The sequence below is a fragment of the Bos grunniens genome, chromosome 14 (genome assembly GCF_055505025.1).
Source record: "Bos grunniens cultivar Pamir isolate PY7600 chromosome 14, Bosgru_T2T1.0, whole genome shotgun sequence".
Classification (NCBI taxonomy): domain Eukaryota; kingdom Metazoa; phylum Chordata; class Mammalia; order Artiodactyla; family Bovidae; genus Bos; species Bos grunniens.
Window position 1 is genome coordinate 78,433,281 of NC_141178.1, and position 144,179 is coordinate 78,577,459.

The window sequence follows — 144,179 nt, forward strand, 5'->3', positions numbered from 1 at the left end:
AATAGTCCCAGCACAAAGTACAGAGCCTGAATCCAAGTTGAAACTCGATCAACATGTATCAAATGAGTCATTTTGATCAGAATTTATTCTTTTCTCTTTTAAGAACAATTGACAGAACATAAGACAGAAAGCGGAGCCTGTGACTTTCATTCTTGGCTCAAGTTTCATATGAGAATAAAAACAAATGAAGAATTCAATGGACTGATGATCAGGATGGGACTTCCCTGGTGGCCCTGTGGCTAAGACTCTGGCCTCCCAATGCAGACGGCCTGAGGTTCGACCCCTGGTTAGGGAACTAGATTTCACATGCCACAACTAAGACCCCGCACAGCCAATTTTTTTTTTTTTTTTTAAGAAATAATCAGCATGATAATCTCCAGGTCACATTACAGCAAGTAAGTCACATAGAGAAAAATTATATAAGAAAAATATCATATCACATATATGGAATGTACAAAAAGTACAAGCAAACTTATTTACAAAACAGAAACAGACTCATAGAGAACCAACTTATGGTTACAAGGGGGAAAGGTAGAGAGGAGAGATAAAGTAGGAGTTTGGGAGGGACATGTACACATGCTTTATCTAAAGTAGATAACTAAAAAGGACCTCCTGTATAGCACAGGGAACACTGTGCAACTCTGTAACAACCTAAATAGGGAAAGAATTTGAAAAAGAATAGATACATGTAGACACTAAAAAAAAAAAAAAAAAAATCGAAACCCTATTTGCAACTCCGGATATCTACTGTGAACTTTGTCTAGCCCTGGCCACTGGCTGAGTTTTCCCACCTAGACTGGAAGAAAACTGTTCCAGATGTTACCAGCTTTGCCTTCCATGGCTGGACTCTGATGATCACACAGATATTTGCCAGCTCGTTTGCTTGGGTTCAGACAATCCTGCTTAGTGGCTAACTTGTGCTTCCCTGGTAGCTCAGATGGTAAAGAATCCATCTGCAGTGCAGGAGACTCGGGTTCGATCCCTGGGTCGGGAAGATCCCCTGAAGAAGGGAATGGCAACCCGCTCCAGAATTCTTGCCTGCGAAATCCCATGGGCAGAGGAGCCCGGCGGGCTACAATGGGGTTGCAGAGTTGGATATGACTGAACAACTAACACTTTTGACTCCATAGTTCCTCTAGAACCCAGCCTCTGGGTGTGTGACAGCCCCCAGTGTCCACAGGCTTTCCTCGGTCCCTGCAGCCCACTGCCAGATGCCCACAGCACGAGGTCTTCCAAGCTCATCTGCCGCCCTCCTCAAACTGTCTGCCTCAGGGTTCCATTGAGACACACACGTGCAGTCTTGCTTCATGGGTCAAAACACCAGACCATCGTTTTTGCAAAGGACAACCTGCAAAATCAATCCTCTGTCCTTCTGTCCTGCTCTGAATGTACCCTGCACGTGGAATTAACACTTCCTGGGAAGCCAAGGTTTGAGCTGCTTTACAAATCCACATCTGCTCCTGGCTTCTCTCCCTCAGCAGAGAACTCAGCGCCTGTTTCCTGAACACGTGCTCTATATGATACAGAGGTGAATCGGGCACAGCTCCTCAACAAACAAAGAAGTTTGTTGTCTCATGAGATAGATGTTTGTGCGTGTGTGCTAAGTTGCTTCAGTGGTGTCTGACTCTTTGTGACTCCATGGACTATAGCCCACTTGGCTCCTTATTCTCCAGGCAAAATACTGGAGTGGGTTGCCATGCCCTCCTCCAGGGCATCTTCCCAACCCAGGGATCAAACCCATGTCTCTTATGTCTCATGCATTGGCAGGTGGGTTCTTTACCACTGGTGCCACTTGGGAAGCCCAGAAAGATGTATAAACACTGACAATTTCCATACCAATAGGCCATTGTCATCTCCATGAACGTTCCCCATACAAACATGCTATTTCTCCAGCAGCTTGGTGTGGTAGAACCAAGGTCCTCTTTTGTTTTCTGTTTTTTGGGGAAAGAAATGTTACCAAAGCCATGAACAGTATTTTTAGGAAAACAACTTTTATTCTTACTCATCTCTCTTTTCAATACCCCAGAGGCAGGATGGATAACAAGACCAGAGGATCTAGTCTCAAAAGCCCTCCCTCTGTGCCTGAGGCTGTGCACTCAGTCTAGAGAGCAGTGGCCTCTGATTCTTCCTCACAGGGTAAGTTGTCTCCCTGGGTGGACCCACAGCTTTCACAGAAAAATCATTGAATTCCTTTTCTTATCCCCACCCCAGTGAGAAATGTTTGCATACACTCAGCTTTCCTTCTGAAGTTTCTTCTTGCCCTGTGTCCTTCCACTTCACACTGGGATTGTCCCTTTTGTCTCTTAGTTCAAATCTTTTGGACACACCATTCTGCTCCTTACAAATTTATTTTCTAAGCAAATAATATTTCTAGAGTGATTTTCCTTGGTGCTCCCTCTCAACCCCTCACCTCCTGCACCGCTTCTGAAGGAGATTGCTTTGGTCCCCACAGGTGTCCTTTGGGGCAAACACACCTTGGATCCCTTCATTTTTATTTGTTTTTATTTTTATTGTTTTGGAGTAGAGTTGATTTACAATGTTGGGTTAGTTTCCTCTGTACAGCAAGGTCGATCAGTCATGCACATATATTCATCTACCCTTTATCAGATTCCTTTTCCATATAGATCATTACAGAGCATTGGGTTACCTGTGCTATACAGTAGGTCCTTGTCAGTTATCTGTTTTATATATAGTACTGTGTATATGTTGATCCCAATCTCCCAATTTACCCCTTATCTCTCCCCCCCGCTGGTAACCGTGAGGTTGTTTTCTACATCTGTGACTATTTCTGTTTTGTAAGTAAGTTCATTTCTACCTTTTTTTTAAGATTACACACATAAGCCATAACATACAGTATTTGTCCCTTTCTGTCTGACTTCACTCAGTATGACAGTCTCCAGGTCCATCCATGTTTCTTCAAATGGTGTTATTTCATTTTCTTAAATGGCAGAGTAATGTTTCACGGTATACACGTACATCTTCTTTATCCATTCATCTGTTGAATGGATTTGAGTTGCTTCCATGTCCCGGCTATTATAAATAGTGCTGCTTTGACCATTGGGATGCATGTATCTTTTTGAATTATGGTTCTCTCAGGGTCTATGCCCAGGAGTGGGATTTTCCTGGGTCATACGACAACTCTATTTTTAGTTGTTTTTTTTTTTTTTTTTTTTTTAAGGAACCTCTATATCATTCTCCAAAGTGTCTGTATTAATTTACATTTCCACCAACAGTGTATGGGGGCTTCCCTTTTTTCCACACCCTTTCCAACAATTATTGTTTGTAGATTTTTTGATGATGGCCATTCTAACCAGTGTAAGGTGATACCTCATTGTAGTTTTGATTTGCATTTCTATGATAATTAGCTGCATTAAACATCTTTTCCTCTCCTTTCCTGACCCCTCTTTTTTTAGAGGGGTCACTTTAATTCCTTTTGCTTGACTTGCTTCTAAATAACAAACTAACAAAAAACCAGAAGAAATTTCAAAACATATGTTTACATGACAACTCCTAAAATCTAAGGAACATATCAACTATGCACAAATAATCCAAACCTTATTTCTGATGCCTCAGAAGAAATGAGATTCAGTTCCCCTGAGCTTAGATTTTTCGTAGAACACATGTACTCTTCGGATCTTATGGACTTTCTCTATATTTGTATTGTGACTCAGAAAAAGCTGACCCAGGCCTGCGGAAGACTGAGCGGTGGTCCACCGGCAAATCAATTGCTCCCTCAAGAGGTGAGAGACGCGAATGAGAAAACCAATAAAATCAAATAAAAATTGGCAGGCTTTCATGATTTACAATCAGCGTCTCCGGCCTAGTAAACCTAATCACGCTGGTTACTATTTCACTACATTCACTGGCAGAGTCCATTAGAACAGTCTAATTTACACTGCAGTGTAATTCATCTGCTTTATTAAGGTTGGTCTTGTATTTATGTTAGAAGTAAAAGCGGCCTCGGGCTCAATGTTATACAGTCATTCTGAGAAAATGCCACAGGGCACAGCAGTTAATAAACCCGGGAACTAGATTCCAGCACCGTGTTGTTGACATCTGACAAGTTTACTGGGTAAGTTGTTAGGGTGATGCAGAACCTTATAAAAATAGACATTAGCAACCGCATTACAGGCCCATTCCAAAATACTTGTGGATCCCACTGATGAAAATAGTTAAAGGTTTTCACATAGGATTTATTGAAAATGGGAGCATTTAATTTTCCCCCCATCTCCTTCTCAGAAAAACCCACATAGGGTTAGCTTGCATTGATGGTAAGGATATGACGCCTGAACCTAACACAACATTGTTAACTAGACTCCAATACAACTATGTAAAGTTTAAAAATAAAATTAAATTTAAAAAAAAGAAAAAAGAAAATGACCTCATCAAAAGGTAGTGATGAATGAGAGATCGAGAGAGTGCTTGTTCGGTGAAGGCATACCTCAGTTCTAACAAGCCTAGAAATGTCCACAAAAGTCTGCTTAACTGCTGAGAAAGCCCTCCGTTCTGTGGCGGGTCAGGTGGCCAGCTCTCCTCTATAAATAAACAGTGGTGATCCTGACAAGACACCGTCCATATCACTCCCTCAGTGATGCTCACAGGCAAGGCAGCCTTTATTTTGTGATGCTAGTCACTCCTTGAGTGTCTACCAGGAGCTGTGTTTCCAAGAACTCATTATTTGCACTGGTATATGAATTTAAAAAAATCATTTTTTCTAGAAAGTAAAGAAACAAAGTGTGGTAGAGAATAGCCTAATACCAACTATAAATCATCAGATATGGAAGAGGCAGAAGAAACGTGGAAGCAAGTAATTATTGAACAAAGACACTGAAGACAGTTTTCAGCCTAATATCTCTGCCTGGTGGAAGGAACAGGGATTTGGGCATAAAACTGACTTCAATTTGAATTCATGTATTAAAATGTACCTTACAAGTATAGGCATTGGAACAGTGCCTAGTATGCAGTAGGTACTCAATGAAAATTTTATCAATAGTATCAGTACACCTGGAAGTAACACAGCATCAGAAATCAACTATGCGTGTGTGCGGTTGTTCAGTTGTGTCTGACTATAACCCCATGAACTGTAGTCCACCAGGCACCTCTGTCCATGGGATCTTCCAGGCAAGAATACTGGAGCGGGTTGCCATTTCCTACTCCAGAGCATCTTGCCGACCCAGGAATTGAACTTGTGTCTCTTTGTGTTTCCGTCATTGGCAGGCAGATTCTTTACCACTGCGCCACCTGGGAAGATCGAAATCAACTATACTTCAATTGAAAAATAGTATTTAGGGCCATAGAGGATGATCTAAGGACCTAGCACGACACTTGTCATATTGTTGGTAACCACTGATATTTGTAGAATAAGTGAAGGAATTTTCTCAGTATTACTTTATCAGAACATTCAAATGAACATCAGAGCAAGGAAGGAAAACATGTCAGAAAAAAAAATCCAGTGTTATACATCAGGAAGAAGTCAGGAATGCATGACAATTCAGGTTTCCTCATAATGCAGGGGCCATGAAAGAAGGCCTAGGTTCCAGCACTGAATCTTTCCTCATCTGTTAAGTGACTTCAGGTCAATAGCTCTCCCTAAGTGGGTCTCTATCTCTTCATCTTTAAATAAGGATATAGGAAACAATATTGGCTTTATTTCTTCTAAAATTAAAAGTAAGGAATAATACCTCTTAGAATACAACTACTTTCTCCATCATGTATATTGTGGTTCTTTGACTCTTTTCTCTGTTATCCATGCACAATCTGAAGTTCACATTATAAAACATATCTGTCTACAGTACATTTTAATAAAAGTCCAATTTGAGCTGAAAACCAGAGGGGGGGAAAAAAGCTGGTTTCTAAAAGCTGGTTTTAGAAAAGGCAGAGGAACCAGAGATCAAATTGCCAACATCCAATGGATTATCAAAAAAGCAAAAGACTTCTTGCAAAACATCTATTTTTGCTTTATTGACTATGCCAAAGCCTTTGACTGTGTGGATCACAATAAACTGTGGAAAATTCTGAAAGAGATGGGAATATCAGACCACCTGACCTGCCTCTTGAGAAATGTGTATGCAGGTCAGGAAGCAACAGTTAGAACTGGACATGGAGCAACAGACTGGTTCCAAATAGGAAAAGGAGTACATCAAGGCTGTATATTGTCACCCTGCTTGTTTAACTTGTATGCAGAGTACATCATGAGAAACACTGGGCTGGAGGGGGCACAAGTTGGAATCCAGATTGCCGGGAGAAATATCAATAACCTCAGATATGCAGATGACACCACCCTTATGGCAAAAAGTGAAGAAGAACTAAAGAGCCTCTTGATGAAGGTGAAAGTGGAGAGTGAAAAAGTTGGCTTAAAGCTCAGCATTCAGAAAACGAAGATCATGGCATCTGGTCCCATCACTTCATGGGAAATAGATGGGGAAACAGTGGAAACAGTGGCTGACTTTATTTTTGGGGGCTCCAAAATCACTGCAGATGGTAACTGCAGCCATGAAATTAAAAGACGCTTGCTCCTTGAAAGAAAAGTTATGACCAACCTAGACAGCATCTTAAAAAACAGAGACATTACTTTGTCAACAAAGGTCCATCTAGTCAAGGCTATGGTTTTTCCAGTGGTCATGTATGGATGTGAAAGTTGGACTATAAAGAGAGCTGAGTGCCGAAGAACTGATGCTTTTAAACTGTGGTGTTGGAGAAGACTCTTGAGAGTCCCTTGGACTGCAAGGAGATCCAACCAGTCCATCCTAAAGGAGATCAGTCCTGGGTGTTCAATGGAAGGACTGATGTTGAAGCTGAAACTCCAATACTTTGGCCAACTGGTGTGAAGAGCTGATTCATTTGAAAAGACTCTGATGCTGGGAGGGATTGGGGGCAGGAGGAGAAGGGGACGACAAAGGATGAGATGGCTGGATGGCATCACTGACTCAATAGACAATGGGTTTGGGTGGACTCCGGGAGTTGGTGATGGACAGGGAAGCCTGGCGTGCTGTGGTTCATGGGGTCACAAAGAGTCGGACACGACTGAGTGATTAAACTGAACTGAACAGAAAATAAAAATCCAGTAACTTCAAGATTAACCAAAATGTCCAACATTTCAGATTTGGTGCTTCCACAATTTGAGAAGAATTGGAAAGGACATTGTTGGGGGCCAGAGTGAGGTACTCCGCCCATGACAGGGGTCATGAGGAAGGAGGCTCGACATACGCAAAGGCGGGATCGAACCTCAGGAGTCCCCCTGGAACTCCTCGAGCATCTACCCCCATTACCAGAGCCTGCCTACTTTACTACTTTGTGCTCTTACCTACACCTCTGACTTTACGGGGGGCTGTCCCCCACCACCTCTTTTGGAGAAGGAGTTAACTTAGAGCTCCAGTTTATAATAATTCCTGGGCGTGATAAGAGTGTTTTAACCTACAAACTCCTCTGAAGGTTCTCTGGCCTGCCTGACAGGCTTGTCCGGCCACATGTGATCGCTCACAGCACAAGATGCTTTAAACCTTCTAAAAACAGGTTCCTTAGAAAAGTTAGAAAACTATTAGTATAAGTATAATGGGCTAATTAGAAATTGTGTTGGTGAAGGGTTTTTCATTTGTTGAGCCAATGTTTGTTGCTAAGTCTCCATATCCCCTGCCCTGACACACATTAATGAATATATAGAATTAACCTTTGATATTAATCACGTTAGACCTTAGGCTAAGTAAATTCTTTCCTTAACTAAAACCCACTACACCCTCACCCTGTAGGAATGTAACTTTATTTGGGTGGCGTCTGTTTTGAGAATAATCAGCCCTGGAGAAATAAGTGTCCTGATTGACTGACCGCTGTCACAAGGAGAGGGTCGTAAATTGTCAGCAGGCCCCCCTGGCCAGAAGATGATGTAACACCCCTAAGACCTCTGTATACATTTGTATGAAGCACCTGACTTTGATAAAAGTCAGGACTGCTGACCCCGCGTGACTTTTGCATAACATCTCAGTGTATAAAAGTAGACCATGGAAAATAAAGAATTGGGATCAGTTTCTCGAAATACTGGTCTCCCCATGTCGTTCTCTCTCTCACTCTGGTTGAGTCTCCATCTGGAGCGCGGAACCCACCATGCTTACTAATTATGCCTGGGCTTCTAAGATCCGACCGGGGAGGCCTCAGTGTCTCCTCTCCTTCGGGAGAACGGAAGGACGCCTGCGGCCTACGTAAGTGGCGCAAACTTCTTGTCTTGAAGTTTTATTGGTCTCCCGCGTAAACCAAGCTACTCAGCCTCTTTTCTCCACTGAATTTTCCTACTGAGCTATCCTTATTCTATTACTCTTTATATCTTTAATTAATATCTAATTGAAGCTATTGTATCCTGATCTTCGCCTATGCCGTCTCTCCTTCGAATACCCTGGATCAGCCGGGGCTGGACCCCGGCAGGACATTGCATTATTTCAATCTGCCAAGGCTTTTAAAGAACTCCTCCTTTATCATAATCCTTATCACTCATATCCAACAAGTCATCAATTCTTGCAAGTTCCTAAGCATTTCTCAAAATCATCATCTCCTTTCATTTTCTAAAGCTACTTCCTTGGTTCATTCCATATTGTTTCTTGCCAGGACTCCTTAGATTGATTCTCTGTTTCTAACTTCATCCTCTTCCAATTCGTACCCTCCATTTTCTATGTTTCAGATAACTCAAGCCTTGTTTATGTAAAACTGTATCTTGGGTATTGCCTCTTCTGACTGTACTTTTATCTACTGAACAAATATTTTCTGTCTGACCTGGAGAAAATCATCAATACTCTCTACGCTTCAGTTTAAACACCTATAAAATGAGAAAAATAATGACAATAACCATTTCACTGAGTTGCTGTGATTATAAGCTTACTGCAGTGTCTGGCTCAGAGTCACCACGCAAGGTGATGTTTATATGTATTATTGACATGGTCACTGTACGATCTTGCCGAGCGAGCAGAAACCCTCTGAGACCTTTTGTATGTGAGGCTGCTTCTGCCTGGATCTTTCTTTTTTCTCAGTTGTCTCCATGTCACCTTCTGTGTCTTCATTCAGGTCTCTGTTCAGACAGTACTTCAAAAGGAATCCTTTAATTTTCCTCACGGAAAATAATTCCTTGTCCCTTTCTGTCTTCTTTATCCTGTTTTATATTTCTTCATGGCACAGACTGCTTATTGAGCTTAGATCATGTGCTATGATTATTATTATTTTTATCTCACTCTTGCTTTACAATATATAGGCAGGGGTTATACTTATTCATATCTGCACACTCCCAACAAAGAAAACTGCTTGATGCATGGCATGTGCTCAATAAATATTAGATCTATCAATGAATGAATTGAAGAAATACTCTTATTTGATGATGAGTATAATGAACACCTTAGAAAAACCAAAATCAGCCTCTAGCCTATAGTAAAAGCAACGACCAGGAAAACCTCCTCTCTTGTGCCGCACAAGCTGGCTGTGGTGGTTCCTTCAGAAATGCATTCAGATAATCTTAACCCTTTCCACACTTCAAGAAGCTTCAAGAAGCTCCCTGACTAGAATATGAAATCCAGTTGGACTTTGAGTTATTTCTATAGGTCGATGGGCACTATATTTCTACACCCAGAAGAGTGTCTGGAATTACGAGAAACAATGGCGTGCAACCTTCAAATCTGACAATCTTTGACTTTCATGCCTTTTCCCAGTTTGGTGGCTTTTGTGGTCTTTGTGTGCTTTGGCCTTAAATCACAACGATGTCATTTGTTGAAGGTGGGTGCTCTACTTATAAATCATTCCCCAAAACAGGAGCTAAGCAGCATTACAGATTTGAAGTGTGAAAAAAAGACTCAAGATTGACTTTAATGAGTTTGAGCCAAACACTTGTGAGTGGGTTTTGTGTTGCTTGTTTTTTAAATATTTATTTGGCTGCATTAGGTCTTAGTTATCCATGGCATATTGGATCTTTGTTCCCCAACCAGGGATCTAACCTGCATCGCCTGCCTTGGAAGGAGGATTCTTAACCTCTGGACTACCAGGGAAGTCCCTATTTATTTTGAAATAAGATAGCTCCATTGACAATAGCGTTGTTTGTATTATTAAGCATAAGTGATTAACACATAATGATAAATAGATGATTTTTAACAGCTGGAAATTGTTGAACGCTCACATAGAATCAAAATACTGAAACATGACGTGGTGAAAGACGCATTGATCACAGCGTATAGAGAATTGGGTTTTGTTCCGAGCTCTGTCTCTACACAATTTCTCTCCTGCTTGGGCAAGATATTTACTCTCTTAAAATGTCTGCATTTTTACATTAGTAGGAAAAACAAGGGAGCTGGACTAGGTAAAGTGAAAGATCTTTCTCATTATAGCACTCCATAGTGCGAGGCTAAATCTATTCAGATACATCATTTTCAAAATGATTAAATGGTAAAATCAACCAAAAGAACATTTCTGGGTTCAAGAAACCCAGAATTCCACATCTTTAAGGAAAAACACAGAGCTTGCATTTCAGAGGGCGTGAGGTCAAGCCTGCTCCAATGATGGTGTGCTTTTCTTCAAGGCGTAAGTGCCCTTTCTGGGATTCCCAGCTTGGCACTGTATCTAAGTCTAATTAAATCCCTTTGTGTGAACCTTAAATACACTTAATTAAAACAGGTAGACTTGGGATGATTAATTTCAAAAGTAAGTAGGTTAAAGTGCAGGCTCATTTCTTCTGCTAATTAGCTGACGGATGATCTTCCTTGCCAGGAGGCCAAAAGGCAGGAGATTCATTTCTTCAATTCAAATCTGTTTTAAAATGCCTTTTCAAAGCCTTTAGGCTTTAGAATTTGAGTTTTTTAAAAATTTTGAATGTTGAGGATTATTTCTTCTTATTTTATACTTAGTTAAAACCAAAGCAGGGCTCACTAGAGATCCAAGGGTTATAGAGTAACCAATGGTCGATGAATCAGACCCACAGTCAGCTAAGCTGGCCACGTGGTAACTTCATTATCACTCCATCACTCTTGAGAGACAGGCTTAACTTCATCTATTATGAAAGGTTTTCAGAAACTGTGACTTACACATTAAATATTTGATTCTTTGAAATGCTCAGTTTGGCACTGAAGTGTCAGATTTCCCCAGTTCTGCAACCATAGCCATCCTTGTGTATTTAAAACTGCTCCCATTAGACCTAATCAAACTCAAAGCTTTTGCACAGCAAAGGAAACCATAAATGAAAGGGAAAGACAACCCACAGAATAGAAGGAAATATTTGCAAATGATGTGACTGACAAGGGATTAATCTCCAAAATTTACAAACAGCTCATGCAGTCCATTATCAAAAAAATAAATAAATACAAATAAACAACCCACTGAAAAAGTGGACAGAAGGCCTAAATAGACACTTATCCTAAGAAAACAGCAGATGGCCTATGGACACAGCAAAAGATGCTCAACATTTCTCATCATTAGAGAAAAGCAAATCAAAACCGGAAAGAGATATTGCCTTAATGAGTCAGAATGCCCGTCATCAAAAAGTCTACAAATAATAGTGCTGAATAGGGCATGGAGAAAAGGGAGCCCTCCTTCACTGTTGGTGGGCATGTAAATTGCTACAGCTGCTACGAAGAACAATATAGAGGTTTCTTAAAAAAACTAAAAATAGAGCTACCATCAGATCAGTTCAGTTCAGTCGCTCAGTCGTGTCCAACTCTTTGCAACCCCATGAATCACAGCACGCCAGGCCTCCCTGTCCATCACCAACTCCTGGAGTTCACTCAGACTCACATCCATAGAGTCGGTGATGCCATCCAGCCATCTCATCCTCTGTCATCCCCTTCTCCTCCTGCCCCCAATCCCTCCCAGCATCAGGGTCTTTTCCAATGAGTCAACTCTTCACATGAGGTGCCCAAAGTACTGGAGTTTCAGCTTCAGCATCAGTCCTTCCAAGAGGTACTATATGACCCAGCAATTCCAGTCCTTGGCATATATCCAGAGAAAAACATGGCAGGGAAGAATGCATGCTTCCCCCCACTGCCCTGGCCCCCCCACACACAGTGTTCATTGCAGCACTCTTTACAGCAGCCAGGACATGGAAGCAACCTAAATGTTCATCAACAGATGAGTGGATAAAGAAGATGAGGTACATATGTACAGTGGAATATTACTCAGCCATTAAAAAGAATGGAATAATGCCAGTTGCAGCAACATGGATGGGCCTGGAGATTCTCATACTAAGTGAAAGAAGCCTGACAGAGGAAAACAAACATCATTTGATATCACTTAGGTGTGGAATCTAAAAAACCGATATAAACTTATTTACAAAACAGAAACACACTCACAGATATAGAGGAGGAACTTATAGTTTCCAGATGGGAAGGGTGAAGGGAGGGAGAGCTGGGGAGTTTGGGATCAACATATACACACTGCTGTATTAAAAATAGATAGCCTACAAGCACCTACTGTATAGCACAGGGAACTCTGCTCAATACTCTGCAATAACTTAAATGGGAAAATAATTTGGAATCAAATAGATGCATATATATGTATGGCTGAATCATGTTGCTGTACACATGAAACTAATGTGACATTGTTAGTCAGTTCTGCTGCTGCTGCAGCTGAATCGCTTCAGTCGTGTCCGACTCTGTGCGACCCCATAGACCGCAGCCCGCCAGGCTCCCCCGTCCCTGGGATTCTTCAGGCAAGAACACTGGAGTGGGTTGCCATTTCTTCTCAACTCTACTCTAATACAAAATAAAAATTTTTAAACTAAGCAATAAAAATACATGAATCTACTCTTTAGATGATTACTTGCAATACAAATTCATATATTTTAAAAATATATCTTTTGCACATGTATATATATATAAACTACTTTGCTATACAGTAGAAATTAACACAACATTGTAAGTCAAATATGCTTTCATAAAATAATTTTTTAAATTAAAAACAAACAAAAAAAAACTGCTGGCACTGAAGCAGTATGGCTTGGCTGAAGTGACTGAGGGAGCCACAGTCCCAGGTCACCTGGAGAGGAATTCCCTCAACATGGTCCTTACCATTTTCATTGTGTCTCATATTGTGATGAAAATGTGATCGCTACACTGTTGCAGAAAATGAACAAATGAGGTACATAAAATTCGTAATTTGCAGAATTTCCATGGCTGATGACAAGTGCTGCTGGGATCCATATCAGTGAACTTTAAACGTTTATTTTGCGGAGCACAAGTTGTAACGAAGACTCCTTGTCACAAGCTGAAAACCTTTCTGCCTTCTTAGAGCTAACCTGTGGAGGAATACACAATTTTCTCTATGAAATTTCAGTGACCTAGAACACCCTTGCTAAGAACCTGGAGGAAGGCTAAGGGCTCCCTGCACACACCTATGATGCGGGAGACCCAGGGACAATAGTTATTCTGTGCCGATAACAAGAGTGCTCTCCAATCAGCATCTCCCTATCGAGTGAGCAGGGTCTAACACCTAAGCAGTGTCTAAGAGCTCCCTTTCTTCCCTTTGCCTGCCTATCACCTTAGAATGACCTGAAGGTGTATTCTATCATAGTGCTTCTGCAACTGGGGTAGCAAGGAGGAATCTATGAGGTCTCACATTATTTTGAATTTTAATACATTGATAATCTAAAAATGTACCCCAATTTCCCTTTATTTTTCAGACAGGTGTTGAGCACTATGTGTCAGTCACTGTCCCAGCCTCTGAAAAGACAAACAGGCCAGTGGAGCTTGGTTTTCATGGCAAGAGAGGAAGGGAGCAAGACGGAGACAGGCACGGGGAGGGGACACACACACAGGGTGCCCTTGGGAGAGAAAAAGCACAGGTGACCAACAGCTTAGAGACACCCAGGTCTGGCCGCACGTCAGCACTGAGAGTTCACTTCATTTCCCTCAGTCGGCGTCATCTTCCTCCAGGAGGAAAGTCAAGGAGAAGGTGGAGCAAAGGAGCACAGAAATTCCTTCTCTCGACCCCTCTTTCTCCCTGAGAGAACTATTGGCCCAGGTCACCTATGGCCCGGAATCAGAACTCCCTTTACCCCAAAACACACGTGAGGAGAAGGTGTCACCAGTGTCCCCTCTAATTACACAGCTTCCAGCATTAACTATTCACAATAAATTAGAACTTAAAAATGTTCATTTACAATTTACACAGCGAGTATAATACGCGATGCATATTACTTTAGCAAGTGCCAATGTGGCGCCCTCATGACATATCAATTCTACGGGCGTTGTTGACACCAGAGTGGCTCTTTGTGGCACGGTGCTGGTTTGTGAGCTGGGTCTGTAATTCAGGACGCGCTGATGTGTAGCTGAAACAGGATTACCCACACTTTTCCAAGTCTGGGTTCGATGAATGAAAAATACAACTAGCTCCAGCTTTTTGAGTGGTCAGACGTTTCATACATAGAAGAGCTGGAGGGCCAGAGTCAGTGAGGCCTCTGCCGGGCTCGTTTCATCCATGAAGAAATTCGCAGACTGCAGACCCAGTAAAGGCAGCTGCTTGGACACCTCAGATGACTCTCAGGAGCACATCTGGGAGCTCCTGGGAAATGAAGGCCACCGTCTGCCAGGGTCCTCCTACAGCTGCCATCAGAGAATAATGGATTTGCCTTCCATCTGCCACTCACATCTCTGTGAACTAGAGGCATCAGAACCAAACCTGTTTGGAGGAGGCCAGGAACATGTATTTCTCAAAATTTGTATATATTATTATATATATTATTTGTATATATTATATATTATCTATATATATTATTTGTATATATTATATATTATCTATATATATTATTTGTATATATTATATATTATATTATTTGTATATATTTTATATATAATGTATTTTATATATATACACACACACACACACACACACATATATATATATATTTGCTTAGTTGCTTCAGTCACGTCTGACTCTGTGCGACCCTACAGACTGTAGCCCATCAGGCTCCTCTGCCCATGGGATTCTCCAGGCAAGAATACTGGAGCGGGTTGCCATTTCTTCCTCCAGGGGATCTTACTAACCCAGGGATTGAATTCACCTCTCATATATCTCCTGTATTGGCAGGCAGGTTCTTTACCACTAGTAAGCCATATATATATGGAGAAAGAGTCTTCCTTCGGTATTCAAGGGTGATTGGTTCTAGGACCAACTTTAAAAGTTAATAAAAATAAGCGGTTAGGTTCTGCTAACCTTTTGCCAAAGGAGGGACTGAAGTCTTCAGAATTTCAATAATCCACTAAAGGCAAAAATTTGTCTATGGCTGAACTGATGCTGATATTAATTCCTCCCGATGTCTTCTCACTACACTGCTGGTATCACTGAGGTGAGCTGATTGTGTGCTTAATTAATCAAAGGGGAAAGTGAATGCAGCAGAGAGCATTTTGGAGATTAGTTAAGAGGTACAGGAAATTAGTAACTGAATTAGAAATTTTATTGATTGGTTGTGGAAAGAAGTCTACAGACATTAGAGTCTGAATAATATAAGTGGTGAGAGCTCCATGAATTCAACAAGGCAGGGGATTAAGGAGGCAACCAAGATAAATTCAGCTTCAGTTATGTGGTTGAGTAGCTGATAGAACACCCTGGTATTAAGGTTCATCAGGAAGGTAAAAAGCACAGGATGAAAATTTGGGGAGAGAAATGGAAACCTAACACAGAGAAGTAGCCGGCAGTTTCACAGAGGCAGGCCCTCTGTCAAATCTTTCGGGTGGGAAGGTCTGAGTTCAGTAGGACAAATGGTGTATATGTGGACACATATAAAGCCCTGGGGTATCAGAGGAGCTCCATAACATATAACTTTCCTGTAAATCTAAAATAAATTCAAATGTTTATCATCTTTTAGAGCATAAATATCGGAGAAGGCAATGGCACCCCACTCCAGTACTCTTGCCTGAAAAATCCCATGGACAGAGGAGCCTGGTAGGCTGCAGTCCATGGGGTCGCTAGAGTTGGACACGACTGAGCGACTTCACTTTCACTTTTCACTTTCATGCATTGGAGAAGGAAATGGCAACCCACTCCAGTGTTCTTGCCTGGAGAATCCCAGGGACAGGGGAGCCTGGTGGGCTGCTGTCTATGGGGTCGAACAGAGTCGGACACGACTGAAGCCACTTAGCAGCAGCAGCAGCAGAGCATAAATATAGACTGTTAGAATAGCTCACATCTCTACTCCACCAAATTACTGAATGTTTAATATTGAGGAATCAAAATTGTTGTGACACTGAACTGTCATGTTTGAAAATTGGGAATAATGACAAGATGAACCTAAGGGGTCTTGGGAGGGTTAAATAAGATAATGCATTTAGTGCCTCAGGATGTATATCCAGACAGTCTCTCCATTATTGTTTGTTATTCATTTTATTGTCAATATTTTGTTCTTATTTTTCTTGTCATCATCTTTATTATCTATCAGTGTTCCTTGAATCTCTTAGAAGAGGCTGCCTAGATCGCGGTTGTGAGAAGGGCTGCCTGAGACTAACAATCGTGATGGATTCAAGACTCCTGCCTAATGGTGGCCAGAGGGAATGCTGGGCGCCAGTACTGGTGACAGCAATTTTCATCTCAGACTGCGAAGTCAATGGGTCTGAGAAGGTGAAGTTTCAAGGAAACTTGAACACACTGGGGAGCATAATATCTCTGGGAAAATTTCCTAGTGACAACGCAGGATTACACTCACAATGGTCATAAACATCTTGGTGAATCCATGCTTTGAAAATTAAATGTCTCTTCCTGTGATAAGGTTTTCTTCTGTGATAGGTCTCTTTCTGTGATAGGGAGATAAGGAGCCTGTGATTCTAATGATCAAGAGCTTGCCCCATCGCGAAAGTCCCCTTGACCACTAAGCTGTGTTTTTTGCTGCTCTCTCTGCTTCAAGCTCAGTTCAGTTCAGTCACTCAGTCATGTCCGACTCTTTGTGACCTCATGGACTGCAGCATGCCAGGCCACCCTGTCCATCACCAACTCCTAGAGTTTACTCAAACTCGTATCCATTGAGTCAGTGATGCCATCCAATCATCTCATCCTCTGTCATCCCCTTCTCCTCCTCCCTTCAATCTTTCCCAGCATCAGGGTCTTTTCAAATGAGTCAGTTCTTTGCATCAGGTAGCCAAAGTATTGGAGTTGCAGCTTCAGCATCAGTCCTTCTAATGAACATCCAGGACTGATCTCCTTTAGAATGGACTGGTTGGATCTCCATGCAGTCCAAGGGACTCTCAGGAGTCTTCTCCAACACCACAGTTCAAAAGCATCAATTCTTCGGTGCTCAGCTTTCTTCACAGTCCAACTTTCACATCCATACATGACCACTGGAAAAACCATAGCCTTGACTAGACAGACCTTTGTTGGCAAAGTAATGGGCTGCTCAGCCCTAAAACCTGTCTTGATGTTTCCCGCTGCTTCTGCTGCTCCACCCGGTCCTGCTCTCAGCTCACAACTATAGATCCGTCCTCACTCTTGCATCTCTGGGAATGCCACCTCTGCCACCCAAATTTCTCTTTATTCATGTACATATTTCTTAAACCTTATATCCAACTCCCACTAACACATCTGTGCTCAATTAAAAACTTCCTGATGATGTCAACCTTGACCACTGTTGATGCCGAGGCAGTGTTTGTCAGTTTTGCCCCCCTTAAACTTACTCATTGGACTTCACTCATGGCTCAGCAGTAATCCACCCAATACAGGAGACCCAGTTTCGATTCCTGAGTCAGGAGGATCCCTGGAGAAGGGAATGGCAACCCGCTCCAGTATTCTTGCCTGGGAAATCCCATGGACAAAGGAGCCTGGTGGGCTACAGTTCACAGGCTCACAAAGAGTCGGACAGGACTCAGAAGCTAAACAACAACCTTCATCACTGGCCTCTCTTTCTCGGGCAGGACTTTTTGGAGGAGCGTGCTGTGTGAGGCTCACCCCGCAATGGCTTTCCCACTCTCGTGTACACCCGGGCAGCTTTCAGGGTCTCCCTTCTCTACACATCCTGGAGCTCAGGCTCTCCTGAGAAATGCCCACTCTTATCTTCCTTAATTTGTCTTCTGCTTACACTGATTGCTGAAAGCCTAGCTAAACCGTATTTATCTTTCTGGAACTGAGTACGGTTTCTGCCTGTGTGATCTAAAATACAATGCCCAGTTTTGTCATTATTAGAGTGTCATAGTGCAATGCTATGCATTTTAGTGAATCAACCTGATTGATGTGTAATTCAAGTACAACAAAAACACACACTTTTTAAATGCACGTTTCAGTGAGTTTTGGCAATGGTTACACCAGAATAACTGTCGTCATGATCAAGATCCCAAACATTCCCATCATTCATGCCTTTTGCCCATTACCAGGGCTTCCATGATAGCTCAGTTGGTAAAGAATCCGCCTGCAATGCAGGAGACCCGGGTTTGATCCCTGGGTTGTGAAGATCCCCTGGAGAAGGGAAAGGCTATACACTCCAGTATTCTGGCCTGGAGAATTCCATGGACTATATAGTCCATGGGGTCGCAAAGAGTTGGACATGACTGAGCGACTTGAACTTCACTCGTGCCTGTGCCCATTACTATGCCATCCTGAACTCCATGCTGATTTACATTCTCTCACCTGAGAATAGAGTCTTCCTTTCTAGATTTTCATGTAGACATCATCATAGAATACACACTACTTTATGTAAGTGCCATTTGCTTTATATAACCTTTTTGAGATTCATGCATGCTGTTTATCTATCAGCTGCTCATTTATTTTATGGCAAATAGAATTGTATGGTGTGGGCACACCCCAATTTACTTTCCAGCTTTACTGAGGTGTAATTGACATTTCAAATGATAAGATATTCAAAGTGCACATAGTGGTGATCTGATTAATGTATATGCCATCACTTTATTTATACACCTTCATTATAGACATGGATGTTATTTTCATGTTTTGGTTAAAATAAGTGAAGCTGTCATGGATATTCATATAGCAGTCTTTGTATAGATGTATATATATATATATATATATATTTTTTTTTTTTAATCTGTGTAAAATACCTAGGATTGGAACCCCTGGTTTATATGGTTGATGTATGTTTAACTTTAAAAGAGAATACCAAACCATTCTCCAAAATTTTATCATTTTGCTTTCCCTCCAGCCTGAAAGTTCCAGTTTCTCCATATCTCTACTTTGTATTATGTTTTTTATTTTATTTTTTTTAAGTTTACCCATTCTAATGGGTGTGTAGTGGCACCTCGTTGTGGCTTTAATTTGCATTTCCTGGCTGACTAACGAAGTTGAAACATCTTCTCAAGTATTTTGCGGCTACTTACTTCATTTAACTATAAACTGACTCTTCAAGTGTTTTTAGTTTTAGTGGATTGTCTGTCTTTTTATTGTAGAATTGTGAGAGTGTGAATTATTTGTATATTATGGATACAAGCACTTTCTCAAATATGCATATTGTGAATAATTTCTCAGTCTGTGACTTGCCAATTTATTTTCCTAAAGTTATCTTTGGATGGGGCCAAAGATTTTAATTTTCATGTGGTCTAATTTATTCTTGGTGATTATTAACATGTTTATTGCATTTTATACCCCATCTAAAAAATGTTATCTACTCACACACCGTAAAGATAGCGTCCTAAGTTTTCTTCCAAAACTTTGCACATTTATTTTTTATGTTCATGACAGAAACTAATGAGTCCTAATAGCTAGAAGTTAAAAATAGAGAGCGACAGAGAGGCTTATGTATTAGCTGGGTAGCCTTGGGAAAGTCATTTAGTATTCTGAGAGGAAAAAAATTCTTCTGTAACAGTGAGATTAATAATATAATCTGCACCTGCTTTGCAGAGTTTTGGGGAAATTCAACATTATGCAGAACATGCAAGTTTTGGTAACGTACACAGGCTGCATGTGGATGATATTACAATAAGCAGTATCAATAACCAGGATATGTCACTGACTAGTCACAGCGTAAACACCATTTCTCCCCTATAGGCATTTCCAGCTTTTTCTTCTCTGTTTTCTTATATGTGTTGCATCCTTTACTCTTTGACTTTTAATTAACCAAGTAAGGAATATGAAACATAGAGCTTCTGAACCACACACATCTCATTATATACACCACACAATCATAAGAAAGTAAAAAACTTTTTCTCTTGTAATTCTTGTGTGTAAGACCCACAGTGGGTTATACCTTAATACTTTCTCTCAGTATGCTCTAGGACTTCTTCAGGGCTTCACTGATAGCTCAGTTGGTAAGGAATCCCCTTGCAATGCAGGAGACCTGGGTTCAACCCCTGGGTTGGGAAGATCCCCTGGAGAAGGGTAGTGCTACCTACTCCAGTATTCTGGCTTAGAGAATTCCACGGACTGTATAGTCCATGGGGTTGCAAAGGGTCGTACACAACTAAGCGACTTTCACTTCAGGGCTTTCCCGATGACTTAGTGGTTAAGAATCTGCCTGCAGTGCAGGAGATGCAGGTTTGATCCTTGGGCCAGGAAGATTCCCTGGAGGAGTAAATGGATCGCACTCCAGTAATCTTACCTGGAAAATCCATGGACAGAGGAGCCTGGCAGGCTATACATGGGGTCACAGAGTCAGACATGACTAAGCACCCACACACACACACACACACACACACACACAGAAGCAAATATACACAATTATGTGACATTGCTTCAAAATAGTGAAATAATTAACAATTTTAGATAATCTTTCATGATGATGTTGTTATTGATTTAAAAATGATAGAAAAATGATTCTGTCTTTAAGAATTGAGGAATACAATTTTAGAACTTGAGCTTTGTTAACAACATCTTTCTGCTCCAGGATTTTTGCTTATGCTGTGCAAGTGTTTCCAATTTTCCTGTTCTTTGCAAGGCTGACATTTCTGAAATTGCCATCAATTTTTCTATTCTCAGGACAAACTTCATCTATTTTATAAAATTTATTGAATCTTTTAGACCTTATCAAGAACATGAAAAATTTGCCCAACATTTTCCTGTAATGTTGTGTTTCTCAGTATGACTTTTAATCACCTTATATTTGTTAGGGGAAACAAAAATTTAATATCCTCAAATACAGTCCTCCACTGTTTCAAGCAGTCTTTTGTTTACTCTAGAATGTCTGATGGCTTTCAAGTAAACAGTTGATAAATTCAGTAAACTAAGGCTATTAAATTCCAAAGGATCTTTTGCTAGTTTATTCATTGAAAATAAAAAAGAAAATATTCATTGAAAATGAAAAATAAAAAAAGAAAAACTCTGTTTCAGATTAGCATTTGGAGATTGATTTTCTCCTGATCCATAATTAATAGAAAAATGCCAACACTGCAGTAAAATGCTCTGTCTACTTCGTACTCACTCCTTAATAAACTATATCTCTTCTATCAGCTCAATAGTATCAAGGCTTCCTTTGATCAGATTTCCATGGAAATGTATCTTAAGTAACCATAACTCTAGTTTCTTGGCCAGCTCCCTAATTGCTGCAACTAACTTAGCCCTCTATTTCCATTTTTTTTCTATGTTCCACTCCATTAGGAAAAGAGATCATATTTTCTGAACTGATGAAATTAAACTCACCCATATTTTTGCAGTCATCATAATTTTTACAAAGAGCTCATCTAATCAATTTTTGGCAAGAGAATGACAATACCACACTATATAGTGCCATTAAGATGAAATAGTCATGCTGTTGAATTAGAGATACTTAAATTAGGTAGACTAAAATTTAGTTTGGCTCTTACTGGCCTCTTTCTTCTAAACCTTAAATACATGTTTTGCAAGGCTGGGCATTTAACTTCCATCCATTTTTCTCACAGTGCAGAAAGGAAATATCATTTCCCAGGCTTCTGCAAACAGAGATGTTACATGGAAACTGAATTTATAAGCTTCATGTTCAATTTCCAAAGGATGTAGTGACAACTGTCTGCTCATCCGAGCACACAGAATTCCAGCTGCAATAGTTGAGCACTGCTGCCCTAAGCTAACTCAATGATATGTATCTGATGTCGACATAACCCAAGACAAGCCCGGGATAAGTTCTACAGCTCCACTCCCCAATTTGTGCCATGATGCTCCCAGGGCTGCTGTGCTCTTGACCATTTGATGTCCTTCTGCACTTACTGCTCCATGATAATTAGCTGATTTTTTTTCCACTTTGGTCATTAGCTCAGCTCTGCCAACTACTTTTGCACTTCCCCTCAGGATAGATCTGTAGCCTATTCCTTCCCCAGCTAATGGGATTTGAACTTTGTGATCAGATTGGCCAGTGAGACTAAGCTCACCTTTCCTTGGGCTCACTAGGGCTTCATCATAGATGTTGCCCAATGAACCCTTGTGCTTGGAGACTATGGTTTTCCCTTAAGTTGCACCACAGGGATTCTTCTGTTTTGGTTCCATATTTCTTACTCCAGCTTCACAGGTGGCTCAGACGGTAAAGAATCTGCTTGCAGTGTAGGGGATTGGGATTTGATCCCTGGGTTGGGGAGATCCCCTGGAGAAGGGAATGGTAATCCACTCCAGTACTGTTGCCTGGAGAATTCCATGGACAGTACAGTCCATAGGGTCACAAAGAGTTGGAAATGACTGTGCAACCAACACTTTCTTTCACTTTTCCCTTTGAAAAAACATTATTTGGAGTCTTGAAACAAATCCTTTCTGGTTCATCCTCTTATGTCAGGACCAAACCCTGTTGCCTCTCTGAGGTTATTGGCTTGGAGCCTGTTTTAAGTACAAAAACTGAGGAACCATAATGTTACCACCAACCTCATTTAGAGTATAAACACTGCTTAGAAACCTCTACTTACATTTTCTATCCAAAAAATCAGAATCTCAGGATAGTTACTCTAGCCATAATCCAATTGAGGTTTAGGAAACCCCATCCTTGGGAACTTTGAGAAACTCTCAAACTTTGTAGACTATTTTTGCATTCTCAAATTATACTAATAATTGCAACAACCCTATGTTGGATTCAGGCAAATGTTATTTCTTTCCTTTAAAGTTGAGAAAATGGATTCAGAAAAATCAAGCAACCAACTCGAGAAAACACAGCCAATAAGAACAGCAGGAAATTGGACAAGAATTTTGATGTACTCTTCTAAGGCAGATCAAGTGTTGATTTCCTCAAATATTTCTGAATGAACTCTTTTTAAAAATGATTTATCTAGTAGTGTTGGCTGTGCTGTGTCTTGGCTGCTTCGCGTGGGCTTCCTCTAGCTGTGGCTTCGGTAGGCAGGGTAGGCAGGCTGCGGTAGTCACTGCACCTCATCTCAGGAGTTGTGGCACAGAGGCTTAGTTGCCCTGTGGAGTGTGGGATCTTCCCAGACCAGGGATCGAATCAGTGTTCCCTGCACTGCAAGGTGGATTCTCAACCACTGAACCAGCAGGGAAGCTGGTTCTTATACAAATACTTAAATATTCCTGGTCTGATTATCAATATAATATGTGGGAGGGGGATTTCAAGTCAGAGTTTATCTGCTTTCAAATATGAAGACACAATGCAAGAATATACATGCATTCTGCTCTAATTTCCACCATACCTACAGGAATAGCAGACACTATTTTCTAAATACAAGTATTGTGGAGTTTGCATAGAATGCACATTTTTATAAAGTGCTGTGAAGAATCAAATAGTGCTGACGTCCAAACTAAAGTGAAGAATGTTTCAAAACAATACCTATTTTGATCAATGCTGAAACACCTGTCTTTATTTCCTGTACCTTACTTTGAGACTCTCCTCCTCCATCAGCTATTTCAGTAGCTATTCTAAAAATTCAGATCTATGAGTCAATGCTATTGACCTGGCGTTCTGGTTCCCAGAATCTGATGCTTACAAAGAACTTGAGAAGCCAAGCACTAGAAGCAAGGTATGGCTTCCCGGTATCATTCTACTGGGCTTTCCTGGTGGCTTAGCAGTGAAGAATCTGCCCACCAAGCAGGTGATGTGAGAGTTCAGTCAGAAAGATCCCACGGGGAAAGGAATGGCTACCCACTCTAGTATCCTTGCCTGGGAAATCCCATGAACATAGGAGCCTGGTGGGCTACAATTCCATGTGGTTGCAGAGTCAGACATGCCTTAATGATGAAGCAACAATAACAACCTATTCTGTCCTGCAGATGAATGTCAGGTAATATGTCAGTGGTATTTTGTGACCTTGGCCAAACACAGTCTAAGAGTAGACATGCCCAAGTAACAGAGTCAGTTTATATGGCAATGATATTAGGCTGATCTCGATAACACAATGTGGACCACAAACATCAAAGCTAGATAACAACTCTGGGATATTTGAATTCAGGGTGAGACCCATTCACCCTCCAGGTCGCATTCACTGGCAGATTTCTGAAATTCACTTTCAGTCATCCCAGCACTCATATTTCTTTAGCTTTTGGACCGAAGATAAGCTAGTTAATTGTTATGTCGCTTTCAACTGTAACTTGGTGTTCATTTTATGCCAGCATCAGTGTCGTCTATTGGCAAGAATGCCACTTTTGGAAAAAGAAAAAAGAACATCCTGTCTGATCTTGCTGCAGACTAGAAGCCTGTCTTTGCACTGGTCTCTGTCTCTCTGAGCCTCAGATGTTTTTAACATGTTAAAGAAGGAAAATGATAAGTATCATGCCTATTTTAACAAGTGTATTGTACAATCAAAGTGATTTATGTGCCAATCATTTATAAAGCCATAAAAGGTTACACATGTATAAGAATGATGGCGCTTTAGAGGGAAGAGCAGCTAATTACGAAACAGAAAGACCTGGCTTCTCAGATTTACTTTGTAACCATTTGGGGTATGCCCTCAACCAAGCTAACCCTCAGGGCTTGTTCACCTGTCTATAAAAAGAGAGGGAAACATTTCACATTTCATAATCCCCAGAGCGGCTGTCAGGTCTGATACTCTCGTGTTCTAGTCTAAATATATGGTATTACATATGCTATTATAAAATATGGTATTATTTTTGTTGTAAATGTAAGTTTTGCATTATCTATTAACACACCCACCGTTTTCCTCTAAATGACTATTTTCCAATGATTTCACACCATCAATGCATATACGTTTTATCTGTTTTTTCTCGAGCATATTTTTCCTTGAGAAATAACTATTTATAAGAATCTCTGAGGTTTTTCCCTCCAAATCTATTCAATCCTCGACTATTATTTTTCTCCCTTTGTATTCATAACCCGTCCAAATTAAATACCATTGGCACATTTAATTTTAGTAGACATCTACTTTATCCTTGGTGATAAGCTACAAGAAAGGAGGCAGAGTATATGAGATTTCAAAGTGAGAGTAAATAACATGTTAATGAAATTCACAAATTACACTAAATTGAAGATGTAGCAAGCAACAGAGTGAATAGAGACATGATGCAAATGGACTCTGAGGGGTTAGATACCCAGGCAGACAATAGAAAAATTGGATTTGGTTAAACACAAATTCAATAAGAAACACATTTCCTGAGAATAGTGACTGAAGGGGAAGATAGGGTGAAAGGGTTGGGGAGGAAAAGTACATTAATGTTCTGGAAATATATTAGCTAATTCCAAGGGTCTGGAGGAGAAATTGAAATGTATCACTCTATTTCTCTCATGGCATACAGGAAATTTATCTAGTTGTACACCCAGCAAGCAACCACTGAATGATGACACCATGCCTAGCCCTTGACTACTCTGGAAGTAAGAGTTAAATAAGATATGATCTGGGGCTTCCCAGGTGATGCTAGTGGTAAAGAATCTACCTGCCAATGGGGGAGACATGAGAGATGCAGGTTCAATCCCTGGGTCAGGAAGATCCCCTGGAGTAGGAAATGATACCCTACTCCAGTATTCTTGCCTAAAACATTTCATGGACAGAGGAGCTTGGCGGGCTACGGTCCATGGGGCAGCAAAGAGTCAGACGTGACTGAGCGACTGAGCACACACACAAGACATAATCCTCCCTTTCCCAAATAGCTCACAGTCTAGAGGGGCTTGTGAACCAACTGTTCTGGGGGATAAGGGCAAAAACAGAGGCATCCATAATATACAGTAGAAACTCAGGTAAAGGCATGAATTTGTAGTATTCACATCATTTTGGAGACATGAGTTGAAGTTCACCAGGTGGACAAATTTCAGAGGAAGGTGGAAAATATTTCAGTTGGAGCAACACCTAAAGCAAAGAGTAAAAACATGAACCAAATTCATCCTCCCCCATTCTTAGCCCCACTCCATAATTGTCCACCCCTTGATAACTCTGAAGTAATAACTGAACTCCACTAAAAGAGACCAGTCCAGTTTCCAAGTCATTAAAATGCAGTTTAGTTCAGTTCAGTTCACTATTTCCACTGTTTCCCCCATAGACTGCAACATGCCAAGCCTCCCTGTCCATCACCAACTCTCGGAGATCACCCAAATCCATGTCCATTGAGTCGGTGATGCCATCCAACCATCTCATCCTCTGTCATCCCCTTCTCCTCCTGCCTCAATATTTCTCAGCATCAGGGTCTTTTCAAATGAGTCAACTCTTCACATCAGTTGGCCAAAGTATTGAAGTTTCAGCTTCAGCATTAGTCCTTCCAATGAACACCCAGGACTGATCTCCTTTAAGATGGACTGGTTGGATCTCCTTGCAGTCCAAGGGACTCGCAAGAGTCTTCTCCAACACCAGCGTTCAAAAGCATTAACTCTTCGGTGCTCAGCTTTCTTTATAGTCCAACTCTCACATCCATACTTGACTAATGGAAAAACCATAGCTTTGCCTAGACAGACCTTTGTTGGCAAAGTAACGTCTCTGCTTTTTAATATGCTGTCTAGGTTGGTCGCAGAGTCGGACACGACTGAAGCGACTTAGCAGCAGCAGCAGATTGGTCATAACTTTTCTTCCAAGGAACAAGTGTCTTTGAATTTCATGGCTGTAGCCACCATTTGCAGTGATTTTGGAGCCCCCAAAAATGAAGTCAGCCACTGTTTCCATTGTTTCCCCATCTATTTGTCATGAAGTGATGGGACCAGATGCCCTGATCTTAATTTCCTGAATGTTTAGATTTAAGTCAACTTTTTCACTCTCCTCTTCCACTTTCATCTAGAGGCTCTTTAGTTCTTCTTTGCTTTCTGCCATAAAGGTGGTGTCATCTGCCTATCTGAGGCTATTGATAATTCTCCTGGCAATCTTGATTCCAGCTTATGCCTCATCCAGCCCAGTGTTTCTCATGATGTACTCTGCATATAAGTTAAATAAGCAGGGTGATAATATACAACCTTGATGTACTCCTTTTCTTATTTGGAACCAGTCTGTTGTTCCATGTCCAGTTCTAACTGTTGCTTCCTGACCTGCATACAGACTTCTCAAGAGGCAGGTCAGGTGGTCTGGTATTCCCATCTCTTTCATAATTTTCCACAGTTCATTGTGATCCACATAGTCAAAGGCTTTGGCATAGTCAATAAAACTGAAGTAGATGTTTTTTCTGGAACTCTCTTGCTTTCTTGATGATCCAAAGATGTTGGCAATTTGATCTCTGGTTCTTCTGCCTTTTCTAAAAACAGCTTGAACATCTGGAATTTCACATACTGTTGAAGCCTGGTTTGGAGAATTTTGAGCATTACTTTGCTAGCGTGTGAGATGAGTTTCCAAAGCAGCAGCATCCGTCTCTCCTCTATGATGGGAGGATATCTTTTCTCAGAACCTCCCATTCATACCTGTCTGGAAAGCTCTATTTATACATATACATATACATATATATATATATATTCTTTTTTTAATTAGTTAATTAATTTTTGGCTCCATTGGATCTTAGTTGCAGCACCCAAGATCTTTTCACTGTGGTGTGTGGGCTCAGTAGCTGCAGTTTTGGGGGCTTCTATGCCCCTCAGCAAGTGGAATCTTACTTCCACGACCAAGGATTGAACCTGCATCCCTTGCACTGGCAGGCAATTCTTAACCGCTGGACCACCAGGAAAGTCCCTTGAAAGATCTAGTCACAGGTAAGAAGTTGCCCCTATGTACATTCCAGGGAAGATCTTTCTCTCCACCTCTACCATCCTGTGCATAAGGCCAGTCTAGATTAAGTTTCTCACCTTCCTGTTTAAGTCTGTTCAAATTTCTTCTCTCATATCTGGCATTTCTTTTTACTGAAACCCCTCTCATACACTACTGGCAAATGATTATTTCCTTTTCTCCATTTCCTACTAGTGTGTGAGATTTTGAAGTGCAGAGCTTGGATACATTCACCACACTCCCTGAGGTGTGTAATCTCCTGCATAACCCAGGGTAGGATCTCAATCAATGTTTTGAATAAGGGAGTCAAGAAACAGGCGTATTCCTTTCAGCAGAAAGGAGAGGCGCGTAGGAGCGACCGGGCTGAAGCGAGGTTCAATGCCTGTACTTTGGGCGAAGCATGTGTCAGGGAAGATGAATGATGTGAATCAGGTGAAAAGGAGATCCAGTCTGCCGTTCACTCACTACCTGTGTGGCTTCAGGCAACTCACTTTACCTCACCAGTCAAAAAGGAGATGAGAACAGCTCCTCAGAGTTTCAAGACTAAAGGAGACCCTGCCTTTTAATTTAATGTCTGGCATATATGTATTACAGGTGGTGCATAAAGTTTATTTCTTGTCTCCTTAAATCTCGACTCTAAAAAGACCAACTTCTGAGGCTCCATTTTCAGGGACTGAGCCCAGGCTTGCCTTCAGCAACCATGTGGGGGCAGTCTTGGGGTTAAGGAAGCAATCAGCATGGTGAGGCAGGACGCTTTGAGCGGAGTGTCCACACTCAGCTATGGTGGGGGGAGAAAGCTACTACCCGAGACTTTGAGTGGGTTAGTATCGCTTGTATTACCTGAGATAATATCATGTTTTGTTCCCTCTTCTCATTTCTTCTTGGAAACGGCAGTTTGTCTTAGCTGCTGTGAGGAGGACTAACAGAAGAGCCATCTGTGTGCATTCACATTCACAGGCTCAGGTTAGCGAGGGTCTGCTCGGCAGGACCCAGGCAGGAGGCGGTGGACTCCGAGGGCTCCCAAGAGAAAGACTTGGTGAGGAGGATCAAAATCCAGGTCATTTGGTCAGTTTTCTCCACTTGGAAGGAGAATCCCTTTCCAGGAAGCAAAAACACAGAGCTGAAACTGAAATCTATTTTTTATTTACCTACCAGTAGGATAAGAAAACAACATTTAATGGTTCCTGTTGCGATATCAAGTAAATTCAATTCTGAAATTGAAAAGAGAGAGAGAAAGAGGGAGAGAGAGAATTAAAACATTTTGTAGAGCTAATCAAATGGATTTAGTACTCTCACTTAGAAAGTATGTGATTAAAAGAATAAAAATCATATAGTTTATGGCATCCTTTATTTTATTATGACTGTTTTATTAGAAAAGGCATTAGCTATTCATCTATGAGTGATAGATGCCGAATAAACTGAATTAGGGTTATTATTAAGGCTTCATTAAGCCAAGCAATTTCAATCACTCATTTGTGCTCTCCTTAAACTTAGCATGCTAATTAAGCTAAAGGAGTGTTAATATTTGAAAACTCATCAAGCTTTGGGGAAGCAGCTCAAGCCCCACCTCTTCCGAGAAGTCCTCCTTGAGTGTTTCAACCTCTTCAGATTGAGTGATGACTTCTACACTACACTCCCCTGCCCTAGGCAAGGGACTTAACACACTCTAGGGGGCTATTACATGAACCATCTCATGAGAAATTCTCAATATTCGTGAATTTCTACTTCTGCCAATGTGTAAGAATTACACTCCTGTAAAACACAGACAGAAAACAAGACAGTACAATACAAGAAACAAATGTATTCAGATATTTTAAGATGAGAAGCACAAGATTGAAATTTTTGAGAAAAGCAACAGAAGCAAGGAGAACCCAATCATCACCCAAGCTTTCTGGGTGTAACCTATGTAATCCAGGAAGTAACCAAAGGATTTTGACAAAAATGGGAACATTGAATTAAGGTCCAGCCATCTTCCTGAGCTGGGGACACAGAGATGAAAGTTTGAGGAAGTCAGAGGCGCTAAAACCCATGGATTCTACAAAGATCCCTTCAGTCTTTGGCTGAACACCAACTTGTTCATGGATAGAGAGAAATCTGTCCTTTGTACTTCTTTCTATTCCAGCTGCAGTAGAAAGAGCTTGTTGACTACATGGGACTTTCAACAGAGACCCCAGATGATCTTATAAGCATGGCTTAAATAGCTCTAAAATAAAGGTGAATCTTGACCTGCCCTAAAACAGCTTAACAGAAAAATTCAAAAAGATCAAATACATCCACAAGTAACTCAACTTCCTGTCAGTAAAAATCCAATACTCTTTAAAGGAATGCAATGGAGTGCTTCATGATATAAAATATGCAATGCCTATATATCCATGGCGGAGAAGGCAATGGCACCCCACTCCAGTACTCTTGCCTGGAAAATCCCATGGATGGAGGAGCCTGGTGAGCTGCAGTCCATGGGGTCGCTGAGGGTTGGACATGACTGAGCGACTTCACTTTCACTTTTCACTTTCATGCATTGGAGAAGGAAATGGCAACCCACTCCAGTGTTCTTGTCTGGAGAATCCCAGGGATGGGGAAGCCTGATGGGCTGCTGTCTATAGGGTCACACAGAGTCGGACACGACTGGAGCGACTTAGCATAGCATAGCATACATCCATGGACTTCCCTGGTGGCTCAGACAGTAAAAAAATCACCTGTAATGTAGGAGACCTGGGTTCGATCCTTGGGTTGGGAAGATCCCCTGGAGGAGGGCATGGCAATCCACTCCAGTATTCTTGTCTGAAGAATCCCCATGGACAGAGGGGCCTGGCCAGCTACAGTTCATGGGGTCACAAAGAGTCAGTCATGACTGAGTGACTAAGCACACAGCACATACATCCATACCTCCTCCAGGGGATCTTCCCAACCCAGGGATCGAGCCCAGATCTACCACATGGATTCTTTACTGTCTGAGCCACCAAGGAAGTCCAACTAAAAGTTACCAGATAGTAAAAGAATTAGGAAAACTGAACCCAGAAACGGGGATGATGGAATTTGCAGAAAACAGCTATGATAAATGTGCCACCTATGCTAAAGTGTATAATGGAAAACACGAACATGATGAGAAAAAAATGGAAGATAAAAAAATAACTAAGTGGATGGCTCAGCAGGTAAAGAATTTGCCTGCAATACAGGAGACACGGGAGATGTTGGTTTGATTCCTGGGTGGGGAAGATGCCCTGGAGAAGGAAATAGCAACCCATTCCAGTATCTATGGTTCAAAGAGCCAAACACAACTGAAGCGACTTCATGCCCACACATGTGTATAACTAGTCACTTTACTGTACAGAAGAGATTGGCACAGTATTATAAATCAACTATACTTCAATAAAAAATAAAATAAAATATTGCAAAGAGTGATCACATGATTAAGAAAGCACCAAAGCCAGGATTGCAGTGAGATGCAGGCGGGTAACACTCTGTCCCAGAGAATGGAGCTAACAGGCAGAGGAGAGGCCTGCATCTGGTCTGCTGGACCCAACGCTCCATGCTCACAGCAGAGTTCTCGTCTCCTCCTGTTATGCTTCTGTCTCTCTCTGCGCCTGAGTTCTTGGCTTTTGTCTCGCCAGATCCTCCTAAGATTTTCCTTCTGCCCAGCTTCTTTGCTTTGGCAGTTTCTTTTCAAAGATTTGATGAAAGACGTTATCCAAAGTGACTTCCAGAATTGCTTTTCCTGGCGTTCAATGTTGGGGTTGAAAGTGAGGCTAGAGAGCCTCTCACTCCCTATCACAGCTATATTTAATTTGTGTGTGTTTGTTTTCTTGTTAATTCTTTGTTTTCATACTAAATGAAGACTGTGTCATAAGATGACATTTATCAATGGTCTGATTTCACCTGTGCCCAGACAGCACCTGGCCCAGAAAAGGGGCTCAGTAGTGCTTGCTACATAGAACCCTGGAGAAGGAAATGGCAACCCACTCCAGCATTCTTTCCTGGGAAAGCTCATGGACAGAGGAGCCAGGTGGGCTACAGTCCATGGGGTCACAAGAATCGGATACAAGTGAGTGACTAAACCACCACCACCACACAGAACATTAAAGAAGAAGCCCCAAGGAGAAGACACGAGCTTGGGAGCCAGAAGGAAAAGGCCAGGCCCCTCATTCTTTTACTGATCAGCACAGTGGCTTCCTTTTCTTCATCTGTTTTGTAGAGAATAGTTCAGAAGGTGGTGGAGACACTCAGTGAAGGGAACCTGCTATTATCATTACTTTTGCTTCTCCAGTTTTTTGTGGGGAGATAAGACTAATTAGAATCTGATTCATTTCTTACAATAAACTTGAACAAAAATTCTGCAATGTGATCAGTTAGATACTAAAATGTGATTGATTTGTGTGGTTCCATGAACATCAGAAATACCAGGCAGCAGAGAGTAATACGGCCTTGGCAAGTCCAAAGAAAATATCTCCTAATCTCAATCCATGTAGGGCAATCAAGAATTATATTGACCAACATATCGTTTGATACTCACAATGGGATGATGGTCATGTGATTGCCTTCCAAATGGAAAAGCATTAGTTAGAAACTCTGTGCCGTTGTATTTAAATACATCAAGGGGAGAGGGGAATGGGCATGATTCCTCAAAACCTAAGTCCCTGGAGAGAAACAGCACACCCGAAACCAGCCGGTTTTCACCTCATTCAACGATTCTTTAGGAAAACTGGAAATAAGACTCACGCTTCTGGCACTCTAACTTCAGCAGCAACAGGCACATCTTAGCTGCAAGACTGTGTTCCGTGGGAGAAATCTCTCCACTTCAGGAAATGACTTTATTGGATTTATTGGCTGAGCAGCTCATCTAGACAGTGCAAGGTAAAAGCTCAGTGCTGAAATGGATAAGATTATGGTTGAAATTAATGAACCGAGAAGGAAATAGGAAGGTTGCATATTAAGCGCTTTCCCGTGAAGGTTCTGGAGATCAAAACGGAATGCTGTGAAACTAACGAGCAAGTCATGCCAGCCTGCAAGGCTTCGGCTTTGGTAATGACCTTCCTCTTAAGAAACATATTCTAATCAAACCTTAGTCCCCAAACACTGTCTCACAGAAAAACATTTTTTTAACACACCAGTTCCACAATACAGGTAGATTAAGAACACAGCAAAAGGTTAGAGAGGCAAAGATAATAGATAAAAATTTTCTTAAGCACAACATTATGGGCTTCATAGAAAGGAAGTGATGATTTTAAGAAACTCAAGAACCAGAGCTATTGACAACAGAGGGCAAGTCAGAGTGCCTATTTGTTTTCAGAGAATATTGAAAAGCCCCCTTCAGTCTTCAAGATACCTCACTTTTACTGCTTCCAATTCAGAGTGTTTCATAGGTAGAGTTGTCAGATTAAGTGTATAATGTTAAGGTAAATTTGAACTTGAAATAAAAATGTGTTTAGTGTAAATATGACCTAAATAAATGTATAGGTTATTGCTTTTGGTAAAATAGTGTTGTTAATTTGAAATTAAAGCTAACTGGGCAACCTATGTGTTACAGCTGCTGTATGTGGTGTCACTGTCCATAAGTGATGTAGTGAGAAGAGAAATGTCAATACCATCGTGAAATCAAAGTACCAGACAAAACAGTTTGTTCTTTGCTGCTAACATGTTTTACAAAGTGCTTTCCCAAAGTGTCTAGGCTCATTTTTAAGCTAAAATAATCCCACTGAGGCCAGTATTTGAAAAATATAATATTAAAATTGTTGCTGCAATGTATGTATATAAGTGTATGTGTGAAAGACAGAAAGGGAGAGAGGAGAAACAGAGAAGATTATTACTGCAAAAATGTATTATTTACAATAACAAATTAAAAGTATCTGTATATATTTGATTATATGGTTGCATACGTACATAGACATGCATATATGTGTATATATATATATATATGTTTACATCTATATATATAATTAGTTATCAGTCAGTTCAGTTCAGTCACTGAGTCATGTCATAATTAGTTATAGTTGCATGTTTACTATATATAGTTATAGATCACTTTATATATAAATATGATAAATAGAAAGATTGAGAGAGAGAGGAATGAAATAAACTTTAAAAAAGTTTAATTCTTTTTTAGGTTTTGCATTTAAATCTGTGATTCATTTTTTGAGTTAACCTTTGTATCGGGATGATCTATTGAAGAAGGGGTAGGCTACCCACTCCAGTATTCTTGAGCTTCCCTAGTGGCTCAGATGGTAAAGAATCCACCTGCAATGCGGGAGACCTGGGTTCAATCCCTGGGTTGGGAAAAGCCCATGAAAAAGGGAAAGGCTACCCACTCCAGTATTCTGGCCTGGAGAATTCAGTTCATGGGGTCACAAAGAGTTGGACACGACTGAACAACTCTCACTTTTTTGTCTATGGTAACAAGGTATGATCAGTTGTTGTCGCTGGGTTTTAGCATAGAGATACTCAATTTTTCTAGCACCACTTGTTGTTCTAAGCAGTGAGGCGTGTGGGATCTTAGTTCCTGGAACAAGGATCTAACACGCGCCCTGTGCATTGGAAGATGGTGTCTGAACCATTGGGCCACATGGGAAGTTCCAAGAAAAGAAATAAACTCTGAGGTGGAGGCAGATACACCTAGATGCCTGGGCTGGATGAGCTTTCTAACTTAGAGCTGGCACTGAGCTCTGGGTTTCCAGGTAACCTAGGTAAAGAGAGGAGGTATAGGGCACCATTCATTCTATTGCTTTGTGCTTCAAGTACTCCTGCAAATAAACCTAAAAAGAAAACATCTCATGTTTTCCTGACCCCTACTTTTTAAAAACCCCGTTAAAAGATGTATGGCAATATGTAAGGAAATTCCACCTGATTTAGATGCCTTGTCTCTTTGCTTGTATACATACTCTGCTTCCCACGATGAAGCTGACCCCAATCCTTCTTCACTTCTTCCACATATGGAGACTTTTGTGGTCTTCAGCACCTACCTGCCCACCATAGACCTGAAACACTGAGGGAACGCCGCTCATGAATTGGAATGAAAATGTCAGATTTGCAGAATCTAGCAATGTTCCTTAGTCAAAGCTATCTTCATAGCAACACGGGAGCCTAAAATCCCATAGGAAGATATAAAATTCTTTGGATGATGAATTATAACATACTTTTTATGAAAGGAATTTTTTTTTAAATGTTTTCCATTTAACCATTAACTAAGCCACTATGTTGGAGATTCTGAGGACATGTTCAGATCTGAGTTTTTACCTCCTTTTATTTATGGTGCGTGCATGTTCAATCGCTTCAGTCATGTCCAACTCTTTGCAGCCCTATGGACTATAATCCACCAGGCTCCTCTCTCCATGGGATTTCCCAGGCAAGAATACTGGAGTGGGTTGCTGTGCCCTCTCCAGGATTGAACCTGCACCTCCTGTGTCTCCTGCATTGCAGGTGGATTCTTTACCACAGAGGCACCAGGGAAGCCCCTTATTTATGGTTGCTCCATGTAATTCAGGATTCTTCCAAGGAATTGTTATGATCCAGATTTTTTAATCTTCATGATATTTTGTGCTATTTGAAAGTGAAAGTGTGAAAGTGAAAGTCACTCAGTCGTGTCTGACTCTTTGAAACCTCATGAACTATACAGTCCATGGAATTCTCCAGGCCAGAATTCTGGAGTGTGTAGCCTTTCCCTTCTCCAGGGGATTCAAACTGTGCATTCGATTTTGAAGTCAATTTAATGGTGCAGGACAAGCACTTTCTCTCCTAATAAAATAAAATACAAAATAAACAATTAATGTGTAACAGATAAAGAAGGATTGAAAAGTTTTCTGAGAACCTCTGGTTATTAAACATATACAATACAGATGCATTTAACTAACCTTCTACAGTAGCTCTCAATATGACCAAAAAGGTTAGAAAACCACTGTCTTGAAAGATTTCCACACCCACCTGCAAGGTCTAAATGCAGCTTGCTGCCTGTTTTTACAAATACATTTTTATTGGATCAAAGTCACCATCATTCATTTGCATATTGTCTCTGGCCCGAAAAAGCTAGAATATTTACTATTCTTACTTCTTGCAAAAATATTTTCTAACCTCTGATACAGAGTATGCAGTCATAGAAAGAGGAGGTTCTCTAGCCAGGAGTGGGAGTAGGAACACTGATGATCTGGTTATTATCAAAGTAATGAGAAGATACAGAGCACAGAGTGGACACAATGCCCACAATTTTGGCCTTTTTGTGTCATGGTTTAGAATCAATAACTGAATATTCCGCACTAACAATCCACCCCAGAAAATAAGATCTCTGAAACTCTCTGAGCCAAGGGTCAAGGACACAGACAAGAGGGAGACAGAGGGGACTGAATCTTTGATTTAGCATATACATTTGGAAGGTTGATTAACGTTTCTGAGTGACAATTTCCTCATCTCTAAATTGAGGGTAATAATGTCAGTTGACAAAAATTAAAGAAATGATGCATGAAAAAACATCGGCCCAAAGTAAGTATTAATGCCTGATAAACATTAAAATGGGTAGCTTCTTTAACTAGCTTGACTCCACAGGTTCACCATCTTTTTGATAATTATACATCAGATGCTGTCTCAGGGATAAGATTCCTTTCCTTGGCACAATTGTTTTGTTCTCCCATCACCACCTCCTGGATTCCTCACCCTCTAATCTGTACCTGGTTTCTCTGAACTCAGCTGCGTCTGTACACAGCTTTGCATTGCCTTGGGCCTGGCTCAATTCATGGCATATTTTCACTTCTGTCTATCACCCATCAAGCCATCTGTCTCTATTTTTTAAGATACAGTACTTAATAAAATTTAGGACAAAGGAAATGTATTCCCTCCTGGCAGACAGTGAATATTATTAAGCCTAATGTTTTGCCTTCAATATTATATAAAGTGGAGATAGGATTGTTACAGCTGAAGAGTGAGTTTCATAATCAAAAGGCATCTTTAATTTTATACTATCAGATCACTGAAAAAGATAAAAGATGTAAAGTATGTTTTAAAGTCCCTAGAAAAAGGATATGCTTGATCTAGCTTATTGCTTCCTAACAAGTCATGCATCACAGGTCAAGGGTAAATAGAGGAGAGGGACAGAAGATGCTGCTTTTAATTGTAGAGTTGGAAGGGTATATGCAAGGCATTTCTATGCCTTGTCATTTCTAGGGTTATTTTACAATAAATATATATTACCCTTAACATCTTTTATTCCTTGGTGTTCATGTCATTGCCATCAGTAAGACAAAGCAAAAAATAATGTTCTCTTTTGGAAAGCAGATGATGATGTAAAGGACAAAAATTGTTGTGAGTTGCTCTGCATTATACAGTTATTAGTGAAGCGGGGTCCAGGTAGCAGTTAAATGGAGCGTGGTTCAGTCTGTAGCTGGAGATTTTAGTTGGGGATTTTAGGTCAGTCCTATCTCAGGAACTCTGGACTGTGAATCCTGTCAGTCAAATGTGGCCCCATTGTTTAAGGACTCCAAACATATCCCGGAGAAAGGGAAAGGGGGTCTCATTTATCCAGTTAGCAACAATGGCAGAAAATGATTATCTGGTGTTGGCCAGTCACCCTGCTGGGCAGTGAAACATAGAAGAATAATTGAGACTTAGTGCCTACCCCACAAGAACTTCACAGTTAAGAAGCGCATTATTACGATTAAATACAGTGATTTAAATGCAGATATAAAGGTAATCAGGGCACATATCTGGAGCAGAAAGTATGCCTGTTTAAAATAAATTTAGGGAATTCTCTGGTGGTTAAGTGATTACGACTCCATGCTCCCAATGTAGGGGGCACAGGTTTGATTCTTGGTCAGGGAACTAAGATCCCATATGCCCCATGGGCAGTCAAAAAGTAAACACACAAATAAGTAAATAAATAAAAATAAAAACTATATTAAGCTTAAACATTTACTTATCTACTTACTCTCCAAAAATGTGACCTGGAGCAGAATTAACTGTGTGGAGAACTTCCTGGAGGAGGTGACCTCTAAGTTGGAACCAGAGGGATGAGGGAGACAAATTAAAAAAAACAGTTTACAGTGACTTCCACCAAGAGGGAACAACACACAAAAAGCCTAAAAGCCACAGAACTAACTGCAAAGCACAAGAGTGAGGGGCAAGGTAAACTGTGTTAGTTGCTTAGTCATGTCCGATTCTTTGCAACCCCATGAACTGTAGCCCACCAGGCTTCTCTGTCCATGGAATTCTCCCAGTAAGAATACTGGAGTGGGTAGCCATTCTCTTCAGGGGATCTTTCCGAACCAGGGATCAAACCCAGGTCTCCTATACTACTCTTTACCATCTGAGCTACCAGGGAAGCCCGATTTTAACTATGGACTGCAGTTAATAATAGAGCATCAATACTGGCTCAGCTGCAATGTGCTAACTGCATTCTAACTAATGCAGAATGTTGCGGATGAGGGAAACTGCAGGGACTGGGGGCTTGGGGAGAAGAGTATAAGGGGAATCTGTACTTTCTGCTCCATTTTTCTGTAAATCTAAAACTATTCTAAAAAACAAAGTACTAATTTTTAAAAACTATTAAAGATGACAGTGTTTAGAAAACACAAAGTCATAAACTATTGATAGAGAGGATGTACTTGGAGGTGAACAGAATCAGGATCATGAACATCTTGAAAGGAAGATCAAATGTTTTAGACCTTTATTCTAGGACACATTAATCATTTTATCAGTGGAAGTGATAAAATCAGATATTTTTGCTTTTTTTTTTTTTTTTTGAGAATCTTTTAGGGACTCTTGGGAGAACGAATGTAAGGAATTCAAATTTGTGACCTGAAGCAAATTACTGAACCTCCACATATCTCCTTCTGTAACATGTAATTAGTATCCCCTGACTCTCAAGTTGTTGTGGAAATAAAAAGCAAATAGGATCTTCCCCTAGTGGTCCAGTGGTTAAGACTTCCCTTCCAATACAGAGGGTATGGATTCAATCTCTGGTCAGAGACCTCAGATCCCACATGCCTCACAGCCAAAACACCAAAAAAAAAAAAAAAAAAAAAAACATAAAACAGAAATAATATTGTAACAATTCAAAAAAGACTTTAAAAATGGTGAGATATTTCCAAAAGTGTCTGACCTCAAATAGTCCCTGAATTTTTCTTGTTACACCCTTTCTTATCAAGGAACACGCCTCATTGAAGTCCTCCTTTTCAAGAACAGTAGAACACTTACAGAGTGGGGTTTTTTTAATTAAATTTTTTTCTCTCTTGACTGACATAACTGATATATAACATTGTATAAATTTAAGGTATGAAACATGACAATTTGATACACATATGTATCAGTAATGATTCCTATCATGAGTGTTAAGTACACACTTGTTGACTAAATGAATGAATGAATCTGAGAGTTATCCTGAAGGGATTGACTTTTGCATGAGGAGGGCTGGGTCTTCCCCGGTTTGAACGTCCTTCTCGTGACATTCCAAATGAGGTTTTAAATTCCTCAGCTGTTCACTTATTCACACTGACACTTCATTAGCACCGTATCTGTTTGTGAGGAAATCTGGCAAAGTTGATTCCTCCAGGCAACTCGTTTGTACTTTTTGTCCTTTGATTGCAGTTAATGAGATGAATTGTTTATCTACTTCCCATTATGCTTTGATGAGGCCCATACAAGTGCACTCTCCAGGAATACACGTATTTAGTATGAGTGTGTTGTCTTACTGGGAGAGCAGTGTTATTATACCGCTTCATTAATGCCTGTACATGTGGTTCAATTAAGATTTACAAATTAGGTTTAATTAAGGTTTATAAGCAGTGAAGTGAACTCCTGGCTGTATTCAAGCTGCTGATTCCTCTTCTTATTCTTCTTTCTTCTTTTTTTCTTATATAGCCTTAATTATTATTAGAAAAATATCAAGAGGGCACTGGAGCTGGAAGGGGGTCTTCTCTGGGCATCTGATGTCTATTACTGTCCCCACAGTCCTTTTATCAATGAGTTCCGGAACACAGGTGCCAGAATGAACATTACATCTAGATCACACCCCATTTGCATCACCAAAAAGTGCCCAGGGCCACTGGAAACAAAGTACTCACATCAGCTAAGTGACACTGGAGTAGTTACTCACCCTTTCCTGTTCTGAAAACGCAGAGATAATAACACCTTCCTTGCTGTGTTACTATAGAAATTACATGAAGTGATTTTGGTAAAGCATCTGGCATGGAGCTTAATAAATGATAGCTATTATCAGGTGGCTCAGTGGTAAAGAATCCACCTGCCAATGCAAGAGACCCAGGAAATGCAGGTTTGATCCCTGGGTCAGGAAGATCGCCTGGAGAAGGAAATGGCAACCCATTCCAGTATTCTTGCCTGGAGAATGCCATGGACAGAGGAGCCTGGCAAGCTAAAATCCATGGGGTTGCAGAGTCAGACAGGACTGAGCAATTGAGCATACATTATTAATAAGCGTACGCAATTCATGCCTTTCCTCATGGTCTGGTGGTTACGACATCACCTTCCAGTGCCAGGGTGTGGGTTCCATTGCTGGTCAGGGAAGTTCCAACATGCTTGGCGGCCAAAAAAGCAAAACATAAAACAGAAGCAATATCATAAAAAAAGTTCAATAAAAACAAAAAAAAAAGGTCTACATGAAAAAAAAAACTGAAAAAAGCACACAATTAGATGTGTTAATAAAGGAAAAAGGCAAAGGGAAGCTTGGCTGACCTTTAAACAGCAAAATGATGCTGTTGCAATGCTTCAGGGTGTCAACCAGGTCTCTCTCTCGGTTAATCTCTGTCTGTCTCTCTTTCTCTGTTTCTCTGTCTCTCTTCTCCTGGTTCTCTTCAAATTCAACAGATACAAGTACATAATGAATACCTATAAGGTGTCAGACACTGAACAGAGATTTAAAAAAAACAAACAAACCAAAAATTACAGCTCCCTGTCTGGAAGGAAGATAAGACAAGGTACAGGAAATAAAAGTCAGTGTCATCTGTGGTAGAGCTAGGCACAGGTTTCAGTGATCCTGGTGAGGAAGGAGGGATCCTGCCCCCATATAAGTCGGGGCTCAGTTGACTGGCTGGTTTTGAGTGTAGACTGGGGCAGCATGGTGCTGGCTCATTCCTTCTTCTTGTCAAAAGACTTCTAGTTTCCAAGATATGTGGAAAAATGATGTTGATATGAAATTCCACTTAATAACAAGTAGGCAGCATCAAGAAACTTCTCTCAGGGAAACGAGCTTCACGTGGCTTTGTCTAACTCACAACCTTGTAGACTAGGAAGTTCAGTTCGGTCACTCAGTCCTGTCTGACTCTTTGCGACCCCATGGACTGCTGCACGCCAGGCCTCCCTGTCCATCACCAACTCCCGGACCATGCTCAAACTCATGTCCATCAAGTTGGTGATGCCATCCAACCATCTCATCCTCTGTCATATCCTTCTCCTCCCGCCTTCAATCTTTCCCAGCATCAAGGTCTTTTCCAATGAGTTAGTTCTTTGCATCAGGTGGCCAAAGCATTGGAGTTTCAGCTTCAGCTTCAGCATCAGTCCTTTCAATGAATATTCAGGACTTATTTCCTTTAGGATTGACTTGTTGAATCTTCTTGCAGTCCAAGGAACTCACAAGAGTCTTATCCAACATAACAGTTCAAAAGCATCAATTAGAGTAGGAAACTAAGAACCTAATCCAAGACCTAGTTATGCCCCTCTCTGAATCTTTATTTCCCTTCCTTGAAAAAAAACATGGAGGCATCTCTCTCTGCCTCGTGTTCCCCTAAAAATCATTAGCAAAATCCAGAGAGAAGGTGGATATACCATTATGAAGGATTAGAAAATGCTTGTTAAATTGTATATAGCTATATAAACGTAAGAGGTTATTATTATGTTGATTATCATTGTTGACAACGCCGACAAATGTGCTAATTATGCTCATAAAATGAAGATGCAAATGCTTTACTCTGGACTTTCAAGAGAGGCTTATCCTTCTCCTAAAAGAGAGATTATAAGCGCAAAATATTCCTTTTTATTAGCACTCCCTGCAATAACTGTCCCATGTAATATTAATAACAATAATAAAATGTAAGTCAGTTCCACATTATTTTCAGGGAGAAAAGAACACGAGAGCTAAAAACTTGAGTGAGCAGGAACTTGTCTCTTTTAATGATATCTGTAAAAAGGCAATGAATGTGCTAATACATCTGTGTTCCTCTCCAACACCCTCTCTTTTCCATTTGCCCTAATTCCTGTTTGCATCCCTTTCCTGTTTGGCCTCTTTTGTGACCTCAGTGGATGTAATAACAAAAATGACCATGACGAGCCCTACAGCTGATCTTCTCTATTGTCCAACAGACGTATCTTCCCCAAACTGTCCTAGACCTGTCGAGTGGTATTTATCAGTATGTTTGGCCAGAGTCCTTGGATGAATTCTGATTGCATGTGACAAGGTTCACTTCAAGGACTCTTGTTTAATCTGGGTTGCACATACATGATGAAGCTGCTACCCAGAAAAACTATGACAACTCAGTTTTCCTACATCATTTGGCACAAGCTGTTCTTGAACATCTGGGTCAAACTTGACTAAAAGAAAACGTATCTGCCTTGATTTTCCTTGACTGGTTCTGAAGGACACTTGGGCTTTACACCCTTTCAGTGAGGCTCTATGTTGGGTCAGGCAGTCGTCTAGGTCCTGTCAATGATATAGGAAGAAATAACTTGGATTCTCACCCACTATTAATAGCTTCTAATTTGTCTGAGTGAAGGTTGTTTAACACATTGCTACAAAAGCAGTGCCTTAAAGAAACATGAATTTATTATCTTACAATTCTGGTGATCAGAGTCTGAAATAGGTTTCACTGGGCTGTTGTTGTTCAGTCACCAAGTCGTGTCCGACTCTCTGCAACCCCATGGGCTGCAGCACGCCAGGCCTGCCTGTCCCCGTCTCCTGAAGTTTGCCCAACTTCATGTCCATTGCATTGGTGATGCCATCCAGCAGTCTCATCTTCTGGTGCCCTCTTCTCCTTCTGCCTTCAATCTTTCCCAGCATCAGGGACTTTTCCAATGAGTCCCTAGGCTAGTATCAAGGTATCACCAGGGGTGTGTTCTCTCTGTAGCCTCTAGGGGAGAATCTTCTTCCCTCATCTTCCCAAGCTCTTGAAAGCTGCCTCTACTCCTTGGCTCTTGGTCCTTTTCTCCATCCTCAGAGAAAATGTGCAGCATCTTCTAATCTCTAACTCTGATTGTCTTGTATCCCTCTTCCACCCATAAAAACCCTTGTGATGACATTGAGTCCATATGGATAATTAAGCAAAATCTCCCATCTTAAAGTCAACATTAACTGCATTTGTGATCTAACTTCCCCTTCCCACATAACCTGACATAGTCCTAAATCCCTGGAGTTAGAACATGGCTGTCTTGTGTCTTACCACACTGACATTACCTAAATTGGGAAACAGCTGGTACATATCAGCAGAAATCCTATAATGATATGAATTCTATAATCGATACGATATGATTCATGTTATTTACATAAAGGGAAAGCCATAAAATACAACCCAGAAGGGGAAAAAAAGAAGGCTCACAATGGTCACAAAAGGACTAGAATATATATGTTGAAAAGGAAAGAATAAAAAATATAGAAAAATACAGAATGCAGTTAAATTTATTAAGAATTCAGTCTTGTTCACGTATCAGCCAGAGGAAAGAGAGAGACTGTGGAGAAGGCACCCTCACTGTGAAAGGCCTCGGCCCCTAAATAATACGCCCAATTTCTGCTCCTCCTCTAGTGAGTTAGGTACATGGATGCACAAACTCACACGGAAGGATGTGGAGTGAAGTCTAGTCGGGCTTCGCCATGGTCCAAAGATGGAGAAAGAAGGGGTGGACTTTTGTGGAGGGCTGGACATCTCCGTCACAGATTGGAGAGCCTGAGCACTGTGTTTCCATGCTCAGCATCCCCAGCCTCTCCTAACTTCTGGCCTGCTTTCCCCATAACTTGTACGGCCAGTTGAACAAATGTGCATTCTTTCTACTCTCGCTTATGCGAAGTCCCCTGATATCATACAGTGTCCTTTGACCCAGGGTCGCGGAGCACACCAGTCTTATCACAGTGGACATGTAGAGGAGAGCAGCAGTAATGTTAAGGAAATAAAAGTAGAAAAAAATAATGATTCAAGCCACTAGTAACATGGAAACAGAAAAGGCACTGGTATATGATCGAGTTCCACTTTGTCACTTCTTATAAAAAAATAGAAAATTTTAAGTTCATTATCTATCACTGTCCTCACCAGCAAAACAAGCATAATCAAACCTTCCTTAAAGAGTATATTGGATGGATTATATTAGGATATCTGCCTGCAATGCAGGAGACCCAAATTTGATCCCTGGGTCAGGAAGATCCCCTGGAGAAGGGAATGACAACCCACTCTAGTATTCTTGCCTGGAGAATTCCATGGACAGAGGAGCCTGGTGGGCTATAGTCCATGGGGTTGCAAGAGTCAAACACGACTGGGTGATTAAGCATGCATGCATGGTACAGTATAAAAAAAGTTTAGTCCTTTGCTCAGCACTTACTGGTAAGTTTTAAATTAAAGATGCTATTAACACACTCGATATTTATATTGTTTGGCTAAAATAGTAATCCATTTCTTATATCCTCCCATTTTAAAGAAAGGAAATTAAATTTGAAAGATTTAACAAGATTTGGCTACATTTTTTTTTCCTCTTGAGTTAAACCATAAGTTTTATATGCAACTTTGCCAGTTATATTTCTAAATCAATTTTTGTCACTTGGACTATGAAAAAACAAATCAGGGCACCATCAATAATTAAGCAGAGAATATTAGTTTTGCAACCACCTTCTTAGCAAAATAAGCAATTGAGAAATAGCTCCTAACGTAATCCTTTTAAACAGCAAACATGAGAACATCAATTTCTACATGCATATGCCATTGTTTATAAATAACCCTCTTGCTGATGTGTAAATTATATCAATATTATACTGTTTTATTACTTCAGAGACAAATGGAATCACCTTTCTAAAGAATCTCAAATGATGCTGAATTTAATTTGCAGTTTGTGGAATCATAGACACTAAAGTTTGGGCAGAATTGAATCTATGCTTTCACAAACTATCTTCTGGTATATGAATATTTTGTTACATGCTTATCAAATGGGTGCCCACTCTTTCTCCTAGTACTGACAGAGAGTTTGCTACTTCATGGAAAGAGGTTTAATCTATGGACCGACCTGTTCAGCATTAATCTGTTACTTAATCAATTAATTAATTCAAAATGAATGTTTTCTGCATATCAGACTAGGTGTTGGTCACAAGCATAAGATTAATAATAGTCTCCACATTCTAAGTGCTTTCTGTAAGCACACAGACCCTGTGTGCCATCTCTTTTAATCTTCCTAAGAAACTTGTAATTCAACTTTATTGTTAGTCCCATCTTAATACAAGAAAACTAAAGTTTAAAAAGATAATCTGCCTAATCATACAGCTACCTGAATTCAGGGGTGAGGATGGTGTCTCTTTGTAAATTCACTTTTATTGGAGTATAGCTGCTTTACAATATTGTGTTAGCTTCTATCATACAGTGAAGTGTGTCAGCTACAGGTTAACATATACCCCCTCTTTTTTGGATTTCCTTCCCATTTAGGATACCAGAGGAAGACAGTGTCTTTACTGCTGTTTTCTGCTCGCTCCTAAATTGCGTAATGATCCCAGCTCCTAAAAATTCTAGACTCAATATTAAGACATGAAAATAAATGAATTAAGAGACAAGTTAAGGAGAGTCACAACAGACATGCACACACACACATGGTATCATGGGAGCACAGGAGAACACACTATTAGAATATATTTCCATGTGTTTTTCAAATCTATCCCCTTCAAAAAGTAAGAATTAAAATCAATTACTTGGCCAGATAAAATGTCATGTGCCCTTTAAAGACAAACCTACATCTTGCTGGACTTTGGATTTTAGGTTCTAACACAGTGATGATATTAAAATTTGCATTCCATCAGCTAGAGGTTATACACATATAAAGTCTTCTCATCATTACTGTGCATGTACAAAATTGTGTTTACGTGTGCCAGGACAGGTTCTAGTACCTCCCTTTAGGATTCTTTCTTTGATTTCAGTTTCTTTATGAATTCCTTTATCACATATTGGCCTAAATTAAATAATTACAGAAAGCCTACTTGTCAACCAGCACGATGATGATGATGATGGAGAAGAAAATTAGTGAAGGCTCTCTGATAGTCCCCGAGATGGACTAGCCATTGGATTAAGGCCATGGACTCTGGAGTAAATGAGATCTGGTGCCATCATTCACTACCTGTGACCTTGACCAAGGAACTTAGCCTCCTTAATCCTCTTTGTTTACCCACTGGTGAAATGAGTATTTTATCTTCCTTCAAATGTTTATCATGAGAAGTAGACAAAATAATCCAGGCGAAGTGTGTACCTGAGACACGGGGTGATTTACCAGTTGTTGGTTATGTGACACGTTTTCAATAACTATGAAATAGTAACCGATTTCAGAAATGCAAGCTGAAGGCTGTACCCTTCCTCACAGCCAAACTTAGCTTCCTATAGGAGTAACAAATAATACCTGACACATGTAAGGTATTTGATTATTTATAGATGCTTTTCTATTAATGATCTCATTTAATCCACACATGAACATAGGAAGGAGGCCATATCATTCTCATTCTGATGGTGAAAACTGAGACCAAAGAAAATGAAAAGGTTTTCCTCAGGTTTTCCAGTGGTTTACCAATGGCTAATGTGACATAAAATAAAGCACTAAATTACATTAATGGCATCTTCTTGAACTACAAAACTTTCTTTGCATATTTAAAAATTTTAAAACAATACATTTTATTATCATCAGTTTATTGAGATTGATTTTATTAATTAATATTTCAAAGCATTTGCTTCATTTCATAAGACAAATTCTGCCCCACTGCATTTCGATGTTAGCTGTAATTAATGATGATATTATGAAAATTAATGCTTTTCCATTATCCATCATGACATCATCAGTACTAATGATCTGCTGCTTCTCTGCTGATGGCAGTTAAAAGGAGCTACATTTTAAACAGGAGAGAAAAGCCTGAATCATTTTCAAACCAGTAAAATCCTTTCCACTTAGGGAATATTTGATTCTATATTCATGCAACAAGCATGGTACAAAAATAACCTGTATTCCAAAACCCAAGGCATAATCAGGACTCTAACATGACATCATTGATCATTACAATTAAAGAGACATTGGGTAAGTGCATCCTCCCAAAGGGCTCTTCCATTGAAATGCACTTTCTAACACTTAAAGTCCCTTTTTCAGAACTTAACATGGGATATTGGGAAAGAAAAAAATAAGAAGTTAGTAGAGATAATGGGTTTTATATATATTAATTGTTTAATGCCCATGTAACCACAAAAAATAAATATAACACCCTCATTCACTATACCTGAAACCAGAGCGCCAGATAGGGTTATACAACTAACAGGAGGAGAAGACTCAACCTTTTAAAGGTAAACATTGCTGAAATATTAATAATTCATGCCTTGTCAGCAGCAGCTTAATAGGAACTTCTCCTGAGCAGGGTGGGTAGAAATATTGCCCAATTTTGCCTGTGGCTTAGATCAGAGAATTGGGTGACTTTTATTTATAGAAGCATTGATTTGAAAAGATTTTGTGTAAATAATTGATGGAAGAGACAATGATTAATCTGCCAACAAAGTAGATGGAATCTGAAAGTTAGAGCTGGAGGGTGTCTCGTAAACCCTCTTTCTTCACAGAGAAAACAGAAGACGTGAATATTTCAGGGACATGTTGTGTTGGGTGTGACTGAGGACGAGCACTTAGATGTCCCTGACTCAGATCACCACCACCCCTTGTGGGCACAAAGATGCATGTTCATTGGGAAGTCCACAAAATAAACAGGAAGGGCCAGGCAAAGGCTTCGTCTTCCTTGCAGAAAGAAACACAATGAGAATGTTTTTTTTTTTCCCTGTAGGAAGATTATGGGGCTTCCTTGGTGACTCTGATGGTAAAGAATCTGCCTGCAATGTGGGAGATCTGGGTTCAATCTCTGGGTTGGGAAGGTCCACTGGGAAAGGAAATGGTAGCCCACTCCATTATTCTTGCCTGGAGAATCCCATGGACAGAAGAGCCTGGAGGGCTGCAGTCCATGGGGTCACAAAGAGTCAGACACGACTGAGTGACTCACACACACACACAGAGGAAGGTTACAGCTTCTGCATCTTTCACTGCTTGGGCTCCACGGTCGATGTGTTTCATCTGGTTGACTTGTCCTGTGTTCCCTTCCAATTTACTACTTTTAGTGAGTCACCCTCAAGGGTGAAATTTCAACCCTACTTGGCCCCTCAAATAAAAGATACCTGTGCTCCAACCACAGATATTGATTCTCTGGGCTCTCATGTTAAATGTGCAAACACAGTATCAAGTCACTATAATAGATAACCAACAAGGACCTACTGTATAGCACAAGAAATTCTGCTCAATATTCTGAAATAACCTAAATGGGAGAATCTTTAAATGAATCAATACATATGAATGTATAACTGAATCACTTTACTGTACACCTGAAATTAAAACAGCATTATTAATCAATTATACTCCAATATAAACTAAAACTTAAAAAAAAAACTGAATCGCTATGTTATACACCTGAAACTAATCTAGTATTGTAAACTGACTATACTTCAATTTAAAAAGACATTTAAAAAGTCTCTTTTGAAAAGAATAGACTATTAAAATATCCGAGACTTCCATCCTACCCTAAATAATCCCTAGGAGACAAATAAAACAGTCTGTTTAAGCTGGGCTGTATTTCACTGATCACTGGTACAATACTCTAAAATGTCTATTACCTCAAACTTTCAATAACAAAAAATTTTCAGTTTTCTAAAAGACATCATGCATAACAAATATTATAGGACTAAAGACATCACTTTAGCTAGCTAAATTGAATATAACCATGGATGAGCCATGGATGGAATTTAAAGTGACACAGTTCCAGTTAACCAGTGAATCATGAGCAGAATTTGTGAGCAGGAATGTTTAGAGCAAGGGATCCGTGGAGAAACAAGTTGCTTTTACATCTGGCTTTTGCCAGCAGGTCATGGTGGGCCTCCAAGTTGTTGTAAGTGGCCTGTAGTTTGTTGAGATGAAGTAGATTTAAGCAGGCTTAAAATACTTTGAATTTTAAAGAAGTTGCTCTAAGATTGTTTTTCACTTGAATTACAGATCAAATCCAACCGCTAAATAGTCTCAGTTGTCTGCTGTAATCTCTTCAAGTTTTTTCTCCTTTACCACTGATAAGTTATATGCATGAATTAATTTTAACACCATTTCAAGTTTTTCAAATTTTTAACACCATTTCTTATCATTTGATAAAGTTTAATACCTTTACATACATGTAAATATGGTTTTTATATTTATTTCAGTAACATTTTAAATTTTCAATGGAGGTTTATGATTTGTTACTTTTTTGTTTTTTAATTTTACTATTTTTAATTTTTTTTGTTTTTTAATTTTTACAATGTTGTATTAAAGTAGAATCAAGTACCTTTTTAGAAATTAAATAAATATATGATTATTCCATAGTCATTCTTGTTCCGCCAATATTTACTCAATACTTGCTATACGCTAGGCATTGTTCTTATTTCTTGGGGTTACATCATTAAACATATCAAGCAAAACATCTCTTGTCAAAAGTGCACATGTAAATAGGAGAGTGTTATTCACTCAGTCCTGTCTGACTCTTTGCAACCCCATGGACCATAGCCTGCCGGGTTCCTCCGTCCATGGGATCCTCCAGGCAAGAATACTGGAGTGGATTGCCTTTTCCTTCCCCAGTAAATAGGAGAAGGTAGATTCTAAATAAATGGTGATGCATGACACCCAGCGTGTCAGCTCATGATACACAAGAGGAAAGAGCAGATAAGAAAGTAGGAGCACATGTGCACCCATGGCTGATTCATGTGAATGTATGGCAAAAAATACCACAATATTGTAAAGTAATTAGCCTCCAATTAAAATTTTAAAAATAAATAAATAAAAATTAAAAAAAAAATAAAAGAATGTAGGAGCAGCTTCAATTATGTCTCGATTGTCCTGGGCTGGTCTGGGAAAGACTAACTGAGAAGATGCCCTGTGAGCTCAGAACAAACAGGTGGAGGGGAGGAAGAGACCACTGTACCTATCTGGAGGAAGAGGGTGGCAGTTGGAGGGAAGACAAAGTAAAAATTACATAATATCCTGCAGTGAAAACATGCCCAGAAGCTTCAAGAAAAAATAAAAAGAGGCCAGTGTAGCTGGAGCAAAGTGCGATGAGGAGAGCCCTGAGAACCAGAGACAAGGTCCTAATGGTTGGGGGCGGGGTTGGTTAGAGGCTATTATGGGACCTTGGGAACGCGTCATGGATGGGAAACGTTTGTGCGGCTTGAGTGATGAAGTTACAGTATCTGGCTTATACTTTTTTTTTAATGGAAGGATATTAGTTGTCTTATTTTTAAGAAAAATGTTTATTTATTCAGGTGCATCCAGTCTTAGTTGCAGCAGGCAGGATCATGAATTGCGGCATGCAAGCTCTTGCTTGTGTTCTGTGGGATCTAGCTGTCTGACCAGGGATGGAACACAGGCCCCCTGCACTGGGAGCTTGGAGTCTTAGCCGCTGAACCACCAGGGAAGTCCTGTGGCTTTACACTTTATCAAGAGCTCTCCTGGTGTGCTTTAATTTCTTCCTGGATCGGCTCAAAAAATCACAATGATTTCTTCTTTTTTTTTTAATCTGGGGGACTTCCCATCTCCTAAGTGGCTAAATTTGCTTTCCTTTAAGTCTCATCCATTTCTAATTTTGTTATATGGTGATTACAGTGGGCTGTGTGAGAAAATGAAGCAGAGAATTCCTGTCATGTAATTATATTTTAAAAGCCAAGTAATAGCAGCTCCTTTTATTAGCATTAACAATTAGCAGACGTCTTAGCTTTGGCTGTGATAAAGGAATCCCCTGTAATGATTTTGTAGTGGCAGTTTTCATACCTGTCACATTGACATGAATAATAGAATCATGTCAAGGGGACATGATGCAGGCATTCTTTATCACAAAATACACAGAAGAACAACAAAATAATTTGGCAGATAATCACGAAGACAACGTTAAGGAGTCCTTGGTTTCTTTACTTTCCCAATAATTTTCTTGATTGAAAATACATTCTGGAGAATAAAGGTCACGCCTGATGCTTTAGACTCACAGCATCTTAAAAGTCGAAAAGGATCCTACAGATTATGTCAGCTGCTAGAGATTCAGAAGCCATAGGGGCTAGCAGTTACCATAAATGAGTGGGAATGTTGGACAGGGGATGTGGTAACCTGGGAAGTGCAAGCCAAGTCAAAAGGAAACAGTTACACCCAAGATGAGATTTTCCATGGAGAAATCTATGCCCAGTATCACCAGATCTCCTAACTTGCCAAGATACATTTTATGAAAAATAACTTTAATAAATATTTTACCTTGACAGTATTTGAGAGTTGACCACACACACACACACTTTGACACCCACGTATATTGACAGGACTAAATACAACACAGATACCCACTCCAGTATTCTTGGCTGGAGAATCCCATGGACTAGGGAACCAGGCAGGCTACAGTCCATGGGATTGCAAAGAGTCGGACATGACTTAGCAGCTCCACACATTCTGCTGCTGCTGCTAAGTCGCTGCAGTCGTGTCTGACTCTGTGTGACCCCAAAGACGGCAGCCCACCAGGTTCCCCCGTCCCTGGGATTCTCCAGGCAAGAACACTGGAGTGGGTTGCCATTTCCTTCTCCAATGCATGAAGGTGAAAAGTGAAAGTGAAGTCACTCAGTCGTGTCTGACTCTGTGCGAGCCCATGGGCTGCAGCCCACCAGGCTCTTCCATCCATGGGATTCTCCAGGCAAGAGTACTGGAGTGGGGTGCCATTGCCTTCTACACGCATAGTAGAGAGTGTTTTGTTTCCTGCGCTTCCTTTGTGTCTCAGAGAGTAAAGAATCGGCCTGAAATGTGGGAGACCTGGGTTTCATCCCTGGACTGGGAAGTTCCCCTGGAGAAGGCAATGGCTACCCACTCAAATATTCTTGCCTGGAAAATTCCATGGACAGAGGAGCCTGGAGGGCTACAGTCCATGGGGTCACAAAAAGTTGGACACAACTGACTGACTTTCACTTTCAAACTGTTTAATCTTGGTTCCTGGGCTACAGCTTATAAATGATTTAGTGCAGTTGAGAGTAACCGAGTTCTAAAGAAAGGCAACAACTACAATTTATTCCATAGCGTTCCAACAAGTGAGTGGTAAATTTAATTAGATTTTGGAGAATGGATTGTCTTTTAACTTTCAGTGTAGGACAATGTTCTATGATAGTAAACTTATTGCAATATTATTCAGATGTTCAAGAAATTTTATTGAATTATGCTAGCTCAACTCCTCCCCACCCCAAATTTAATGATTGAGTTCAGTAGCATTCCAGTGTCTTTCCTAAGGATGCCATTTGCAAAGAGGTGCATGAAACAAGAAACTGTCATACATAAAGGAGTCAGAAAGAGAAAAGCAAATATTGTATATTAACACGTATATGTGGAATCTAGAAAAAACAGTACAGATGAACGTATTTGCCAAGCATAGATAGAGACACAGACACAGAGAACAAACTTATAGATAAAAGGGGGAAATTGGAGGTGGAATGAGTTGGGAGATTGGGCTTGACATATATCCCAATTGACATATTCTATCTATAGAATATGCTATATATACAGTATCTATAAAATAGATAACTAATAACACACTGTATAGCACAAAAAACTAACAAGTACTCTGGTGAACTAAATGGGAAGGGAATCTAAAAAAGAGTGAATGTATGTATAAATATAGCTGATTCACTTTGCTGTACAGCAGAAACCAACACAATATTATAATGTCACTATACTCCAATTAAAAAAGAAAAAAAACAGAGGTATGTCTAGAAGATGGCCTGGTGTTCTTCCTTCTTCCTAGTTGCATGTACTATACATGCAGGAATATGACATGTATGATCAATAGGCTTGGGACTATCAATTCTTTTCACATGTGGCTCAGGCCCTGAGACCAGGCACTGTGTGTCATTCCTGCACGGACATAAAGATTTTGACCAGATGTACCAGTGCACACACAGAGGAGGCCCTGAATATGCCTGGGCTTTCTCACTCCTAGAGGATTACTGACCTCATATCAGCAACACGCTAAACAACACACTAGCCCAAAGCCTTTCCTGCATCCAGCCTGCAATTAACTCTAACACTCACTCAGGTTCATTTTTAAAGCTCAAAGCCAGACAGTTCAGTGCTGCAGGAAATCTCTCTCATCCCTGAAGTGAGCTCTCCTAAGACGCGTTCACAGACTGGGGAAAATGAAAACCCAAGTCGACCTTAAAGGGCATGAAATGCGGGGCTTCCGGGGCAAGCACACTGGAGTGGGCTGCCATTTCCTCCTCCTGGGGATCTTCCTGACCCAAGGATTGAACCCATGTCTCCTGCGTTGGGCAGACAGCTTCTTTACCACTGAGCTACCTGGGAAGCCCACTCTACTAGATAACAAAGGCAAAATACCAGGGGTGACCAGAATTAGGGGTGAGGTGGGTTGCAGCTCCCTGACTGTCCCTAGGCCTCCTGCCTCATCCGGGGTCCCTCTCCAACATGGCCATTCTATGCATGACCCTTCTTCAGCACTACTGACATCACAGCTTGGCTCTGATTTCCATGTTTGTGACATGCACTTAACTCCCCTTTGCTCCAATGATGGCTTGTAATGGCTCCTTTGTTTGTTTTCTTATTTCACGCAAGTTCCTGGGGCAAACAGCTTGGCCCTTCCCAGGAGGCGCCCAGGGAGCCCCAGCCACCTGCTGGAAAGAATGCCGACTCAACCTAATAGGAGAGACAGCTGGGAAACAAATTTTGTCTCTGATGGGCTCAAGTCAGTTAGGTGTCCAGCTCCCTAAATCAAGGTGACTTAACGCCAGGAGATTATGACTCGCTTTGGACACACGCCCACACTGGGTAAATCAACTTGGCGATTTGAACGTGTTTTAGAGAGACAACTTGCAGGCTTGACGAAGTGAGGCTTGGGTCCTCAGTCCTCTGTCAGAGCCTCCTCTGTCTCCATCTTTCATTCTCTTGTACCAACTATCGCTTTTTCACTCTCTGCACACACCGATCTCTGAGCTTGACAGAGTAGGAAGGAAAAAAAAAAACACACACACACAACACAAAATATGATCTTTAAAGACAAACAGTCCTGGAATGGATTTCCAGCTTCCCCACCATCTACATGACCTTGCACAATATGCGGTCCCATCGTTTATAAAAAGTAGAAAATGGTAGATGTATTGCATGCTATTTTGGTGAATTATGGGAGCCGCATGTTTACAGGTTGTCTAGCTTGTTGAAGTTGTTTAATTGAATGAACTCTTACATTTAATATTTTCCTGTTTCTTCCCTGCGTCCTCTCATCCCCTTTTTTACCTGTGAGATCTCCGTTCTCTCTGCATCTCCCTTTGATTTGCGTCTGTCTCTTCCTGTCAACCCTACGTGACAAAAAGCGTTTCCTCTCTCTCCCCTGTCCTCTTTCTCGTGCCATAGCTTGGTCCCTGAGGTGACTTTTGGCCCTCACCCCAGCTCTCCTTTGTTCTGTTCTCACCTCTGACCGCCTTCCTTCACATCACCTTTGCCCTCGCCATGCCAGTCCTTGCATCTCCATTTGTCAGTTGCTCTTCCTCACTGTTAGTCTTCCGCCTCCGTGTGTCCCTCATCTGCCTTTGTATCTTTCCTTGGCACCACCCTATCCCTTCTTATCTAACCTTTATTTGCTCCATCCTATTCTCTCCTATTAACTTGGTCGCTACTACTTGTCATGATTTGCCTCTCGCCTTCTATCTTTCACCATCTTTCTCATTTCTCTTCCCTTCAAACTCAACCCTTCCCCTTAAACTGTGCCTGTATTCTCCATCTACTCAATGAAATGGGCGGTTCTGTTGTTCAGAGAAAGACACATGATGCATTCTTTGGCATTTTTAAAATAGGAGTGTAGTTGATTTCCAGTGTGGGGTTAATTTCTGCTATGCAGCCAAGTGATGTCTCTACATACACAAACATTCTTTTTATATTCTGTCCCATCATGGTTTATCTCAGGATATTGAATAGTTCCCTGTGCTATGACCTTGTCATTTGTCCATCTTCGGCTTCTTTTGACCTTGACTTCCCTCGGATTATCTGCAAGCAGCTAGTCCATGTGCAGCCGTCAAGTGTCTCCTGGTGTGGGGCCTGTGCTCCACAACACTGCTTCTCGCCGTGGTTTCATATTTCATGCACTGTGAATACCATGCCCAGAAGCTCACAATTCTTTCACTGCAATGTAGCAGGTGACGCAAATAGAATTTGTTACAAGAGAAAACAAACCTAAAAGTAGGTCACTGTGAATTAAAAAACCGAAGGTCAAAAACTGTGTGGGAAAAAGATGAAAACTCGTAGGTTTGGAAATAATGTTCTGTTGTACTATTATTTTGTACCTTCTGGATGGAGGTCACACACTTAATGCAATTGCAAATGAAAAGACCGACACTCAGAAAGAAATGTCTTTTCTTATATTTCACTTGGCGCTGGTGCTGGGAAATGCATGAGTGGAAATTCAAATCCAGATCTTCAGAGCTCCATTTCTGAGCCGAACGGACCATCACTCCCAGTGCAAGAAACAGGGGTTAATATACAGAGACATAGAGAAATGATAAAATGCATCTGCTCACAACTATATGATACTTATGGAAACAGAACTCTATAAAGTAAAATTTCAGAGTGGCTCACCTATGAAGAGCCCTCACAGGTAAACTGAGACTCCCTGCTGTGTTCTTCCTCGTGGATGTGCTCTGAGGCTGACTGACAACACCCAGGGATGGGTGTTGCCACTGCTGTTCAGTCACTCAGTCCTGTCCGACTCTTTGCAGACCCATGGACGGCAGCACGCTAGGCTTCCCTATCCATCACCAACTCCCAGAACCTGCTCAAACTTATGTCCATTGAGTCAGTGATGCCATCCAACCATCTCATCCTCTGTCGTCCCCTTCTCCTCCTGCCCTCAATCTTTCCTAGCATCAGGGTGATTTCCAATAAGTTAGTTCATCACATCAGGTGGCCAAAGGCTTGGAGCTTCAGCTTCAGCATCAGTCCTTCCAATGAATATTCAGGGTTTATTTCCTTTAGGATGGACTGGTTGGATCTCCTTGCTGTTCAAGGACCTCTCAAGAGTCTTCTCCAACACCACAGTTCAAAAGCATCAATTATTCAGTGCTAAGCTCTCTTTATAGTCCAAATCTCACATCTATACATGACTACTGGAAAAACCATAGCTTTGACTCTATGGACCTTTACCAGCAAAGCCATGTCTCTGCTTTTTAATACGCCGTCTAGGTTTGTCATAGCTTTCCTTCCAAAATGACTCCATTTAGAAAAGATCCACCAGGGCAGGTTCTGATGGATGCTCAAGCTGCCATGGCCAGTTGGAGCAAAAGGACCCCCAGGAAGTGCTGTGGCTGCACAGCAGGCTGGGGACTAGGCTGGGAATGCAGTGTGAAATCTCAGGGGACCTTGGACAAAGTCCTGCTAGAGGGAGGGATCTGCCTCCAATAAACGTTTGCAGCTTCTTCCCTCAAGAACTTTGTCCAAGTTTGAACCTGCCAGAGGCCATTCTAAAGGAGATTAGTCCTGGGTGTTCATTGGAAGGACTGATGCTAAAGCTGAAACTCCAATACTTTGGCCACCTCATGCGAAGAGTTGACTCATTGGAAAAGACTCTGATGCTGGGAGGGATTGGGGGCAGCAGGAGAAGGAGGGGACGACAGAGGATGAGATGGCTGGATGGCATCACTGACTTGATGGACATGAGTTTGGGTGAACTCCAGGAGTTGGTAATGGACAGGGAGGCCTGGCGTGCTGCAATTCATGGGGTCACAAAGAGTGGGACATGACTGAGCAACTGAACTGAACTGAACTGGAGGCAGAGAAATAAACAGATCATTACACATTCTCTACAGTGCATAATTTTCAGGACTTAAGATAGAGGCGCACCAAGCTCTCAAACAAAAGCCTGTAGCATGGTACTTGAAGAGGGGCTTGGGCTAAAAGGGAGACCAGAGGAACATTGAGACCACCTAAATCTGTGATTCAATCCTGACTCAAATCATTCCATCTCCTAAAAAGAGGAAAGTATGACTTATCTCAAGAGGAAGTATAGCATTATCTTCACCCGGAATCTTTCTCTGTACACTTGCTGAGCTATATGTGTGTGTGTGTGTGTGTGTGTGTGTGTGTGTATAGACACACATATATATATTTAAATTTAAATTTATATTAATATGTGTATATACTTATAAGCATGGAAGTAGTAAAATGTAATTGACAATCAAGGAGAAAAGAAAAGTATGGCAGATTACCTATTATCCACTCAATAGTGAAAAAGGAGTTTAAAGCAACTACTAAAAATGGTACAGATGGGGGACACATGTACCCCCGTGGCTGGTTCATGTCAGTGCATGGCACAAACCACCACAATGTTGTAAAGTAATTAGCCTCCAATTAAAATAATGTGAATAATTTTTAAACTGGTACAGCACAAAGTCTCATATTCTTTTAATCTCTTTGAAGAGTTCCTTAGTAATTAATAGGTCTTACTTTGAAGAAATATATACATATATTATATATTTATTTTTACGTATAAATATATGCACATAAAATTTAGCCATACCTCTGGTTTCACTTACTCCTTTCTGCTCAACCCCCCAAAAATTAAATGAGGTCATTTTTTAGAAATTTCACTTTTTCTTGAAGTATAGTTAATATAGAACATTTCATTAGTTTCAAGTGTGAAAGTGAAAGTGTTTGCCACTCAGTCCTGTCTGATTCTTTGCGACCCCATGGACTGAAGCCCACCAAGGCTCTTCTGTCCATGGGATTCCCCCGGCAAGAATGCTGGAGTGGGTTTCCATTTTCTTCCATAACAATTCAACATTAACAAAATACAGCAGCTTAAAAAAGTGATACAGCAGAAAAAATAATATTTTTAAAGAAAATTAAAATAGATATTCTAGACCCCCACATTAAAATACCTAAAATTTAATGTTCATTGGATGATAAGATGAAGATCAATTGAAAAGAGCCAAACAAAATCACAGAAAGAAAAAAAATAATAATAGGAAGACCAAAGTTGAATGTAAGAGATACATGGGACATAGTTGAGTGCTCTAACATTTATGTAGAACATGGGTTAGAAACAGAGTTTGCAGATATAATGTCAGAGATATTCACAAAGTGATGAAAACTGGCAATGCACAAATTCAAGAAGCTTAAGACATTCCATGCTAAAGAAATACAAAGAAAACCCTCATCAAGACACACCCCAATCATACTGCACAAATTAAAGACAATGAGAAAAAAAAATCATTAAATCAGCTGAAGAAAAAAAAAATCTTTATCAGGACAACAATAATGGTGATGGTTTACTTGCAACAATAAGAACAGCAAAGATGGAAGCCAAGAAAGAATAGAACATTGTCTTCAAAAGTGAAGAAGTATCATCCAGGAATTCTGAACACAGACATATTTAAGTGAATCTGTTTATGAAGATTGTGAGCCAGAATTTTTCTCTTATTTTTCTGAAGGAAATCCAAAAGTGGGATGCTCTTGTGTCTCTTATAAACATATACACATAAGGAGAGAGAGAGAGACTTGTTTTGAGGAATTGGCTCATGAAATTGTGGAGACTTGCCAGGCCAAATCTGCGTGATGATCTCAAAGGCTAGAGATGAGAAGAGCCCATGTTATTATTATTCAAATACAACATTGCTATCCCTTTAAATCAGCCTAATCATTGACCAAATAAGAAGCCAAGTGGTCTGCATACTTCAGGGTGTCGGACCCTGACAATTTGCCCACAATGAGCCTCCACCCATGTTCACACTTAGTCTTATTTTGCCCTGAAATGAATGGCAAAACCATCCCAATTCTGAGACAGGATTTTTGGGGATGAGACTTTATATCAGAGAGAGAAAAAGAAGAATACCCATTTCACTTGTTTTTTGCTGGAGAAATCACTAAGAGAAGTAGCTCCATCAAATGTCCAGTCTTAGAGTTAAATTGTATCAGAAAAAAAGTCAGGTTTTTAGTGAAAAAGATAATCTGAGTGACCTGATTGTCACCTGACTGTCTTGTTTTAGGTCAGAGTTTTATAAACTTCATCATTTTTTTGAATCTGAAACTGTTCTGGTGTCCTGAGTGCCTTCACTTTTTTGAGATGATCAAAGTTTTTGGATGCCAAGAAAAAGGCGGGTGGATATAATAAACCAGAAGAGTTGGATTGTGAGGAAAGTGGACCATGCATCAATCAGATGAAGCCCTTGGCCAGCAAATTATTTGTATCAGTAAATGAAAATCCTATTCAGGATCCAATAAATGTAGCTCATAAATGTTTAATCCACAAAGAAGAAAACAAATTTGAATTGAATTGGGAAGGAATTCTTTTGCCAAGCACAGCAATCTCTAGATATTCACAGATAAATTCGTTAGCAAGTTTGAGTTTTCACAAACTCCCCATGGAATTTATAAAGCACTTTTAATATAACGGTATCATCACTTCTTCACATCTTTATTCACCAAATCCCTTGACAAGAAAGTCTACTTTCCAGTTCGAGCTACCTCTTTGAATAGAGATGTGCCTTGTAGATAAGGTACAAATTCTCTCAGCATCGGCTGTAAATTGGTTCAAACTTTATGTTTGAAAATATGGAAACCTTTTAATATATTGCAGATAAGGGATGGGCAAACTTTTTTCTGTTAAGGCTAGATAGCAAATATTTTAGACATTACAGGCTGTACAGTCTTTACCACTACTACTTACTTGACTTTACCATTTGTAGCAAGAAGGCAGGGGTAGTTACTGTGTAAACAAAGGAGCATGACCATGTTCAATAAAACTTTATTGATGGGTAAGAAATTTGAATTTTGTATGATTTTTGCCTATCACAAAAAAATTGCTCGTTTTGAATTTTTCAAATCATATAAATGTGTAATAAGCATTCCTACCTTTGAGGGCCACACAAAAATATGTGGTGGCCCATAATTAGCTGTCTTCTGCTGTAGAGGGTTACGTTTGTTTTTGTTGTTGTTTTTTAGTTAATTTTTATTGCAATATAGTTGCTTTACAGTGTTGTATTAGTTTCTACTGTATTACAAAAGGAATCAGTTTCTACTGTATTACAAAAGAAATCAGCCACATATATACATGGGCCTGCCTGGTAGCACAACTGGTCAAGAACCCACCTGCAATGCAGGAGACCCCAGTTCAATTCCTGGGCCAGAAAGATCCCCTGAAGAAGGGAATGGCTACCCACCCACTCCACTATTCTGGCCTGCACAGTTCTATGGTTTTTGTGTAGTCCATGGGGTCGCAAAGAGTCGGACGTGACTGAGTGACTTTCACTTTCACATATATATACATATATTCCTGTAGGGTTACATTTCTAAAGGAACTTTAAAGTTAGAAATATTTGAAAATAAAATTGCAAATGAAAATTAAAAATACAGTAACATGATATTTTCATGAAACCAAGTAAAAACGGTTACATCTGATCTTCTTTGTTTATGGCTGAGACAATGTTAAAAAATTAATAGACAAATATACTGATAAGTACGACTCTCAAAATATATGACATTTCATCTGGCTGGAAAATTATTCTGTTTTCATCAGGAAGGCAACTATGGAAATAAACCTTAAAATCATCTTTTAAATTAAAAATATGTTGTTTGTTTGTTTGTTTTTTAATTTAGGGCAAGTAAAAGTCATAGTTCTTTATGGATTTTGCAATAGAAAGTAGGCATAATGATTTCCATTCCAGTCTTTATTGCTAATTCTCTTCTGATATGAATTTCATGCAAACTATGTAATTTCAGGGTAGATGTAAAATTAATTAACGAATATACCAAGGTGAGATATAGCTTTACAATTTCTCTGCTATGAAATGTACTTAGTGGGCCTCAGATAAGAGTTTTTCTTTTTAACTGTTAGGAAGAACAAACTCTAAATATGATGACAAAAAAAGCCCCACAAATCTCAGATCATTCAACTTTAATTTACTTTTATTGAGTAGTTTCTCTTAACCAGTTAATATAATAGTCTGCCTAAAAGTATGTTTAATATACAAAGCACATTTTGTGGTAGATTGTAGTTTCTGTTTGATAGATTAATAACCCCCACACTTTTCATTGGCTTATGATTCCTACCTCAATACTCCACTGCTCTCCCCAAAACGTGGGGTAAATATACACAGAAACATTTGTGAAAGAAAGGTGCTCAGTACAAAAGCAAGTGGAGGAAGCACATTTTCTGGGTGCTTGCTGTTTGCAAGGTATGCTGGGAGATGCTAAGTATTTCATTCAACAATCTGTTCATTTACTCCTGGGGAATCTTAAGTGTCAGTGTCACTTGCTCTGACCCTCACAAAGTAAGCACACATTCTGTCAAATTTCCAGCAACCTTGCAAAACAGGGGTTATTACTCCTGTTTAACAAATCTGAAAACTAAGATGTGGATTAAGAGCTCAAGGTGACAGTAGGAGAAAGTGTTGGTACCAAGATTTGAACTTGCATGTATTTGGCTTAAGAGGGTCTCATTTCACACCACACTGCTTCCACTGCCATAGAATTAACACACTCCCTTCAATGAGCTGCCTCTTCACATGTCCACTCTTTACGTGTTTTCAACATGACAATAATAAGAGGAAGAATTCCAGGAAGCCTAGAAAGCACCCCATTCTCTGATAATTTTGCCAATGGTTTGCTTTGTTTCCTAAGTGTGTCTACAGTGGAGAGGGCTATGGATGCTTGAAATGAGTTGGAAGTAGGTTTTTATTTGTTTGAAATTATTTCACCAGCCTTCCCTGACATTTGGTGTTAATTATTCACTGGGAGAGGGAGAAATATGTCAACAGAACATTTGTCACTGGTTATTTAGAGGCGCAGGTTGACAGATCTTGGCAGAATCCCTGAAAGACGTATCTGACGTGGTGGCTTTTAGTCTTCTTATTTATTTTGCATTTTCAAGACTGTAAAATAAAATAAAATCCTCCGCTACTGAAGTCATGACACAGCTACTCACAACAATGACAGATATTTGGGACATGGCTAGCAGTCCTGAAACCCGACTGACAAAGTAAGTGGTTCTGATTTGTCTTCTGCTCTTTGCAGGATAGGACAGAAGTCAACCAGGGGGCATGAACCTCATCCATTTCAGGCCTGAAGTCAGAGGATAAGTGTGGTCATTAAGTGTTTCTATACCGTTCCCCCAACCCCCAATGGCCATAAAGAAACTTACATCTATTCATCATCCAAGGGATAAGGTACCCACACAATTAAAAAATATTCTAAAACCACAAACATGACATCATAAGCTCTGCTGAGTTCAGTGGCTCCTCTTTTTGCCAACCTTGACCTCTTCCTCACTCACTGCATTTCCTACGTCCCGCCTTTATTCAAGCTGCAGGATTCTATGAGAAGCAGTCATTGGAAGAGTACCATCTGCCCTTCCAGAAGACCTGAGTTCAAACACTGACCCCACCCTTACTGACAAAATTCTGTCCATCTACTCACTTAACCTCCTAGTCTCATTTTATTTTTGATTCAAAACTGGATGCTTAAATCAATGATTTTTCTGCTCCACAGGACTTAACGGCTTCCTGTTTCACTCAAAAGAAAATTCAAAGCCCGTAAATTCTTGTGTAATCTGGTTATTGTTTCTCCTCCTCCAACCAGCCCTGCCTCATTTTCTCTGCTCTGACATCCTGCCCTTCCTGCTCCTCCTGGAACAGGTTCAGGAGCCCTAAACCTCCAGGTCATCATCCTGATCCTTCTTCTGGCTGAAGTTCTCTTCCCTCCAACGTTCACATAGGCTCATCTATTCAAATGTCTCATTATCAAAGAGGACCTCCTTATCTATCCCATCCAAACTGTTGCATCCTCCAACTTAACAGTGGCCGACATCTTTACCTGAAAAACGTTAAAGTCCATCATGGCCAGGACCATTCAGAGAGCAGGTTACAGGGGAGGGATGTTCTTCCTGTTTCTGACTCTTGCTCTCCTTCTTGGTAGCCCCCTGATCTTGGTTGTAGAGTGGATGGAGTCACAGTCATTTAAAGATCCTGAGTTTGGACATGATTTCTCTCTTCTCCCAGCTATGTAATAGGAAGAGGAGAGGACATCTCTACATAAATCAAATAGATGCAGATTTTACCCCATCCCTGTCTTCTGTTCCCCCTACTTTTTTCATTTACCTGATCCTCTAAATGGCAATTTTTTTAATGCTTAGATAAGTAGACTAGGATTACAGGCATGGCAACTTTTCCACCTCAGTATTCTGGTTCAGATTATCAAATTTTGCCCTGGAATTATATTAATAAAGCCAGGAAGCAGCTAATTAATACATCTTTTCTTTTCTATTGTGGTTTATATGTGCATCTATTTTTAAAACCTCTGGGGAAGATTAAATGATTGGCAGAGATAGAGTTCAGCATCCTTGGGTTCCTAGTGATAAAACACCTTAATGACATCAGAGGTCTCATCCAGTTTTACTTATATCAAAGATGTTTTGATTACCTAATTGACAATTGCTACCGAATGTTAAGTCAACCAGTAAATAGCAGACATGAGACCTTATTGTGTTGCCCCAGTAATGCCTTCGTCAGTATTTATTCAGTGCCTACTCTGTACAAGATACTGAGGTGATGATGGAGAGCAAGTCAAACAACAAAGACACCAGCCTGCAGTTTTTATTCTAGTAGGGCAAAGGATGAAACATGATTAATTCATAAATGCATGAGTTAAACAGATGCAGATTTAAAAAATATTATAAAATAAACAGTGTGCTGATGCATGATAATTAGGCGATCTACTGTATACATAAAAAATGCCAAGAGATGGTAGCACCCGCAAGCTGTGGATGACAGCAGCACCCCAGGGGTGAGCAGGGCAAGGTGTGCAGAAAGTGAGACAGAAGACTGGTGCCATTTAAACGGGTCGTCATTCGGGACAGCAGAGCTTTGGAATTTTATCACGAATGAAATAAGAATTTGTTAGGCTGGTGCAAACATAACTGTGGTTTTGGATTTTGGACCATAAATTTTAAATCATTATAACCAGGCTCAAACACATATTTATTAATCAAAATGGGAACCAGTACAATCACACAGTTTTGCCATTGCAAAATAAGTTTATTCATTCCTGTGGCATGAAAATCCATGTTTCAGAACTCGAGGAACTCTTGGAAAGCATTTCCTGCCTTCTGTCGGTTGTGGAAGCATTATCCCTGCAAAGAGCTGTTGAGGTGCTTTAAGAGGTGGCAATCAGTTGGCAAGAGGTCAGTTAATATGGTGAAGGAGGCAAAACTTCATAGCCCAATTCGTTCACGGTTTCGAGTGTTGGTTGTGTGACATGTGATCGGGCTTTGCCTTGGAGAAGAATTGGGACCTTTCTGTTGACCAGTGCTGGCTGCAGGCCTTGCAGTTTTCTGTTTATGTCATAGATTCGCTGAGCAGACTTCTCAGGTGTAATGGTTTAGCCAAGATTCAGAAAGCTGCAGTGGACCAGACAGGCGGCAGACCAGCAAACAGTGACCATGATCCTTTTTTCTTGGTGCAAGTTTGGCTTTAGGAAGTGCTTTGGAACTTCTTTTAGGTCCAACCACTGGAGCTGGTCTTCACTGGTTGTCGTACAAAGTCCACTTTTCAACACACGTCACAACCAGATCCACAAAGGGTTCATTGTTGCTGTGTAGAATAAGAGACGATGACACTTCAAAACAATGATTTCTTTGACTTGCGGTCAGCTCATAAGGGCTAAGTCAGCTCATGAGGCACCCACTTACTGAGCTTTTCCACCTTTCTAATTTGCTTCAAATGCAGAATGACTGTAGAATGGTCAACACTGAGTTCTTCTGCAACTTCTCTCGTAGTTTTAAGAAGATCAGCTTTGGTGATGGTTCTCAACTGTTGTTGCCAACTTCTGATGGCTGGTGGCTGCACTCCTCATCTTCAAGGCTCTCATCTCCTTTGCAAAACTTCTAAAACCACCACTGCACTGTACGTTTATTAGCAGTTCCTGGGCCAAGTGCATTGTTGATGTTTTGAGCTGTCTCCACTGCCCTACAACCCATTTTGAACTCAAATAAGAAAATGGTTCAAATTTGCTTTTTGTCTAACATCATTTCCCTAGCCTAAAATAAACATAAAATACACAGCAAGTAATAAGTCATTAGCAAAAAACATAAAGCTAGAAATGTGCATTAAAATGATGTATAACATAACCACATTTATTTAAGAACATATGCCAATATCAAATGGCAAATTTCAGCAATTCAAAACGGCAATTACTTTTGCACAAACCTAATAATAAAGGATATTTAGAAAGAGGAACACCATAATCTGATTATAAAGAGGCAACACTGTAGTGATCAATTCTAAGTGTAGTCTGAACCCAGACAACAAGAGGAAAAGATTGAGGAAAGGTAAAAAGGTGGAGGGGATGAGAAACCAACATCACGAAATCCTTGTCTATATTGTTAATAAAGGATTTGAGTAATCAACCCGAGAGTTGTGGTTGGAAATGACAAGGGAGGTAAGGAAGACCTCTGATGAGTCCCTCCCTGCCTTTGAGTTTGGATCAGTGGAAAAGGAACCCACAAAAGAAAACTTGAAAGAAGACAATCAAAAAGATCTGAAGAACAGGAGGATAATCCAGTATCCCCAAGGTCAAGGGACAACTCCCAGGAATAGCAGGACATAAATGTTAAACAAGGCAAATAAGCGGTTATCTTTCTGACGATATTACTCGTGGGCCTCCCAGCATGGTGTGCTACCTCGTGGAAGACGACTGGGGTGCTAGGACACACATGAGTTTTGTTTTTTATAAACCTGAGTGTAGATCTTGATACCTCCATTTACTAGTTATTTCCAGGCAAATCTCCTAATATGGTACTATTTTCTTCTGTAGACTTATTGAAGGAAATAAAATTAAATAATAAATGGAGGAGCCTAAGGCATGGTTAAACATTAGCTATCTGGTACCTTATTCGTCCCTTTTCTTAGCAATGGAATAGCCTTCCTAGCAAGTGAATAGAACTGGCTGGAGAAATAAGACAAATCCTAGCACTAATAGGAAAACAAATATGGCCATACATTGGTTTGTGCTTTAAGCTAGCACATACAAAGTAGCTATTATGTATCATGCCTGTATAAGCCTCTGAAGACTACAGCCTAAATAAAATGAGATTTATAGCCCCAGAATCTCCAAATCTAATGAGAGTTTCTTGTGCATGCATTTTTGGGAGGGGGAGAAATAAGAGATTTTACAAATGTAGAATCGAACACTTGGACCAAAGCTTGTCCAGAATTTTACAGGTCATAACTAATGGTGTTGGGTCTGGAACAGTCCTGCCCCATAGAACTTCTTATGATGATGAAGACGTTCACATAAAACATTTCTCTATTGAGACCCTAAAATGTGGCTAGTGGAGCTAAGGAACAGAATTTTTCATTTTGGTTAGTAGTGACTACCATACTGCCCAGAGCGGGTGTGAAACAGGAGTCCTCTACAAACCAGTGCATTACATGTCTGTCATCTTATCTTGATGGGAAAAGAAGCAAAAAGCAACATCAGATGAAGAAAGCTGACCCCATCTTTTAGCCATATAAATCGCTCCTAAAGAGTCCCCAATGCCATTCTTGTCACTGACTGTTTCTTTCAATGATGTCTTAAATGGACCGTGACACTCTGAGAGCCTTGAGCATTCCAGAGACTTTGCTCGATAGCAGCTTCCATCATAAATTAATCGGAGGGGGTTTCAGCTTCCAAAAAGTCATTACCTTTTATTTCCTCCTTTCCTTCCCCACCTCCTAGAATTAGGCTGAGATTTGGCACACTTACCTCGCACTTGTAGAGGTATAAAGGAGTTTTAGATAAATAGAGCTGCGTTGTGTATTTGAACTGAAAGATCTAAATTCAGACCCTTTATCTGAACAAATCAGTAAACATTTTAGTAAATTTATCTAGAAAATGGAGACAACTCTTACCTGAGTCAGTGGTGTTCTGTAATAAGATACAAGCAAGCCCTTGGAAACGTAAGAGTTGACACTTGCCTATGCTGTAATGAGGGGCTTCCTGGGCGGTGCTAGTGGTAAAGAACCCGCCTATCAGTGCAGAAGACATAAAAGAGACGCAGGTTCGATCTTGGGTTGGGAAGATCCCCTGGAGGAGGGCGTGGCAACCCACTCCAGTATCCTTGCCTGGAGAATCCCACGGACAAAGGAGCCTGGAGTGCTACAGTCCAAAGGGTTATACAGAGTCAGACACGACTGAAGCAACTTAGCACGCCCGTGCATGTTGTAATGAAATAAGTAAAACAAGCCCTGAATTAGAAGTCAATTTGCAAAAACTAAAATTTGCGTCCAAATGAGAAGAGCTAATAAATCCCATCAACTTAAATATTTATCAAGGGAATAATGATGCAAATGGAAGTAACCAGCATCTCTTTTTCAGCTTTCTCAGCCTTCATAGCAACATCCATTGACCAAGTATGGAGTGTCAAGCCCAAATGACAGGAGTTGGGAAAATGGGAAGAGGCCATGTGAAAATGATCGAGTTCAGCACTGATGTACAACCCTTTCTGCAAACTGCAGGCACTCAGTCTCATCACATAAACTCTTCAGGGTAGAAATGCCAATTTTAGACGATGACACTTTCTATTTTCACAAGACTACCTAGAGGCATGACTGTCATAAGATGTGAATTTAATTACATTAATTTAAATATTCCCTTTTGTTGTAAATTGCCTTATAGTCAATTGAAAAGAGGGGCCATATCACCTAGTTCAATACTGCTGCTGCTGCTGCTAAGTCACTTCAGTCATGTCCGACTCTGTGTGACCCCATAGACAGCAGCCCACCAGGCTCCTCCGTCCCTGGGGTCCTCCAGGCAAGAACACTGGAGTGGGTTGCCATTTCCTTCTCCAATGCATGAAAGTGAAAAGTGAAAGGGAAGTCCTACTACATATAAAAGGGATACCCAACAAAGACCTACTATACAGCATAGGGAACTATACTCAGTATTTTTTAAAAACCTATAAGGAAAAAGAATCTGAAATATATATATATATATAAATATGTACACCTAAACCACTGTGCTGTAATCCTGAAAGTAACACAACATTGTGAATCAACTCCATGTATGCGCTTTGTCCCTCAGTCATGTCCAACTCTTGTGACCCCATGGACTGTAGCCATTTCCTACTCCAGGGGCTCTTCCCTGCCTTTGGGACTGAACCCGTGTCTCTTGTGCTACCTGCATTGTATGAGGATTCTTAACTGCCATCAGGGAAGCCCCAAAGCAACTATATTTTCAATTAAAAAAATGATATAATAAAAAAAAGGAGTAGAATAAGAATTCCATAAGTCTGTTTCCTTACATGAACAGCATCTGTTGATCATCTACTAAGTGCTGGGTATCACCAAGTTCTATAGAGAGAAAAAAATTGTGCAATAGATGGTCCCTACCCTTAAAGAGCTGCTGGTACAACAGAGGGAACCATACGTGTAAATGGTGACAGTATTATGAGTTTGAAGTGTAAGGTGTCTGGCAGCTCAGAGAGAGGGGTCAGAGTGTGTAGACAGTGCTGCAAAGAAAGGCTTCCCAATGGAATGTACTTACTCTATGATAGTTTAAAAAGCAGAGCAAAGCCTTTCCAGGGGCATTGAGAAGGGGGAAGGAAGTCTAGGAGTGAAGAACTCCATGGTGCTCTGGGGAGCCAAGTTCGTTGGGGCCACTCAGTCGATTAGAACTGACATTTCACTTAAATAAGCCGAACCTAAACCTGACCCACTGAGTACGCAGTGCTTATCATATGAACCCTCAGGGTTCCCATGCTGCTGTGTTTTCCATTAGTCCAAGCTGCCTTATCCCTGGCAAAGCTCCAGCAGGGAAGGCTGTGAGCTTTGAGTACTTGCCCACCAGCTGTGCCAGCTTTCCAGCTGAGATCGTAGAGTTGGAGAGTCCTCAGGGATGGATGTTGGAAGAGACCCTGATGCTGGGAAAGATGGAAGGCAAAAGGAGAAGAGGGCAGAAGAAGTTGAGATGATTAGAGAGCATCACAGACTCAATGGACATGAGTCTGAACAAACCCTGGGAGGTAGTGAAGGTCAGGGGAGCCTGGCCTGCTGCAGTCCATTGGCTTGTGGAGAGTCAGACACAACTTAGCAACTGGACAACAACAGAAATGGAGAATAGCATTCCTTTTGCCACTGCTGCCTGAATGACACTCTGTCAAAGCCCTTGGAGCAGAAACAACAAACTCTTTGCAGCGCAGCCAGGGAAACAGGTCAACCCAGGTCTTGGACACAAATCACGAGCTGGCTTAGCTGGTGAAGCCAGAGTGTGCAGGTGATGGAGAGAAGCAAGACAGACTTGTCCTTTTCTCTCCCAGAAGTTTTTTCACTCACTTGGTGAGGGGCCGTTATAAGGAGCCCAGAGTCAAGATTTTCACTCTGAATCCTAGCTCCTGCCATTTCAATTCAAATTTCACTGAGCTTGAGTCCTTCCTATCAGAATAGAGTAGGGGGATACTTAGATTCTTAAAATCACTATACAGATATTACAATTGGGGAAATTGGATGAAGAGTATATATAATGGATCTCTCCAGTTTGTTACAACTGCCTATGAATCTGAATTATCACAGGCATTTAAAAAATTCAAATAAATACACACTTGCATAGTGTTTATAGGTAGATTTGGACATTCACATGAATTGTTCATTTAATCAGTAGTTTAGTCAATTAGCAAACATGAATAATAACTAACTCTTTTTTTTAGATCTAGGGAGATTAAGCTTCATTCAACCTTTTTTAAGAATGATGAAGTTGATATGGTTATAAAGATGAAAAACGAGCCCAAAGTCACATACCTAATAAGTCATAGGTTTAAATTTGAAGTGCATGTTCTATGTATGTTTGTAAGTTATGTGTAAGTTGTGTGTTCTCTTCTCTGCCTCACGCTGCTGTCGGACAAGACACAGCTTAGCACTGAGTTCAACCCAAGGCAAGGCAGGCAAGCGGCCTCATAAGTGGCTCTAGAGCAAGTGAGGCTACAAAATGGTCTGTAATTTAGCTAAAACAAGTACTCTGGGGAAGAAATTCATTCTTCATGGAGAAGGTAGCAAAGGAGTTCATCAGTGTTATGATGGGTCAGGTAGGAATTCCACGGATGTAGCCAGGATGAGAACATTTATTTCATATAGAATTTGGCCATATTTTTAATATTTTGTGTACTAATTTTATTGTCCTTCTTTTGGGTTTTGCTGCTTATTAAAGAATGGTAATGTGTGCAGCTCATCTCAGCATTGTGTGTGCATGCTCAGTCACTTCAGTCACATTGCTCTCTTTGCAACCCCACGGATTATAGCTCACCAGGCTGCTCTGCCCATGGGACTCTCCAGGCAAGAATACTGGAGTGGGTTGCCATGCCTTCCTCCAGGGGATCTCCTCAACCAAGGGATGGAATTCACGTTTCCTGCATCTCCTTCATTGCAAGGGGGAGGAGTTTACAGTTGAGCCACTTGGGAAGCATCTCTGCATTGCTAAATATAAAAGAAAATATTTATATGTAATTGGGTTGGAAAGGGGCTTCCCTGGTGGCTCAGCTGGTAAAGAATTCTCCTGCAAAGTGGGAGACCTGGGTTCGATCCCTGGGTTGGGAAGATTCCCTGGAGACGGGAAAGGCTACCCACTCTGGTATTCTGGCCTTGAGAAGCCCATGGACTGTATATATAGTCCATGGAGTCACAAAGAGTCGACAAAACTGAGCAACTTTCACTTACTTACTCACTCTTGGGTTGGAAAGAGGAAGGAAGATCGAATCCTGGGGGCCAGATTAGAGACAGCAAAAATCAAAATGATAAGCCACTATCACAGCTGAGGCTGGAGTCACATGCGGAATTGCTTAGACCTGGAAGATTCTCCTTCACATTCTAAATCTTGGCACTTTGGAGTGTAATTTAAATAGAGATGATTTCTTGACACTCATCAACCCTGTGAAAACACAGAAAGGAATTCCTCTCTTACCCACTTTCCCCCTCCATGTCTGGATTGGTCATATCTCAACAGTGATTGGACCCTATCTCCAAGGGGCAAGGGGCACTGTGTATCAAATGCTCCCCCAGAGGTGTGTGTGTGTGTTTCTTCTACGCACACACCCTGAGTTTGAGCTGACCAAGACCTGGTTCTAAAATGATTCTAAAAAGAGTACGTTCAGCTTTGAGACTCAAATCTTTGTTTCAGGGTTTGATTGCCAAGCCTGGCCGACAATGAAATGTTCTTTGATATATTGGTTATTTTTCCTGCCTTACCAATCTGCTTTAGGGGACTTGCAGATAGGATTGACTGTGGATTTGGGCAGGATCAGGGCCGTTTCTGCAATCTATTTCCTTAATCCTACTTTAATTTTAAAACTCTTTTTTTATATATATTATTAAGGATTATTTAATTTATCCAAACCAAATACCAGGTTATTTGGTTTGGATAAATTAAATCCCATCAACATTAAAAGATCACCAGAAAGTCACTCCCTTAAGATTTACGGGAAGTTCAAGACAGAGAAGGAAAAGTGGGTGTGGGTGTTTTTAAAAATCCCAGGTGTTTTACTAAACCTTATATCTCTCATCCTCTTTCCTCACAATAAACTCCATGTGCCCTCTATCCACCCCAGAAAACAAAGCAGTTGAGTACAGCATGCTGAGGGGACATTCCTTTGATAAACATTGAGACAGACACCCTTTCTGTGTTAAAAAGAGAAGATGCCTTTCATTCAGAGTCCATTATTTCCCGACTACAGTTAAGAACTGTTTTGTTCATCTGGGCAAGACATTTAATAATGCAGCCATCTCAGCACTCACGATGGTGACTGGGTGTATGGGTGTTCTAATGTTCCATATGTTTGTGCTAAACTCAGACACGGCTAGACTCAATTGAAAGGAAACAGAGAATGACGCCTCCCCCTGCACTTCTTTCTTTAAGACACGGTTCCATTCTGTGCTGAAGCTCACATGCAGGAAGTAATGGTGCATGCCAAATAGGGTCATTTTCACAAAGCAGCTTCCCGAGGACCTACGGATTTCCTGACTCTGCCCACTTGGGCTAACAGCATGCCCCGTCCAATTCCTGTCGCTAGCGCTTGTGCAAACTCCTGCATTTTTCTGCAATAATATGTCATCATTAACCATATGTCTCCTTTCCACCACTTTTTTCCCCCAGCAATTCACCATCATTAATTTTTAGTACTCTTTCCCGAAGACAGTTGGCTCCTATCCAAAGGTAATGAGGTTGAGAGTCACGAAGTTCACTAATTGTCAGGGGAAGAATATACATGTAATAAAAAGCAAGTTTCTTTTCTTTTTTTATGTCTCTCAGTCAGATGATCTGATGGTGGCCATCTCTGTGAACTTCCTTTAAATTGAGTCTTTTGGGATCTTAAGGAGAGGTTATCTCGATGCCAGTCAACAAACAGGCATCTTTGACAAATGCCAGGAACACATTCATTTTCATAGAATATATTCTATCTGCAAAGAGAATCATTATTCTATTTAAATCAACACTTATCAAATTTCATTAAGTGTGACACATACTGCAGTGGAGTAAAAAATTAATAAATATAAAGTCCTTGCTTTCAAAAGATGTCCAGTCATGTTAGGGAGATGAATTATGCCAATAATAGAGTTCTCAGTTCAGGAAGTCCCTTAGCAAGGCTATAGAATCAGTATCTCCTGCTTTTATAGTAAGATCCATAGAGATAATTTTCGGTGTAGTGCAATGCCTTAAATTTTCAGCCCAGCAGTCTCTAGCCTCTCATGGTTATTGAGCACTCGATATATGGCAGGCACATCTGAAGAACTGAATTTTTACTTTAATTGTAATTAATTTAATTTACTTGTAAACAATCTGATACTCGTTCAGTTATTGGAAAACATTTCACTATGTTTGCAACAACTTGGGTACGTGGATCTACTTTGCAACTGCAGTTTTTGTGAAATCTCAATACAGATCACATACTCCCTAAGAAAACAGAGCATCTGGAATGAAATGCGCTAAAAGCGTGAAACACACACTCACATCTAAGATTCGGCACAGAGACAAAACATGAAAGCGATCTCGTTAATAAATTGGTTATGTTGATTGCATGCTGACTTAACATTTTAGAGATATATGGGGTTGAAAGTGAAAGTGTTAGCTACTCAGTCGTGTCCAACTCTTTGGGACCCCATGGACTATAGCCCGCCAGGCTCCTTCAGTCCATGGAATTCTCCAGACAAGAATACTGGGGTGGGTAGCCGTTGTCTTCTCCAGGGAATCTTCCTGACCCAGAGATCGAACCCACATCTCCCTGCATTGCGGGTAGATTCTTTACCTTCTGAGCCACCAGCGAACTTCCCATATGGGGTTACATGAATGCATTATTAACATTAACTTACCTTTTCCTTTCACATAAATGACTATTAGAAAAAATGTAATTGCCTGTGGCTTGCATTGTATTGGTGTCAGACAGTGCTGCTCAAAATCAAAGTCTTGCATTCCCTTCTTCACTGTGGATTCTGCCTTGACAGACCCAGGGTACAATGGCTCTGTCGTCAAGAAGCTTCCCCACACCTCATATTTCAGTCCCCCTGGCACAGTGCCAGAGGCACAGGGGTGTGCAGAGGCAGAACCTAAGACCTGACCGTAGGTCCTACAGGTGGCACCTGAGTGGTGCATTGCCTCAGATTACAATGTCACCTTATCAGTGTTACATACCAAACTCCTCAGCTTTACTCATAAAGAGGCTGAAACTCAGACACAGCGAGCACCCGGTTTACAATGACATCCCACAGCTAGGACTCCGAGATTCCACTGCAGGGGACGTGGGTTGGCTTCCTAGTCAGAGAACTAAATCCTGCATGTCAAAATTCCACATGCGGTGTGGACAAATAAACACATAAATAATAAAACCAAAATGACATTAAAGGTTAATGACAGTGTAAATGCCAAGAGACCGATGTCATATACCACGTTTTACAAAATAGATTAGAATTCCATGTCAAAATAAACTACTGATTTGAGGGAGTGAGGAACGATATTCCTTTGGGAAAATCCCTAAATGTTGTTGGCAAGGACATATATTTTTATTTCTTCTAGCTTTTGTTAAAAAAAAATCTTTATCAGAGTAGAAATTACTGATCAATTCACCTGCTTAGACAAAACTAATGCACCTGTCTGGAAAGGCCTTATTGATTTTGCCCTGAAAATGGTGGGTGGGGAGAGCATGGAACTGCCCTCTCCCTAGAAAGCAGGGCAACACCGCCACCTCGTGGTGCTTTTGTTAAGTTGTACGCAGTCTGTCAGACTCCGGAACTCCGAGCCGGCACAGCTTCCAACACCGTCTCTGCCCACTCTTTAAGCTGCAGCTGTGATCGTGCCGTCTATGAATATGCAGTCTCAACAAACCGATAAAAGGGTCGAGCATTTACTCAAAAGATTCACAAAGTTGCTATATCATGGCTTCCTTAAAGAAAACATTTTAGTTGATAGTTTGCATCTTTGGAAAGTGTCTCTGATTAATCCAGATAGATTTCCAAGAGGAAGGATTCCTGAATTTGTGAGTTTAACAGTGGAGGGCATGGAAGTAGACATCAATAAATAGCTGTTGCCTTTGTGTCAGGTTAAAATCCTAGTTATTTCAGGATTAGACATGTATCCCCTCATGCTATATTGCAAGTTAAAATGGGCTTAACTAAATGGATAGATGGGCTTCCCTGATAGCTCAGTTGGTAAAGAATCCACCTGCAATGCAGGAGACCTGGTTCGATTCCTGGGTCTGGAAGATCCCCTGGAGAAGGGATAGGCTACCCACTCCAGTATTCTGGCCTGGAGAATTCCATGGGCTGTATAGTCCGTGGGGTCGCAAAGAGTCAGACGTGACTGAGCGACTTTCACTTTCACTTTCAAAGGGATAAATAAATAGGATAAATCTAAAAACCAATGTGTCATTTATTTTTCTGGAGTTGAGCTGTAGAATTTGCTTGTATATTTTTGAGATTAGTTGTTTGTCCGTTGCTTCGTTTGCTATTATTTTCTCCCATTCTGAAGGCTGCCTTTTCACCTTGCTAATAGTTTCCTTTGATGTGCAGAAGCTTTTAAGGTTAATTAGGTCCCATTTGTTTATTTTTGCTTTTATTTCCAATATTCTGGGAGGTGGGTCATAGGGGATCCTGCTGTGATGTATGTCAGAGAGTGTTTTGTCTATGTTCTCCTCTAGGAGTTTTATAGTTTCTGGTCTTACATTTAGATCTTTAATCCATTTTGAGTTTATTTTTGTGTAAGGTGTTAGAAAGTGTTCTAGTTTCATTCTTTTACAAGTGGTTGACCAGTTTTCCCAGCACCACTTGTTAAAGAGATTGTCTTTAATCCATTGTATATTCTTGCCTCCTTTGTCAAAGATAAGGTGTCCATAGGTGCGTGGATTTATCTCTGGGCTTTCTATTTTGTTCCATTATGCTTGGGGCTGGTGCACTGGGACGACCCAGAGGGAGGGTAGGGGAGGGAGGAGGGAGGAGGGTTCAGGATGGGGAACGCGGGTATACCTGTGGCGGATTCATTTCGATATTTGGCAAAACTAGTACAATATTGTAAAGTTTAAAAATAAAATAAAATTAAAAAAAAAAAACCAATGTGCAGATGTTCAGCTTGTTCAATGTGACACCACATGTAATTATAAGGGATTTATTATTTTCAGGTTCTAAAGAGGAAAGGGAAGAAGCCCAGAAGTGTCTCTGGACAAGCAGATGCAATATGTAGATTGTAGATATTTAATGAGGCCATCCAAGGCTTTGTCAGATGTAGAAATAAGAGCTCAAATCCTAGACCTGCTGCATGTCAACTTTTAGATGAATAGATACAGAAAATTTCAATCTTTGTGATCAGAGCATTAGAACCATAGAGACCCAGAATTATAGAATGTCGGTCTCTTCGCTTCATTTAACTACAAAGCCAGTTTTGGAAAGCTCTGGAAAACAGTGCCTTTTCCTGCAGCCAGCTGCAGGGACAAAATTGAGGGAATTATTTCCCCCAGAGACTTTCATTTGTAAACAACCTGTTCATTTTCTTAGGGAAGGGCTATGCTTCTCCTGGATCAGGTCTCTGAAACATTCCCTAGCAGATGGAGAATACAGGCTGAGGTTTCTCTGTGGATCATTTCAATCAAGGAAAGTCATATTAGGGGAGCAGTTGGTTCCCTGGGTTTTGAGAACAGAAGAAGGTCAGTACAGCGGGTGAAATTTTGTTTCAGTTGGGAGAGGTAGTGATCAAGATAGGGAGCCCTTTCAGAAAGAAGAGGGTTGGTACTCAGACTCACAGTAATAAGCTCTATCTTTAAAGGAAAGCTTCCTGAGTGTTCAGGCTCTGCACTGAACTTTTTCCTGTGATGATTACTCGCAACGCCTTCTCTGCCTCTGGTGAAGAAATGAGGAAGGGCGTTAAAGGAACAAAGTGAGTTTAGCTCCAGTGCTTCCCGTGTCCCAGACGTTCCATTCACAGTCTCATTTATTTCACGACAACTCAGAACTGAGATTTATCATCTCTGTTTTTCAGACCAGAAAACGGAGGTGCAGAGTAATTGAATAAGTTGTCCGAGATCAAAAAAGCAGGCAAATGTAGATCCAGGATCTTAACCCAGATCTGTCTTACTCTCACACACTTTCTAACAGAGGAAGTGATATTTAATGACAGAAAGTGCCTGTTGAAATTCCTCAATGCCATCTACTTTTATATTGCAACCTTGCGTACAACAGAGAATTTTGTTCTATTTCCCTAACAAAACCACCTTAAAGCCGTAGTTTCTTTCTCTCAGGTTACTGATGAGGTATATGAGGGCTGTAGCATCTGGGTCAGCTCCCCAAAGGGATGTATTCTGTGGTCAAGCCATGATTCAATAACTATCCTTCCCACATCAAGACCCTGTGCTCTGGTCACTAAAATCCTTCTGACAAAACGCTCTCAGAAAGCATTCTCTTCCATTACTGATCTTTCTTTTTGGTCCATGTTAATTTCCCTCATTTCCTTCAAGTCTAACAAATTAATCAAAAAGAAAATACAATTAGGAGCAATATCCCTCTGATGCTCTTCTTGAAAGCCAAGAAATTTAATTAGAGGAAATACTGAATGTGGTCTAAGCTTTGCAAAGCCTTTTCTCCTCTGGTTCCCTGTTTTCCGTATTCATAGCGCCTTAGAGGAACCCCGGTGAGATTATAGAAAACGCTGGCCTTATTTCCACTAACAGTTGTTGGTTTTGTCATTTTCATCCAAACACCTTGCTGCCAAGTTGCTTCAGTCGTGTCCGACTCTGTGTGACCCCAATGACAGCAGCCCACCAGGCCTCCAAGAGAGTCCAAGGGACTCTCCAGGCAAGAACACTGGAGTGGGTTGCCATTTCCTTCTCCAATGCATGAAAGTGGAAAGTGAAAGTGAACTCACTCAGTCGTGTCTGACTCTTAGCGACCCCATGGACTGCAGCCTACCAGGCTCCTCCATCCATGGGATTTTCCGGGAAACAGTACTGGAGTGGGGTGCCATTGCCTTCTCCCCAAACACCTTAGTCATAAGTAATTGGATTTCCTTACTACAGAAGAACTGGCATTTTTATGACAATGAAGTTGAGTATAGGGATTCATTTGACATTAAAAGTGCTTTGTGCAAATATATTATGGAAATCTGGTTCAGAAGGGTATATTAAAGGATAGAGTTGAGGGCTTGATTTTCCAGAAACGTACTGAAATGTCCAGAGAATACCAGTTCTTGAGTCATTCCTTCATAGTTTTTGAAAGGGGCCCTTGTTTTAAATTTCAGATTCATTTCACATTTTCATTATGTCTTCCAGGTGGCAGAAAAGCAGAAAGCTACTTGCAGAAACAACAAAAATCCCAAGAAGCAAAAATTAAAACAAAAGAAAACAAACCTGGAATATGAACTTCTTTTTGTCTATTTTGTTGTTGTTGTTTTTTAAGGAAAGAGAAGGACTCATCAGCTAGAGGAAAGGAGATAACACAGATATGAAAATGGAAGAATGTATAATGTATAATCACTGCTTTTATTTAAATAAATTGTTTGCCAGTGTCTGGCATCTTCAATAAAGACACGGGTCTACCTGGCCACCATTTAGTAGAGTGGGTGACCCATACCTGAAACCCCGGAAAAAACTATAATTCAGGGTCTGGATGGAATATGATTTTAGGCCTCTGATAAATTCTCAGATTCATGCAAAAGCTTGCTGTTCATTTAGGTATTGAAGGATAGATAGAATTTGGGTAGAGATCAAGAGTACTCATTTATTAGTTTAAATGAGCCATTTCTGGTGCATATATCTGTATTAGAAATAACTAATCAAGTCTAAATACTCACTGAGAAATATTGATACAAGATTTATGGCCTTCTGAAGGATTTTAGGGCAGTTTCACTTGGAAGCATATGTGTATGAACATGCAGAAATTATTAGGTGAATAAAGATAAAAGTCTTAATAACAGGGATGGTGAAGAAGGGGATGTGGATATGGTCCAAAAAATGAAAAAAAAAAACGGTATATATACACATGTTAGATTTTACAATTATGTCATCTATGATTTTAACAACAGCAACAATAAAAAACAATGTATAGATATACTCTAAAGATATTTTAATTTGAAGGAATCCTGCCAGGCTCCTCTGTCCATGGGATTCTCCAGGCAAGAATAATGGAGTGTGTTGCCATGCCCTCCTCCAGAGGTCTGTCTTCCCCTCCCAGGGCTCGAACCCCTGTTTCTCATGTCTACCTACATTGGCAGGCAGGTTCTTTACCACTAGCATCACCTGGGAAGCATAAATGCATATAAATGCATGTATAAATTGCTTGTGTATTACCTCTCTATCCATGATTATTTGATAGTATTTACCAGAAAAGTCAAGTTGGACTGGAATTGTATTTTGGGGCTGGTTTTGCTCACAAACTCGACTCTTCCAGTAAGACTTCAAATTTTTGTTTCTACTGGTGTCAAATTTGGCAGGTTAAATTTTTCTAGAAATTTGTCCATGTGATCTTAGTTGTCAAATGTGATGATACACAATTGCTGATGTATCGTCTTATTCTTTTCCTGTTCATAAAATTTGCAGTAATCCCTTCTTTCTTACTTTGAACATTGACAGCTTCTTCCTCTTTCTGCTCTTAAGTTTAGTTTGGCCATTGTCTTGATGTGATTTTCAAGATATTAATACCTTTATTTCCTCTTTGTTTTCTATTTCACTGATATTTTAAAAAAATATTATGTATTTTCTTCTATTTCAGTTTTTTTTTTTTTGTCTTTACTAGGATGGATTCTTAGGACATTGATTTTGTATTAGAATTATTTTCTAATCTATGCATTTTAAAGCTCTAAATTTCCCTCATCTTAGCTTTCTTCAGTTCAAAGTATTTTCTAATTTCACTCATGATTTTATTTTCAATCAATAAATTATATAGAAACATATGCTTTATTTCCAGACTTTTGGGAATTTTCTAAATGTTTTATCGATTTCTAAATTAAATTCCTTTTTATCAGAGGATACGGGGCTTTCCTGGTGGCTCAGTTGGTAAAGAACCGGCCTACAAGGCAGCAGATCCAGTGTTTGACCCCTGGGTGGGGAAGACCCCCTGGAAGGGAATGGCTACCCAGTCCAGTATTCTTGCCTGAGAATTCCATGGACAGAGGAGCCTGGCGGGCTATATAGTTCATGGGTGTTGCAGAGAGTTGGACATGGCTGAGCAACTACCACACACATATTTTACATGATGTTTTTTAAATCAGTGCTTGTTTTATGGTCCATCATGGCACCTATCTTGGTGAACATATCTTCACGTTAAAAGGGTGTGTATCCCACACTCATTGGCTATGTGACTGAAGGTGCTGAGTTGTGCCCGACTCTTTCGCGACCCCGTGAACTGTAGCCTACCAGGCTTCTGTGATGAATAAATTTCAATTAAACCAAAGAATTTGCTAGCTTTCCTCACATTGTATAAGTCACAACCAAGTTTTTTAATCTTTGTTATATCAATTGCTGACAGAGTGATAATAAAATCAACCTTGGTAATTGTAAAGTCTTTTCTTTCTCCCTTTAATTTGGTCAATTTTGCTTCATACAATTTGAGACGTTTTTACTCGATGCCCCAACAGTTACAATAGTTATGAACCCCTGACTGTGTGCCCTTTCATCCTTATGGTGCCTCACTCTCTATCTCTCTAGGACACTCTCTCAGTGTCTGTGCTATCTGCTGTCAGCACAGCCAGCCAGGCTGACTGTTCACACTCGTCTATTTTCTTTCAATCTATATGTATCCTCGTAATCAAAATTTCCCTCGTAAGCAGCTTGTGTCAGGGTCTTATTTGCCTGTTTCCTTTCCACTTTGACTATCTCTGCTTTTATTTAGCACATTTAGACAATTAAATGGAGAAGGAAATGGCAACCCACTCCAGTACTCTTGCCTAGAAAATCCCATGGACGAAGGAGCCAAGTAGGCTACAGCCCATGGGATCACAAAGAGTTGGACATGACTGAGCGACTTTACTTTCACTTTTTTTTTCTCCACTTAGTGTATTACCATAGGTGTTTTTGGAGAAGGCAATGGCACCCCACTCCAGTACTCTTGCCTAGAAAATCCCATGGATAGAGGAGCCTGGTAGGCTGCAGTCCATGGGGTCGCTAGGAGTCAGACATGACTGAGTGACTTCACTTTCACTTTCCACTTTCATGCACTGGAGAAGAAAATGGCAACCCACTCCAGTGTTCTTGCCTGGAGAATCCCAGGGGATTCCCAGGGGAGCCTGGTGGGCTGCTGTTTATGGGGTCACACAGAGTCGGACACGACTGAAATAGCTTAGCATAGCATAGACAATTAAAATGGGCTTCCCTGATGGCTCAGTGGGAAAGAAATCACCTGTCACTGCAGAAGATACGGGTTCGATTCCTGGGTCAGGAAGATCCCCTGGAGAAGGAAATAGCAACCCACTCCAGCATTCTTGCCTGGAGAATCCCATGGACAGAGGAGCCTGGCAGGCTACAAGTCCATGGGGTCACAAAGAGTCAGACACAGCTGAGTGAGTAACACACACACACACACACACACACATACATGCTATGATTGCTTAACCATGGTTAACTTTGAGCTGATTGTATTTGAAGTATGGACAGTGGAGCCTGGTAGGCTGTAGTCCATGGGGTCGCTAAGAGTCGGACACGACTGAACAACTTCACTTTCACTTTTCACTGTCATGCATTGGAGAAGGAAATGGCAACCCACTTCAGTGTTCTTGCCTGGAGAATCCCAGGGACAGGGGAGCCTGGTGGGCTGCCATCTATGGGGTCACACAGAGTCGGACATGACTGAAGCGACTTAGCAGCAGCAGCAGCATTTTTTAACTATAAAGTTAAATCTTATGGAAAACTTGGAAATTTTTCAGCTGTGTATTTTTCAAGTGTTTTTCATCACTAACACATATTTCTTCTACTTCTATGGTTGCACCTGAATGTGGATTAGACATTTTGAAAATTTTTTGCAGACCCACAGGTCATGTTATTGCTCCCCCAACGTTTTTCTGTTGTTTAGAAAAGATAATGCCCATCAGTCTGTCTTCAAGTTCACTGACTTTTCCCCCTGTTATCTGTAATTGAAAGAATTTATTTCAGATTCTATATTTTTCAGTTCAATATTTGCACTTGGTTATTTTAAAAATAATTTTGGATTCTAAGCTGACACTTCTTTTTCACTGAATATGAGTATGTTTCTCTCTCTTTCTTCTGCTGGTGGTAGTAGCCGTCATGTTTTATTATTGGCTCATGAAAGCTTCATCACTCCTTTATTCAAACCACAAAGCAGTTCTAGCCCCGTCATTTGTTTTCTCGTTGGCTTCCTTTGGCTTGTGGGCACAAAGACCTCTACCTTAGGGAGGAACGAATGTCATTTTGGAAGTGACCCCATTTCTTCTTTTTTTAAATTTTCTTCTGTTTTTATTGTTGAGAAATCTGTTGTCAGTATTATTTGTGTTCCTAATGTCATTTCTAAGGAATGAATGGTGACCCAGTTTTTTTCTCATTAATATATTTGCTTTATTGAAGTGTATTTGATTTAAAATGTTTCAGGTGTACAGCAAATTAATTCAGTTCTATATGTGTGTATACACACACACACACATATATATATATACATGCATATATAGATATATATTTCCTATTTTCAGATTCTTTCCCATTACAGGTTATTACAAGATATTGAATACAGTCCTCGGTGCTGTTAAATAGGTCCTTGTTGTTTGTCTGTTTTGTATGTAGTAGTGTGTATCTGTTAATCCCCTCAGTCATGGAGCATGGTTATAATAGCTGGTTTAAAGTCTTTTTTTTTTTCCATAATTTCAATATCTGAGTCTATTGGGATAATTGCTTTTCACTTGAGAATAGTTTTTCTTTGTTTATTAAGAAACATGAATTTAATGTGAATACTGTACATGCTGTGTCATGTGGATCCTGGGTTCTGCTACAGTCCTGTGGAAAATGTGGGTGTTTTTGTTTAGCAGGCAATCAATCCCGATATGTTCAAACAGCAAATGCTGTCACATCTCCTGTCTGTGGTAGCTCATATCTCAGTTCAGGCCTCCAACCATATTCTGCTGGTGAAAGTCTTGTTTGTACACATGTAGAACAGGGGATGAGCTGTTCAGTTAAAGTGTCCACATTTTCCATCAGTTCAGTGATCCAAGCCTCTGAAACATTGGTCTGTAATGATATCTCTTTGGTGCATGTGTAGCTCTGAGTTTAGTGGACTAAACAGTGGTTCCAATTTCAGCTCAGCTCCACAGAGCTTTGTTATACATATGTGAGTCTATCTCACACATGCAGAACTCAGAAATAAACCTTAGAGCTTTGCAGGCCCATTCATAAACTGAAGGGATCCATTCCCCAATAATCAATAATCAGAAATTATCTCCACATGCTCCAGTTTCCAGGGTCCACTTTTCCCCTCTCCTCTGGTTGAGAAATACGTGGTTTCTCCTCTAGTTTTAGCCACCACCACTATGCCACATTTCCCCAACTGGGGCTGGCTCTGGGGATAAACAAACAAGAAATTGGAGAAGCTCACACCTAGGGGTCGCTTCTCACAGTTGGACTCATCTTCAAAATCCACCTGTTTTTGTCTGCCTTGCAGCATCTTCACAGACTTTCTTTTTCTTTTGCTTGTTGTTTCTTTTGTTAGTCCAAAGAACTACTTCTAGATCTTGGATTGCAATTCTGCATTTATCAGTGCGATCACTTATCTTTGTATACACTTATCCACATTCAGTTCCAATGCAACAGTCATTTATCCAATAATTTCTATATAAAATACTGTGTCGGGTGTTGCCAATACAAATGTGGATTTCTGCAAACCTCCAGAAGGTCCATGTCTAATGAGACACTTATCTGTACACTGGAATGGCCATGAGACTTTATGGACATTGCAATGAGAAGTAAAGTACGTGTAGGGTGTCGCAGCCACTCAGATGCCAGGTTGCTTGATTCTGCCAAGAGACCTAGTCCAATTCCTAGAAGGAGAAATGCTCTTCCTTGAGTTCTAGCAACAAGAGAGGGGAGCTTTCAGGGGAAGCAGAAAATTCTGAGAAAAGTTAAAGAAGCCTGCAAGGTGGAATGAGCAGGAGTGCATCCTTATGGCTATAAAATTTACTGAGTGGGGTAGAAGGTGGCAGGTGAGAAAACAGAAGCCAGATTTTGTCCGCAAGGAGTTTGAATGTCATTTTATGGACAAAGGTGGGCGATACTGTGTTTTTGAAGAGTTAAAAGAATAGACCTTTTGAAACAAAACATATACATGCATTTTTTAAAACTTACAGACAAAGTAGACTTTCCATATAGTCCTTCAGGAAATGTGTACCAGCTTCCTGCTTTGTTCTAGATGCTAAACTGACTCTAAGCACATGGTGATTGGTACACTGGCACCCTTAAAGTGCAAAGCAGTCGAGGAAAATGTCAAATTCATAGAGCAGGGCTTCTACTGTGCATTATAATGATATGCTTTTGAATGATACTGTTTGTTGATATTACATGTTTCTGAAAACAAAGCTCTGGCTTAATCTCATTTCCTGCTGTGAAATTCCAACCTACTTGTGGAGAAAAAAAAAAAAATTTCCCCAAGAATATCCATGTGTTCAAAGAAGGTCTGTGAATATTTCATACGATGCATACAATTAGTCCTGGAGCAGAATTTTAACCTGAGCGCTCTCCACTAATTTACGGCAGCTTGCATCTCCTCGGACACTAGGCTCCATCCCATCCTTGGCCATGAACATCTTTGGGAATGTGCACACCCATATGTGTGTACTTCAGTGCAGCTTCTAAAAACTGGTGCTAAGATGAGAGACTTAAAACAGTTCATTTTGTCCAGTTCTGTTATTAAAATGGATTTTAGAGTCTGCCGAAAGCAATTTTGAGACTAATTAAAATTTTAATAAATAACCATAATATATTAAAAGTCAAATTAGAAGAGTGTGATGTTATTGAATTAGGGCAAGTACACTACATAGGGAACTTTTAATAAATTATGTATGAGCCGCTCCAAATTACTTCTCTCAATTTGGACAATGCCGGAGATTAAAGAGTACAGTGTAATTTAGTTTGTGGTTTGAGGGCAAAATGGAAAAGAGAAGAAACATCGCTTGCATTAGTTTCAGTTTATTTTGGTATTAATGACTTACTTTGTAATTGTGTTTGAAAACATGTATTTATTCACTTACTTTCTTACTTACTCATTTCCTATTAGTCTTATTCCTCATAAAATGCTTTGTAAAGAAAACCAACTTCAGTAGAAGTTAAAATGAAAACTTTCTCTTTTTTTTGGAAGTGAATGTGTTTCCCTACGAATTTTATCCATCTCTCAATATTCTTTATTGGACATTTTTAAAAAAAACAAATCAGTGATGAGATAAGGAATGCACTGATTCATAGATCCCTTTTTTTTTTTAATTTTAATTAAAAAAAAAATTTGGCCACACCACATGGCATTCCCCAACTAAAGATTGAACCCATGTCCCCTATAGTAGAAAGGCAGAGTCTTTGCCACTGGACAGCCAGGGAAGACCCCTTTTACTGAACATTTTGTCAGTCATGAAAGTGAAAGTGAAGTTGCTCAGTCGTGTCTGACTCTTTTCGACCCCATGGACTGTAGCCTACCAGGCTCCTCGGTCCATGGGATTTTCCAGGCATGAATACTGGAGTGGGTTGCCATTTCCTTTATCTAAAAATCAACTATTTCAAGCTTTAAAATGGCAGGCACAATGCTAATTGGGAGGGCATCATTGCATATAAATATATATAGAGATGGATGTTTAAAACAGTTGAAATAAGACACAATAAGATGAATGTCTTATTAGAGATGCGTCACCTCTTGGTGGTTCTTTGCTGAGCAAGAAGTGAAGCATGGAGGGTGTGGAGTGTAAGTCCCCCCTGCTAGGGGAGGGCGGAGTGGGTAGAAAGAACCAGGTAGCATCTCAAACGTCACCTCAGGGCTGGAGCGCAATGATGCCGATTAAACCCTTTGGTGTTTCTCCAATTTGACGTAGCAGTAAGTGAAGATGTAAGCAACAACCCAATTTTTCAATTCATCCGCATTCCAATCTATGCATTCACGCACCGCTGAATCGCAATCACGCTCATTCACAATCGGAGCTGAGCCGCGCTTGAGCCCTGTGTTCTCATTTACCAGGTATTAGCACTTCTCTGTCGGCAGGATTCGTTGTTGCTCTGGAGTGGGTCCCAGATGCTTCACCAGGAGTTGTGCCTTCAACCTCGCTTAAGGTACAATGAAGGTGGTTGGAGGATTCACGTGTGATAAGCACTTTCCTCAAGGCTAAGTGCTAAAAATACCGTAGCTGGCCCTGCACGGTGAATGGAGATGGTCCTGAAAGCAGAGAGAAGGAAAACCTTGCTTGGTACAGATTTGCTGATGTAAAATTTCCAGTTATGAGATACTAGGGAAACAGACTCTTCATTCATCCCTGTGTCCCCTGCACCTGGTACAATCAGTGACACTTTTTAGGCCCTGGATAAATACTAGTTGTTTTTTTTTTTTTTTAAGAGAATATATAGGACGGCACAAAAAGTCTTAAGTAGCAGCTATTTGGGGGTTTAGAAGAAGTAGACAGATAATGGGGCTTCCCTGATGGCTCAGATGGTAAAGAATCTACCTGCAATGCAGGAGACCTGGGTTTGATGCCTGGGTCAGGAAGATTCCTGGGATCAGGAAGATCCCCTGGGGAAGGAAATGGCCACCCACTTCAGTATTCTTGCCTGGAGAATCCCATGGACAGAGGAGCCTGGCGGGCTACAGTGGATGGGGTCACAAAGAGTTGGCCATGACTAAGTAACTAACACACAGACTCAGATAACATCTCTGCAGTGAAAAGACCACGGGGCAGTGCAGGTTAGTGGTCTGGGTCACAGCGCCACAGTCACGCTAAGTACTGACCACCGTTAATGAAAGCATTGATTTTCACTTTTCACTGAAGCTGCCGTTAGTTGAATGTGGCTCCAGGCTGTGAACTGGGTCCAGTTGGTTGGTCTATGGGGTCGCACAGAGTCGGACACGACTGAAGTGACTTAGCAATAGCAGTGACTTATTAGTCTTCTTCTGGGACAAAAGGTGAAATGCTGAAAGCTTGTTTTACAGAAAGGATAAAGGGACAAAAGGGACAAACACACTTTAAGCCTCAGCTTGACTTACTGATGTCTGCAATAGCCATTGGCCAAGTGAACAATGGCCAAGTCTTAAATCAAGGGGTAAGGAAAATATTTTTACTCACCACCGGGGCCTGGCAAGGTGTGGATGCATAATTCTTCTACGCTACAGGGGAGTAAAGGATCATGACAGTATTTATTGAGAACATGATTTACATAGGAAATATCTGAATGGGAAAGTAATCTGGAAATAGGTTAAGTTAGTAAAAAGAATCAGAGGATTTTGTTTTGCTTTTTAATCTTCAGAGCATTTTCTAGGTTTATTATTTTAGCCTTTGGCAATAGTTATACAAGGTAATTATGTCCTTTCTTTTAAAAAAATGTGTTATTCCCTTCTTTTGAAATTAGATTTAAACTTCAATAATTACCTTAATAGTTCACATGGAGATGCCAAAACCAGAATATTCACAAAGCCTGGTGATTGGAGGGTGAACCTTGTCTCCATCCTTTCTTATTTTCCTTATGAAAGTTACTTAACCCTTTGCCTCATTTAAACAAATATATGTAGTATTTTTTAAACCTAGTGTCTAAATTTTTGCATTTAAAGTACCCGAACTATTTAAAGCACCTAAGTGAGTGAAAATAGCCAACTCTTTGTGACCCCATAGACTATACAGTCCATGGAATTCTCCAGGCCAGAATACTGGAGTGGGTCACCTTTCCCTTCTCAAGGGATCTTCCCAACCCAGGCATCGAACCCAGGTCTCCCACATTGTGGGCATATTCTTTACCAGCTGAGCCCCTAAGGAAGCCCAAGAATACTGGAGTGGGTAGCCTATTCCTTCTCTAGAGAAGCTTCCTAACCCAGGAATTGAACCAGGATCTCCTGCATTGCAGGTAGATTCTTTACCAACTGATCTATCAGGGAAGCCCTATAAATCATCTAAACACTGGCTTAATCATTGTCAATTCCTCAAACATAGGGCTGGGAGGAAAAGCTCTATTTGATGCCAGAATCCAGGCTTCTAACCAGGAGCAACATTACCTCATGCACAGAAGTTCTCCATTTTCAGTAGGGTCACCCTGATTCCTGTAACATAAGTATTCACCAGTGTATTTCAAATCTCAGTGTTTTAATACAAGGCTTGTTTTGAAATTCCTGTTGGAGGCCAGTGGCACTTTCCTCTACAGCTATGAACTCAATGGTTATTTGGGGTGACTCTCCAGTGACCTCGGCTGACATGTTTTACTGAATATTTTACCCCATTTCAAGGTAATGTCCTGTATTGCACTGAGGGGCTGGCTATTCACGTGCTCAGGAAGGAAGGGAAAGCACAGATATTGCTAAATGCCAGTCTCAGCCACCCCCAAACGCTCCAATTCTAAACTTCTACGTCACCTCTGACCCCTGTTTTGGTAGAGCCAATGTGTGTGTCCAAGCACATTATTTTATTTCTGTCCTCAACACACAGGAGGGAGGCATTTCCCAGACTTCTTACATTCTCATAGGATTGTGGAGGATTTGGAAAGATTAAAAAAGAATGGAATGAAATGGCATGCGATTCAGACCCAACACCCGTTATCTGTTCCTGGAGATAGAAAGCAACCTGAGCTTTCTGTTTCCAGCATGTTCGAATGTTCCGTCTCATTTCCCAAGGAGCTCTTTAGGGGAATTCCTGCTTGAGGATTCCTTATGTGTTGATGACAGACTGACATTCCAAGCAAATGCTGGTCACAACACCGATTAGCTCATTCATCCTGTGGCTAGTTATTTCCAAGATGGACTGTAACATTTTCAGACTCTAGGCTTTGCCCTCTGTGATCTTACCTCACCAACCACTCTGTTCTTCTGTTTCACTCTGGTTTCCTTCCACGGATCTTACACTCTATTAACACTCATCTCTGGTTCTTGTCATTCCTTCTCCAGGCATCGTGTTCACTTCATCACTGTTTTTCTCATGATTTTCTTCACTCGAAAACCCCTTCTCGTTTTCTCTTCAAACCTCTTTATATTATTTGAGTTCTGTCTAAACAACCATCTTTTTGTGAAGCTGTTTTTGATCCTGCCACCCCTACGAAAGGGCCACCCCTACGAAAGGAAAATATTATCTGTCCTTCCTCAGAAAGACAACACCCGTATTTACATCTTATTATGGCTCTATGAATTTAAGTGTTACTATCAAGAAGCTGTATGGTTTAGATCTGACTCCCTCACACAGCTGAACACTGGTGTCCCCAGCTGCAAAGCAGGGACACAAACATCAACATCATAGAGCTGTTGAGGGCATTAAGTAAAATAATTTTGTCAATATCCTCGTACAATGAGATGCCCGACCACCATTAGGCCCATTCCATCCTACCACTTTCCTGGACCAAAAAAAAAAGATTCCTACTGACATGTCTGAATTTTTAAGAGGCTCTCAAAAATGTTATATTAAGGAATTTAATTAAAACGTCTCCACTACGGTATATTTTGAACTGTGGTTCAAACTATTAGTCTTTTACAGTGTGTTTCAGGCAGACAGCTCTTTTGTCTCCTGAGCACCCCTGAGAGAGTTTATCTCAGGTGCCCAAGTTTAACGAGAGAGTCTGTTCCCTTCCTGCGTTTATGGTGAGCAAATGTCCTTTCATAATGTCTAACAAGACAAAAAAAAAAAAAAAAATCACAGAAAAATGTTAAACTTTCTGAGACATGGTAAAAAAGGGAAACAGCTAATTCATTTCCCCTGTGCTTCTTTTTTTTTTTTCTAGCAGTTCCATTTAGTTATTTTAAAAGGTTATCACCTGTTTCTCTCTGGCTAAAAATAATGAAAAATTTTTGTTCAGAAGGCTTTTCTTTGAAAACTCTAAAACTGCAGTCAATTGTGCCTGCAGTTTGGGGGTTTTGAAGCTGGATAATATCCAGAGGAGAGGAATGAGAAAGAGAAGGACAGCACTTCTGTCTTGGACACAAAGCCACGTTCATATTGTGTTTGTCACAGCTGCTCTGATTTGACATTAAAACCATGATTACGCTCATTGTTTTTTGTGTTACTTTTCTTTCTCATCATTCTTTTTTATATGTCCAGATGTCTGGAGAGAGAGCAAGCCATAAGCTTTATGTCTGCATGCGTGTCTGTGTACAAGTGTGTATACGTGTATGCATTTTATGGAGAAACCGCCCAGGTGGTGCAGTGGTAAAGAATCCGCCTGCCAAGCAGGAGACGCAGGTTCCATCCCTGGGTCAGGAAGATCTCCTGGAGAAAGAAATGGCAGCCCACTCCAGTATTTTTGCCTGGAAAATCCCACAGACAGAGGAGCCTGGCATGCTGCAGTCCTTGGGGTTGCAGAGTCAGACATGATTTAGTGACTGAGCACATACACATGCCTTTTATAGATTTTTCTCAGCTTTACTGGCAAAGGTGGCATGCCATACGGTGATGTCAGAGGAGGCTCAGGTGGCAACAGATGCTTGCTGGCTGCTTCCTCTCTGCTGTAGCCCTCGCCACCACACCCAACACACATGCACAGTTAAATCAGCACCCACCTTCCATCCTGTGCAGGGAAATTCATGTTACTGTGATACAGAGGCTTCAGAGCAGGGAGGTTCCAGAAGCAGAAAGGAAGAGGTATGGGACAGCATGGCCTCAGTTTTCTGCCACTTCCTGGAGACCTGGGTAGCACAGGCCCAGACAACAACAGTCAGAAGCAACTGCAAATATTCCAGAGAGATTTTCAGAACATCTGGGCATTTGCTACACTGTGACAGAGCTCAGGACATCAAATGAGGCGTTGAGAGGAGGAGGAATGGGAAATGACCCATAACCCAATTCTTAATGGATTTTTGTTAAAGTCTGTCGGCCATTGAAATTCACAGAAAAAAATTTAGAGAATCATACTTCAGTGCATACAATAAACATTCAAGTTCTTCCTTTGTTATTTATCCCAATACCATGGACTATGGTTTTCATAGTACATTTAATGTTCTAGGAATTATAATAATGCTTTAAAAGTGTGTAATGTTTTTACCTGCCCCATAATTTTCAGATTTCTGCTCTTGGATACTAATATTATATGGATCAAAGTACATCTTATTGGTAGTCAGGGTTGCACATACAAAGCCCAGGCTACTTGGTAAAACAGATGTGGTATCTGCACTTTCCTTAATTATGTTTTGTAGTCTTTGCTCTATTAAAGCATCATCACTCCATGGCTTCCTAAGTTGGAGAAGCTGCTGACACCGTGTTACTGAAGGAAGAATGTGTTACTGATTGAATAAAGTTAGGAGTTGTAGGAGAGAAAGATTTTGACCACAATTAGAGACTTCAATGATCCAGCCACATTAACACAGAGGTGGGTGGCAGAGGACATAGCTGGATTATATGACCCTCAGAAACCTGGAGAAGACAGTTGCAGAGGATATGAACACTAATCATAATAATATGGGTTTTGTCCAAGTTGTTGTTCAGTCACTCAGTCGTGTCTAACACTTTGCAACCCCATGGACTGCAGCATGCCAGGCTTCCCTGTCTTCCACTATCCCCCAGTTTGCTCAAATTCATGTTCATTGAGTTGGTGATATTATTTAACCATCTTATCCTCTGTCATCCCCTTCTCCTCCTGCCTTCAATCTTTCCCAGCCTCAGGATCTTTTCCAATGAATCAGCTATTTGCATCAGGTGGCCAAAGTATTGGAGCTTCAGCTTCAGCATCAAGCCTTCCAGTGAATATTCAGGATTGATTTCCCTTAGGATTGACTGGTTTGATCTCCTTGCTGTCCAAGGGACTCGTAAGAGTCTCCTCCAGCCTGTCAATCAAGGTAAGGGAAATGTTCAAGAACAAAAAAAAAAACACTTCCAGTTCTGAGGGCTACTGCCTCTTATGAAGACAGAAGAGTTTACATTTTTGCAAGGAAGGTAGGGGCGAGAAGATACTTATGTAAAGAGCAGGAAGATGTTGCCCTGAAGTGATATTTGAAACACAGTTATCCCCAAAAGGTATTTGTTACTTATTGCAGATTCACACTTAACCAGATGTCCTATATCTTATCTGGCAACTCTACCTGGGGATCCTCCCTTAGAAAATGATCTGTGTTCATATTCTTTATAGAGGGTCTGCTTTTGGAGAAATCTCCTCTAAAACAGATAGGCTTCCCTGGTGCCTCAGATGGTAAAGAATCCGCCTGCAATGCAGGAGACCTGGGTTCGATCCCTGGGTTGGGAAGATCCCCTGGAGAAGTGCATGGCAACCCACTCCAGTATTTTTGCCTGGAGAATTACATGGACAGAGGAGCCTGGTGAGCTACAGTGCATCGGGTTGCAAAGAGTTGGACATGGCTATCGACTAACACTTTCACTTTTCACTTCTAAAACAGCTGAAGTCAGTTTCTGTCCTTTACAACCAGTGAACCTGAGTGAGGCAGATATATTCTGATTCTAGAGTTGCCCAATAAGGAGAATATCTCACCTTTACAGTTCCATCATTTGTTGGTCTTCCAGAGTCAGTTTCTACCCTTCTCCAGACCTGTCTGTGCCCCCAGGGGCACCCTCTGGCTTGTTTTGCCATATAATCCTGGGTGGGTAAGAACCATGGGAAGCCCACAGGAGAGCTGAGTGTGCAGGAAATAGAAGCCCCCAAGTTTATGTTGCTGGTTCTTTCCTGCCAGCCCAATGTTCTGAGCAGCCACAGTCCCCTGATGAAAAGTCCCAGCTCCTGCCAGAGCACTTCTCTTTATAGTTCCTGTTCCCCCTAGGTTTTAGTGACAATTTACTCGCTTTGAACCTGCAAGCCTGGAGATAATAGTACAGCTCATCTGGCTTAGCCCAGGAATGTGTCATCATCCCCCCTTAAGTCTCCCTTAACCTCACCCACATGTTCACACTTGTGTAAACATCCTTCCATCAATCACTCTTTGAGTCGCACTTTTCCATTTGTCCTGCTATTGTTATAGTTTAGTCACTCAGGCATGTCCAATTCTCTATGACCTCATGGGCGATAGCCTGCCAGGCTCCTCTGTCCATGGGATTCCCATGGACAAGAATGCTGGAGTCATTGCCATTGCTTTCTCCAGGGGATCTTCCTGACCCAGGGACCTCAAATAATACAAACATATGTGTTCAAAGCAAACTATTGGCTGTATGACACAGGGAGCTCAACTCAGTGTTCTGTAACAACATAGAAGGCTGGGGTGGTGGGAGGGAGGCTCAAGAAGCAGGGAACACGTGCATACCTACGGCAGATTCATGTTGACCTACGGCAGAAACCAACAGAACATCATAGAGCAACTGTCCTCCAGTTAAAACTAAATGGACTTCCCCGGTGACTCAGACAATAAAGGATATGCCTGCATTGCAGGGGGCCTGGGTTTGATCGCTGACTCTGGATGACCCAGAAAGCATATACAGTCAGAGATCATCATTAATTAAATATTAAAATATATTAAAACAAGAACAAACTTACCTACAGAAGTATTATGGGCTAAGCTCATTTAAAAAAAATATTTGTTTATCTTTGTTTTTGCACACAAGCGGGCCATCTCTAGTTGTGGCAAGTAGGGTCTATTCTTCATTGCACTGTGCAAGCTTCTCATCATGGTAGCTTCTCTTGTTGCAGAAGAAAAGCTCTATAGCAAAGGCTTAAGTTGTGGACCACGGGCTTTGTGGCTCCAAAGCAAGTGGGATCTTCTGGGACCAGGAATTGAACTTCTGTCCTCTGCATTGGCAGGTGGGTTGTTAACCACTGGACACCGGGGAAGTCAGACCAGTCTCATTTTGTTACAATTAAAGTACTTTACCAATAATATTCGGAATGCTAGTTTGCATATTATTTTGAATTTTATCAAATATACTTTTTTTCTCTAGAGTATTAACAGTATTAATGGGGACTCATGTATTGGGAATCTGAAGTATCAGATTTATTCAGCACTTATAGGAATTATTTAAAATGTTGCAGTGATCAGAAAATGGACTTTGAAAAAAAGAAAAAACAAAGAAAAGGAATTTTGCAACCTATGAACATATGTTTGTGTCCTGCTCTTAATTTGGTATAAAACTTTAGTTACTTCATCTTTATGGATTTCAGTTTGACACTTGTAAAAAGGGAATAATTAAATTTACATTGTAGGCTAACTATGAAGAAGTTTAGTCAAAGTCAAGTGAGTGAGTGAGTGAGTGAAAGTCGCTCAGTCATGTCCGACTCTGCAACCCCATGGACTACACAGTCCATGGAATTCTCCAAGCCAGAACATTGGAGTGGGTAACCTTTCCCTTCTCCAGGGGATCTTCTCAACCCAGGGATCGAACCTAGGTCTCCTGCATTGCAGGCAGATTCTTTACCATCTGAGCTACCAGGCAGAATAGTCAAAGCTATGGTTTTTCCAGTAGTACAGATGGGACAGTTGGACCATAAAGAAGGCTGAGTATAGATGTGATGCTGGAGAAGTCCCAAGAATCACTTGGGACTTCAAGGAGATCAAACCAATCAATCCTAAAGGAATTCAACCCTGAACATTCATTAAAACAACTGATGACTGATGTTGAAGCTGAAGCTCCAATACTTTGGCCACCTAATGCCAAGAACCGACTCATTGGAAAAGACTCTAATGCTGGGAAAGACTGAAGGCAGGAGGAGAAGGGGATGGCAGAGGATGAGATGGTTGGATGGCATCACTGACTCAATGGACATGAGTTTGAGCAAATTCTGGGAGATAGCGACAGACAGGGAAGCCTGGTGTGCTGCAGTCCATGGGGTAACAGAGTCAGACACAACTTAGAGGCTGAATAACCACAACAAATGAAGAAGAAATAAAGAACACGTGTAAAGTTCCTAGCCCAGTGTACTTTTAATGGTATAGATTTGATAATTGATGGCCATTGTACCCATTTGTGTGTGTATTATTGGATTTAGCTTGCAAGTCTCCTCATTTCTATGAGAGTGATACTTTGCAAGATTTTCTGAGAATTATAGGAATTCTACATGCAATGCATTACCCTGTAAACAACAGCTATTATTATCAGGAGGGAGAGAAGGCATGGAAGGACAGCCCAGGTGGAAGAAAGTGCCTCCCGGCCCTTCTCTAGGTATGAAACAAATTGCAAAGGAGCCCACCACAAAAGTGATATTCTCATGGCAGATTAGAAAAGGTTAAAGAATTCTAAGTGTAGGAAGTTTTGTGTAACTGGCCTTAATCTTCCTGATAGCTAGGAAGACTTGTGTTCTGTTTCCCCACTGGATACTAGCTAGAATGTCTCTAAATCCTAACAGGAATAAGCCTGAGAATATTCTGAGCCAGTTCCTGCCAGAGGCATACATGTCGCCTTGCTGTAAATGTGCCCCCAGGTAACCCATGTAACCTGAGGCAGCTCCAAGAGGGGAGGTAGGGGACCAGAAATTCCTAAGCCTAAGGGCAGGAACACACGGTCCCTTCTTAATTTCAGATGCGATTATATCAATGACAAATGTATTCTGGAGTTAGTATCCAGGACAAGGGATATATTTAACCTGATTTATTCCTCAGCTCTCAGGCCATGTCTCTACTGTGTTAAGTCTTTTGTAACATATATACAGAAATAGGGCTGGGACGTCCCTGGTGGCCCAGTGATCAGGACTCCATGCTTTCACTGCTGAGGGCATGGGCTCAGTCCCTCCATGGGGAACTAAGACCCCACAGGCCATGTGGCATGCACCTCCTCCCAAAAAATAAAGCAACAAGCAAGAAAAACAAGAGAGTGCCTTCAAGTATACCTCCTTCTTAGATAATGTGCTTCCTTGGCTCTGTTGTCTTAAAAATTACGTCCAGACTAATTTTCTCGACAAACATGGGATGTTCTCCATGTCAGTCTCATCTCTACCCTTTGCACTTCTTTTTCTGGTCCATGCCCATCACAGCTTGCCATTATTAATCTCTGATCTGGAGAGGCAGTTCGAGCACACAAAAAGCGATCACTCCTACTCATTTTACCTTCATTTTACCTCCATGGAACAGATTCTTTCAAAAAGACTAATAGTCTTGTTCTTTCTTTTGTTCAGTTTCCTGTGGCTCATTTCACTGCCAAATAGCAAAGCCTCTTCATTCAGCATCAGTCTATGAGCCCAGATGAAGCAAACTAGGAATCCTGCTCTTCCATCAGGCCAGAGATTTTCCGCGACCACCGCAAACAGCATGCTAAAAAGCATGTCCAATCCGTCTACTCTGCCACATGCTTTATAAACTACTGGCTGTCAACTGAGAGCATAATCTCATCATTTCATCAGCTGTGAAATACAGTGAAATCAGTTGGGAAGTCTTTTTCTAGGTTTTTAATCAGTGAACAAGATGAATCCTGGAAGTTCATCGGTGGTCCACCTAACTCATCAGAGTATAATCTCCTGAGAGATTTGGGTGTCGAACGCTTAAATCAGGAAGGAAAAAAAGAAAAGAAAAATACTCATTTCCTCTGAATGTGTTCTTTGCACACACAACTGGAACACGTAACGACAACTCCAAACTGGTTAAGGAGTCTGGGGTCACGCCTGCCCATTGTCTCCACTCTTTCAAGTAGAGACACACCCAGGAGCAGGCAGAGACGTGCATTAAGGAAAAGATGAGATCAGAAAAGGGAATCACTAAGAAAAGGCAAATGGCCAAGTATTTGTGGGGTTGTTTTGTAGACAAACTACTTAGTTGGAAGTAGATGAGAACTAGCAGAGCTTAGAAAGAAAGATCAGGGCTTGGTGGAGGAGAATGGGTCACTTCCAGAAACAGACCAGTACCGTCCTGATGTGCAGCATGGCATTGATGGCTCTAGGAGAGTGCTAGCCTTCTTTTCTTTCAGTTGGTGCTGAGGGACCAGCTTATGACTCCTGACACCCAGGCTACTGATGAGAGAGTGGCAGAATGTAGGTTTTATGACACTTTAACAATAGCAGAGCTTAGCCAAGTCTTGAAGAACTCAGTTGGCAGTTGGTGAGAAAGAAGGCTTGGCATGGAGGCAGATGCTGAAGATGCCCCCAAAATTTGTGCTCAACAGCAGCATGTTTCCTTGTGACTCAGGCCTGAGGAGCCTCTGTCTTATCTCCAGATACAGGCAGCTGACATCAGATGTGTCCTTGCTCACTGTAACAGCACAGATGGAGGGTTCTAGAGAGCCAGCAGGGAGGGAAGAGTGGGTTGAATAAACCGAATCTCAATAAGCTGTCTTCTCTGCTCCCTTTAAACCCAGCAAAAAATTAAGTCTCTATCGGGACTGATAGGAAGGAAACCAAAGAAGCTACTTGGCCAGACTTTAAGCTAAAGAACCAACAAAGCCTTAGAGATGAGCACATCACTTTCTACCAGACTTAGCTGTTCTAAGCCCCACCGAGCTCCCTCTCAGCCCTCAGGTCTGATTCTGATACTTCTTTTTTCCAATCCAGTACATATTTATTGATCCTCTGCTATTACCAAAGCATTGAGCAGTCATTTAGAAAATACAAAGTTGGCAAAAATAGAGTGAAGCCCTCGAGGAGCTTGTGTGGCTCTGATTCTTTCTGCCACACACCTTCCTGCCTCCTTCTCCATCTGACAAACTCTAAATCAAGTCATAAATTGGTGGCTTGTGGACTCAATCTGACCTGCAGTGTTTTCGTTTAAGTTGAATTTAAATGTTTTTAGTTACTAGCATGATCTCTGCAGCTCAGTACATGTAAAGCAGTCACTGGGCTTTCCCAGGTAGCACTAGTGGTAAAGAACCCTCTTGCCAATGCAGTAGATGTAAGAGAGAGATGCGGGTTCAATCCCTGAGTCGGGAAGACCCCCTGCAGGAGGGCATGGCAACCCACTCCAGTAGTCTTGCCTGGAGAATCCCACGGACAGAGGAACCTGGCAGGCTATAGTTTATGGGGTCATAAAGAGTCAATAGGACTGAAGTGACTTAGCATGCATGCAAAGCAGTCACTATTACAGGCACTGCTTCTTTAAAAAAAGAAAAAACTATTTTATTTATTTAGCTGTGTCTTAGTGGTGACATACACAGTTGTGGCGTGTGGGATCTAGTTCCCTGACCAGGAATCAAACCCGGGCCCCCTGCCTTGTGAGTGTGATGTCTTAGCCACTGGACCACCAGGGACGTCCTGACAAACACTGCTTCCGCCTCACATACTTTCCTCACCTCCGACAGCTGTTGTGAACACGTTTGGGCACTGGCCCCAGGTTACCTTCCTCCTTCTCCAGGAAGCCCTCCCTTAATGTGCACTGCACGCTCTGGTTACAGGAGCCATTCCTGTATCCATCATAGCTCCTGACTTCTTGAAAACAGGAATCAGTGTTTTGTCTCTGTCACCAACACCTTTTGTGCTGCTTGGCACATACAAATGCTCTTTTTTCTTTTACGAATAGATATAGATTGATAAACAGACGTATCTCAAAACAAGACACTGAGATAAAGCTGCCATGGAAGGGGTGCTGAAATAAACTGAGAGCTGTTAACTTCAAAAAGTTAAAGCATCTTAAGCTATTTGATACACAACAGTTTTAATGCATAATTTGATAATAGATCATCCCATTCTTCCCCCCCGCCCCAGTTTAATGAACTGTCTTTTTGACTATGCATTCCTTGGGAACAGAATCTTCTCCCTCTTCTTAAAATATTAAATCTCTGTGGAGAGTACATGGCAAATGATAGATGTGCCAATAATCTATTATGAATAAACAGAAATATCTGATGTCTTCGGGTGCAGGAACACACACATTGCTTTTCAAAACGCAGTGCCAGCACCCTTGGGTGACAGTCAGAAGGAAGAGGATTTGAATGCTTCAGAGAGGAAGAGAAAACGGGCCGAAGGGGTGCAAACATGTGATCAGCTCTTTAGGGGAATCCTGAGGTTGGTGTTCGGAGCCACTTGAGAGACTTCTTCAAAGATCAGCCCTCCCCTTTGAAGCTATGAGAATTGACTCTCCCATGACTGCAACTGCCTGGCACTAAATCAGGAAGAGATTTATGAAATTTAACAGACCACAATATTATTTCATAAAGAATACTGCCCCTTAGCTGCCATCAAACCGCTCAGCCGTCTGTTTGGTTTCACTGTTTCCTGAACACTTTACCACATCCCTCACTGCTGCTAGGTCAACGAGGCCACACAGGACATTGAGGCTCTGGTCTCCACGGGGGTCGGGGTTGGGTTGGGGGAGTGGTCATCAGAAGACTTGGTTGTTGTTGCTTACACGATCAGTCATGTCTGACTCTTTGCAACCCCATGGGCTGCAAGCCACCAGGCTCCTCTTATCCATGGGATTTCCCAGGCAAGAATACTGGAGTGGGTTGCCATATCATTCCCCAGGGGATCTTCCAGACCCAGGGATCGAATATTCAGTACCACCGTGCCTTCTGTTTGTTGGTTGTTTGCTGCTCATTTGCTGACAAGTATTGGGTACAACTTTGTGTTTGGAGTTTGAAGAAAAGTAAGAGCGTCCATTGAGTGACTTCTGATTCTCTTCCTCCTGTACTTCCACCGTTGGCTGGCAGGAGCAGCTTTTGCAGGTTTATGCATAGTGACACCCATGTGACGAGAGGGCTTACATGGCCTCTCCTCAATGGTGGCCTGCCACTATAATGGGGCAGTGCTTCTTACAATGTAGTAGCTGAAGCCCCAAGGATCACTACATAAGCTCTTCAGGTGAGCTAAACACAGTGGGACACCTGCAAGTCAAAACCCAGATAATAACTCATTTTCAGGTAGGAATTTCACCCTACAAACCCTAATCCACACTAGAGTAAACTGTCATAGCTGTACTTGAAATACACTTCTCATGTTTATCTTATGGATCTTCTATGACTTTGAGTCCACTTAGTCCATTATCAAAAGCCACCCACTTGATTATTTTAAAAACATCTTTGTCTTCATGGATTTATCCAAAGCTACTTGAGCAGCTTTGCCACACTGCTATTCAACAGCATGAGAGATCCTGAAAACCTTTTCTGTCTCTCCACTTCAATTTCTCTCTCTCCCTTCCTCCTTTTCTCCCTCTCTCTCTCTGTAACAGAGAGTAACAACTTTTTAAAAAATCATTTATTTATTTGGTTGTGCTGGATCTTCGTTGCAGCATGCAGGCTTCTCATTGCCATGGCTTCCCTCACCGGGGACCAGGGGCTCTAGGGTGCACAGGCTTCAGGACCTGTGGCATGTGGGCTCCTGAGATCGAGAGCACAGCCTCAGTAGATGTGGCACATGGGCTTAGTGGCTCCGCAACATGTGAGATCTTCCTGGATGAGGGATTGAACCTGTGTCTCCTGCGTTGGTAGGTGGATTCTTTACCACTGAGCCACTGGGGAAACCCTCTGCTACGACTTTCTGAAACTTTATAGGTCAGTGCTCTGTGATGACCTAAAAGGCTGGTATGGGAGGAGGTGGGAGGGAGGCTCAAGAGGAAGAGGATGCATGTATACATAAGGCTGATTCATGTACTGCTGCTACCACTAAGTCACTTCAGTCGTGTCCAACTCTGTGCAACCCCATAGACGGCAGCCCACCAGGCTCCCCCATCCCTGGGATTCTCCAAGCAAGAACACTAGAGTGGGTTGCCATGGCCTTCTCCAATGCATGAAAGTGAAAAGGCAAAGGGAAGTCGCTCAGTTGTGTTCGACTCTTCCCGACCCCATGGACTGCAGCCTACCAGGCTCCTCCACCCATGGGATTTTCCAGGCAAGAGGACTGAAGTGGGTTGCCATTGCCTTCTCCAATTCATGTACAACAGGGACTAACACAGCTTTATAAAGCAATTATCCTCCAGTTAGAAAAGGTAATGGGTCAGTGTTGCCACTGAGAAAGACACATTTAATTCATGGTCAAGGCTGCTTCTTCTGGGATTCTGGTAAGCTGCCTGGAGGAGGTGAGTCTTGTGGCTGCTATTGGGCTGCTAAGCCCACATTTAATGACTTCAGTTTCAAGCTATTGGAGGATAGCTGAAGAATTTCCAGAATGAAACCACACGGCAGTTGATCCACAAACCTTAAATGGCGTTTGAAATATTTTAAAAACAAAACTTAATAGGTAATGTAAAAAGTAATTAGATCAACTGGACAATAGACATGTAAATGTTTCAATCCCTTTGATTTCCTCTGTGGGCTTCCCAGGTGGCGCAGTGGTAAAGAATCCATCTGTCAATGCAGGAGACACAGGTTTGATCACTGGGTTGGGAAGATCTCCTGGAGTTGGAAAGGGCAACCCACTCCAGTATTCTTGCCTGGAGAATTCCATGGACAGAGGAGCCTGGTGGGCTACAGTCCATGGAGCTGCAAAGAACTGGATATGTTTGAGCGACTGAGCACCCATGCACTCACACGTTTGCCTCAGTAGAACAAACTCAGTTACGAAGGGAAGATTTTGATAAAGGAGTATAAAAATATAAAATTACTACTTTCTTCCAATGCAAACATGTGACATAAATTGCCAGGTCAGCCGTTCCCCAGTGCACCCCCATCATGACCCAATGCCATGTGATGAATTACTAGGGACATGTCAGGAAAAAACTGTGTATGCTGTTACTTAGATTATTTTTGAGGCTTCTGGGATATCCTAACAAAAATATTTACCCACAAGCCTTAGAAAGAGGTTTGGTGGATCTAGGCTTTAGGTTATTGTGTCCCTTGTCACAAGAACGTCTCTTGTGTTTTCCCTCACATCCAACACTCATAGATCAGAGGAAAGTGAAAGTGAAAGTTTCTCAGTCAAGTCCAACTCTTTGCAACCCCTTGGAGTCTACAGTCCATGGAATTCTCCAGGCCAGAATACTGGAGTGGGGAGCCTTTCCCTTCTCCAGGTATCTTCCCAACCCAGGAATCGAACCCATGTCTCCCATACTGCAGGCATATTCTTTACCATCTGAGCCACAGGAGAAATCCAAGAATACTGGAGTGGGTAGCCTATCCCTTCTCCAGGGGATCTTCCTGACCCAGGAATCAAACTGGGGTCTCCTGCATTGCAGGCGGATTCTTTACCAACTGAGCTATCAGGGAAGTCCAGGACATCTCTTGTGTTTTCCCTCACATCCAACACTAATAGATGAGAGGAAGCCCACATTTAATGACTTCAGTTTCAAGTCACAAAATCGTAAAGGAAATTGAGTTAAGGTTATCAGAGAACAGGTAAACAGATGCTGGGCAACAAAAAATAGCATTGGCCCAAACTAGAGTTAATATTCCTCTTCCTAAATTCTCATATAAGCAGTACTCTCTTTTGTCCTAATTATTGCCTGAGGAAGCCAAGATCCCAGGGAGCCTGTCAGATCACACCTAGGGACGGCTGATCCTTCTGCCAACCTGGGTTTTGCTGCATCAAAATTTTGCATTCCTATAGCAGTTGCATGCAGAAATCCCTCTACTAGGATAATCAGGAAGTCACAGTACAGAGGAAAAAAAAAAAATACCAGAAGAATATATAGGCCAAAATTTAGCATACTTGTTTATCAAAAACTTATGAAAGTAGGACAATGCACTGAAAAATAAAAATCCCATGGATGGAGGGTCTGGTGGGCTGCAGTCCATGGGGTTGCTAAGTCGGACATGACTGAGCAACTTCACTTTCACTTTTCACTTTCATGCATTGGAGAAGGAAATGGCAACCCACTCCAGTGTTCTTGCCTGGAGAATCTCAGAGATGGCGGAGCCTGGCGGGCTGCCCTCTATGGGGTTAGGCAGAGTCGGACACGACTGAAGCAACTTAGCAGCAGCAGCAGCAGCAGTGTATATATAAATCTCCTTACCATGTGTATTTTATTGAGCAGAATGCTCTCTATTTTTGAACAGTTGCAAGAAATAATCCTTAGATGATGATAGAATGCCAAGTACAATGGGATACACATAGAACACTCTAAGGGCTGTTCTTAGTGGGAAGTTACACTCCTTTCAAAGTACCATTATAAATAATGTAACAGCTAATATTTATTGAATGCTTCTTATAAGCCTGCCATGGATGTACAGGAAGAACCCAAGAATGAAAAGAACCACAGGCAAAGCAAACAAACATTACCGTCCTCTTGGAACTTCCTGGTGTCCATCGGACAGGGTTGAAAGCACAGTACTGAGCCACAGAAACAATTCCTCATGGGAGATAAAACATACAAGCTACCACGGGGAGGTACAGAGGGGTTAAAGAGAACCACGTGCAGAGTTCCATACCGCACAGAGTGACAACGAGGACGCTGCGTTGTTTCTCAAGAAGACCATTTTACATTGGGAAAATAAGCATAGGAAGGATCAAATTTTCTCTGTGTTTGGCAACTCACTTATCGGGACGCTAGGATTTACCCCAGACATTCTGGTTCAAGCCATTTATTAGTGAGTGGTCCCCAAGGCAGAGTTCTCTTTTCTGTGCACCCCCAAATTGGCCTGTTAATATTCATAATTTTCATTCATACTTTCCTTATTTTTTAAAACTGAAGTATTTGATATGGTTATATTTATATATGAGTATATATGGTAATACATTAAGACATATATAATTTTAACATAAACGCATTACTTAAAGCAGGGTGCATTTTCATTTTATGCTTAAACGCACGGAACTTTTTTTTTAAGTGATCACTAAATTAAGGCATAATTGTATGCTGCCCACTGGTGTTCTTAAAGTGTAAAACAATTGCTCCAGCCTTTAAGTCAAGAGCACAGAAATAAGCCACCCTTCTCTGAGTCAAAATGTGTTCAATTACTCGCGGTAGCTTTCAAGTTGATAGTCAAGAGGCATCATTATATCAAAAGCTATTAGTTCCCATAGATTAAATTATATCTAACACTCACCACCCCCATCCCCATTAAAATACCAGGACTTTTCAGACCATTCTCTCTGCTTTCTCGGGGGCTCCATTAGCGTCATGAAGAACTCAAGGCCGTGAATTGGCAAGTAATTAAATGGAGCATGTGATGAGATTCCAAAGCCTCTTGTCTACTTGGAGGAAACCCAAGCGACTCATCTGAGTTGAGGTGTCTAAGGATTTCTGTCATCTGAAAACATGATTCTTAGAGCAGCACAGACCACATCCTACAGCTGATGAGGAAAATAATAGAGGCTGTTCTTATCAAGAGGAATACAGCGAAGTCACTTGGCCTGACTGAGCCTTCAGAGCTGGTTGGAGCTAAGGGAATTCATTGTCTTTCAAGAAACATATGAAGCATTTATTATGTGTCAGGCTCTATACAAAGTAAAGAAATAAGACACGTTTCCTGTCCTTAGGGTCTCATGTGCCAGTGGAGCAGACATATAAACAAATACATTCATAATGCCATGTCGGAAATTCATGAGCAAATCAGTAAACAAGGTTTATAGCTTAGCTCCATTCTTCAAACTCCATCTACACATCTCCCTATCCTGTCCCTCTGTGCTGGCCTATAAATGCCAACCAAGGACACAGGAACAATTCTGTAAGATGGCCTCAGATAATTCAGCATGTGCTGTATATTTTTTGATTTAAAAAAATTCAGTTTCAGTTGAAAACTATATGTAAAATTGCAAAGGAATGTAACAATAACCCTCATCCACACATTGCAGAATGAATTGCAATCGGAATCTTGTTGTTGTCTGTTTTCACTTCAAAGAAAAATAAGTTTATCCTTTCATAAAATTGACACATGGCTATTCAGTTCAGTTCAGTCGCTCAGTTTTGTCCAACTCTTTGTGACCCCGTGAACCGCAGCAGGCCAAGCCTCCCTGTTCATCACCAACTCCCGGAGTCCACCCAAACCCATGTCCATTAAGTCAGTGATGCCATCCAACCATCTCATCCTCTGTCATCCCCTTCTCCTCATGCCTTCAATCTTTCCCAGCATCAGGGTCTTTTCAAATGAGTCAGCTCTTCGCATCAGGTGGCCAAAGTATTGGAGTTTCAGTTTCAACATCAGTCCTTCCAATGAACACCCAGGACTGATCTTTAGGATGGACTGATTGGATCTCCTTGCAGTCCAAGGGACTCTCAAGAGTCTTCTCCAACACCACAGTTCAAAAGCATCAATTCGTCAGTGCTCAGTTTTCTTTATAGTCCAACTCTCACGTCCATACATGACCACTAGCAAAACCATAGCCTTGACTAGACAGATCTTTGTTGGCAAAGCAATGTCTCTGCTTTTTAATATGCTGTTTAGGTTGGTCATAACTTTCCTTCCAAGGAGTAAGCGTCTTTTAATTTCATGGCTGCAATCACCATCTGTAGTGATTTTGGAGCCCAGAAAAATAAAGTCTGACACTGTTTCCCCATCTATTCACCACAAAGTGATGGGACCAGATGCCATGATCTTAGTTTTCTGAATGTTGAAGTTTAAGCCAATTTTTTCACTCTCCTCTTTCAATTTCATCAACATGGCTATTAAAAAGTTTAAATCCATAAAAGAGATGAAAATGAAAAATAAATCACTGCAAACCTCCCTGCATAAAATGTAACCTTCAAGGGACTCCCCTGGCAGTCAGTGGTTGGGACTTGGCCTTCCAGTGCAGGGGGTACAGATTCAATCCCTGGTCGGGGCAGGGGGTGTTGGGATCTCACACGCCTTGTGCTGAAAGACAAAAAAACAAAAAACAGCAGCAATATTGTGATGGATTCCATAAAGACTTTAAAAATGGTCCACATCAAAAAAATCTTTTAAAAAAAGTAACCATCAGTAACATCAGATGCCATCGTGTGGGGCAGCTTTCAACGCATGTAAATAGGCACGTAGGGGAGATCACATGCTGAAGGAGTGGGGTCTTTATTAAAAGGAGATAATTGTGTTCCATGCTACTTTTCCCACCCCTTAGCCATCCATCAATCCATGCCCTTTTCTTTGTCAAATTCTTGTTTCTTAATGATCTCATTGTTTTTGACTCTCTTTTGCTTGTTTACCTCATAGCTCAGTTGATAAAGAATCCGCCTGCAATACAGGAGACCCTGGTTAGATTCCTGGGTCAGGAAGATCTGCTGGAGAAGGGAAAAGCTACCCACTCCAGTTTTCTGGCCAGGAGAATTCCATGGACTATATAGTCCTTGGGGTCTCAACGAGTCAGACACACTGCGACTTTCACTTGCTTGTTTCCTTAGGCATCAGCTGTAAGGGGCATTTTGTGATATAGTTTCAGCTTTCTATCTCATTTGCTCTTAAACTGTTTTTTCTTGCTTTTGTCTATGTAATATTTATCTTTTTATAGATATGCCTCTCTAGTTGGGTTTAATTATTCTGGCTCCTTCCACTTGCCACCTCTTAGAGTCTTTCTTCAGTTCATGTCAATCACTCTTTAGTACTGACTGGACAACTCTAATAGGCTGAGTGCTGTGCTAAGTCCCGGTTCCTATTGTCCATGGGGGAGATGGACATATAGAGAGGAGAGGGCAAAGCAAAAATATAACTACAAATATACTTGATGCAGACAAACATGGAAATTGAGTAGCATCCTCTTTTACAGAGGGTGGGGAAGAAATGCTCCTCTAAATTAAAAAAAAAGATAGTTAATCTCAAATCTAAAGGATGACAAAACCAGCACCAGAATAGTGCATGGCATGTGCTAGGTGTTTAATAAATATTTTCTGAATATTTTCAGAGTACATTAACATGAATATTAGGGAGAAGAACATTTAAGGGGAGGACTTAGCAGTGCTCAAACATTTTCCTGGACTCAGATATCCTATTCATTCTCCTCTCTAGTTTTGACATCTCTTATAACCATGATGACACTCATAATAACTACTATTATCTTTATAGCTATCATGTATTGCCACCATAAAAGAGACACTTTATGGATTGCTTTGTATTGTTATCTCAATTAACCCTCACAAAATCACAAGATAAAGATTTGTGTGTGCAGGGTGTTTCATTTTTTTTTTCTTATTTTTCACATCAGAAAATGGCAGCTCAAAGTTTAACTGAATGAGCTAAGGACACCCAGTGAGCTATGGAACAGAGTTTGAAACCAAATGCAGGTCTCTCTTTCTGCAAATCCAATGATCTACATCTAGAACGTTCATATGTGATCTGATGTGATCAAGGACTCGCTTCAGTCGAAATCCCATGGAATGTAACAGGTTCAAGTCATCTACCCACCTCCGTCAAGACTGGGAAAGGAATTCTGAGTAAAGGTAGTGAGGTAGGGTAGGTTACAGCCCACAACTGAGGCCAGGTTTATCTGGATTCAAATTCAGATCTAGACATCGGCTGGGTGAATAACCTTAGGCAAACAACTCAAGCCAAGTCATGTGAGTTTCAATACCTGCACCAAAGAGATAATAGCACATTCATTCTTACCAAGATTCAATGATACAATATAAATAAAACGCTAGCACCTTGTTTGGCAGAAGGTGATTTCCAATGTAGGTATAAAGACTGGCGTTCATGGAGTCACAAAGAGTCAGACTCGACTGGACAACTTAACAACAACAACACAAAGACGACGCTGAACGTGGAACAGCTGGCTTGTATGTGCAGAAAAGGGTCTGGGTGGCTTAGAAAGAGGTGACAGATAAGCCGGGATTTGAAGGACAAATGGAATTCACAAGGTAATCTGGAGGAAAAAAATATTCCGGAGCTAATGAATTCTGTGCAAAAAGACAGGAGACAACTCATTACCTGGAAACCACACATCGACAATCTGTTTTTTAACATTTCCTTATAATGACATGGGGCCCTGGAACAAGGTGCTTAAAATAGCATTCATACTGGTAAGGATTCTAATCAAAACTCATCCAGAAAAGAAGGAAAAGGGTCCTCCTTGAATATTTATTAATTTTATTTTCTCAACCAGCTGGGTCTGGAAGGAGTTTTTTTTTTTTTTTTTCCAAGTGCCAAGTATCTCTTACATTTATTGTCCAGAGTATAAGTTCTCCAAGGCAAGGAACTTTCAGAATTGAGATATTCACTGTATACTAAATGCTAACTATTACAGTCTTTCTTTCCTAAGTCCTTGGAGTGCCAGCTGGGCCCAGAAACTCTTAAGTGTGAAGCTCAAGTGCAGAAGCTGGGATGGGAGGTATTTCAGGAAAGCAGAGCTAGTTGAAGCTTTGGAAGACGGCTGTGAAGAATATTTCTGCTTTGCTATTTCCAGCTCAATTTAGCAGCTTTGAGAAAGAAGAGGAGATTTTCATTAGCATTTTATTCCCCTATGTTCACCCATACCATGTGGTAGAAATAAAATTTCAATCCTTCCTGCTATTATCTTGGTTAGAACCATTAAATACTTTAGCTTGAGTGGAATTATTAAGGAGGAAAGAGAGAATTTCATGCTGACAGTTTATTGGGTGTCATCACATGGTTCAATCCTCCCAATTCATGAATAGTTACTGCTGGCCCCATGGATGCACAAAAAGGTGAAGCAGCTTGCCCGAGGTCACACAGTTAAAAGAGTACCTTGCCAGAATATGGCCTCTCCTCACATATTAAAACCCATTTCAAAATCATGTCGCCATTCACTGGCTGAGGCTTTATTTCTAACAAACCCTACGCAACATATACATGGAAAATGCACTGATAAATAATACACAATTTCAAGCTCATTCATCACCTTTCCTTTGGTATGTGGTGCATCACCATGCATAGCAGGATCTGCAGCAACATGCATTAAACATCATGTGAATTTTTGAATTAAAAGAAAAAGACTACAAAGGCTAAAATCTACTGTTTAAGTGATAGTGTAAGAGACAAAGAAGTGAATTATTCAAAAATTCTGGGATATTGAAAGCAACTGAAAAACATTAACTATATTTTGGAGTATTCTGATATTTAAAAAAGACAGAAGCAAGTTACTTAATAAAAAATTGAGTATCAGTTTGCTAGGAAAGATACATGTGTTTTGAGTTTATAATATTTGGCATAGATTTGTACAAAATTATTATCATCATGGGCTGTTGGGAGGAGCAGTGATTCTAAATATTTATGAATCTCATGCATTACCTCAAATTTCATTATTATCAGGCCATCTGATTGGAAGAAAGCTCTAGTTTCCTAAAGCTTTGTTTGAAGACAAATGTTATCTCTCTACCTTGTTTTTATCATTCCAATTTATTCTATGGTCATTTGTAACTGGGACTTCCCTGGTGGCTCAGCGGTAAAGAACCTGCAGGCCAGTGCAGAAGACACAGGCTTGATCCCGAGTTGGGAAGATCCCTTGGAGAAGGCAATGGCAACCCACTCCAGTATTCTTGCCTGGAGAATCCCATGGACAGAGGAGCCTGGGGGCTGCAGTCCAGCGGGTCACAAAGAGTCAGACACGACTTAGCCACTACACAACATTTGTAACCATCTCGCTTGTTGATGAATGAGCTTGAAATTCTGTATCATTTATCAATGTATTTTCCATGTATATGTTGCATAGGATGTGTTAGACATAAAGGGCCTGTATCAATGAATGGTGACATGTTTTTGAAATGGGTTTTAATGTGTGAAAAGAGGTCAGATGTAACCAAATACAGCTTCACGTCACACCTCTAGGTCCTTTGCCGTCTGCTGTGATGCATGTCTTAACGTACCTCTGCTTAGATTCACCTCTTCACCTACATTTCCAGTTTGTCTCCCACCTTTTCTCCTATGAACCCTGGATCTCTTCCTATCCACCTTGTTTGGTTAATTTATTTGGGGACCAAAAGAAATGAATCTCTCTCCTTCAAAAGTCAAAGCTCCCAATAATCGTGTTGGACCATCATCACCTGCTCATGTACCTGTGGACTGTGTACAGTTTACACGACAGAGCAGGAGGCTTGGGTTTTCTTTGAGCTTTTACCAGGGGTGCCACAGGGGGGCAGGGGCAGGTGAACATGAACTTATTACATACAGGAATGGACTCACAGACATAGGAAACAAACTTATGGTTACCAAAGGAGAAAGCAGGGAGGGACATATTTGGAATTTGGGACTAACAGATATACATACCATATACAAAATAAACAATAACAACCTACTGTGTAGTACATGGAACTCTATTCAATATATTTTCCTATAATGGAACAGAATCTGAAAAAGGAATATATGCATGTATAACTGAATCTCTTTGCTGTATGCCTGAAATATTGTAAATCAACTATACTTCATTAAAATAATAAATGAGATAAAATATCAATATGACAAAAAGATGAGGGTTGGAGATACACTGATAGAATCAGTGAAAAATCTTAGAGAGAGTAAGACAACGAAATGGAGAGGAAAGAAAGATTACACTGACAGAGAATAAAAACTGAAATTTGTCCCTTATTTCTGTGTTAGAGGACCTGAGAATGTAATGGCACATTTCAAGATACAAGGATCTCAGCAAGGATCTTAAGATATGTGTTACTTGTTGAATAGTAATGGTGAGAGTGGGCACCCTTGTCTTGTTCCTGACTTTAGAGGAAATGCTTTCAATTTTTCACCATTGAGGATAATGTTTGCTGTGGGTTTGTCATATATAGCTTTTATTATGTTGAGGTATGTTCCTTCTATTCCTGCTTTCTGGAGAGTTCTTATCATAAATGGATGTTGAATTTTGTCAAAGGCTTTCTCTGCATCTATTGAGACAATCATATGGTTTTTGTTTTTCAATTTGTTAATGTGGTGTATAACATTGATTGATTTGCGGATATTGAAGAATCCTTGCATCCCTGGGATAAAGCCCACTTGGTCATGGTGTATGATCTTTTTAATGTGTTGTTGGATTCTGATTGCTAGAATTTTGTTAAGGATTTTTGCATCTATGTTCATCAGTGATATTGGCCTGTAGTTTTCTTTTTTTGTGGGATCTTTGTCAGGTTTTGGTATTAGGGTGATGGTGGCCTCATAGAATGAGTTTGGAAGTTTACCTTCATCTGCAATTTTCTGGAAGAGTTTGAGCAGGATAGGTGTTAGCTCTTCTCTAAATTTTTGGTAGAATTCAGCTGTGAAGCCGTCTGGACCTGGGCTTTTGTTTGCTGGAAGATTTTTGATTACAGTTTCAATTTCTGTGCTTGTGATGGGTCTGTTAAGATTTTCTATTTCTTTCTGGTCCAGTTTTGGAAAGTGGCAAGAATATACAATGGATTAAAGACAATCTCTTTAACAAGTGGTGCTGGGAAAACTGGTCAACCACTTGTAAAAGAATGAAACTAGAACACTTTCTAACACCTTACACAAAAATAAACTCAAAATGGATTAAAGATCTAAACGTAAGACCAGAAACTATAAAACTCCTAGAGGAGAACATAGGCAAAACACTCTCCGACATACATCACAGCAGGATCCTCTATGACCCACCTCCCAGAATATTGGAAATAAAAGAAAAAATAAACAAATGGGACCTAATTAAAATTAAAAGCTTCTGCACAACAAAGGAAACTATTAGCAAGGTGAAAAGGCAGCCTTCAGAATGGGAGAAAATAATAGCAAATGAAGCAATGGACAAACAACTAATCTCAAAAATATACAAGCAACTCCTACAGCTCAACTCCAGAGAAATAAATGACCCAATCAAAAAATGGGCCAAAGAACTAAACCGACATTTCTCCAAAGAAGACATACAGATGGCTAACAAACACATGAAAAGATGCTCAACATCACTCATTATCAGAGAAATGCAAATCAAAACCACTATGAGGTACCATTTCATGCCAGTCAGAATGGCTGCGATCCAAAAGTCTACAAGCAATAAATGCTGGAGAGGGTGTGGAGAAAAGGGAACCCTCTTACACTGTTGGTGGGAATGCAAACTAGTACAGCCACTATGGAGAACAGTGTGGAGATTCCTTAAAAAACGGGAAATAGAACTGCCTTATGATCCAGCAATCCCACTGCTGGGCATACACACTGAGGAAACCAGAATTGAAAGAGATACGTGTGCCCCAGTGTTCATTGCAGCACTGTTTATAATAGCCAGGACATGGAAGCAACCTAGATGTCCATCAGCAGATGAATGGATAAGAAAGCAGTGGTACATATACACAATGGAGTATTACTCAGCCATTAAAAAGAATACATTTGAATCAGTTCTAATGAGATGGATGAAACTGGAACCTATTATACAGAGTGAAGTAAGCCAAAAAGAAAAACACCAATACAGTATACTAACGCATATATATGGAATTTAAAAAGATGGTAACGATAGCCCTGTGTACGAGACTGCAAGGGAGACACCGATGTGTGGATCAGTCTTGTGGACTCTGTGGGAGAGGGAGAGGGTGGGGAGATTTGGGAGAATGGCATTGAAACATGTATAGTGTCATGTATGAGGCGAGTCACCAGTCCAGGTTCGGTGCACGGTACTGGATGCTTGGGGCTGGTGCACTGGGACGAACCAGAGGGAGGGTAGGGGAGGGAGGAGGGAGGGGGGTTCAGGATGGGGAGCGCCGGTATACCTGTGGCGGATTCATTTCGATGTTTGGCAAAACTAATACAATGTTGTAAAGTTTAAAAAAAAAAGAAAAAAGATATGTGTTACTTGAATGTTTCTCAACCTTGAAATACCCATGGGAAGAAAAATAAAATTCTTCAGACTTTCTCTTTTAAAAATCTCCTGCATAATTCTAGCATGGTCTGAGAAATCTATGTTACCCTTGGTTATTTTTATGACAAACCACGTTTGGAAATGCCCATGATTCCTCTGGACCAGACTTATCTCTGTAGCCACTCAGACGAAGAGGGCTTTGCAAGCAGTGTCTTTGATGACATGAAACTAATTGATGTCCACATGGGGAGACTGATGCAATGCTCATGAGATCTCCCAATGGAAAGCAGAGACCATTCAAACGTCTCCATCCCATGCCCAATATGCCACTCCCTAAATGTTTGGCATTAGGCAGAGGACATAGTTATTCTGAACACCTATTACCTAGCTCAAGGAAATAACACCTGCTTCTCAGTATTGTTTTATTTTATTTTTAAGGATGAAAATTGTCTCTTTTATTCATGCATTCATTTATTTGGCTGTGTGAGATCTTTATTGTGGTGGGAGGGCTCAGGAGCACGTGGGTTCTGCAGTTTGTAAGACAGGTTTATGTGCCCTGTGGCATGCGGGGTTCCAGTTCTCCGACCAGGGATCAAACCCGTGTCCCCTGCACTGGAAGGTGGATTCTTAACCACTGTACTGCCGGGAAGTCCCTCAATGTTGATTTACATATTACCTAGATTAACCCACACGAATCTCTCAAGGCAGTATTGATTATCTATTATCACACAATAGATGTTCCTTGAATGGCAGCAAAGAGGAAGAAGAGAAAGGAGAGACAACTAAGGGGGAGAAGTTGAGGGGAAGAGGTATAAGGTGCAGCTCCTTCTATTTCTCACTTCAGCACATTCCTTAGAGAATTATGTTTCAAAAATTGAACAACAGTGAAGGCAGTATAACCCCACCAAGTGTCAATGAGTAATTTTAGCTATCCGTTTATGTATATATTCAGGCTACAAGGCAGGCCACCAATGTCTATTGATTCCACTCCTCTGAAATAGATGGTTTTGCTTAGCTCTGAAAAGTGAACAACTTTCCTGACACCTACCGCTTGTTTAATAGTTTTGGAATAATCTATATTTCATCAGGATGATGACTTATCACACCCAACCTTCTGCTGTCTTGCAAACTATTGATTTAAGGCGGTTTAGCACTTGTATAGCATCTAATAAATTGGTCCCGATCGGCAATGCTGTGTTACACACTCATTCCTCACTATGTAATACTGGCCTTGCATATTTTAGAACACCTCTGTAGACTCATTTTCTCGACAAGATCCTTCCTCTTCAAACCTTTCCATGGAAACAGCCATTGCTTTTCTTTTATAATCCACATAAAGCGTTTAGATAAGTACAGGGCACCACAATCAATATTCATACTGTGATTTATTGGAGGGGGAAATATTCCAGTAAATCGTCCCTGTAAATCCAGTGTGCAAGGTAGTTAGTGCAGTAATCCATCTCCTGGATATTCTAAATGGGGCATTAATGGGCTGGAAAGGTGGAGGGCTCATGAATCACCTACCTGTGATATAGGTAGTTACAGACTTTATTAGCTCAAATGCTTCACACTGAGCTCTGCCTTCTGCCCCTTTCTTCCACCCTCTCACCCCCTGTGTCCAGCCCATTCATCATCACTCAGCCTCCCTTTCTCAAAATGTTTGTCTTCTGTTCTGTTGAGCAGTCTAGTTCTCTGATTCTGGCTGCAGTATTTTCCTGAAAATACAGAGGCTTCTAATTTGAATTTTGCAAATGTTTCCTATTTCCTATTTTTTCCCTCCAGAATTAGTTTTTCCACAATAGATTCCTCTTTCCTTCAAACGTCTGTATAAGAATGTGTTTGGCATAGAGGTGACTTTCATGACTTTCCTCTGAAGTTCTCTAGCATAGCTGCATTTGCAAGGTTACAGGCTTTAGGAACATTGCAGAAGGTACCCTGACTACCCGATGCGGTCTTATGTGATGTCATGAATGTAAAATTTGACAAAGTCTTAAAAAATGATTCAAAAAACCTGGTTGAAAAATGAGTATTCCAAACTAATACATACTTAATTGTTTAGAAACATAAAAAGGTATAGTGATTTCTAGAAATTGTGATATAGTTACAATGTAGTTAGAACACAGACATACAAATAACAATAAGAGGTGAGAGTGGAAAAAGAGACTGAGGAAAACTTGCAGGCTTAAATATTTGATAACCATTTGCTGAGTGGATGAATATACGAGTTAATCATTCAACCAAACAAATCAATGAATAAACTGTTTCTCTTCTTTGGTTTTCACGGTTATAATCTTCTTCAGAAACACAGTGATTTTTGTTTGTTTTTCACTATTTAATATCTTGAATATTTTTATTCCTACCATAGACTCTTAAAATGAAGTCAGAATGATTGTCTTACTACATCAAGTTTGCTGATCTTTAATAAAGAATCAAAGTTTCTATTTCTTTTAAACCATCTCCGTCTTGATGTCTTCTCAGGTGATAATAATTAGGTCAGAAATACTGCCACATTTATTTCCAACTGTTTACACCTAATATTTTATAAAAATACTCTGAGCCAACACATCAGCCGGTCCTTTCAATTTATTAATCCAATCACCCATCTCTTTGGATTGAGACCCTAAAAGCACTGCTGGTAAAGTAAGATGGAGAGGTTGTCCTTGCACTCAAAGGCAGCAGCATCTTAGAAGCCAAGCAGAGGGACTTTCTGCTTTTCACCTACAGATGAAGGTAAGTGGCATTTCCAATCTGGGACCTGAGGTTCCTAACTTGAAGCCACCTAGCAAAAAAAAAGAAAAAAAATATATATATATATAATATATTACTAAGAAAATAAAATGCCTAGCAATTTTTGCTCTCTTTTATATCAATATTTTATAGTGAGAGGAAAATGTAAACAAAGTCCTATGATAGGGAATTTTAATTAAATAAACTTTTCAATATGACCCCAACATAGAAAGGGCACATCTAGAGATACTGGAATCCTTCTTTTTTACGCTAGACTATTTTCCTTACTATTTTGCTCTGTAAGCATGTTCATTTGCATCATTTTTTAGAGTCTGCATGTAAGTGATATCATATAACATTTGTCTTTGTCTGACTTACTTCACTTCGTTCGCTAATCTCCAGGTCCAGCCACGTTGCTGCAAATGCATATTTCATCCTGTTTAATAGTTGAATAATACTCTGTTGTGGAGTCGGAAATGGCAACCCACTCCAGTATTCTTGCCTGGAGAATTCCATGGACAGAGGAGCCTGGAGGTTACTGTCCACGTGATTGCAAAGAGTCGGACACAACTGAGCCAACGAGCACACGCACCATATTCCACTGTATATATGCACCATATATTGTTTATCTTTTCCTCTGACGATGGACATTTAGGTTGCTTCCATGTCTTGGCTATCATAAACTGGGCTGCAATGAAAACTGGGGGCACGGATCCTTTCAAACCATATTCTTCTCCAGGTATATGCCCAGAGCGGGACTGCTGGATCATACTGTAGCTCTATTTTTAATTTCTTAAGCAACCTCCATATTGTTCTCCATAGTGGCTGCACCAGTGTGTACATTCCCACCAGAATCTCTCAATCAGGTTGTCGTCCCCAGTTATGACGTCAGAAGGGAAGACCACACCAAATCCGCTGCAAACTCCTTGTCATGTTACTATGAAATTCAGTTCATGGAGGCTACCAGGAAAAGACCTGTCTCGGTCCTTGGCTTGTTGCCTTGTCAGCCACACATCAGACTGCTTCTCTTCAGGAAGAAGAGGAGAAAAGAAGAAAAGTAACTAAAGCTGAGACACCAAGATGTCTCAGTCCTAAACTCAGCTCCTGTTTTACTAATCTCACAAAGCTCTTCTCATAATTTATCAATTATAAATTATTACTTATTAATCCATAATTTCTCTGACTACTTTTATAGACTTGGGAACATCTTCTGGTTTGTACTTGCAGTCTTCTAATTTTGGTATTTTACTTGAAATTTGATTCCTTCTACTCAGACCCAACTGACCACAATAGCAGTTCTTCTTTGAATTTTGTGTTTTTTAAATAAATCCAGATATTTTGGCCTTCCGTGATAGCTCAGTGGTACAGAACATGCGTGCCAATGAGGGAGAGACAGGTTCAATCCCTGGATTAGGAAGATCCCCTGGAAAAGTAGATGGCAACCCACTTTAATATTCTTGCCTGGGAAACCTCATGGACAGAGGAACCTGGCTAGCTATAGCCTCTGGAGTCACAAAAAATTCAGACACAACTTAGTGAGGAAACAAAAACAGCAACCAGATATTTTAGGTCTTTAATTCTGGAGGTTCATTTGAACAAAACACCCCCAAGAAATTATACCTAAGAATTGTGAAAAATAAAATTTTTATCTATTTTTTATGAAATCAACTGAGATGAATATCAGTGTATTGATAAAGAACATAATGAATTCATTATCAGATACAATCTTGAACTTTGTTTCTTTAGCTGTAACAGAGGTGTTTTGAACAAACCGTCCTTAGTCTGTAAATCTTTAACTTTTCAAATTTACAAATAATTAGCTTTCATGCAACAACATCTGTATTTTTTTCTCATAGATTGATTGGTTTGTGTATTAAATTGTTGAGTAATTTATATATACTAAGTCGCTTCAGTCCTGTCTGACTCTTTGTGACCCTTTGGACTATAGCCTGCCAGGTTTCTCTGTCCATGGGATTTTCCAGGCAAGAATACTGGAATGGGTTGCCATGCCCTCCTCCAGGGGATTTTCCCAACCCGGGGGTCAAATCTGCGCTGCATCTCTTAAGTCTCCTATATTGGCAGGCAGGTTCTTTAGCACTAAAGCTACCTGGGAAGCCCGATTATTTATATATCAAATGCATAAGTAGTACTCTCTAGGTGCCAAACATCTTATAATGTATCACAAAAATTCTTTAATCATTTGATATGAAAACTTAAGAAAGGTACATTATACGTCTATTTTATAGATGAAGAAATTCAATCATATATAGTGTATTTGCCCAAGGTCATACAGTGAGTAAGTGGAAATATTAGGATTCATGTTTTTAAGTCCTGATTCATAACCATAATAGTAACCTGTTATAATAACTGGTAGAAAATATTACTATTAAAGTAATTATTACACATTATGCTACGTGTTTTATTTAACCTAATGATACTTTTAAAAATAGTCTTGAATCTATCTTTTAGGTCAATATAATTTCTTTTATTCCTTGTGATGGAATTTTATAATATCTTATAGTATCTAAAACTATCTTCTTAGAAAAGTGCTTTTCTGTATTCCCAGGAAGGATCCCCAGACAGAGGAGCTGAGAATTAAGCTGCAGAGACTGCTTTCTGGTCTTAAGGTTTCTGACCTTGTTTCAACCACAGTAGCTCTCCTTCTTATCAGCTTTGTGATTTTGGATTTTAATTGTCACTAAATCAAAGTCTTTCAGTAATTTAAAAGCACTTTCAAGAAGCACTATTTTAATCTCTTCTGTTCCAGGATTAATGTTATCAGTCTCTTCAACTGTTCATCATGAGAGATAGTTCCCCAAACCCTCTCCACTCTATTAACCTTCTCAGCCTGTGATAGAGCCTGTCAATATTCCCACTGTAAATGGAAAATTCTCAAGTATTAGTTTGCACAGTCTGTGCATTGGAGTAACAGGGATAAGAACTTTCCAGTGATTGAAAGTTCACCTAAAAATATTTGCCTTTTAGCATCATATCCACAGACAAAATCACTGGAGACATTCCTAAATATTCTAATAAAACTGAAAACTACACAAGGCCCTTTGCATTATTCTTGAGCTAGCAATACAGTAATACTTCCAAAATGTGTCTATTAGGTTCATCCTAATTGGAGCAAAGTCATGAACAATAAGAAACAAATCTGTCAAAAATGTATAAAGGAAATGGATCATTAAATTGACCTGGTGCATAGGATGCACAGAAGGGCTATTTAGGATTTATAAGAAGATTCATAATATTTAGAACCTGTAATGAATTAGAATAAAGTGAGAACAAGATCAATAATCCTGAGTTTTGAAAGAAGAAAGAACAATAACAAAAATTACAAACAAAAACATATTCATGTATTTTTTATATTTGTTTACATAATCATATCTCTCAGTGTTTTTTATGTTTTTCATGTAGATTTGAGTTACTGCCTAGGGTTTTTTCTTCCTAACCTGCAAAATTCCCATTAGCATTTGTTTTAGGGCAGGTCTGATAGCAAGAAAAATCTTACCTTTTATCTTAGTTGTTCCTTGTATTTTGAAGATAGTTTTGCCAGATACAGAGCTTTTTGGTTGTCAGCTATTTTTCTTTCAGGAATTTCAATAAATCACCCAAATGTCTTCTGGCCTCCACAGATTCTAATGAGCAATTGTTTACTGATCTTTTTGAGAGTTCCTTATACCTTCCTCAGATATCAATGCAAAGAAATAGAGGAAAACAACAGAATGGGAAAGACTAGAGATCTCTTCAAGAAAATTAGACATACCAAGGGAACATTTCATGCAAAATGGGCTCGATAAAGGACAGAAAAGGTTTGGACCTCACAGAAGCAGAAGATATTAAGAAGAGGTGGCAAGAATACACAGAAAACTGCACAAAAAAGAGCTTCACGACCCAGATAATCACAATGGTGTGATCACTGACCTAGAGCCAGACATCCTGGAATGTGAAGTCAAGTGGGCCTTAGAAAGCATCACTACAAACAAAGCTAGTGGAGGTGATAGAATTCCAGTTGAGCTATTTCAAATCCTGAAAAATGATGCTGTGAAAGTGCTACACTCAATATGCCAGCAAATTTGGAAAACTCAGCAGTGGCCACAGGACTGGAAAAGGTCAGTTTTCATTCCACTCTCAAAGAAAGGCAATGCCAAAGAATGCTCAAACTACTGCACAATTGCACTCATCTCACATGCTAGTAAAGTAATGCTCAAAATTCTCCAAGCCAGGCTTTAGCAATACGTGAACCGTGAACTTCCTGATGTTCAAGCTGGTTTTAGAAAAGGCAGAGGAGCCAGAGATCAAATTGCCAACATCTGCTGGATCATGGAAAAAGCAAGAGAGTTCCAGAAAAACATCTATTTCTGCTTTGTTGACTATGCCAAAGCCTTTGACTGTGTGGATCACAATAAACTGTGGAAGATTCTGAAAGAGATGGGAATACCAGACCACCTGACCTGCCACTTGAGAAATCTGTATGCAGGTCAGGAAGCAACAGTTAGAACTGGACATGGAACAACAGACTGTTTCCAAATAGGAAAAGGAGTATGTCAAGGCTGTATATTGTCACCCTGCTTATTTAACTTATATGCAGAGTACATCATGAGAAAAGCTGGACTGGAGGAAACACAAGCTGGAATCAAGATTGCCGGGAGAGATATCAATAACCTCAGATATGCAGATGACACCACCTTTATGGCAGAAAGTGAAGAGGAACTCAAAAGCCTCTTGATGAAAGAGAAAGTGGAGAGTGAAAAAGTTGGCTTAAAGCTCCACATTAAGAAAACAAAGATCATGGCATCCGGTCCCATCACTTCATGGGAAATAGATGGGGAAACAGTGGAAACAGTGTCAGACTTTATTTTGGGGGGCTCCAAAATCACTGCAGATGGTGACTACAGCCATGAAATTAATAAAAGACGTTTACTCCTTGAAAGGAAAGTTATGACCAACCTAGATAGCATATTCAAAAGCAGAGACATTACTTTGCCAACAAAGGTCCGTCTAGTCAAGGCTATGGTTTTTCCTGTGGTCATGTATGGATGTGAGAGTTGGACTGTGAAGAAGGCTGAGCATTGAAGAATTGATGCTTTTCAACTGTGGTGTTGGAGAAGACTCTTGAGAGTCCCTTGGACTGCAAGGAGATCCAACCAGTCCATTCTAAAGGAGATCAGCCCTGGGATTTCTTTGGAAGGAATGATGCTAAAGCTGAAACTCCAGTACTTTGGCCACCTCATGCGAAGTGTTGACTCACTGGAAAAGACTCTGATGTTGGGAAGGATTGGGGGCAGGAGGAGAAGGGGACGACAGAGGATGAGATGGCTGGATGGCATCACTGACTCGATGGACGTGAGTCTGAGTGAACTCCAGGAGTCGGTGATGGACAGGGAGGCCTGGCGTGCTGCGATTCATGGGGTCGCAAAGTGTCGGACACGATTGAGTGACTAAACTAAACTGAACTGAATTATACCTTAAGAGATGTTTCTCTTGTTGCTTTGAAAGGTCTTTGTATTCGACAATTTAATTATGTTGTGCTTTGGTGTAGGTCTCTTTGAGTTTATCCTACTTGGAATTTGTTCAGCTTCTTATATATAAAGACTAATGTTTTCACCTGCTTTGGGTATTTTTAACCACTGTTTTGTTTTTTTTTTTTCAAATATTCTTCCTATCTCTTTCTCCCTCTCCTCTCCTCCAGGAACTATAAGAAGGTATATGTTGGTGTGTTGGTGTATTTGATGATGTCCTACAGGTCTTTTAGGTTCTACTCATTGTTCTTCATTGTATATCAGACTACTGAAAGCGTTGGGCTTCCCCAGTGGCTCACCAGTAAAGAATTAACCTGAGAATGCAGGAGATGGAAGAGACATGGTTTCCATCTTTGGCTTGGGAAGATTCTCTGGAGAAGGGCATGGCAACCCACTCCAGTATTCTTGCCTGGAGAATGCCATGCACAGAGGAGCCTGGTGGGCTACTATCTGTGGTCACAAAGAGTCAGACACAACTGAGTGACTAACACTCACTCACTTAGAAATGATTTATTAATAAAGTATATAGAAGGATATACAGAGGTTCATACAAGGGACTCGAGGTTCCATAAGTTTTAGGAGATCTTGGAACCAATTTCCTTCAGATGAAGAGGGATGACTATACCAAAAAAAAGCTGATTTTCTTTTCTGGATTTCCCTCTATTTTTTTAGGGTTTTTATGAGAGCTAAGAATGTGGAGTTCCTAGCACCACCATTTTCACTGATATCCAGCCTTCATTCCTCGACAAAGAAAACAGCTGTAAAAGAAAGGGAATTATAACAGTGCTTTGGACTGAAAACACAGTGATCTTCCAGTTTCTCTCAGGTCAGCGTGGCTGAGACTGCGATCAAGACCATAGCCAATATAGGGACTGAGAATGCAGCTGACTCTGAAGAACCTCTGTAAGAAATCAGGTTGTCTCGACAATTTTCATTCTTGCTTTAATGAATGAATTTTATTATATTGTTTTAGAGGACTAACATAATTTTCCCATTATAAAAACAATACAAACTCATTACAGAAAATCTGCAAGATGTACACATTTGGGAGGAAATAAAAACAATTACACTGATTAATTAACTATTACTTGTGGTTAAGCACCATTTTTTCTACCCTTCTGTTTACAGAGTCAGGGCCCTTTTTACACTCAGGTCTGCACACTGCTTTATTTTCACTTATGGAAATGTCCAATCCTTTCCTCTGCTATTAAACTTGTTTAAATTCCATCTGGTAACTATACTGAATATAATATCATGTTGCCACTGTGCAACAGTCATCCTTAAAACAATCTATTTTTATAGATACATATTATGGCTGGTTAATATTCAATTTGTGCATATCATATAACGATTTGATTGTTCTTCTTATATATTTAGAACATCTCTATTGTTTTAATTATTGTTATTGACTGAATTGAATCTGCAAATTCATATGTTGAAGATTTAACCCAGAAACCTCAGAATGTGACTGTATTTGGAGACAAGGCCTCCTAGAAAGTGATTAAGTTTAAATGAGGCCAATATGGTAAGCCCTAATCCAATTTGACCAGTGTCTGTATAAAAGGGAAGATTTGGACACAAAAGGACACCAGAGGTGTGGGCATACGAATGAGAAACTGTGATGACATGGCAAGAAGGTGGTTATCCAGAACCCAAGGAGAACGGCCTCAGGATGAACAAAGCAGCCGGCACCTGGATCCTGGACTTTCTGCCTCCAGAACAGGTAGAAAATAACATTTCTGGTGTTAAAGTCACCCAGTTAGTGACAGCTGACTATGGAAGTCCTAGAAAATTAATAGCAACATCATGATGAACACCACTGTGCATTTTGACGATTAGCCGCTTGTTCATGTGTGTAGCAATGATATCTTCTGGAACAAACTGTGATCACTCCAGTCACCAGAAACAGCAGAAAGTCCAGAGTGGACATTCATTTCATGTATTTTATGTGATATTCTTGATACCTGTTGCTTCACGCAGTCCTTGAAATGTCATGAGTAAAGAACACATAGTGATGAATTCTTTAAAAAAATTCTCTGTCATATGAGTATTTGCTGTATCTTGTTTACTATATTTTGAGTACACATTGGACAATGTTAAGTCTCTGAAGACATGAAAAGTGCTTTTGCTAATTGCAATTGTTTAGAGCAAAGGAGAATATATCACTGCACCCTACTTGTCCTGATGCCTAAATTTCTATTGTTAGACACACTGCATTAAAATTGTTATTATTTTGTTGAGGATTTGTTTTTTGCTTATATCTATGAGAGATATTAACCTATAGGTTTCTTTCCTTGTAATGGCTTCATTTGGTTGTAGTATTTGGTGTTCAGATAATTTGTTGTTGCTGTTGTTTAGTCACTAAGCCATGTCCAACTCTTTGCAACACCACAGACATAGTCAGCCAGGCTTCTCTGTCCTTGGAATTTTGCAGGCAAGAATACTGGAGTGGGTTTCTGTTTCCTTCTCCAGGGAACCTTCCTGACCCAGGGATCAATGTGTCTCCTGCATTGGCAGGTGGACTCTTTACTGCTGAGCCACCAGGGAAGCCCATTCAGATAGTTATAGTCACTTAAAATTAATTAAGAATGTATTCCTCTTGCCTCTAGTTTATGACATAGATTGTGGAGAATTGCTAGTTTTCCTTCTTAAATGTTTGATAGAATTCATCAACAAAACCATCTGGACTGGATATTTTCTATTTTGGAAAACTTTTAAAATTCTTTATTTAATTCAATAGATATAGTGCATTTAAGATATGTTTTTTTTTTTTTTTTCTTTTGTACAGGTTTGGTAGTTTCTGTCTTTCAACTTACTAGCCCATTTCATCTAATTTATCCAATTTGTGGATATAGAGTTGTTCATAGTACTTCCTTATCATCTTTTCACAAAAAGCATATAAGCATATACTACATGTCATTTGTAACTACCATGATGCATTTTCTTGTTTCTTATAATATTTTACTAGGATAATGTACCATAACAATTCACATAATACTATAATTTTGCATTGAAGGTTGGCAGAACATGCCATATCAAAATATGCCACTTCCATATATGGGTTATCTTGAGCTAAAGGCACTTGAGAAACAGCAAATGCAAGTAGAACATTCTAATCTCTTTCCTTCTTGAAAAGGAGATGGAAACACTCATATAGATGATGCCTTTCCTATACTGGAAAAAAGTAACATCATCATGAAGAATGAGAAGCTGAAGCCATGATAATACCATACAACAGGACTTGTGGACATAACTTGCATTTTCCTTCTGCCTCCCCACAGAATTTAGTTGCTTTTCCACAATTAGCTTTCTTTATTCAACCTGATATAGAAATGTGCAGGTTTCACCACGTCCTTATGGGTGCTCCTGTTTCATGCTGTTTATTGCTGTTGTTTAGTCGCAAAGTCATGTCCAACTCTTTTGAGATCCCAAGGATTGTAATCCCCCAGGCTCCTCTGTCCATGGGATTCTCCAGGCAAGAATAATGGAGCAGGTTGCTATGCTCTCTTCGAGGGAATCTTCCTGACCCACAGATGGAATCTGAGTCTGTTACATCTCCTGCATTGGCCGGTGGATTCTTTACCACTGAGCCACCATGTACAACTTATATAAATAGGTATGATTTCTCCTGTTTATCTGTCAATGCTAAGAGAAGAGAGTAAAAAACTTTTCCCCTGCAAAATGTTAAGAACATTCACCGATCCATGTGTCTGTGTGAAATCAGAAGAAACAAAGATTAAATGAGTATTTCCTTGACAATTTTATGCATATTTTATTTCATATTTTAGGTTTGCTTACCAAACTTATTGCATCAGGCATTAGAGCCCTATCAGCACATTTTGGGGTCATTTGTTCTTTCATTAATCCAGCACATTTATGTGATGTTTCATCACACTCACTAATAGCACAATCACGTTTTAAAATTACACTACTCATAGGTTACGAAATTTACATTGCTATAATTTTTACTGTCTTTGATTTTTGGTGAGTTTTGACTATCTTCTTATACAGCATTTTAACTGGGGTAAAGTCTAGTTGATAAATCATCTATTTGACACAATTAACTTTGTATCTCTTTTCTTCACTGATGTATGTTTTGTATTTGTATTGTAATTTTGTACCCTCTCGCTTCCCTGGAGGCTCAGGAGGTAAGAATCTGCTTGCAATGCAGGAGACTGGAATTCAGTCCTTGGGTTGGGAAGATCCCCTGGAGAAGGAAATGACAACCCACTCCAGTATTCTTGCCTGGGAAATCCCATGGACAGAGGAGCCTGGCGTGCTACAGTCCATGGGTTGCAAAGAGTCGGACACGACTGCTCGACTAACACTGTACTTCCCTCTCTTGAATATTATAGTAGTTATAATTTTATTTACAGAATTTTATATTTAAATATCTAAATTATAATCCAGGAAAAATGAAAGTTAAAAAATATTGCCATCAAACAAGATAAGGAAGGCAAACTGGCCTGTGAAATATAAAGCTAAATCAGTGTATTGTTATTAATATTTATCTTCTGATAATCCTCATAAAATTAGTAGGAGTTTAAGGAATTTAGCAGTATTATGCTATAATTAAAAAAAAATAGAAGCCAATAGCTTAGAGTGATTAAGTTGCAGATCCAAGATCTTGGAAGAATAATAATTACACTAGAGAATCAAATCCCAAACGACATTTATCAACTAACATTCTATTGGGAAAAATTCATTTGCAATGAAATATAAAGGTGAGTCCTTAAAAAACATTAAAAATCCGTATTTAATATACACAAGTCCCTAATTATTAGAAGGAGAAACTGCTTTACACTATAAAAATTATCATTCTCTGACAGTTGGGTAGCACAGGTGTTACTCGAAATTGATAATATAAATTTACTGAGCCATAGTAAGTTTTGAGCAGTTGCCTCTCTAATTTTAATTATCTGATTTTGAAAAGCATACTCAAAATATAATATTCTCCCCTGTCCAATAAATATACCATTGTGAACTTGGCTGAATTTGGAATGTAAACTCCATGAAGAACAGTAAACCTTGTAATATTCCTAGTCTCACAAAAAGCATTAACCAGACCCATAATTATGTAAATATTTGCTAGGTAACTAATAATATACTCCAAGTAGGACACTTGACATTTCTTCACGGTGGAGAATTTAAAGCCAGAAGACTGGAATTTTAATTACGGTGTTGACATCTGTGAACGTACTTATTTTACCACGAGGTCACTGCAGTTCATTTCGGTGCGGCAGGAATGACACAGGAACTATCCTGCATCTGCTCTGTGCAAGGCATTGCTGAGGGCTGTGGCTGGGGTTGCAGGCTGGGGATATTACCATGTAGATAAATATTTTGAATAAAAACATGGTAACTGTTAGGGTAAAATAGCAACCTACAGGAAAGTAAGAAAGCTTGTTGGAAAAGTGATTCCTGATGCAAAGGCAAAAGGTCAACTGGGATTTGGATAACGAATGGAGGCTTTCCGGTGGTCGAGTGGTTAAGAATCCACCTGCCAATGCAGGGGACATGAGTTTCATCCCTGGTCTGGGAGTATCCCACATGCTATTGTGCAACTAAGCCCACACACCACAACTACTGAGCCAGAGCTCTGGAGAAACTGGTACACTGCAATGAAGTAGCCCCTGCTCACCCCAACTAGAGAAAGCCCAGTGCCACAATGGGAGACCCAGACAATAATAAATAAACAAACAAATAAGTAAAACAGATTTTTAAAACTCTTAAAAACATAAAAGAAAGAATGGAAAGTAGAATATGTACAAAATATACAATAATAAAATACATAAGAAAACATTTAAAAGTCACTAAAAGTTCCTTGATTTATCTATATGATCTATATCTATATCTATATATTCATGCATAGACATCTATAGAGAGTAAACAAGAGAAGAAGAGATAACAAAGGGATATTTTACTCACATTTCATTAAATTTAAATGTTTGGAATCAAAAAAGCAAAATTTAGGAATAAAACAATGAAGACAATCATATTACTAATCCCATTTGAAAAGTGAAAGTGAAAGTCACTGAGTCATGTCCGACTCTTTATGACCCCTCCTAGGAATTCTCCAGAATACTGGAGTGGGTAGCCTTTCTATTCTCCAGGGGATCTTCCCAACCCAGGGATCGAAACCAGGTCTCCGGCATTGCAGGTGGATTCTTTACCAGCTGAGCTATTAGTGAAGCTCCCATTTCCATTTGAAGAAATTCTAAATAATAATTATACCACCACTTCATTTTTAACTTACCTTGAAGACTTTGGAAAAAACTCGTCTTCCTGTTTCATGTAGCCATGCAACTGAGAAGTTAGAAAGGTTTTCATCTTTAAAGCCTTTTGTAAATGACTACTATTAATAATACTGCTTGAGCATTCATTGAATTTGTGAAAGTCCTCACTAGAAAACACCTATTATTCTTGATTTATGTCAATTTTATTACCTCCAGCTACAAGAACCCACATATAAAAAGTTTTGGAACCAGTCTTCCTTTAGGAAGTAAAAGAAGTACAGTCTCAATTTACATATTGGTATAAACTGGGTATTCATTCTCTTTTGGAAGTCTTAATTTAATGTGCTCTATGAACCACATTGGAGAAGAAAATGGCAACCCACTCCAGTATTCTTGCCTACAGAATCCCATGGACAGAGGAGCCTGGTAGGCTGCTGTCCATAGGGTCACACAGAGTTGACATGACTACAGTGACTTAGCATGCATGCATGCATTGGAGAAGGAAATGGCAACCCACTCCAGTGTTCTTGCCTGGAGAATCCCAGAGACGGAGGAGCCTGGTGGGCTGCAGTTTATGGGGTCACACAGAGTCGGACATGACTGAAGCGACTTAGCAGCAGCAGCAGTATAAAACCACATATGATGAGAAAGTGTTTTCTGGGCAACAGTCCACCAGACACCAGGCTCATTGAGAAGCCCGTGTGTAAAAGAATATAGATTTTTTTCCATTGAGGAAACTGAACCATTTTCAGATGGAGACCATGTACACCAGAAAAACAGAAATCTTCATAAAGCATACCATTCAGACATCACAAAGGCTTTTCCTGACCATTCTCTCATATCCTTCTGCTTCCTTCTTCCCACCAAAACAATAGATTAAAGCCTAGAACAATACCTCTTAGCAGGAAGCCACCCCTGCCTGTGGTCTCTTCCCTCAGGTTTCCTTCAACTTCATTCCAACTCCAGCCAGATAGGCAGGAGGTAGAAGGGGAAGTGAGATTTGAGGTATGGGAAGGCCTTGACTTACCTCTGCCAGCTTGGGGATGCTAGAAGAAGGCTTCAAGCCAAGGATGTAAAGCCACAAGATTCAGAAGCAGAGATCTCTCCATTCGGCGGATGCACCACAAAAGAAAGTCCTTCATCTATGAGAAATTCAACTGTGCCAACCACCCGAATGAGTTGAAATAAGTTCTTCCCCCGGAGCCTCCAGAAAGGAATACAGACCAGCCAATGCCTTCATTTTACCTAGTGTGACTCAGGTCAGACTTCGGACCAACAGAACCGCGAGACAGTAATTTTATGGTCTGACGTCGTCTTTACGACGGAAACGTCACCAAATTGTCGTAATTTGTTACAGCAACAAATGAAAATTAATATGCTTTTGTCTAGCAAGCACTATATATAATTTTCTCCCTGCATAGTGGGAGAAAAGATTTCCTTTTCTTTTACATGCATTCCATCTTGGCAACCACAATTTTGTCTACAGCCCTGTATCACGTGAGTCTTTTCATCTAGTATGGAAAAAGAAAGTGAAAGTCTCTCAGTTATGTCCGACTCTGTGCGACCCTATAGAAGGCAGCCCACCAGGCTCCCCTGTCCCTGGGATTCTCCAGGCAAGAATACTGGAGTGGGTTGCCATTTCCTTCTCCAATGCATGCATGCATGCATGCTAAGTTGCTTCAGTTGTGTCTGACTCTGTGCGATCCTATGGACACCAGCCCACCAGGCTCCTCTGTCCACAGGATTCTCCAGGCAAGAATACTGGAGTGGGTTGCCATTCCTTTCTCCAGGGGAATCTTCAGATAGAACCCAGGTCTCCTGCACTGGAAGGCAGATTCTTCACTGTAAGACACCAGGCAAGCCCATCTAGTCTGGAACTAATGTTTAATTAAACCTGTGTCCATATCCTAGTCCTATAATCTCTAAGAGAGGAAAAATCAAAATTTGCAAGCCTATTCAATGAATAGTATGCCCCTGCTTCAGGTCACTGATATTCATGTAATGAAATGGGGAAGCCAGGGAGGATGCTGGCAGCCCATTTTAGGACTTGGAAGAGCAAGTTATCTAAGGAGAATGCCTCAAAGAGGATGTAGTATCAGGGAGGGTAAAAATGTATTTCTAGTAGAGATATTTTGGGCATATAAATGATATGAAACAGATAAAGTTGCTGAGAGAAAGAGGTCTATAAAAGGCCTAGGATTGTGATTTTTTTTCTCAATCACACTTAATTAGGTTTGTACCAATTTCCTAAACCCAGGAAGGATTAAGATCAGCATCAGATCTTCATTAATTTGGATACATGGATTAATTAAAAGGTGAGTCTCCTGCACGTGTTTATGTGAGCTTGTGCCAAATATACATATGTGTATATATGGATTTATGCTTCATTTTGCTGTTTAGCATTCTTTTTTCCATTTTTTCCACCATGTAGGCTCTGCAAAATAAAATGGCAAGTGGAATAATTAAAAGCACAGGCAGGTGAGATTAAGCTCTGCAAAGATTAGTTCTGGCACAAGTTTTATTTAACATTATAGAGTAGTAACCTGGGGAAATAAATGTGCACTCATTTGAGAAACTTTATTGACAAAGCAGGAGCAAGAACACAGCAAAATTCAAAATGCAAGAGTGGATCTGGGAAATGGTGTGCTTAAGCATTCTGGGCAATTCCACTCAACACTGGCTTCATAAATCCAAATGTCTAGCTCTATTATTTAAAGCTGCACCTCTCTGTGTTGTTTAGTTGGCTGGGCAACACATGAAGTAAGCGTGGCTTGTGCTGAATGTGCAAAAACTGACCACACATTTATGAAGCCATTTTTAAACTCTCTGCTATCCAGTAAAACACCCCCCATGCTTCGAGGCCCACCCTCCTTGAAGACTTCGTTGGGAATTCTTAGCCATTTTTCTCTTACCAGGGTGCCTTGTTTATTGAGCAGTATCACTCAAGGATTAAAGTGCTAAACAACTCTCACCAATGCACCCACCATGAAATATAACCCTCAATTTAACAGTAAGATAAATAAGACACATCATAGCATCTAGGATTTCTTAATGCAATTAGTTCGACAAATATTTAGTTAGTATTGACTGCATGTCCAAGGCTTTTTTGTGTGCTTGTGATACATGAATGTACAGCTCAAATTATGTCCTTTCTTTCCTCATGGAGCTTTGACATGTCAGATGGAGAAATTAAGCTTCTAATAGCAGCTTGCCTCCACCCCAGAACTGTAATTATGTGAGGTTATGAATGTTAACTAAACTTATTGTGATCATCAGTTGGCAATTATAAATACAGCTGATCCTTCAACAGCATGGGAGTTGAGGGCACTAACCCTCCACGCAGTTGAAAATTCGAGTATAACATTCAGTTTGCCCTCAGTATCTGCGGTCACTCTCTATCTGTGGTTCTCCACGTGTGGGTTCAACCAGCCCCTTCCTTCCTTCCTTCCGAGCCTTCTGTACGCTCTGGTAGTGGCTGTGGCTTACTTGCTAAGTCGTGTCTGACTCTTTTTGCGCCTGCAAGGACTATAGCTTGCCAGGCTCCTCTGACCGTGGGTTTCTCCGGGCAGGAATACTGGAGTGGGTTGCCATTCTGTTCTCCAGAAAATGAGGATCTCCAGAAGGTCTTCCTGGCCCAAAGACTGAACCCATGTCTCCTGCATCGCAGACAGATCCTTTACCTCTGAGCCACCAGGGAAGCCCTTCTGTATACTAGGTGCTGTTCTGTTAATAACAAGACTTGTTAAGTTCTCAATCTACCCTACGTACCAGTTGTCATTACCCTTGCTTTGAATATATCTGGGAACAAACATATTCCTTTGTATAAATGATTAAACAGATAAGAAATTGAAATGTCCAACTATTTGGACAAGGAAACAAGGAAACAAGGAAAAGCACATTTCCTCAACCTGAAAACACAGAAAGTAACTAGAAACAAATTTACAATAGAAAGAAAAGCCAGGTAATACACTCATGGGTTTGAGGATGCAGTCAGATCAGAGGCAAAGCTGTTTTGAGAGCTAGATGTCCCCATCATGTCTGTACCAAGAGACAGTGACTGAGTTGGACAAGCAGGATAAACTCTTGAGTTGATGGCCATAGATATTACCTGCCAGCCGTTCAGCATAGTCCTGAATTAAGGTGCTCATACTCTTGGGTGAGAGGCTGACATATAAACAAGTCTTTACACAATAGCACCAAAGCATTTTACCTACTTATTCAATAAATAGGTAGAACTTTCCCTGAAACACAGACTATCTTAGGTGCTAGAGGCATAGTGCAAACCCAGAGGTACAGATGAATGGTTAAGAGAACACAGCCAAGGCTGTGATGGATTCTGCCCAGAGGTAGACCATAAAAGGAAAAGCTCAGGGAAAGTGACATTTAAGGAAATGAAAGAACTGAGAAAGTTAGCTGAAGCTGTGCATTTGCTTCACTCTTTGTAGCCTTAAGCCAGTGCTGGCTTCCTCGGGTAGGGTTTACTGTAGGATTTATAGGTAGAGGACCGTTCTGGAGACCTTCAAAGTCCCCTTGCCTTTTCCCATGGAGTTTGAATCAACTATACTATGGAAACTGGGCTTTTCTCTCATCTGTACAAATTATTGGGTGCTTTCCATCTGGAGTACTGATGACCCTATTTGCAGGGCAAGAATAGAGAAGCACACACAAAAAATGGACTTGTGGACACAGTGAAGGAAGGAGAGGGTGGAACGAATTGGGCGAATAGTGTTGACATATACACATTACCACGTGTGAAATAGATAGCCAGCGGCAAGCTGCTGTAGAGCACAGGGAGCTCGGGTAGGTTCTCTGTGATGACCTAGAGGGGTGAGATGGGAGGTGTGGCAGGGAGCCTCAAGAGGGAGGGGGTGTGTGTATACTAATAGCTGATTCACACTGTTGTACAGCAGAAACTAGCACAATATTGTAAAGCAGTTCTATTATAATTTTTAAAAAACTAATAAATAAATTTGTCCTGCTTTGTTCCAAGGGCGGGACTCTGGACAATGAAAGGAATCAGAAGGAGGTATATTTTGCCACCAATCAGGAGCCCTGACACTAAAAAAAAAAATGGAATGCATGACCCCAGAAGGAAGGATGGCCTTTGTCCCAAGCTTGTTCTGGTTGATGAAGAGTTAGCAAATGCCAGTGAAACATCACGGACACTTACATTGGAGAGAGGCTGAGGCTTTTGTGCATCACTTTTACTCCTCTGAAAAAAAAAAAAGATTAAACTAATGCCTACCTCATAGCACCCCTGTAAAGATATCATGGACTAATCCATAGTTGAGTGTTTAGAACAATGACTGGTGTGGAAAAAAAAACCCTTCATAAACATTTATCTTATAATAGTCACAACAACCCCATTCCAGTACTTTTGCCTGGAAAATCCCATGGACGGAGGAGCCTGGTGGGCTGCAGTCCATGGGGTTGCTAGAGTCGGACACGACTGAGTGACTTTACTTTCACTTTTCACTTTCATGCATTGGAGAAGGAAATGGCAACCCACTCCAGTGTTCTTGCCTGGAGAATCCCAAGAACAGGGGAGCCTAGTGGGCTGCCATCACAGCTGCACAGAGTTGGACACGACTGAAGGGTCTTAGCAGCAGCAGTCACAGTAACAGAAGTATCAGTGTTTGCAATTCTACATCTTTAAGATAAGCATACTATTATTGATACTATTAGTTCTTTAGAAAGCTCTAAAGTGATTAATTTTCCTCTTTCGACTAACTTTTCTGTTCCTTTTCCCCGTCTTTTTCTTCCTAATAAATATAAATTCTGTTGTCAATTTGAGAATCAGTTTTTGGTGCTTTGGATAGTAAATGTTAGACCAGGGAGTGATCATGCAATGTCTTTTTTTTTTTTTTTTCTTTATTTGCTGAAAAATATTTTATTAGCAAACCACATAGCTCATATAAATTATCTCCTTCCTCCTGCATAACATAACCATTTGACAGAAAGGAAGATGCCACTTTTGCTTTTTGTGAATATCACAGTCAAATCAAATTACCATTAGATCAACTTTAAATAAGCCAAATTACTATCGGACGTTAAAGGAGCATATCATGCAACAAGTCTTACAATCTAAGACTTCCATGGGACAGACTAGAACTAAGGGATCAGATAAAAAATCATTAGCCAGAAGTGTCTGGTAATAGTAATTTAAAAAAGTAAATAAAATTACAAACACAGTTCTTCAGTAGACTGGTCAGACAGTTCTTTAGTTCTTTAATAGAGGAGTCAATAGCCGGCACACTGAAGGGCAGATAGAGAGAGCGTACATCATTGGAGAAAGTGCTATTGGACAGCGTCGCTCTAGAAGTCAAGGGCAGGCACACACACCCAGGGGCAGACTGGACAGGAGCTGACCACGTGCTCCGTGTGGCCCCGCCTCCCTCCCCTCACACTACCCCCTCAAACAGTCCGGGCTTCCTTATGTCACAGGGCTGTCCTCCCCTCGCCCCAGCTGAAAGCTCTGAAAATACACCATTCCTATTCTCTCTCACTGCACACCCACATATTCACACCTTTGTCTGTCTGTTGTTCTCTCTTGTTTCAAATCTCAGCTCAACCATCCACCCGTACCCCAAACTCCTGGACCCAGACTTTTCTCCCTGTTCATTACCCATACCTTCTTTTATTTTTTTTCTTTTTAAAATTTTTATTTTTTGGCCTTACCTCTTGGCATGTGGGATTCTAGTTCACTGACCCAGGATGAAAGCCTCACCCACTGCATTGCCCACTGGATCTTAACCACTAGACCACAGGGAAAGTCCCCATATTCATACCTTCTTTTCACCTTTTTTGGGGGTCACTTTGTACAAGAAGGAATTTACATGTATTTATAAGATTACTCAATTAAAATCCCAATCTTCAAATACACCAAAAAGTCCATGAGAGCAAAGATTATGTCTGGTATGGCATTTTATCTCCATACGTGGCATGGTGCCTGGCACATGGAGTTGCAATAAATGTTTGGTAAGTGAATGAAGGAAGGAAGGAAAGAATGAGAGTGGGAGAGATCTCTTCTCGCTACTGTGGATCAAGGCAGGCTTCAGGGAGGCATGAATGTTTTCTCTGGGGTGTAACATGTCAAGATGCTAACAGCCTATCAAACAGGCACGGTCCTTCTTGGGCTGAGGGACAAGAATCTTTTCTGGTATAGAAATGTGCTTAAGAGGAAAAAAAAAATATCTGATCCATAACAGGGAGAAAACATTAGTGAGTTTTTTCTTTCCAAAGGCTGAATAATTTACCAAATGACTATGCTCTGCTATATCACCTCCAGACAACTCAGAAATATAGGAGTCGTACTTTCATCATAGAAACACTGAAAGCAGAGTCAGCTTTTTGTTTAAACTTTGTGCTCCTGGAAATTACTACTCACTTATTCTTTGTTATATCTTTTGGAGTAATGTTTAATGAATAACCACTACATTTTAGAATTCTGTGTGCGGCTCTGTGAATATAGAGAAAATCAGTGGTCAGGGTTCAGTGACCTGTTTACCCTGTGCCAGACACAGTGCTGAATATTGGACTCATGTCACCTTATTTAATTCTAAATAGCTCTTTCCCTATGAGTTATCATTATTATTACATTTTTTAAGATAACACAGCAGACAAAGAAATTTAATAGCTTGTCTTACCATGTCTACAACTATTTAACCTCTCTGTGGCCATCTCACATGGATAAAAGGTGGATGTTGCTGTTGTTGCTTTAGTTGCTAGGTCCTGTCTGACTCTTTTGTGACCCCATGGACTGCAGCCCTCCAGGCTCCTCTGTCCATGGGATTTTCCAGCCAAGAATACTGGAGTGGGGTGTCGCTTCCTTCTCCAAGGGATCTTCCCAACTCAGGGATCGAACCTGTGCCTCCTACATTGGCAGGCAGATTCTTTACTGCTAAGCCCACCAGGGAAGCCCAAAATATGAATACAAATCTGTTATTTCTCAGCACTGGTGTGAAGATTGCATGAGAAAATATATGTGCACCATTAGAAGTCATCTGAGGTTTGCTGTTATTTCCCTTAGAATTAATTTGTTGGCTCTGCATTGTGCATCCGTCCTACCCACAGATTGTCTATGGGCTTGCTATAACCCAGCATCACTAACTCTCAGAAGTGAAAGAGGCATCAGGATCTAGAAAAAAAGGCGTTTTGCTGCATCTCACTGATGCACATCAGGTGGGTAGACCCAGTGTAAGGGGTTATCAGACTGTGGCAGATGTCATCCTGGGCTTAGCCCTGAGCCTAGCCTATTTACACATGAAGTCTTATTTAATTTTCAAAAAGTCCCCTGTGAGGTGTTAACAACCCTAACCTGACAGAAAAACTGGCTCAGAAAGCTTAAGTAAATTTCCCAAAGTCATGTAGCTAATGAATGAAAGAAACTCAGCATTCGATTAAGGAGCATCATGTATTATTATCTGAGTTCTGATGAATAAGACACGCCTTGGGGATTTAAGTATTGCACTTAGTAAATTAGTATCCATTAATCATATTTTTTAAGACATTTTATTTGATTTCCAATAAAGAAAAGATTTTCAATATTTTATCCTAGCCTTTGGGGGCAGGATTTACAGCAAAGACCCCAAATCAGATAATACTTTTCTTTACAAAAAAAAAAAATTTAAAAATCATTCCTTTAAAACATAAAAAAAGAGAGAAGTTAACCTTGTTATTTTGTCTTACAACAACAAATGTTCAAGGTTATATGTTCTTAAGGATGATTTAGCAGCTTGTTTTTGGTTCCAACCTAAGGTGCCCCGCAGGACTCTGGGGTCTGTGTTACTCTTGTGAAACTGCTTGGCAGAATGCAAAGAAGAAAAAGAAAAGGAAGAAAGAAAAATACTAATAGACGGTCACAGTGTGTTTGTTTAATCTTAAGCTAACCAAGAACCCGAAGCCCATGACATAAGCCTTTGCATGTATAATGCACGTTTGTGATTCAAAGTAACCTGAATTAGAAATCTGATTTGTCATCTGATCTCAGTCGCTGTAAACAAATAACAGCATGTTGCTCATCAGCCACTTCTGCAAACAGGGGCTGAAAAAATAAAGAAGATAAACTTGACCTCCCATTTTCACTGAGATGCTTTTGAACAACTCCCATGAAGGGAGGTGGGTAGTGAATTTATACCATTGGATACTGTCTGTCCCTGAGCTACTGACATTTGCAAGGTGCTGCTTCGGGTTGCAAGAGGAGACAAGTCAGCACTTGGCATTTCTGCGAATGTCCCGCTCCTGTTAAAAAGGCCTCCTGATCACCCTTTTTGGAAAACTTCCAGTCTCGAGGAAGGGAACAGTCCTGACACAAAAGGTTGTTATTCTTGTCAGGTGGGAGAAATGGCATCGTTTATTACAACTGAACTCCTAAAGAGCACGCCTGGAAAATGTAGAGAGCGGATCTGCTCTGACATATTACAAAGCCCCCAGTGACCTGGTCCAGTCACTTGCCCTCCAGGCTCCCATGACTTGTGTGTGAAACTGTGAAGATGGAGATGGTGATGATCACTAATATCCTAGTAGTGAGGGGGTGCAGAATCTTAATGAGTCGACAGGCATTTTTGTTCTCCAGATTTTGGAACTTTCCCAGGTTTACCTCGAGAGTAACTGCACATTCAAAAGCCCCTTCGTTTTGTATGTGATTTCCTGTGAGAGCAAACAAGGTCCCTCAACAGTCAGGTCCATTGTTTCCTAAAACTTGGACCCGGGGACTGAGCAGAAGGAGGTGCCTCCAGAGGCTGGCTGGCCGACTCAAGGACATGCTTGCTGTAAGATGGGATTATCAGGGGGTGTCTGCAGACAGCTTCATTGTAGCCTGTGGAGATCTATTGCAGAATGCCAACCCCCAGAACTGAAAGATAAGTGTTTGTTGTTTTAAGCTACTAAATTTGTGACAATCTTTTACAGCAGCAGCCGTAAACCAATACTCCCTTAATCAGTGTGAGCCCGAAATTTTAAAAGGAAAGAAGAGTGCTATGCTTCCTAATTTGCAAAATAGTTCCACACACTCTGATTTGACTTTCACGGTACTCCTCGGTGAGGATTCCAACTGACCCCATTTTGTAAGAGAGAACACTGACATTCCGAGAATCATGGCAACTTCCGGTAGTAAAGACTGGAATGTCCCTGGACTGCAGCGCATGCCTCCACAGGGAGGCCATGCCTTGTGCGCCCAAAAGGCCCTCTCCTTGTTAGCTGTAGAGGAATGGATAAAGAAGATGGGACATGTATATACAACAGAATATTACTTGGCCATAAAAGGAGCAAAACTGTTCCATTTGCACAGACATAGATAGACCTAAGAGAATGCAATGGCACCCCACTCCAGCTCTCTTGCATGGAAAATCCCATGGACGGAGGAGCCTGGTGGGCTGCAGTCCATGGGGTCGCTAAGAGTCGGACATGACTGAGCGACTTCACTTTCACTTTTCACTTTCCTGCACTGGAGAAGGAAATGGCAACCCACTCCAGTGTTCTTGCCTGGAGAATCCCAGGGACGGGGGAGCCTGGTGGGCTGCTGTCTATGGGGTCGCACAGAGTCGGACACGACTGAAGCGACTTAGCAGCAGCAGCAGCAGATAAACCTAAAAACCCTCTTTACTAAGTGAAGTGAGTCAGAAATAGAAAAACATATGTCCTATATCCATGTATATATTTGGAATCTTAGGAAAATGGTACAGATGATCTTATTTGACAAGCAGAAACAGAGACACAAAGGTAGAGAAAAAACATTTGGATACCAAGGGGTGGGGTCAGATGGATTGGGAGATTGGGATTGGCATACATATGATAATGATGCCATGCATAAAATAGATGGGGTTTCCCAGGTGGTGCTATCAATAGAGAATCCGCCTGCCAATGCAGGAGGCATGAGAGATGTGAGTTTGACCCCTGGATTGGGAAGATCCCTGGAGGAGGGCGTGGCAACCCACTCCAGTGCTCTTGCCTGGAGAATCCCATGGACAGAGAAGCCTGGCAGGCTGGCTACAGTCCATAGGGTCTCAAAGAGTTGGACACGACTGAAGCAACTGGGCACATATGCACACATAGAATAGATAACTAGTAAGCATCTACTCTATGGGACAGGGAGCTTTACTCAATGCTCTGCGGTAAGGGAAGGAAATCCAAAGAAGAAGGGATATAAGTATATACATAGCTGATTCACTTTGCTGTACAGTAGAAACTAGTACAACATTGCAAAGCAACTGGTATTGTTGTTGTTCAGTCATTCAGTCGTATCTGACTCTGCGACCACATGAATTACAACAGGCCAAGCTTCTCTGTCCTTCACTAACTCCCAGAATTTGCACAAACATATTCCAATAAAAATTAATTTTTAAAAAAAAGACTGGGCCAAGATATGTGACATAGACTGCCTTGGGTGCTGAAGGAGAGTTTCGAAGGAAGACCTGTCTGCTGCCGACGGAGGGAACTTACACAGTGATCTTTCGCACACTCCACTGCCTGCTCCCTGCAGTGTCACCCTAGGTGGGAGCTTTCATTATTCCAGTTCTCCCAAAGTTCATAGTCAGGGCTGGCGTCTTGAAGGGGCTTAGAGGACTGAATCACCAAGACTGCAGGAGAGCTGCCAGTGTCTCCTCTATGAAATAGCATTCTGTTTATGTCCTCCCACCAGGACAGGAGCAGGCCAGAAGGCGCATCCTACCCTTACCCTTGCCACCTCCTTTTTTTCCCCTAAATCAGGCAAATGGCAGGAGCATGTGACACTCCTTCGGAGTCCACTTAACTTAATTGAATGGAATGTGATTTCTGCATAGCAGGGGGTGGTAATGGAGACAGTACTGTGTGATTTTATTATCTGATTTGAGGTGGCAGTCTCTAAGGGAGCTGCTTTCAGAGCACATTTTAACGGGCTGAGCCTGGGGAGAAGTGTCCAGGCTGAGAGGCAGAGGGCAGGAACTATTGCTGCTAACATGGGCTATAGCGAGCTGGACATTTGGAAGAAGCCATCTCAGTAGTGCAGTCAACCATCCAGGGAAGGGGAAGTGTTATCCTGAATAAGAGGGAAAGAACTGAAATTCAGAGAGTCTGTGTACATGCCCTAAGGTCACACAGCAAAGACTGTGTATGAACTCCCAGCCCAGCTGTCTCTAGAACATTCCACCTCTTTGGGGTCACTCCTCAGGAGCTAGAGGAGTTTGGGGATGGTGAGGAGTGAGAAGTGAAGTCTTGTTCTCGAGCAGTAGCTTGTTAAGAAGCAGAAACACCAACCATCAACTTGACCCCAGCAGCACACTGTGTATACAGTCACAGGCTCTGGTCTCTGCTGCCCTCACTCTAATCATTCAAGCTGCAGAAGCTCCAGTAAGTTATTTGTCCTTTCTGAGCTTATTTTGTCATCTCTGTGCTGGAAATCTGGTCCCATCACTTCATGGCAAATAGATGGGGAAACAGTGAAAACAGTGGCTGACTTTATTTTTCTGGGCTCCAAAATCACTGCAGATGGTGACTGCAGCCATGAAATTAAAAGACACTTACTCCTTGGAAGGAAAGTTATGACCAACCTAGATAGCATATTAAAAAGCAGAGACATTACTTTGCCAGCAAAGGTCCGTTTAGTCAAGGCTATGGTTTTTCCAGTTGTCATGTATGGATGTGACAGTTGGGCTGTAAAGAAAGCTGAGCACCAAAGAATTGATGCTTTTGAACTGTGGTGTTGGAGAAGATTCTTGAGAGTCCCTTGGACTGCAAGAAGATCCAACCAGTCCATCCTAAAGGAGATCAGTCCTGGGTGTTCATTGGAAAGACTGATGTTGAAGCTGAAGCTCTAATACTTTGGCCACCTGATGTGAAGAGCTGACTCATTTGAAAAGACCCTGATGCTGGGAAAGATTGAGGGCAGGAGGAGAAGGGGATGGCAGAGGATGAGATGGTTGGATAGCATCATCAACTCAATGGACATGAGTTTGGGTAAACTCCAGGAGTTGGTGATGGACAGGGAGGCCTGGCGTCCTGCAGTCCATGGGGTCACAAAGAGTCGGACACAACTGAGCAACTGAACTGAACTGAACTTATGCTGGAAATATTAACCAAGTCTTTCTTATAAGCCTGTAGTAAGAAGGGAACATACCGTAAGTGCTCAAATATTGTTAGCAGAGTCCATGATTGTCAACATTGTTATTCTTCTCTTTGTCAGAAAGGCTGTCATTAGGCTGGGAGGACTTCGGGGCAGTGAGATAGGTTCATCTTGCTATTTTCCTCTGATTTTGCTATCTTTCTGATAAAACTTGCTCTAAAGTAAAGGTGTTTCATTGGATTCTCAAGAGCTATAAGATGCTGTGTGCATTCCTCAATGATCTCCATGGAAGGAATAAGGACTTAGGAGCTGGAAGGAGGTCATGGGCAAACATAGTTTGGGACAACCACTGGTATTGGAAAACTCATCTATTTTCCTAAAAGTTGGCATTTCCCATAATAATGCATTGGAATATGCAAACAGGTGAGTTTAGCAGTGCTTCTCTGGTCTAAAGCAGGTCTGTCAGAATCACAGGTGATGACCTGGACTTGTGATTGGTGTCTGCATGGGATGGGGACAGTTTTGCAGGACTGAACCCTTAACCTGTGGGATCTGCTGCTCTCTCTAGGCAGACAGGATCAGAACTGAGTTGAGCTGAGTTTTAGGTGATGCCTGGAAACTGCTTAGTGCTGTGGAAGTCTTGCAACCCCCCAGCCACATTGAAGCTAGGTCCAGAGCTTTTAGCATCTCGCATCTACCTCATCACTGCCTGAGAAAATAAAATTCAGCATTATACTTCTGAAGATCTAAGTTGTTATTTCTCACCTTAGGAAGTAAGTCTAGAACTTCATGTTTTAAAACTTATAAGGATTAAAATTGGGACTACCAAGCGGAGATCACTTTAGCCAACTATCCAGAAAGCTGCCCAAAGAGAGTTCCAGGTGCCCTGAGTGGCCAGAGGGGTTAAGTCATCAGTGATTATATTTAGAACATTTATTATGAACGGTTTGATATTAGGTATGGTGATAGTTTGGGCTTCCCTGGAGGCTCAGACAGTAAAGAATCCACCTGCAATATAGGAGATCTGGGTTCGGTCCCTGGATTGGAAAGGTCTTCTGAAGAAGGAAATGGCAATCCACTCCAATATTCTTATGTAGAGAATTCCATGGACAGAGAAGCATGGTGGGCCACAGTCCTTGGAGTTACAAAGGGTTGGACATGGCTGAGTGACTAACACTCAACTCTCAACTCAACGTAATAGTTTAACTGTAGAAGTTACTTCTTGTCTTAATCAGAAATGCACCCTCCACAGATGGCAGCTAGGGGTTTTAGTTATCTTTAACCCTGGTCAACACCAGATGTTTTGCTAATTAGCTTAATGAAAGTCAGAAATAAATTGTCAATGGTGCAATTACAGACTTTATAAATAGAATGCAAAACTCTAGAAATAGGCTCTTGAAATAAATAGTGTTCAAAAAATATGAACTAGCTAAAATACTTTAGTATATGGATTTAGAAATTCTCAGCTGAATACCTTTCAGATTGGCATTCAAGCCATTGCTTATCAAAAGGTCTTGGTACCTTGATATTCTGGGAGTTCTATTTGTTGACAATAATTAAGGCTAACTGAACTCTGTAGATTACTATTGTGTTTTTGACCAAAGGATATTACACCTGAAGTGCCATTGGAACACTCAAAAAATAGAGTTAGGATATTTTTCAAGTTATATGATTTGGTTTTGATAATGTATATTTGTTTTAAAACTTTTATGTATCAACTGTGTATGCATTCAGTGCTGTACTGGACCCTTGGATGAGAAATGACTAATGTATAACACCCCAGCTTCAGGAAGCCTGTTATCTGCTAAGCAAGAAACAATTGCAGATGCATTAACAGGTACAAAATTTACATCCATAAAGAGAAGGGGACTTTTGAAAAGAAGAGGACCCAGTCCGCCCTTGACACCTGTGTCTTCATCCCTAACCACTTCTCTCTGTTCCCTTGCACCATATTTCATCTTTTTCTCCACCCTTCTGGTCTGGTTTCATGTTAGCACTCTTTGGCTAAATCTCCTCTGGCTTCTTCTTTGGGTTACATTGTCTCCAGTTTCTGCACTTTGATACCCTGCCCTCACGCCCATCTCTTGTAGAGATGACTAGAGCTCTGGAGGAAGGACTTGGGCTTCAGAGATAGACTTGGGCATCTCAGGTGGTGGGCTTGTCTGGGGAGGAGAAATGGGAAGAGAAGACAAAGAAGCCAGCTGTAATCCCATGCTGGCTGTCAGAGGCGGGTCTTGGCATGGGTTATCAATGTGAAAGTAGTGAGCAGGGAAACATACACAAGAGTCAAGCGGGAAAGAACAAGGTGGGGTGGGGTGGGGGGGGCAGGAAGTGAACGGAGGAAAAAAGGCTTCAAGAAGGAGGTATCAGAATGATCACCCTCTTTTATGTATTTCATGTTCCAGCCTGGCATCCATTTTCCCCAGGGACTAGACAATTTTCAGTGAGCTTTTCCCTCTACCAAGGTCATCTGCTGCCCTCGGTAGAATCTAAGAGAAATATACCTACCTATTAAATGTTCATACACATTACTCTTCTTTTTTGTTGTTTCTAGGAACTGACTTCTTGCATTTTATTCCAATACCTGCATATTATCTTCTTTTTTCCTGTCTGCCGCATTAGATGAGTTCCATTTCAGCAGAGACGTGGATTAACAAGCTTTCTCCTAGTACCTGCACATGCCGATGCTCAATGCCAATTTCCAGAGAAGGAGTAGGTGAAGACTGTGCAGCAAGGAGGGCTCTGAACTCCCGAGCATGGCTCAGGCCATTTCCTGAAGAAGAAAAAGAGAAGGGGCCACTGATGTGGTGTACTGAATGAGGTCTCGTTTGGATGCTGACAGCCAGTAATCAGGTTGAGAGGACCAGAATCACTTTCAATGCATAGACCACACGAACACTGCAAAGGATGATCTGAGTCTGTCGAGTCAGAGAGAGTGATCTCTTCTTCGTGGTGTCTTACATTCATTTTTTTCCCCTTCCTTCTGTAATTTTTTTTCCTTTGTGCAGAGGAATTAAATTATTCATCTTCTTCATTTTTTTTTTTCTCATATTCATTTAAAAAAGACAGTCACCCTGCCAGCATTGAGACGACAGAGTTAAATAATACCCACCTCTGCCCTCGGGAAGTACTCAGTTCTAAGGCACACCCTTGCTGTTGAGGGCAACTTCATTTGCTGTCCCTTTCCTGCCACGTATGTGTTATAGTCAAGAACACTAAGTAAAAAATCAAGAGTATTTGTTCTAGAGATTGACTCTGCCCTTTTTTTTCCCACAAGGAAAACCTGCTATTTGGAGGAGTTTATGATTTAAATTATGCTTCACCTTTGTCAAAATTTGTTTTTGTTCATCTTGACCGAAATCCAGGACAGGTGTTATCAATGTCTTTCTTCAGTTAACCTCACTGAGGCTCATCTTATTCTTATACCGGCAATCTTTCTGGTCCAAGTTCTCTTACTCAAGACCTCACCCAGAAAAATACTTAAAATATTCCTAAACGCACCAACCTAAGACTGTTCGTCATACATCAATGTCTAAGTGTGATATTACACGTGAGATAAAAATAAGTCATTGTATGAAAAGGTCCAGATACCTGTGCTCCTACACTGAGCATATTTGTTATATGGTGGTAAACCATGAAGAAATGAGAACCTCAAAAAATTTTCAAAGACTTCTCAGTGTGTGCATGCTCAGTCATGTCTGACTCTCTGTGACCCCGTGGACTATAGCCGGCCAGTCTCCTCTGTCCATGGAATTTTCCAGGCAAGAATATTTGAGTGGCCTGCCATTTCCTACTCCAAGGGATCTTCCCAACCCATTATCTAACCCACATTTTTTGTGTCTCCTGCACTGTCAGGCAAATCCTTCACCCCTGAACCACCTAGGAAGCTGACTAAGACTTCTCCCAGTAGCTAGAGTTAATCCCTAACTGTTTGATGCCAGTCAGCTCTCTTTGACCAAAATATAACACAGCCATATGATCCAGCAATCCCATTCCTGGACATATATCTGAGAAAACCATACTTATTTACTTTGCAAAACAGACTCACAGACTTAGAAAACAAACTTATGGTTACTGAAGGGGAAAGGTGTGTGTTGGGGGGTGAGGATAAATTAAGAGTTGGAATTAATATATACACACTATTATGTAATATAAAATATATAATCAGTAAGGAGGTCAAGGGCTTCCCGGGTAACTCGGCTAGTAAAGAATCTGCCTGTAATGCAGGAGGCCCTACTTCAATTCCTGGGTCAGGAAGTTCCCCTGGAGAAGGGATAGGCTACCCACTCCAGTATTCTTGGGTTTCCTTGGTGATTCAGATGGTAAAGAATCCATCTGAAATGTAGGAGACTGGATTTGATCCCTGGGTTGGGAAGATCCTCTGGAAGTGGGCACGGCAATCCACTCCAGTATTCTTGCCTGGAGAATCGCCATGGACAGAGGAGCCTGGTGGGCTATAGTCCATGAGGTCACAAAGAGTTGGACATGACTGAGCGACTAAGCACAAGGAGACTAAAACCGTATGACCCTAGGTTTTTATCTCATAGCCATGTA